This window comes from Zingiber officinale, chromosome 5B (assembly GCF_018446385.1).
Source record: "Zingiber officinale cultivar Zhangliang chromosome 5B, Zo_v1.1, whole genome shotgun sequence".
Classification (NCBI taxonomy): domain Eukaryota; kingdom Viridiplantae; phylum Streptophyta; class Magnoliopsida; order Zingiberales; family Zingiberaceae; genus Zingiber; species Zingiber officinale.
The window spans coordinates 138,463,139-138,604,110 of record NC_055995.1 but is presented as its reverse complement, the minus strand read 5'-3'; the positions used below and the strand labels follow the sequence as shown (position 1 = coordinate 138,604,110).

Genomic DNA, 140,972 nt, shown 5'->3' with positions numbered 1-140,972 from the left:
AAGTAAATTTAATATTTAGTTTGATAAAAACTTATTTAATTACAATCGTTCAATGCACACAAGATCAACAAGATCAATTAAATAAGTAAACTTAAACAACTCCTTAAAATAAATAAAGTTTGTGATTGTGAATTATGTTAATCAATAAATCATTATTCAATAACCAATCAAATAAGATTAAAAATGTGAATATTTCAAACAATTAAATAATCTTGAATTGAGAACTCGATAATATCTAAACAAATAAACTTCAAGCCAAGTTAAAAAAACTTAATTCATAAAAAAACAAGTCAAACGTAAACAACCATTTTAATAATTTGATCCATTTTAAGCTCGGTTTAGTTTGACTTAATTATCTTATTAAACAAACTTAAACACTACAAAATTTGATTCAGTTGGACCCATTTACAATCCTATTTATCGAATAAACTGATTGATTGAACACGAGCAGCCTAGTCTTGCATCTCTTTCTCTATACATATGGCTCTTGCGGTACCACAACATTCAACTTTCAACTTTTGTGGTATAGTAAGAATATGGCTCCTCATTTCTCTTCTTTTTCCTTACCATTATTGATATTCCTATTAGGTTTTATACTTTACAAAGTTGATGGAACAGATCAAATAGTAAGTGCTCATCTTCATGTTGATCTCAAAACTCTCCAGCCCAAAGATTCTTGTTCGTCATCACTCATCAGTCAAAGGTTTGTGAGCTCTACTTATATATTGTTATTATTATATGTTTATATAGTTGATAAAAATTAGCCATGTATATACTAATCTTTAGTTAAACCACTTTAAAATATCCCTAAATTATAAATTAGTTAAACTATATGCCAAAGCTTGTATAAGTATTAGAGATTTAAATTGAAAGGAAAATAATAATAATTTCATTTCCGTAGTTTTGTTGTCTTTTCTAAAATGACCATATGACCACCCTTAGTTTCGTCAATGTTTTTTATCCATTGTCAAACAGCATCATTGTGTGAACGTTAAGTGAAATTAACTTGAGCACGATTAATGTTTTGAAGTGGGGCATGTTAAATAATTATAACGTCATCTAAGGAAACCTTACTTTCTTCAGCGTTCTAGGAGAGGTAATCGTTGATCTGTCCATACGGATTGTCTCAAGCAAAGAAGAAGATTATTATAAAAATATTAGAATCTTTCCTCGTTAAAAAAATAAAATTAGGGATAATCTAAAAACAAGTAAAATAATTTTTTATAGATCATCTATTACCCCACTTAATATATGGAGCTTAACTTACATATAAGGAGTATAGTTCATGCAATGCGTGTATGCACAATCATTAGTATAAAATATTGATCTCGTCCTTAATAAATTTTACCTAAAAAATATAATAAATTCGTTTTGAGAATTTAACGGTACTTTGGATATTAAAAAAATATTTTTAAAAATAAAAAACTAAGAAGTGGCGGAAAACACGGGATTGGAATATTTTTAAAAATAAAAAACTAAGAAGTGTCGGAAAACACGGGATTGGCTGATCTAATTAATTAAGCGTGATATAATAATAATTAAATCAGCACATTGAGAAACCCTTGGTATATAAATCAACGTATCCACTTTCTTCCGCCATTCTCCGTCTCCACTCACTTTGCGCGCTTCCATCTTTCGGCGCCAGAAGAAGCAGAAAGGGGATATCTCGAAGATGGATTCCAGGGTTTTCGAGGCCGCCTATCGCTCCCCTTCTCCACCTATTCCTGTTCATCCGCCGCTGCCCGTTTCAACGCCGCCTCCACCTTTGTCGTCGTTGCATGTCTCTGTTGTGGATGATCATTCGCCGTATTCCTCCTCCTACGAATCTGTGTCGTCCAAAGCCTGCGCCGCTTGTAGATTCCGTCGCCAGAAGTGCAACGGCGACTGCCTTCTCGCCCCGTTTTTCCCTGCGGCAGACGAAAGTAGGTTCCAAAAGGCTCACCGTTTGTTCGGCGTCAGCAAGATGAAGAAGATCCTGGAGCCCCTCCTCCCCCGTCAACGCGCCGTCGCCATGGCGACCATGATTTATGAGTCAGAGGTCCACGCCGCCAGTCCGGGCACAGGATGTCTCGACATCATCCTCTATTTGCACAGTCAGATCGAGCGGAGAGCCGCTCATCTCGACCACCTCCGACGGCGGCATCTTTCGCTCCTGCCTTCTCCTACGCCCGCATTGGGCACTGTCATCGCCGGAAACGGTGAAATAATCATTCCACCTACTACCACCGGCAATCTCAAGCGCCGTTGCCAGGATGTTCCAGAGAATGATCAGAAGAAGCAGAGGATTGGCTGATTTTACCATTTGATTATTATTTTGTTCGTTATGTACACTGTGACTGTGACTGTGACTGTTGTCTACATTCGTTTAGATTAATTGATTGATTGATTTATTTATTTATTCCTGTTATTTGTGATTGTTTATGGAGATTGATTCCTTCTTTATTCACTAATAGCATGCAGTTTGAGAAAAGCCAATTAGCAATTAGTCTTCTATTGCCTGTGTTAATTAAAATCTGAATTTAAGTGTAGGAAATGCTTTGGTTTCGTTCTACACTCAGTTCGGTTTTATAGAAGATGTGGCTGATGTCTTGGAGAGAATGCCTACAAAAGATGTGTATCTTGGACTGGGATGCTTAATGCGTTTGTGGAATTTGGTTTAGTTGAATCTGCTGTTCAGGTTTTTGATCAAATGCCCGAGAGGAATTGTGTGACTTATAATGCTCTTTTAGCTGGGTTTTGTCATAATAGAGAAGGTTCTCGAGGTCTAGAAATTTTTCAGTGGATGTTGCTAAATGGCTTGGAGATTTCAGATTTTACGCTGACTAGTGCTATGAACGCTTGTGCCTTGGTCACTGATATGAAGAAGAGTGAGCAGATTCATGCTTTCTTGATTAAATCTGGCTGTAAATTGAGTGCTTGGATTGAAGCTGCTTTACTCGATATGTGTTCTAAATGTGGTAGCATTCATGATGCTCGGGAGATGTTTACGAGTTTGGTCCATGAAGAGACTTTCAGCTGGCTTGAACTTCTCTTATGTGTGCCTATTCTAGAAACGGGCAGCATAATGAAGCTTTGTCTCTTTTCCAACTAGGGATAGTGAGAAATGACCTAATGATTATGGATGAATTCTCGTACTCAGCAGTCCTTGCATTATGTGGTACCTTAGGTTTTGCAGAAATGGGGCAGCAAATTCACTGTGTCATTGTTAAGTCTGGTGTATTATCTGATCTAGAAGTTGGGAATGCTCTGTTCAGTATGTTTGCCAAGTGTGGGAACTTGGAAGATTCCATTACTCTCTTTAGCCAAATGCCTCAGCATGACATTGTGTCAAGTGGAATCATAGTAATGTTTGTGTGTATAGAACTCAGAATTGGCCATGCCTTTTAACACCATTGTAGGTGTCAAGTGGCAGCAACATGAACCAACGAATAAGTAACATTACATCCAAAAGGCCACCAACTTCTTGAACCATAGCTGTACTTTTATTCATTTATCATAAAATAAGCTCTAGTGCATAGTTAGCTCAAGTATGTTTCTTCACAACAGCCAGAAGTTACAAAGAACAGTATTACAGTAACTTCCGAACCTTATTCCTTTTGTTAATCTCATTTACCCATTAGGAAAAGTTACCCATTGAACAACCACAGGAATACTCTTGCAACATCTTTCAAAAGTTACAACAAAACACCAATCAAAATGGTCAAACCTCTATCTCGAAGTACTTATCTGCCTATATGCAATAGAGAGCTGTACAACTTCTGTAGGCTCCATTCCTGTAAAAGTCGGAGAATTAGTGATACATGAGACAAATATGGGGGAGAAATTAGTTACTAGTAAAAGAGTAACTAGCAGAAACTAGTAAAGACATGTTTCTACTTTGACGCATTGTTGGATCTTGTTGAATTCTATATGTTCTCAATGTATCTATCGCACAGCAGCAAAAAAATATAAACTGGTGCAACACACTCAAGTTTGTTCATGTCTTTTCAGAACCCAAAACACAATTTTGGATTGCTTCATCTGATATATAAGACCAGGAAAAAAAAACTCTGGTTCTTACTAGAAAAAGAGAATATGCTCAAATCTTAGATGTGAAAAAGAAATGAATTTGGGATTGATAAAGTTTGGCATCAAAGTGATGGAACTAACTTGGCACTTTGTCCTCTTCAGGAACCAAATGCAGGAGAGCATGCATGGCTTTTAGTGGCTCTTCTACATCACCACTAAAAGATATATATCCTAATTTTGGACAATTTTGGGATGGTTTGTGACTTGTATATCTTGTACATTTCAAACCTTTTTTTTAATCTCTTAGCATGCAGCTTCTCAAATGCTAGGTTATATATCCACATTTCTCTTTGATGTTGTCTTGTATATTATAGTCACAATCTGACACATGTAGTTCATCTGCAGGCATTGCCTGAGCCAAGGCAAGCACTAATGGTGTCACATTGGCCTGGGACTTCACTTCCAAGAGATGTCATGTCTGTAAAAAGATTTGAGAACTTACAATCATTGGTTAGTCGTGGAACTTTTGAATATTCTGTTCTACTTCTTTAGGTGTGTTCTTTTTGTTCTTATGTTTTGTTTTGTTTCTGATTCTAAAAAGATTTGAATACTTACAATCATTGTATGCATTATTTGGCTCAGGTATAATGCACGGTTTCAAGATTATTGGATTGACCACATCTGTTAAAATCTCTGATTCCCCTACTGGCCAAGATTATCTGTTTTTCTTCATTGCATGGAAGAAGAGTTCTCTATTGATCATCAACGTATTAGTATGGTCATATAATTTCAAAATAATATGCATTTGCTATTGCTTGTGTAACCATTTAATCTTCTACAGTCTATTGTGAACAATATCAAACTGTTGGAGTGGAATTGGCTTATACATTTCTTTGATTGATTCATGTGTTTTTATTTTTATTTTTTTATAATCGTATCCAATTTTTTGAATCGATTAATTTTGGAGATAATTGGACTGGTTATATAGAAGTTTTTTATAAGTCATCAAGTAAATTTGAAAACATAAATGGCTTGTTGCTTTGCCGTCAGTGTTTTAAGATTGTCTTCCCATTGAAGGATAGATTTATGCGTAATTTTTCATCGACCATCATGATAAATTTGGAAGCACAAACGTCTTATCACTTAGTAGTCAATGTTCTTGTCATTATTGCCATTACACCGTAACTTAGAGGTGATTCATAGGTGTAGTTAAAGCCCATGTATTAAGGTATTTCTATCATTCATTTACCTAAGGTGGCCGGTCCAATTTCACGGAAGTTTTCCATTGGTTATTGGATAAATTTAGGAAGCGCAGATGGGTCACATGGATGACCCCAACACCATGAGTGTTTCGGGCGTCACACATTTATATATTCTATATGTGAATCAAACCCTCGTTGCTTGGGAACACATCCATCTGCTTATCACCGCATCACGTCATCTGGAAATTGAACTCCTATTTTTTAAGTTAGTACTAGGTACTCAACTCACGCTGATTAACCCTGTTAATTCTGAACTTGGATTGTAATTGATTCATAGAGGCAAAAAGTGATTCACTCCCCCAGTGCCTCCGCTAGCGTATCTCTAAACTAACATGGAAGAGGTAAAACACAAGAGACTACTAGCCTTGGGTAGTTGAATATCATATAAGGAAAGATAGACACCCGACTATTACCGAAGATTTAATTTTCACACCTCATGACGATAATACTATCCTCTGCGAGTTAACTATCTATTCCAAGAGGACTGGGTGTAATTGATTCATGCACGTAGATATGTTATTTCAAAGTATGTTGAAACTTAAATTCAAAGATTACATATAAGACCTTCAGAAATAATGTTTTACTTTCCATCATCAATTTTGAGTTGAAATGGTCGATGAATATATTTTTGTCAAATCTAAATTCTAAGGTTTAGCTGAGCCTATAACTATGGCAATGTGGCCAATTTAATTTGTAAGCATAAATTATAAGACTTGAAATGAACCCTTGAATACTTTCAATTGTTAGTTGAGTAAAAATGATTTATCAAATATTTTAAATAAAATCATTTAGAGCGCTAATTTAAACTTTAAAAAAATAAACTCAAAAATATATGAACCATATCTCATTAAAATAATAAAATTTCACCTCCAATTATTTTTTTAAAAAAGAAAGACTAAAAATTAATTTAATTAAATAACATTGCAATAGTTATATAATGGTCTAAAATATAGTAGGGATCCTCTTGTCAGTAAATTACGGATCAAGGGATGATCCTCTTAAATAATAGGGATCTTCTTGTCCGCAAATTATTGATCAGGAAATGATCCTCCTAAAAATAGCGTAGTTTTTAAAAAATTAAGCATTTTCATTCGTGTAAATTTAATTACACTTTTATCTATCTAAAGTACTAAAGTTTAATGTTTATTTTTAAAAAGTTATTTTTTAAAAAAAATTATATGGTCCTCGCTTTTATAAAATATATATCTCGTTCTTATTCATATAATATACTAAAATTTTACAAAAAAACTTATAATAAATTTGTTTTATATATATAGTGAAACGGTATTTTTGAAAATAAAATCTTAAGAATATATTTCTGCGGCGGTAATTAAGGATAATCGCATAGAAGAAGCGGGAAATATGATGATTAACTATAATTAATAATATAATTAATCATGTAAACACCTAAGCTATAAGTTCCTTTCTGCACCGTCTGTCTCAACTTTCTCCCATTCCATCTTTCGGCGGCAAAAGATGGATTCAAGGGTTTCTGCCGTCAATCGCTCCTCTTATCCACCTCCGCTGCTGCCGCCACCGACAACGCCGCCTCCTTCCTTCCCAACGACTACTGAAGTTCTGGCTTCTGTGCCGCCGCCATATTCCTCCTCCGACGCCGACTACGAGACTACCGAAGTCCTGGTTTCTGTGCTGTCGCCATATTCCCCTCCTACGCACGAATCCGCGTCCAAAGCCTGTGCAGCTTGCAGATTTCGCCGCCAGAAGTGCAAAGGCGACTACCTTCTCGCCCCGTTTTTCCCTGCGGCAGACGAAAGTAGATTCCAAAAGGCTCACCGTCTGCTCGGCGTCAGCAAGATGAAGAAGATCTTGGAGTCCCTCCTCCCCCATCAACGTGCCGTCGCCATGGCAACCATGATTTACGAGTCAGAGGTCCACGCCGCCAGTCCGGACACAGGATGTCTCGACATCATCCTCCAATTGCACAGTCAGATCGAGTGAAGAGCCTCTCATCTCGACCACCTTCGACGACATCTTCCGCTCGTCCCTTCTCCTACGCCCGCTTTGGGCACTGTCATCACCGGAGACGGTGAAATAATCACTCCTACTACTGGCAATCTCAAGCGTCGTTGTCAGGATCTTCCGGAGAATGATCAGAAGAAGCAGAGTAGACGATGAGGCAATTAATTACCACGTCGGAGAAGAACATCCTAGCTAGTGACATGACTGACAGAGCGTAGATTGATTGATTGATTGATTTGTTCTTGTGATTTGTGATTGATGTAGACATTCATTCGATGTTTATGGAGATTGACTCGTTCTTTGTTCAATAACATTAGCATGCAGTTTGAGAAAAGCCAATTAGCAATTAGTCTTCTGTTCTGTTTATAGATTGTATAATTTTTAAGGATTTACTATTTGCAATGGTTTGTAAAAATTTATTGCTAATTGTGTTTGTTAAAATCTGAATTGTAGATTTGGAATTAAAATCTAAGTATTGTAATGGGGTTTAAAATATTGAAAATATTACGATAGATTTAGATTTTCTATAAAAAGAAAAAAAACTAATGGATGTATTAATTGATATTACGATAAAGGGGAGCTCACCTGTCACGGGTCAATTAACACGATATTTGTCAAAGTTAAGACGATCAACACCGGGCTTACGGAAAGAGCCTCGGCCAAATGTGACAGTCTGATTGTCCCGGTCGACAAAGGAGTTGCCGATTGAATCATCCGGTCGACAAAGGAGTTGCATAGTAAGTTAGATTTGACGGGCTTTTCGCCAAAGGCCATGGATTTGGATTCATGTAAAGACACTAATAGAAAAAGTTTAACCTCCTTGCTCCCGCTCCCTAATCAAGGAGTTTGAATTCATTTCTTGATGAAGACTAATAGAATTTATATAATTTTATCCATTATGCTCTTATAAATTAGGACTATAATCTAAAAGTCTTAATGACACTCTTTTTCATTTTTTCTTTTTACTTTTAAAAAATCAGATCATCAACAGTGATAATGTGCAAGAAGCAGCGAGGGAGACTGAAGGATACTTCATCAAAAGCGGCATAGTGACTGTGATAAAAAATGCATTAGTCCCCAGTGGAACTGTCATATAGATCTCACCTCATCTATTAATTCTATTAATCTTAAGCAACTTAGTATTCTTGTTTACTTCTGTGGCGTATTTTTCAACTCCTGTCCAACACCTGTCCCCATTGTTCAACTGCTTAATGTCTACCGTTAGTCCAAGAGGAATGAGAATTGGGTCACACAAAAATAGGCTCTGTTCGAGACACCCACTTAAATTAAATAAAAATATTTAACTAAATTACTTTAAGATCTACAATATTAGCCCTTACTTTCTCCATACGAATAATAGTAGCACTTAAATACGAATAATTTGACTTGTTAATTTCCTCATCATGCCATTGATAGAGATCTCTGCTTACTCGCCAGATAGAATTCCCAACGAATAATATTAGCACTTACTTTCTTCATACGAATAATATTAGCCATTGATCGAGATCTTTGACTACTCGGTCAAAGAATTCCCAACAAATAATACCGGCACTTACTTTCTCCATATGAAGAATTTCTTTGTTCAACGCAAGATGAAACATGAATTGATGGTTCAACTCATTTTTTTTGGGCCTATTTATAGATAGTGTTATAAATGAATCAAAGGTTTACAAGTAAATTTAATATTTAGTTCGATAAAAACTTATTTAATTATAATTGTTCAATGCACACAAGATCAATTAAATAAGTAAACTTAAATAACTCGTTAAAATAAATAAAATTTGTGATTGTGAATTATGTTAATCAATAAACCATTATTCAATAACCAATCAAATAAGATTAAAAATATGAATATTTCAAACAATTAAATAATCTTGAATTGAGAACTCGATAATATCTAAACAAATAAACTTCAAGCCAAGTTAAAAAAACTTAATTCATAAAAAAACAAGTCAAACGTAAACAACCATTTTAATAATTTGGTTCATTTTAAGCTCGGTTTAATTTGACTTAATTATCTTACTAAACAAACTTAAACACTACAAAATTTGATTCAGCTGGACCTACAATCCTATTTATCGAATAAACTGATTGGTTGAACACGAGCAGCCTAGTCTTGCATCTCTTTCCCTATACATATGGCTCTTGCAGTACCACAACATTCAACTTTTGTGGTATAGTAAGAATATGGCTCCTCATTTCTCTTCTTTTTCGTTACCATTATTGATATTCCTATTAGGTTTTATACTTTACAAAGTTGAGGGAAGAGATCAAATAGTAAGTGCTCATCTTCATGTTGATCTCAAAACTCTCCAGCCCAAAGATTCTTGTTCGTCATCACTCATCAGTCAAAGGTTTGTGAGCTCTACTTATATATTGTTATTATTATATGTTTATATAGTTGATAAAAATTAGCCATGTATATACTAATCTTTACTTAAACCACTTTAAAATATCCCTAAATCATAAATTAGTTAAACTACATGCCAAAGCTTGTATAATTATTAGAGATTTAAATTGAAAGGAAAATAATAATAATTTCATTTCCATAGTTTTGTTGTCTTTTCTAAAATTGCCATATGACCATCATTAGTACCGTCAATGTTTTTTATCCATTGTCAAATAGCATCACTGTGTGAGCGTTAAGTGAAATTGACTTGAGCACGCTTGACGTTTTGAAGTGGGGCATGTTAAATAATTATAACGTCATCTAAGGAAATCTTACTTTCTTCAGCGTTCTAGGAGAGGTAATCGTTGATCTGTCTATACGGATTGTCTCAAGCAAAGAAGAAGATTATTATAAAAATATTAGAATCTTTCCTCGTTAAAAAAAAATAATTAGGGATAATCTAAAAAAAAGTAAAATAATTTTTTATAGATCATCTATTACCCCACTTAATATATGGAGCTTAACTTACGTATAAGGAGCATAGTTCACGCAATGCGTGTATGTACAATCATTAGTATAAAATATTGATCTCGTCCTTAATAAATTTTACCTAAAAAATATAATAAATTCGTTTTGAGAATTTAACGGTACTTTGGATATTAAAAAAATATTTTTAAAAATAAAAAACTAAGAAGTGGCGGAAAACACGGGATTGGAATATTTTTAAAAATAAAAAACTAAGAAGTGTCGGAAAACACGGGATTGGCTGATCTAATTAATTAAGCGTGATATAATAATAATTAAATCAGCACATTGAGAAACCCTTGGTATATAAATCAACGCATACACTTTCTTCCGCCATTCTCCGTCTCCACTCACTTTGCGCGCTTCCATCTTTCGGCGCCAGAAGAAGCAGAAAGGGGATATCTCGAAGATGGATTCCAGGGTTTTCGAGGCCGCCTATCGCTCCCCTTCTCCACCTATTCCTGTTCATCCGCCGCTGCCCGTTTCAACGCCGCCTCCACCTTTGTCGTCGTTGCATGTCTCTGTTGTGGATGATCATTCGCCGTATTCCTCCTCCTACGAATCTGTGTCGTCCAAAGCCTGCGCCGCTTGTAGATTCCGTCGCCAGAAGTGCAACGGCGACTGCCTTCTCGCCCCGTTTTTCCCTGCGGCAGACGAAAGTAGGTTCCAAAAGGCTCACCGTCTGTTCGGCGTCAGCAAGATGAAGAAGATCCTGGAGCCCCTCCTCCCCCGTCAACGCGCCGTCGCCATGGCGACCATGATTTATGAGTCAGAGGTCCACGCCGCCAGTCCGGACACAGGATGTCTCGACATCATCCTCTATTTGCACAGTCAGATCGAGCGAAGAGCCGCTCATCTTGACCTCCTCCGACGGCGGCATCTTTCGCTCCTCCCTTCTCCTACGCCCGCTTTGGGCACTGTCATCGCCGGAAAAGGTGAAATAATCATTCCACCTACTACTACCGGCAATCTCAAGCGCCGTTGCCAGGATCTTCCGGAGAATGATCAGAAGAAGCAGAGGATTGGCTGAGTTTACCATTTGATTATTATTTTGTTCGTTATGTACTCTGTGACTGTTGTATACATTCGTTTGATCTTTACAGTGATTAATTGATTGATTGATTTATTCTTGTTATTTGTGATTGTTTATGGAGATTGATTCCTTCTTTATTCACTAATAGCATGCAGTTTGAGAAAAGCCAATTAGCAATTAGTCTTCTATTGCCTGTGTTAGTTAAAATCTGAATTTAAGTGTAGGAAATGCTTTGGTTTCGTTCTACACTCAGTTGGGTTCTGTAGAAGATGTGGCTGATGTCTTGGAGAGAATGCCTACAAAAGATGATGTATCTTGGACTGGGATGCTTAATGCGTTTGTGGAATTTGGTTTAGTTGAATCTGCTGTTCAGGTTTTTGATCAAATGCCCGAGAGGAATTGTGTGACTTATAATGCTCTTTTAGCTGGGTTTGTCATAATAGAGAAGGTTCTCGAGGTCTAGAAATTTTTCAGTTGATGTTGCTAAATAGCATGGAGATTTCAGATTTTACGCTAGTGCTATGAACGCTTGTGCCTTGGTCACTGATATGAAGAAGAGTGAGCAGATTCATGCTTTCTTGATTAAATCTGGCTGCAAATTGAGTGCTTGGATTGAAGCTGCTTTACTTGATATGTGTTCTAAATGTGGTAGGATTCATGATGCTCGAGGGATGTTTACGAGTTTGGTCCATGAAGAGAACTTTCAGCTGGCTTGGACTTCTCTTATGTGTGCCTATTCTAGAAACGGGCAGCATAATGAAGCTTTGTCTCTTTTCCAACTAGGGATAGTGAGAAATGACCTAATGATTATGTTTTAAAAAAATAATTTTTATATAAAAATTTATTCTCTACCTTTGAACTTCACAAATCTTGAATTGCAGAACCTAAACAAATAGAGAAGTCAAATCTCAATGTTGTCCTACAAACCGAGATGGACGATCCCGACTCCGAAGCGTCAATCAATGAATCTGAGCAACGCTATTGGTAAGAAAGTTAAATAAGTTTATTAAGACTAATAAATTTAGATCGCAGTCGAGAAAACATCAAAGAAATAGAAGGACGGTCCAATGCTACAACTGCAACGAGTAAGGGCATATCAAGGATGACTGCCCAAAATTGAAGAAAAGGGACAAGGAGAAGTCCCAAAAATCGACGTCCTCTAAATGCAAGAGTCTGAAGGCTACATGGGATGAATCATCATCCTCCGAATATGAAGTCGAAGCCTTCTCGGGATTAACATTGATGGCCAACCATCAAGTTGAAGAAGATGAGACTAGCTCAGAAATGAGCATAGATGAAGGGGGAGGATCATCAGAAGAAGAAAGCTGCGATGAAGGGGGAGCATCAGAAGTTGAGGTAAGTAAGGTACGTGCTCTAACTCCCAAGCAGTCCTTTCAGTTCATTAAAGTGCTTACTAAAAATTTAGTAAAATCAGAAAAAGAAATTGCTGATTTAAAATTACTGGTAGATAATTTAAAATAAGAAAATGATAACTTGAAAATGAAAATTAAAAATCTGAAAACTGATGCATGCTTTCATCCAAACAAATTTCAAAAATCAAAACTTAGAATTTATGGAAAGTTAAATTGGTACATTAGAAAACATCAAGGACAACTTAGAAATTTTTTTAAAAATTATGTACCCCCTAAGTTTTTGATTAATCTAGTAGGAAGGAACTTATACTGGTTCCAAAATCTTTTCTAGATTAAATTTTTGTGAGTTAGCGCTTTTATCAAGAAAAATTAAACAGTTAATTTCTTTATTAGGCTTTGTCTAAGAAAGTGGTTGTTACTCCAATAACCAAGAAGGCCTAGTGCCTCGGCACTGCCTGAAAGCCAAAATATTGAAATAAAATGTTTAATTAACTTATTGATAAAGCATAAAAATAGAAATTAGATAATGCTTTAGCAAGTTTTTTTAAACATTTTTGAAAATCTCTCAAAAATATTTTGTTTAAATTGCCTAAAGGTTAGACTTCTTTGTTAACTTAGAATTTATTTTGTAAAATTTCTACCCTATTTTTACTGTGATCAAAGGGGGAGAGATAGGAACAAGTTTAGGGGGAGTTAATATTTTTTGAACTTTGAAAAAATTTTTTGTGTTGCAAATTCTATTATTGCAATCTTTATGCTTAAAATGTTAGTTTAGTAATTTCTTTAAATTACTACTTGTCTGTTTTTACCTTAACTTGAACTTGGGTTGATGCACATCAAAAATGGAGAGATTGTTGGTCCTCGTGGTTGTTTTGATGTGATCAACGAAGTTAGGTTAGGTCATGTTTGGTTTTGATCCATGTGTCTAAGTGTGCAGGAGCTTAGGAGCGCAGGAAGTTGAGCGGAAGACGCAACTTGCGAGAAGGACGACACGGGAAGGGAGCCGACGGGCTTGGTGTGTCCGAAGGACGAAAGAGCTGCGGAAGAATGCACCGGCGGACGAGAATAACATGCACGACGTTCGAGGGACAAGAAGCCGGGGCGAAAGCCTGCTCGGGTGAGTCCTATTTCTGTTGGCCGTAATCACCCAAGCGATCGGAGCTTAGGAAGAAGAAAAGGAGTTAAAAGGAGCTGGAAAAGCAAGCGAAGGCGCCCTCAACGAAGTGTTGGAGGTGCCTCCGCTGCCTACAAGCTTGAGGGCACCCTCATTGCCTTGAGGGCGGCCTCAAGGCCATTAAGGGCGCCCTCGACCCGGTCTACTTAACCATTTCGCATTCGGATAAAGTTTTATCTACATGCTACGTTGGAGGCGCCCTCAATCTCTTTGGATGCACCTTCAAGACTCGAGATAGGATTTCTATGAGCTATATAAAAGCCCATGGAGCTAGGAATTAAGCATTCAACTCTGTATTCAATTTCCAGCAACATCTGAGCTTTCTTAATGTGTAAAAAGACTTCTCCGCCTATAATGAAGGAGACATTTCTAGTGGAGCTGTTCAACCGTCTTGGATTAACAACCACCTAGGTTATAACCAAGTCAAATCCCTGAGTCTTCTTTCTTTTCGATCTGTTTATTTTATTTTATTTGTTATTTTCAATGGCGTAAAAGGATTCATACAGCCGACCCCACCTAGTGGGAAAAGGCTAGGTTGTTGTTGTTTGTTGTATTTTATTGTTGCTATTTTAGAGTGAAATAACGAGGAGAGTATTTTCTGATTGCAGGCAATTCACCCCTCCTCTCTTGCCGGCCTCGCTGCACCAACACGGGGCTCTCCTTTGGATGAGGCGCACGTGCAGGAAGCACGAAAGAGAAAAGCGCTAAGGGACTAGTTTAACCATATCAACTGAGCAATCCTCTATTTCTATTGATGTTGGACTTTCGCAAACAACACCTAACGCTACAACCACATTAGTTGTTCCTTCATCAATAGGCCATCCAGATTCGCCAACTATGACTCCAACATTTTCACGGCAAGGTATATGTTCACAGTTGAATTAAATTCTATTAATTATTTAATATTTGTATATTATTTGAACTGGTTCAAGAATTGATACTTTTTTATTTTTCTTATAGGTTGTCACGAACGTTCATCATCCCAGTCATTTAAGGGGCTTTCACATGCGTATCATATAGCAAACGAGACAAGAGGAGGAAAGAAAATTATTGTGACATTAAAATCAATTTATGGTAGGCCAACGGGCCCTATAGCTAGTATATTTACAGTTTGAGGCATTGGTGCGCAATTTCTTACCATTGACACACAGAAGTTTTAAGGAAGTACCAGAGTCAAACAAAATTTAACTAATCCAGCGCATTCAAGTAATATTTTTTAAGATAAGTTATTTGCAATAATTTCCTTTTTAATAAATTATTGAACTAATTATTATTGTTTATCAGTCTGTGTTTGGGTTTCAAGGTTGTGATGATGTAGAGGTTTATCTTTTGAAGTTGATGAGGAAATCATATTCTACTCAAGTAAGTGAATGGCACCAAAAGTATAACAAATTTCCAACTAGTTGGACTTTAGACCGGAAAAAAAAAAAAGAAAAGAAGCCGAATAATTTACCATCACAGGAAACATGAACATTTTTATGTAATTATTGGGAGTCCGAAGAGTTTAAGGTGATTTATTTTATTTTATTACAATATTTTCAATTTACAATATTAATTTTATCATATGATAGTTACTAATTATTGGTTGTAGTTTTTTATAGAAAATTTCTACAAAAATAGAAGAAATCGTGCAAAGCTTTTGTTTAATCATTAATTATATGTTTGATTCTATATAAATATTTTTTATTGTTTTTTTACTATTGACATGATGTTTATTTTTTTAATAAAATTGCAATGGGCATGATGCAATTGAGGATTGGTGTCGATATTATTGCACAAAGGAGGTTTGCTTGCACGAGAGCAATATGTAAGTTATAATTTATAATTATTTTTTTCATATTTGTATTTTATTTTTGGTATGATAAGTTTTTTATATTCATATATATTTGTTTAATAGGAAATGATGATCACCCTCTACAATGACAAGAAAACCTCACTTTTGGCAACAATAACAAAAGATTATACTTCTCCATCCATCCTCGATGATTTTAAGAATTTATCATTTGAATGCACCAGGAAGTACTTGGTCGCAAATCTAGTTATATTCGTGGATTAGGATTGGGACCCAAATCGCCACCAAAGATATACAAGACTTCGACATATGCTACTGCTACATCATCTAGTACACAAGTAGAGATGGATGTTATACGAGAGACAATTGTTGCACAAGATGCGCAGATATCTAAACTGAAGGCCCAATAAGTCAAGACATAAAAAATATTATAACAGCTCCTCATGCAACAACAAGATAGTGGATTACTCGAGCAGTCTAAGTCGACTCCTACCCACGAAGGAAAAGATTATCTAAATATTTGATGCTTTAGTTAGATATTTTATTATAGCATACTTTTATCAGTTACTTTGTCATTTACTTTCTTCTTCATTTTTAGATAATTTACTAGTATGGTAAAATTTATCTTTTTATCAGTTATTTAATTACTGTTTTAAAATTTATCAATTATTATTTTATGGAAACACTTCATAAATTGATAAAAATAATTTTTTAAAATTTAGCAACTAAATGTATTTTGGCTGGTAATGAATTGAAAATACGAACCAAATATAGATGGGTTAAAATTTAGCAACTAAATTTATATTTGGCTGATATTATTAAAAAATTTACCGACCATTTATTTGGCAAAAAATTCTGGCCAAATGTATATTTGACTGGTGTTTAGACAAAAATGCCAGTCAAATATACATTTGGCCGTTATTTTTGAAACTGTTTATCGGCCATTTGTTTGGCCGGTAATTGTTAACAACCATGGATTATCGGCCGCGAAACATATTTGGCTGGTAATCCATATTACCGACCAAAATACTATGATTATCGGCCATTTTATTTCGCCAGTAAACCCAACTTTTTCCGTAGTGGAAGATATTATGATGAGGTTGTCCAAATTGGCTGAGTGCTCCTTTCTTTGCTGAACCACTATGGTCGTCTATAATGGAAAGAACAAGAGTAGTATGAATGGTGGTTCTATGATCCAAGTGTTTAATCCCTTTCACAGACAACCATGGGACATTTATAGGGTTTGAAGCAATATACAACAGTTATCTATGGCGATATAGCGGTATCAGTCCATGGTGCACCTTCTATCCTCATATTGAGCATTGATTTACATACTAAACGTCTATGCATTTGATTATGCTGCCTCTTGTAAATGTGTCGTTCTCTCTAATGGTACATCGAGGTATTTTATGTCCACTCAGTTATTATATATCTATTTTGGCAATTTTCTGTGGTCAACTGGATGTGCCTTGTTTTGGTTGTTTGCATGCTTAAGGCAGTAGGTATGGTATTTTTATCTACCAACATATATGTACGTACATTATCAGCTTATATCTTTTGCAGAAGTGTATGTATATATGTACATGCATTATGATTATTTGGTTGAGGTTAAATTAAGGTTTGAAAATATTAATTCATTGTAGCTTTTCAAACGCAGAGATCGAGAGAGCGAGAAGAGAAGGGCTCCAATTGCTGTGGGAGATGTGCTTCTGGACGGCACGTTGGCGTGGTTCGATGAGAACGACCAACTATGTTACAATGAAATAGAAGTATTTGATTAATTTGGTTAATTTGATATTAATTTTGTATAATTTTTTTATTATTATTTTAAATAAATTTAATTAATTCGGTGTTAACTGAAATAATTAATTCGATTAATTCAGTTTTAATAAAATTTTGATTTGATTCGGTTAGCCAATATTAAATTGATTTTTGATTAATTCGATTAATTTATGGATCAAAGTAACCAAATGTTCATCCCTAAATGGAAGGTCTTCAATCCCTAAGAATTAAGGAGCCTCTGACAAAAAGCAATTTTATTGATCAAACAACTTGCACATTCTGTCTTAGTTAACTAGTTGGTTCCTGTTTTCTTAATTTCATGTTTCGTTAACTTTGTCATAGTTCTTGCATCTCATGATCAAATAGTTAGGCACTCATTAAACTGGATGTTCTTTTTTATAATAAAGACAAATGTAGATATATAAAACGTGAAAGAATATAAGTTTTACAATTGTTACACTATGAGTGAGCCCCTAAGCATTTGTATGAAAAATATAAACAATTGTATGACTTAGGTTTGCTTAGCAAATTCACAAGCATCAAGACCAATACCTTTTTGTTACGAGCTTTATGAGGTGAAAGAAATCGCTTAGCAAGAACTAAGAAAGCCAAGTGACAGCCAATGATACAGTAGTTATAAATCTTATAGAACAACTCTTATAGAACACCTTCATCAGATGAAGTATCTATTCACACATTTAATTTATTGGTGGAAAAGTCAAGTTACTTGGCAAAGTAAGAAAAACAAAATATCATCACTAGATTAAGTGCAAAATCAAAATATACAACTGTAACTCAAGGTGTGTTTGAGTTATTATGATGGAATTATTTTCTGCTAGAATTACATATTTATCCACAAAAACTACTTGTTCTCTTTCAAACATCAAAGCTTCTCTTGAGCAATCTAGTCCAATATTATGGTAAAAAGACGAATATATTCATCCCCAACGTCCCGTCCCAAGGCCAAAAATTGTATGGGTAAATTTTTTATAGTAACCGACACCACTACCGAAACGACCCCTTATCAGAAACCCCCGAAGAAATTTTTGGGTGAACGGTACCACTTAATTGATAAGAGCCTGTACAGGGGGATACTCGAACCTGTCACCTCAGTCAAAGAGTACAACGTCATAACCAGAGCACCCCTGATTCAATTGTGCAATCTAGTTCAACATCAAGGATATGGAGCTTGATTACATGAAAAATCCTCTTTGGCACTGCCCGCATCATAAACATTTAACACAATATGATCTCCATGTCACTTAAATCAAGCATGTAAATCCTTCCTGTTTGAAGGCATTGAATTTGATTACGATTTCAGACTGACATTCTGCTATCGAAAACCGATTGGAGCTCTTTCTTATTTGTGTAAATCTCTTGCAGTAAATGACCCCTTTGTTATGAAGGCGTGGGCAATTACATATCCCGAAAATAATCATGTGAAATTCCTAGCTGATGGCACTGCAATCTACACTCATGCTCTTGGCTTGGAATTGGATATCGCAGATAAAGGGTTGGGGATTCAGTCGAGAAGATTTGCTCTCCTTGTCGATAACCTCGTGGTGAAGATTGCAAACATTGAAGGAGGAGCATTCACCATTTCCGGTGCAGAAGAGATCCTCAAGGCCCTCTAAGATCATTAAGGTCACTTCATTTGTGTGTTTGTACGTCAAGTCTACTAGTTGTGTCACCTTGGCAATGTTTTGTGGTGGTATTCTTCATATGAATCATGACGTTTGACTGATGCAGCTATCGCTTAAATAAAGCTCTGTTTTTGAGCAACTGAACTTAAAACACAAGCAAAATTGCTTTTTGCTAGTCATTCTATTACTCAGGAGCCATCAGTTTTGCTGACGGTTCAAAAGACACTAGCTCTTTGGGCAACTTTTTTTAGGATTGTTTAACTTATTCCGTGGGTTTGAACTGCTTTTGATTTCATCTATGAACTGATCGATGGCTCGTATCTTCTGAGTGGATTGATGGAGCCGGATCAAAGTCGGACCAAGCAAGGATGGCCGACCGGGCCTACAAAGCCGGTTGGATGTGAAAGGCCGATCATACCCTCCGAACGGTTATCTCCTATAACTTGCAACTGAGATTAAGAGTCAAATACTAAGTTACCTGGTTCATTGCTCTTGCCGATCGCCCGTTATGTCCCATCAGACACAATGCGTCTCCCCGATAATAATAAAGCCGAGTGAAGGATAGGTTAGTAACGCCATTCTGTATGATCGAGCTGGTGATATCCGGCCGAGTGGCACCCTGTCAGGCTACAACGGGATCCACATGTATGTCTTATCGTACTCTTTTAGAAGTTTGTGCTGCCGACAACAAAAAAATATCCAACAAACAAATCATACTTTAAAAGCTTCTAGCCGGTCACATCATAGAGGTTTCAATGTTCGCTTAAGGAAAGGTGTCAAAGATATTTTACGACTTATCTTTTCTTAGGAAACTTTGAAAAACATACATACGCTTTGGGATATGTGCACAGACGCTACAGCGACGCTATAAAAGAGGGTCCTCATCTATAGGATAAGGTATGCGATGTTTCACTATTCTACAGTCTCTCTGCTACTGTTCAATGCTATTATTTCCCCCACCTGAACTGAATAATGACTTGAGGGTCGGATGACCAACGCCGGAGACTAATTCCCTAGCCCGACATTAATACTCCCTTTGTTGCAAGACAGCACGGAGTCTTTATCCAAACAACCATAGAGTCACGTTCACAATCAATGATTTTCTTAACTTTCGGACAGGATAAATCTAAAAATCCATAATTATCTTGAATTTTCGCTCTTCTTCAATAAATCATCAAAAAAAATTATTTTATAAAGAATCGATTATTATCTTGATTTTGTATTTTAAAAAATAGGACCAAATCCATTTTTGACATGCATGTCCATATATACTATAATGGATGTGGAAGAGAAGATCGTGTATACTTCATAAACATGGTGTTCCTCTTCTTCCTCTGCCTTCTTCCTCTTCTCTCCTCCGCCCAACGCTATATCCTTCGTCGAATCCCTGCTGGAGAAGGCCTACATGGCACTCCAGGCCTAGAAGCACGCCATCACCACCGACCCAAAGAATATCACCGGCGACTGGTCCGACCCCCTCGTCTGCAACTACACCGGCGTTTACTGCACGACGACGCTTGCCAACCCAAGCCAGATCACTGTCACCGGCATCGACCTCAACCACGGCGTCCTCCAAGGCTCCCTCCCCGTAGAGCTCAGCCTCCTCTCTGACCTCACCCTCCTCCACCTTAACTCCAACGCCTTCCGTGGCACTCTCCCGGGGTCGCTTAAGAATCTGAGGCTCTTGTATGAGCTTGATGTCAGCAACAACCAGCTCGGTGGCGGCTTCCCCTCCGTCATCCTCGAGCTACCCTCGCTTAGGTTCCTCGATATCCGCTTCAATCGCTTATGCGGCGACGTGCCTTCTTGCCTCTTCGATCTCCCCCTCGATGCTCTGTTCCTCAACGACAACCATTTCACCTTCTCCATCTAGGAGAATATCGGGAACTCGTCGGTGTCGGTGCTGGTCTTCGCCCGCAACCAGATCACAAGGACGTACTTGCCCAAGACGATTGGGAACATGCGCAACACTCTACACGAGCTCATCATCATGAGCACCGTGTAGAAATCAATAAATAGAGGAAAGAAATAATATAATGATTTTTGATAATCTTATTACTAAAGTCAATAGACTTATTTATACAAATTATCCAAAACAATAATGGAAAGATTAAATAAGGCATACAATCATCATAATTATAAAGCATAATAATATAATAGACTTGCAAATATTTTTTTTACTATTTGATTCATGTCGATCTTTACTGTGTGTCAAATATAATAAATCTCAATTGATTGAAATCAATTAGAGATTATTTCCATTATTGTCATTCCCCCCCCCCCCCCCCCCCCCAACGGGAGTGCTTTAACGTTGAGTTTGAGTGCTAACTTGGTGAAACGTTGTCTAGATAATGACTTGATAAATTTATCAGCAATTTCATCTTCCGTAGAGATATAAGAAACTGAAAGTTGTCGAGTCGCCACATGCTCGCGAACAAAATGAAAATCAATCTCTACATGCTTGGTACGAGCATGAAAAACAGAATTTGCTACAAGATAAGTTACTCCAATATTATCACACCATATTTTAGGCGTAGCAGTTGGGAAAAAAATGTAATTTTGAAACAAGAGATTGTAGCCAAATAATTTTTGATGTTGTGTTAGTGATAACTTTATATTCAGCTTCAGTACTCGAGTGAGAGACTGTAGGTTGCTTCTTTGAAAGCCAGGAAATAAGATTTTGTCCAAGAAATATAGCATATCCATTAGTAGAACGTCTATCTTCGGGAGATCCAGCCCAATCTACATCACTGTAGACAATCAACTCTTGTGAAGACTGACATTATAAAAGAAGACCATGTAGAATAGTGACTTTGAGATATCGAAGAATTCTCTTAACACCTTTCCAATGATGTTCAGTAGGAGCATGCATAAATTGACAGGCATGATTCACAGCGAAAGCAATATCGGGACGTGTAATTGTGGCATATTGTAGGGCACCAACAATACTATGATAGATCTGGGGGTCAGATATCGAAAAGGAGGATGAGGTGCAGTGAAACCACACTCAATGATTGGTGTCGAGTTAGGACATGCACCATCCATTTTAACTCGTTGTAGGAGCCCAGTAATGTATTTGCTCTTAGAGAGAAGACAACCTTCAGAATGTGAGAGAACTCTATGCCAAGGAAAAAACGAGCATTGCCAAGATCCCGAATAGGAAACTCTTGACGGAGAAGATGTAGTAAAGTAGTAATGTCATTTTGATCACTACCAGTTATTAATATATCATCCACATAAATCTAAACAAATATTGAAAATTCCTCATTACATTTGTAGAATAGGGAAGAGTATGTTTTTGAGCCAGAAAATCCCTGAGTATAAAGCTAGGTAGATAAACGATGAAACCATGCACGAGGTGCTTGTCGAAGATCATATATAAACTTCTGAAGTTGACACACATGTGTTGAAAGTTGCGGGTGGATGAATCCAGGAGGTTGCTCCATATAAACAGTTTCTTCAAGGTATCCATGAAGGAAAGCATTGGAAACATCTAATTGGCGTATTGACCAATTAGAGCTTACAACTATAGATAGTAGCAATCGGATAGTTATAATTTTGACGACTGGACTAAAAGTATCATTAAAGTCAATACCCGACTGTTGATTAAAGCCTTTAGCAACAAGACGAGTTTAGTAACGTTCAATAGAACCATCTGCACGATACTTAATTCGGTAAACCCATTTAGAGCCCACAATATTCATGGATGCGGTACGAGGGACAAAGCTCTAGGTTGCATTACGAATCGGAGCATCAAATTCTGTAGCCATCGCAGCACGCTAATTTGAATCTTTGACTACCTGTGTAAAAGTAGAAGGTTCGACAAAATTTGAAGAAGCAAGAAGAGCATGTGGAAGAGGATAACGAGTGGAAACTGATTGACATTGTGCATAAATATCGCTTAGAGGAAGCATCCGTTGAGGAATATCATCATCGGAGCTACTCGGAGATGAGTGGTCAGACGGACGAAAATCAGAACTAGTGTAGATCTCCACTAGTCACTGAGTCCACAGGAATTTGTGGAGATGGAGCATGAGAATCAGAACTAGAGAGTGGATCTCCACTAGCCATTGAGTCTTCAAGAATTTGTGGAGATGGAGCAGGACCCAAGATACCATCCCCCCTTGTTCTTTCAATATGTCTAAATGGAGTAATCTGTGGGGATTCTAGTATATTACTTGGTGATATTAAAAATGTACCTCGATTATCTAAAGGAGGATCCGAGGTAGCAACTGCAAATGGAAAAAGAGATTCATCAAAAGTAACAAATCGAGAAATATATATCTGTCCTGTCGAAACATGGAGGCAACAATACCCATGATGCAAATTACTATAACCAAGGAAAACACATTGTTGAGAGCGAGGGTTTAACTTGTGTTTAGAGTAAGGTCGTAGCCAAGGATAACATGCGCAACCAAAGATACGAAGGAAGAAGTTATCTGAAGAATAATTATAAAGTATTTCCAAGGGACACTTGTTTTGAAGTAGTATAGTGGGTAAACGATTGATAAGGTAGACCACAGTTTGGACGACATCATCCCAAAATTTAAGTGGAACTGAGGCATAATAAAGAAGAGCTAAGGCAGTTTCAACCACATGACGATGTTTTCTTTCAGCGGATACATTTTGTTCAGGAGTATGGAAGCAAGAGACTCGGTGGAGGATGCCAGAAGAAGTAAGATGATGATGAAGTGCTTGATACTCTCCTCCCTAATCAGAATGAAGGGAGAGTATTTTACGATCAAAATAGCTCTCAACATGTTTTGAAAATGACAAAAAATATCAAAGAGATTAGATTTTCTTTTCATAGGAAAAATCCAAGTGAACTTGCTAAAGTTATCAATAAAAATAACATAATAAAGAAAACCCTAATTAGAAAGAATAGGAGTAGGACCCCATACATCAAAGTGAATAATTTCTAAAGGAAAACTACAGTTGCGAGTAGAGGAAACAAAAGGTAGTTTATGAGATTTCGCTTTCATACAAGCTTCACATAAATGAGATGATGATGCTAAAGAAGTTGATAAACCAAAACGATTAATAATATTTTGAACAAGACGTAGAGACGGATGACCAAGACGTGCATGTCACGAGAATTTATCCGTGTGTTCTCCAACAAAGGCTTTGAGAGAGGTGGGTTGAAGATGATAAAGACCGTTTTTAGTGTTCCTTTTGGAGTAGAATAGTTCCTATTACAGGGTCCTTCACAAGACAATGATTAGGGTGAAATTCAAAAAATACATTATTATCAAGAGCAAACTGATGGACAGAAAGCAAATTTTTAGTAACAGAAGGAACATGAAGAGTGTTGCGCATGCGAAAAGTACGACCATATGAGTGAAAGGATGCGTTTCCAATGTGAGCAATTTACAAACCTGAGCCATTGCCTATTTGTAGCATGTCGGGTCCATGATAAGCTGAAGCTTCTATAAGAATATTATACTCCAGTGTAACATGATGAGTTGCTCCAGAATTCGGATGCCATCCTGGGGTTTCAGGAATTGATGTTGTTGCATTAAGAGGGATGGAGAGTGAAAAAGCTCCAGAATTAGATGATTGTACAAGATTGCCAAGATGAGGGAGAGGGTCGACTTGATGATACAGGTCATTCTCAAAAATTTGAATCATATCTTTTATAACAATTTTGAGCATAATGACCATAATTAAAGCAAATTTGACAGCGTCCTTGACCTCGACCTCTACCTCGACCTCGACCCCGGCCTCGGAAACCTCCAAACTGATTTTTTTGACCATATTGGGGAGGAGGCTGATTATGTTGATCAGGTTGTGGAGCCTTGCTAAGCATGTGTGCAGATAAAGATAGAAAATATGACATCCTTTAAGATTGTATTTATAGGAGCCTTTCATGAGAGGATAGCATATACCATCAATCATTTCAAGTGACACTTGATCCATACGAGTTGTCATGCTAGGAACAAAGTTATCATATAGAGGACCTAATCCTACAAGAACATGCATTAATAGTTCTGGATCAAAGACTGAATGCCCAATTACAGCTAGGTTGTTGGCAATGATCTTGACTGATTGCATATGGTTATTGATGGAGGCATCTTCTCGTTGTACATACTGTAATTATAGACGAAGTTGGAGAACTCGTGCTTGAGAGTGAGACGCAAAAGAATGATCAAGAGCTTCCCAAACCTGACGCGAAGCGTTGAGCCCAACGAGCATAGTAAGTATAGACTCAGTAATTGATGAATTAACCAAGTCAAGACAAGTTGATCCTTCTTAAACCAAATAGTATAGGATGAATCATCTTTTTGAGGTGGGGATAAACTACCATCAACATGACCAAGTAAATCATTAACACAAAGTAATGGAAGAAATTATAATTTTCATAGTAAATAATTATCATGGTCAAGTTTAACGGAGAAAGAAGGAATTACAGAAATTGAAAAAGAGGTATTTTGTGATGATGGAGAAATTTTAGTAGACTCGAAAGAAGACATTTTTTTCTCTCTTTTATTTTTCTTTCATGTTTTTTTTTTTTGCTTTTTTCTCTCTGGTTTTTTTTTCACATTTTTTCTGCTTTTTTTTATACAGAAAAGACCAAACGAAGAAGGGAAAAAAATATAGTAGAAAATCGAACTAGTAGAGGGAAAAAAAATTGCTATTGTAGTTATCGAAGTTCCCGAGGTTGCCGCATAATACTGATAAGAAAGGACATTGGCGATGAGACTACAAGATGTTGATGGAGCACATTGATCTTTGGGTTGTTCCAAGTTGCTGTTGTGCTCCAAGATGTTCACGTTGTTGCTGACTAATGCTGTAGAAATCTGGTGCTGGAATTGAGGTGTTGGAAGAGGAATTAAAGAAGGAAGAAGCTAAATTTTGAGGGAAGATAAAGAAAAAGAAGGGATCATGACTCTGATACCATGTAGAAATAAATAAATAGAGGAAAGAAATAATATAAAACTTTTTAATAATCTTATTACTAAAGTCAATAGACTTATTTATACAAATTATCCAAAATAATAATGGAAAGATTAAATAAAACATATAATTATAATAATTATAAACATAATAATATAATAGACTTAGAAATATTATTTTTACTATTTGATTCATGTCGATCTAATTGATTGTGTGTCAAATATAATAAATTCAAATTGATTGAAATCAATTAGAGATTATTTCCATTACTATCATCAATTAGAGATTATTTCCATTATTGTCACTACACCAGCCTCCGAGCTTGCATCCTGCCGGAGATCGGGTAGCTCACCAAGCTCCGCGTTCTCGACCTTAATCACAACAGTCTTGTCGGAACCTATTGGAGACCATCGGCGGCATGATGAGTCTGCAGCAGCTGGACATGGCCCACAACAAGGTCTCCGACGAGATTCCCGACAGGATATGCGACCTGTCGCACCTCAAGAACTTCACCTACTCATACAACTACTTCTTCAAGGAACCGGCCCGGTGCCTCAGTATCCGCAGCCACGACGACCGCCAAAACTGCTTCCCACTCCGGCCGTTGCAGTGTCCACCCGTGCAGTGCACCACCTTCCTCTCCAAGCCTAACTCCTGCGACTCCAACGACTGCATTGCCCGCCCACCGCCGTGGTCCCCGCCGGCTTCTGTTCATCCTTAATAAGAATAAGGAGATAGATCCATCGACGACCAATCGTAATATCGTATTCGTGCGTGATGGTTGCTCTGTGTATTTGTGCTTGCAATTTCCGCTTAATTTTCTTCCTAAAATTGGAGTTTAAAAGTCAACCTAATGATGATTTGTGCACATCAAATGGATTGTTGGATTTGTGTGAGCTTATTCAAACATCTTTATTTTTCCACTTTGGATAAGATTCTACAGTTAATCATTAGTCTTTGTCGCCTAATTTAAACAAAACAGGAATTGATGACGTGGTGTTCTTCTTGCATGGCCCTACAGCATCAACAGATTATTGAAATGGTCAATCTAATTTTTACTAGACTATTGTTAAGAAATTGAAAATTACTTCGTCAAAATAAAATATAAAATATTATGATGATGGGAAGGGTCCATCCTGTTGTCACAGTGGATGTCAAAGAAGATCAAAATCAGGACGGTCAACGCATATAAGGTACTAACCGGTCGGGTGAAGTATTCTCCGACCGGGAGAAAGGACTGTTCCATCGTCGCCCTCGATACGGGGAGCATTCAAACACCTGACGCTCAAGGGAGAACGATGTGCATAAGCCGAGCCGAGAAACTACCTCGCTTGGCCGAGCAACAGGCTCAACATCAGTTGAGCACGCGGACAGTGAGCTTCCGACCAAGCTGCCAGCCCGCTCAACCCAGCGACAGATCACGAGGACAATGGATTTTCGGCCGAACGGGCCGACAGTATACAGTACGCGGGCAGTGGACTTTCAGCCGAGCGACTATCCCGCTCGGTCCGACAATAGACAGCACGTGGACAGTAGAATTTTGGTCGAACGACTATTCCGATCGACCAAGCGACAGACGCAGTAGGATATCTTTCGACACCCTTTTGGGAGCTAGTGTTGCTGACAGGCGACATGATTAGACAGAGGATCGTACGACGGAAGCTTCCACTGTCACTTCAGAGATATGCTCTGCCCATTAATGTACTGTGTCAGGGACAAGACACATGCCCGCCTTGGAAAGTGTGCACGCCTGCTACAGGAGCTCTATATAAAGGGGGTCCAAGCATCGGCAGGGGTATATGTTGTATGCGATTTCTACTATTGCACTATAGTTATCTCTTGCTCCGCTACTTGCTTCTTCTTCTTTACCGAAGTCTGACTTGAGCGTCGGAGAGTCATTGTCGGAGACCCCTTTGCTGGCTCAGCACTGACGCTGCTTGTGTTGTAGGACCGGAGCGAAGTCCACAGGAGGTTAGCGAGAGCACTACATCTTCAACATCCATCTCATCAACTTTCGGACAAGATCAATAACTATAAGAATAAATAAAAATAAATAAATATAAAGTAAAAGTAAAGAAGGATACGTTTGGATCTACCTTTAATTTGCTGTTGATAAACAATTTAAAATTCTATAGTGTTCAACTCAATATCTCTTCCCTTTCTCTTTCAAAAACAATCAAAATTGTGATATGTAAGAAAACGTGGTAGTCCTCAAGATAGAATTGAGTTAGTTAGTACTAGATAAAGTTGTAATAATAGGATAAAAGTTTAAATTTTGATAAAATTAAAGAAAAAAGTTTCTCTCCTTAATTACAATTTTTCGATTTATCTTTTCATATATAATTGTGGGGCTGATTGTATAGGATGTCGGATGATAGATACTATCTTTTGTTATCATAACAAAACACGATATCTTTATGGTTGATCGATATATGAAAAAAATAATAGATTCAACCTTGTTCAATATATATTTTGTTTGTATTGACTTCATCTAATTTAAATGTACTCTTGTATTAGTACGGAATAACACTAATCTTTTTATGTATTAAATTAAATAGAATATTCAACTTTAATAAATTTGACAAGTCTATCCTAGTAATCAAGTTTAGTACTGATGTTGCCAGATCTTTATTGAGATAGCGCTATGTATTTGTACCCTGAAACTATTATTAATTTGAGTCATTGTCTTGTATAAGAAAATTATATAAATATGTATGCTATGTGTTTGGAAATTTCCATATCCTTTCCTTAGCTTGAATAGTGATTTTAATATGTTTGATGAAATCTAAAATTGCCATATTGAAGTTTGGGTAGAAGTATATAATGCACATCTTGCTATTCATGTCGCTCAATAAGTCCTATAATTGCCTATTTATTGTCTGAGAATCGAGAATCATAGAGAACTAAAAATACTTTAGCTCCTATACTTTTTCTTGTTAATCCTCTAAGGCATAACACAATTAGTCCTAAGTGGATATAATTGTGTCTTCACTATAAGAGTGTTCTTGCAGACTTTTCACTCATAAGGTTTAATCTTACTTCTCTTCCATTTGGAAGATGAAGAGGTTGTGTCCTATGATGTCTGTAAAATGATGTAGAAAAGGATAAGTATCCTTGGTTGTATAGTCTTCTATAATTAAGTGAATTTAATTGTTTACTGGAAAAAGTTACTAAGTTTCTTTCTATATTTATCAGTTCTTCCAATTGATACATGGATGTACTGTTACGTCTAGTTATAATATTTATCCATGAGTTTGTATTGGTTTTTGTTTGTTATCTCACTGTTCGTGAGCGGCTTGCAAATGATTCAATTTGAGTTCTTGTCAAACTCATTTTGATGAATAAGTTTTAGGTTATCGTCTGGGGATTATGTTTCAAGTGGATAACTTACTTAGGTCTTTTGTTAAGTTATCTATGCTTTCTCTCCACTCTGTGGCTTTGATTGTCTTTTGTATTTGTGTTTCTACTTGGAGTAGTTTGTTTTCTAGTAGTGTAAGTCTATAGTGTAATGATAATAATAATGCTAGTATGATATTATTTTGTTGAATTAGAACTTGATCTCCTTGTTTAGTAACTTTTAGTTTACTACACCCGTTATCTTGACTTTGGGAATATTATTTAGAAAATTCGAATGCTTCTTATAGTATGAATTTTTAAAGTTCATTTTGTTCATTTATATTTTATGTCTTCAAAGGTTGTATGTATACCTTTTAGTTCTTCTTCAAGTTCGAGGAGCTTTATGTGATGTAATTAATTTTTTAATTTGAAGTAAAATAGTTCGGACTGTAATTCAAATTGTTTTAACTGAAGTTCCCAATTCTTATATTTATGTTCTTCAATAAATTTTGAAAGGCTTAGTAGTAGAAATACTTAGTAAATTGACTTCTTTTGTCTTACGTGTCTTACGTGTCTTTTAAGAAGTCTATATTTCTCAGATTTTTTATTATCTGAGTTTATTGAATCAAAGTACTATGTGGTTGTTCTAATAATCCTTTGTAGTTGTTATATATATATATGGCATAACATCCTATGTAATTTTTTTACTTTATAATTTTTAGACCTTCGGAATATATATAATTAACATCATTTAAAGATGAATAATATATTCCATAAGAATTTAAATATTTTTATTTTGAATATTATAACTCAAGAGGAAAATCTGAACCTAAAGGAAAAATCTCAATAGTTTAAATTTATTATAACCCAACTCCTAAATCTAAAATCTTAAATTCTAAATACATATAATATATTTCGTGAGTATCTAAAATTTTTAATTTTAAACATTATAATTCAAGAAGAAAACCTAAATCCTAGAGAAAAAATCTTATTAATTCAAACTTTTTATAATCAATTTCTAAATTCTAAAATCTTAAACCTAGTACATATAATATACTCAAAAATAAAATTAAAAAAAAATTACTTTCTGGATTCATTTATATATTTCTTCTGCTGAATGCCTGCCACTGTTAGTCTACGAGGAAAGAGACACTTAAATTAAATAAAATTATTTAACTAAATTGCTTTAAAATTTACAAATATGTATATATAAAACTTCGACTCGGCCATGTATGTAAGATTCCTCGTCTAATTAGTCCTGTACCCTGTTGTGGTGTGGACTTGACTTGTTCATTTTCTTCTGTTTTCTACTGTTGGTTCAACAGGAAAGAGAATTGCGTGGCGTAGAAGTTGGTCGAGTCCTCCCTTATCATGCCATCGATTGAGATCTCCAACTACTAGCCCGATACAAAGCCCAACTAATAGTATTATATACCACTTACTTTCTCCATAGGAAGTAAGAATTTCTTTGTTAGCTGAAACATGGTTCTAACTTATTTTTTGGGGCTGATTTAGCATATTTATTGAATAAATTGATTGAGCCGAGCATCTTAGCTTAATCTCGCGTTTCTTTCTCTATAAATATGGTTCGTGCAGCACCACAACACTCAACTTTGTGGTGTAGTAAGAATATGGCTCCTCATTTCTCTTCCTTTTCTTCATCATTATTGATATTGCTCTTGGGTTTTATAGTTTACAAAGCTGATGCAACAGTACTCAGTGCTCAGCTTCACGTTGATCTCAAAACTCTCCAGCCCAGAGATTCTTGTTCGCCTTCAGTCAAAGGTTTGTGAGCTCTACTTATACATTGTTACACTTTAAATTATCCCGAAATTATAAATTAGTTAAACTATATGCCAAATGACCCTTAGAATAAGAAAAAAATTATATTGCAAACTATGGAGGGGCGAAGTGAAATATAAGTAAAGTTTGAAGGATTTAAAGTGAAATTTGCTGCAGGAGCAGGAGTCAGCTCCGGGAGCAACGGGACAAGCCTTCGCGTGGTTCACCGGCACGGCCCGTGCTCGCCGTTCGCCGGCCAACAGAAGCCGCTCTCCCATGCTAAAATCCTCGACCTGGACCAAGCCCGCGTTGACGACATCCACCGCCGCGTCTCTCAGCACTCCAAGCCGCTAGCCGACTCCGCCGTTAAACTACCTGCCTCCAGCGGCGAATACCTCGGCATCGGCAACTATGTCGTCACAGTCGGATTCGGCACCCCAAAGAAGGACCAGATCGTGATCTTCGACACCGGAAGCAGCGTCTCTTGGATCCAGTGCGAGCCCTGCGTCGTGTACTGCTACGAACAAGAAGCTCCCCTGTTCGACCCCTCCCTCTCTTCCACCTACGCCAACATCTCCTGCGACTCCTCGTTCTGCGACGAGCTCGGCCAGTCCGGATGCTCCGACTCCAACTGCGTCTACTACGTCCAATACGGCGACAACTCGTCCACCCTCGGCTTCTACGCGCAGGACACGCTCACTCTCTCCTCCGTTGACAGCATCCCCGGATTCCGCTTCGGATGCGGCCAGAGAAACACGGGCCTTTTTCACGGAAATGACGGGCTCCTCGGCCTAGGCCGCGACAAGCCGTCCATCGTATCACAGACGTACACCCAGTACGGCGGCGTCTTCTCGTACTGCTTGCCACTCACCTCCAGCTCCGTCGGCTACCTGACCTTCGGTAGCTACCCCGCCGGCAATCTCATGCTCACGCCGATGCTCTCCAATCCAAGTTACCCTACGTTCTACTACCTTGAATTGACAGGCATCAGCGTGGGCGGACAACTGCTCTCGGTGCCTCCCTCTATTTTCGACAACAGCGGAACTTTCATCGACTCCGGCACGGTGATCACACGGCTTCCGGACACGGCATACTCTGCACTCAGGTCAGCCTTCCGGCAGGGAATGACAGCATACAAGTCCGTACCAGGGCCTGGACTACTAGACACGTGCTACGACTTCAGTGGCTCCGGCGGCCAAGCGAACATCCCGACGGTGGCGCTACACCTGGGCGGTGGGGCTACCATCAACCTGGAGGCGGCCGGAATTCTCTACACGTTGAGCTCATCGCAAGTGTGCCTCGCTTTCGCTGGCAATGGAGACGACACCCGCATGGGTATCCTGGGGAATACTCAACAGAAAGGCTTCAATGTGCTCTACGATATCAACAAACGAGTTCTTGGGTTCGGCCCTGGAGGTTGCAGTTAGATTATATTGTATCAAATCCATGTCCTGGCAACGTAATGTCCTACTATGTCTAAATCTAATGGGTATTTAAGGAATAATGACTGGATGATCCAGTGTTTTCTAGCAATATTATAAAACTAGCATTCAAGAATGACTCATGAAGTGTCTTCTCGAGTAGATAAAAATAAACTAGCTATTTAATGAGCTTACATATTATTTTACAATATACAAATTTATGTCATTAAAGACAAATGGCATGGACTTAAATATTATTTTATAATACACAAATTTATGTACAAATTCATTTTGAATTTATATTATTGAATATGGATTTAGAATAAAAACAAACTCAAATTTATGTACAAACTCATTATGTGATTTGATCCTCTCTGAAAATTATAGAGATGATGTATTGAATATGGTGGACTGACTATTGATTGATAGAAGACTTTTCACTCCATAGACTTCCTTTTAATCCTGTACATACAGAGATAAGCCAACAAAACGTCAACGTCTAAAAATCAAGAGGAGATGTTAGCGAAGGTCGTTCGACGTTCAAGTCAATATAGATCCAAACGGATGGATGCAGAACAGCAAAAAACGTGTGCACGAGAATAAGTTTCAGATGTCCAGAGAACGTAATCTCTTGTAACGTACCTTCCCAACGGAGGAGACTCCCCTTGATATACCACCTCTCATAATCTCTGTGATCATGAGGTGGTAAAGAATGTCAGAGGTTGTTGGGTAATGGAAAGTGAATAACTTGTGTAATGTTGTCCGAGGAATCTTCCGTTACCCACATGTATACTTCCTTTGTCGTTTATAATGGATGCTTTGTCGTTTATAGCTTATGCCATTAATAAAACAGTTAGAGGAATATGCTGTCATAAGTGGTCGGCTGATGAGAGACATAACAATCCTTGAAGAAGGTTTAAGAAGAATATCTTTGACACGTGGTTATTTTTCTGACAAGCTGTTAGGATGTTGTTTACTAAATATATCTCAGCCGGCTTATAAGGCCGGCCGTCTTAATGTTGTTCCTCGTATAAAGTTGCTTTGTTATGTATATCCCGACTCACCTATAAGGTCGATCGTTTTTATATCTGTTCTCTCATTAAGCTACTCAGTTATGTATTGCATTGTGTTAGCGATCTGCTCGGAAAATAATATGATACCTTGAGTATGGTGGAGGTCTGTTTGAGAAGCAATATGATGCACTGGTCGTGCTGGAAATCCGTTCAAGAAGTCATATGATAACTGTGCATTTTGCAAATTCGTTTAGGAGCCGCCATGAATCTAAGTGTCTTAGGCCTGACCGACCTTTTATTTGGCCGGGCATGCATAGAGAGATTTATGAGGATATGTACCTTGAGCCCAATCGACCTTTCATCTAGTCGGGCATGCATATAGAGAGATTTATGAGGCTAAGTGCCTTGAGCTCGGCCAGCCTTTCATCTAGCTGGGCATGCATAGAGAGATTTATAAGGCTAGTGACAGGTGGGGAATGCTCTCTTCCCTTGCCTTTGACCGCCATATCATTTTGACTTTGATCGCCACATCGTCCTGGCCTTGACTGCAACGTCATCTTCTGGGTCCGCTCGTTACAACCTGTATCACTCCAAGAAGTTTTTGTGGAAAAAGAATATGAGTTGATATATGCATAATTTATTTTGAAAAAACTTGTTTAACTTTTAAGAGTGTTGGACTTATATAACTTCTTGGAGTGTTGGACTTGTATAACTTCTGTCTTGTAGAAGAAAGTTTTTGTATAATTTTTAGAAAACTTTGGGTTTTGTATAACTTTTTGAGAACTTTGGATTTGTATTATTGTAGAATTGATTTCAAATATTAATAGATATGTATATATGTTAAATATGATATGATAATATTAATTAGGATGTGTTGAATATTTACGATGTGTTATTTAGTTTCGTTGTATACAGGTTTATATATGTATTTGTTGTACACAGCTTTATATATATTGGATTGGATTAAATTACATAAACAAATTGGTTCTGGCTAATTTTTTGAGATTTAGGGATAAATTTTGCGACGAAAATAATTTATCGCCAAATCATCATAAATTAATGTGTATCGATAATTTTGTGACAAATTATTTTTAATCCTACAATTTATCCCAGTTCTGGGATGAATCCACACGACGAATTTGACAACAAAAACATTATTTATCCTCAATTTTGTCCCTAAATTCGTCGTCAAGTTGGCAATAAAAATTTGGGGACGAAATTTTTTTCGTCGCAGAATTCGCCTAAAAAAGTTTTAGAATTTTTTTTTTTATAATCCGTTCCAAAATTCATCCTTAAACACTGTATTTTTTTTTGTATTGCATGCATGCTTGCCCAAACATCCATCCATTTGACTACTAATTGGAAAAGCTAGAAACAAGCGAGAAGGATCGAACACCATGTATAGTACACTAGGCGATCTTAAGACTTACCCGCATTAGTTGAGAGGGATCGAGAGGCTACTTAGATAACGTAGGTAAAAGTAACTAGTCATACCGACTTACACTGCCTTTTCGAGGTCAGGGTTGACGGCCTTCCTCTTCAACTTGTTTTGTGCTGCTGATTTTGTTACTTTGATATCTGTATCCTGCATGTGTAAAACTTGCTCTCCCTGTTTTAGTGTGCTGTAGCCTTCACCTTGTTTGGTTGTTTTGGCCGGATTCATCGCCTAGATGAGCTCGCAAACCCAAACTCAAGTCCAGACCATGAGCTGTATTTCCTAACTCTGACGATGTTTGATCTTTGCTTGAGGACTGGAGTGGAATACTTATAGTACTGCTCATGAGAACTTAAAACTCTTCCATCGAGAAGCCAAAATTCATCAGCACGAGAGCTACATCAAAAGGAAGATCATAGAGATAATCTAAACTATATATGCTTTGAACAAATTATTGATAAACAATTGGTAGGAACCAGTTTGGATAATGATTGCATGAAGTTATCCTTCTTACTTGTTTCAATTCTAGACATTATCTCTAGTCACATTTTTTTGCTTTTTCTTTTAATGCTTAGTTGTCAATCCCAAATTTGCAGATGAGCGCAGGAAACTGTTTGCTAGCTCCATAGTATTTCATTGACCCCTTTGATCGAATACAATGAGGGCCGGCTGTCACGGCGGTTAGCATGCAGCTAAGTTAGGTTGACTGAATTTCAGTACAAATACAACATAGTATAATGGTTGGATGAAGCAAATATCTTAAAACAAACACTGGATATGAAAGTAAGCACATTTCACAGACAAAAAATACACAGAAAAAAAGAAAGAAATATACATTAAAATACTTGTACACAATACTTGTATTGTAAATGAACCATGAAAACAATACTTGTATTGCAAAAGAACCATTAAAATACTTGTGCACAATACTTGCCTATGTTATTACTTTAAATTATATATATATATATATATATATAGGGGAGAGACTTTCTCTCATACATGGATATATAAGGGGTGCAAATTTAGACCTCAAATTGCACTGAGCCAAATTGACTCGTATATGAGCATGATCTACATGCGTTGAATGCCAAACCAATCGAGGTAAAATTTACCTAAGTGAATGAACTAATATTTTACCACGTGAATAATCTTTTGCTCAAATGTATAACGAATGAATTAATTGGATTTAATTCAGATCTGTATTTGGCAACTGTAATTGCCGATGAGTAAATGGCTAGTGAATAAAGACATTAAATGGCTTTTATTCCGCCATTTACTACAATTGAGGGTGAGCACTCCTGTATAAGGAGGCTATGACCCTAGCAGGCAATGTGTATGAAAAGCAATAGCAAAAGAATTCTTCCACATTCTTCCCAAATTCTCTCACTCAACCATGAATCTACTCAGTTGAACTACTTATGATAGCACTCAGGTACATTCTTCGTTCATAGTGATTCACTAGTACTTGGTGGCAATCACAGTCTACCATTGTATTTTGGGAAACAGACGACCTGAGAAAACCTCGAAGCACATCCAAAGGTGAGGTAAATCTGTTTCAAGAAAACTGCGTTAAACGCATGTCTCAACATCTCAATTTTCAAGCAATCAGGAATCTTTCATGACTTGGCGATTCGGGCTACTCATCCCAACTCAGCTTCCTCTCGAGAACCACCCGACATTCGATCGACAACTTCTTCTCGACTCTGTGAATATGATTCCTGACTCGGCGATTGACTCCCAACTCGGCTGCTCACCGCATCGATTCGCATCCTGATTCGGCACTCGGGAGCACTTTGCTTCAGCTCGGAATCCACTCGGGAGAACACATCTCGACTTGGCAACACTTGGCAGTCGGGTGACATTCCGACTCCGTGACTCAAACCACCGGAAGTTTGGCAGAATCAACCCCGCTAGCAGCTTGAGATTATCTGCTCAGGCATCTCAACAGATAAGACTGATTTAATCCTGTAATTTCAAATTCAGTTATTTTTCCCAGAAATCTCTAGCAACAAGATTGTTCAACAATCTTGAACCAGACTCGTTTCTATTGAGATAGTCATAGAAAGTATTGAGGTGCAATAGGCTCATCACATGAAGGCCCTCTCTGCCCCTATTGGAAACATTCCAATCAATTATGGGGAAAGGCTAGAGAAGTTTACTGGGTTGAACTTCAAGAGGTGGTGGCAAAAGATACTCTTCTACTTAATCACACTCACTCTGACTCGGTACTTGACTGAGGATCCTCTCAAGCATGCTGAAGATACTGATGTCCAGACCATCAATACAGTGAAGGCATGAACTCATTTTGATTTTCTATACTGAAACTAAATCTTCAACTGCCTTGCCGACTCGTTGTATGTTGTGAACAACACAAAAAGAATGGCCAAGGAGTTGTGGGAGTTGTTGGATAAGAAGTACAAAATAGAGGATGTGGGAGCCAAGAAATTCATTGTGGGTCGATTCCTGGACTACAAGATGGTTGACTCCAAAATGGTGATAAGCTAAGTCCACAAGCTTCAAGTGATCCTGCATGAGATTCACTCGAAAGGTATAGTTCTGAGTGAAACCTTCGAAATGACATATTTTGGTTAGAAGGTTGATTTTACTTAATTTAGCTTGGAAGGTTTAATTTTTTAGATTAAGGTTGATTTAATTTGTTTTAGATAGTGTATTTTATTTTTAGGTATGTAGTATTGATTGATTCTTACTTGCGTGGTTAAGCATGCTTTTGGAACCCAGATTTTGATTTATTTTTTATGTTGATTGACTAAAGATATAAAGGTTTTGTTAATTGAGCTGAACTTGCATCTAAGTCCGAACTTATTGTACACAACTTTTTGTGATACAAGTATCATATCAAGATACTTAGATCTAGTTATGAATTTTTCTTGTAGTTGTTTTAGTTCAAGTATTTTTCCTTTCAATCTGGAGTTGTCCTCCTCAAGTTTTGTGATATGAGTTGGGATTTCAGCTTGAATCGGCTCAATTGTTGAATTCGATTTTAGTTGTTCATTAAGTGTTTTATTTTATTTGCTTAGTTAGTTTATTTGATCTTCAGATATAGTTAATTTCTAATGTAAACATGCAATTATTTTAAAAAACTTTTTACTTAAAGTAGATTGTAGCTCATTGGAACCTTTAGATACGAGTGTGGACCCGTCTTCCGATTCACTTTTTGATTCTGGTCTGTATGCCATCAGCGCAAGATAGTTGGTGTGTTTTGGTTCGTCGTCATCCGATTCCTCTTCTGACGATTCATCCCAAGTTACCTTGAGGGCTTTCTTCTTCTTGAGATTTGGGCAGTCATTCTTGTAGTGCCCCTTCTTGTTGCATTCAAAGCACGTGACATTTGTCTTGTTGGAATTGGAAGTGGAGTTGATCTTCTGCAGATCCTTTTTAGTGAAGTTCTTCTTTCTCCTGGTTAACATCTTTCTTACTAGGTTCACGAGGTATTCTTCGTCGTCTGAGTCTGGGTCAGACTCATCTTCAAGTTTTGGTTTAGATATGAATTTTTCTTTTGGCATTCCTGCAATAAGAGCAATACCTTTCTCGGGTTTGGCGTTGTCTGTTCGTGCAGTTCTAATTTACAAATGAGTACATCTAATTTTAATTTGGATAGATTCCTTGAGATTTTGTAGGCATCCACAATGGATGCCCACAATACATTTCGAGGGAATGCGTTTAGAGCATACCTTATTAGATGTCGGTTCTCCAACTGATGGTAGATCGTGTGAAGCCTCTTGAGAATGTCTTTTATACTTACATGCAACTGATTAACGGATTCTCCTTCCTGCATTTTGATGTTAAATAATTTATTTAAGAATAAATCCCTTTTTGTTACTTTTGTGTCATTGATTCCCTCGCGTAGTTCTATGAGCTTATCTCATAGTTCTTTTGCGTTTTCGTGTGGGCCGACACAGTTTAATACCTCCTTTGTTAGTCCGTACTATATTGTGTTGAGGGCCTTAAAGTTGATCTAGGTCTTTTTCTTCATCACCGGATTCCAATTTTCCATGTTTATCGGAATTCTGGTGTTGTGGTCTACTGGCGCCTTGTATCCTTTGGTGACGTTGAACGACTGGTCGAAGTCAGTTTTCAAGTATTCTTTCATCCACTTCTTCCAATATGGGAAATCGATCAGTTGAATAGTGGAGGACGAACAATGTTGTATCCTTCATTTTGGACCATTTATCACTGAAATAGAGAACTAGAGAGGGCACCAAGACTTGGTCTTGGATTAGCAGAGTTTAAGTAAAATAAAAAAGATATCGAGGAACTTGAGTGGTGTTGCACCAACTTCGAGTAAAAAATCGAATGAGAAAGAATTATTATTTGAAGAGGTAAACTTTTACTAATTCAAATATAATACAAAAAACTGAAATCCAAAGAATAAAACAACTCCCCTGGCTTGATTGGTGGTTGCACAAATTTAGAGTAGAAACTACTCTAATACCACTTGTTGGATCATGGGAGGGGGCGGGTGAATCACGTTCATCGAAAACATTAGTTAAACGGAGTTACACTGCGGAAAATATTAAAGAAAAATAATACACAAGGAAAACTCAGTTGGTTTTACTTGGTTCAAAACCTTCGTCGACTCCTACTCCAAGACCCAGGTCTCAGGGACCTATCGATGGGTAATCCACTAAAATGCCTCTTCCGAAACCGCTGAAAGAGGGGATCGAGTACAAAGATAGTCGGAATAAGTGCAACACACTACACTTGTCCTTTTGCAATAATTAAGTATAAAGATTAATGTTACCAAACACTTTTTCGGAGACGGTCGGCTCGAGCTCGGTGTTTAGGCGGCTTCTTAGCGGTAGACGGGCGTAGCAACATCGTGGCAGAGTTGCAGCAAGAAGCTGGAGTAGTTGGAATCTCAATTGGACGCGTAGAAGCTTGTATATGAGTTGTATATAGAAGCTTGGTCGAGATGCCCGTATAAAGGGTGTAGAAGGCGCCTTCCATAGGCTTGAAGGCGTCTTCAACCTGAGAATCTGATCTCGAGTTTGTTACTTCTTATCATCGACGAGTTCTAAACTTTATCCCGTGGACCGAAGGCGCCTTCCATAAACAGTATCAAGGCGCCATCAAATGCTTAAAGGCGCATCAGGTACTGTTCACTCGAGACTTTTAGTGCTCTTCTTGCCCTGCAAAAACGTGTTAGTCCAATAAACAAAATAATAACCTGCAAGACAAGTGTTAGCACAATCATCATGAGTAATAATAATTAGCTCATGTCCTTCATAGACCAGGAACTAGTTAAGGTCTCAGTTTAGGGATCCAAAATGGACCGACACCTACTGTCCCTTAACCAGGACACGTCCTCACCGAGTCACTCTTCTCCAGTGACTTACCTTTACTTATCAACTTCCAGTCGGTTAACTAGTCTCTTGACCCAACAGGTCTTCATGTCAGTTGTCAGGTCCATAGACCCAACTGGACTTCTACCGTTTGTCAGGTCCCGGGATCCAACCGGACTTTCTGCCAGATATCACGTTGGCTCTTTGACGTGTCTGGGTTTCACACCAACTATCTGGTCCCGTGGACCTATCTGGATTTCAGCCTGATGTCAGGTCCTCTAAATCCATCAACTCCTATACACTTAATTAAATAATTAGATCACAATAATACTTAACTTAACCCACTAATTATTTAATTTAAATAGTTAGTTGGAACTACAAGAACATCTCACCTCAACTTATTAGTTCTATAATCTTAAGATGTTTAGCTTTCTCGTTTACCTATGTGGCGTATTTTCGAAAGAAACATGATGAGTTGGTGCATGGCGGATTGGGTACTGGATAAGGGGAGGGAGACTTGTATAAATCATACTACTAGTATTTCTGTCTTATTAACAATTAGATAGGCTGTTTCAATCAAACATATAAATTGAATTTACCAACTCCCTATTTTTTGTTTCTTTTTTCCTTTCTTCAACTTCTTCCTCATCCCCACGTTGTTCAATGTATTTGCCGCTGTAAAATTCCATATACAGTGTAAGGAGGGAAAGCCCTATACAACCACACCCAAGGAATTGAAATGGTCTAAGGCCATTTAAGCAGGCTTTCTCTAAGACAAACACAAATGGGGCCCCTTCCCTAAAGGGGCTCCCTTCATCATAAAAGACCTAGGTGATCATTATGGGTATTTAGTATTTGTGTTTGCCTTAGGGAAAGCCTCTGGCTACCCTTAGGTGGTTGTATAGTTGCTTTCCTTGGGGTTGCATATGGTTGTATAGTTGCTTTTACTTGGGGTTGTATATGGTTGTATAGTTGTTTTCCATAGGGCTGTATTGGGGTTGTATATGGCTGTATAGTTGTTTTCCTTGGGGTTGTATATGGTTGTATAGTTGTTTTTCCTTGGGGTTGTATATATAGGTGCTTTCCATGGGGTATACCCAAGGACCATTTAAGCATGCGGCATTTTTTGGGTGGTTGTATAGTTGCTATCCTTGGGGTTGTATAGTGCGTTCCCTTTGTCGTATTTGGAATTTTTTTAATTACTCGTCCGATAAAATTCCCAAAGAATAATATTAGCACTTACATTCTCCATAAGAAGAATTTCTTTGTTCCACTGAAACACGAATTGATGATTCCGACTCTTTTTTTTTGTTGGCCGAATTTTGGCCGAATTCAGCATATTTATTAATAGAGTTATTAGTTCAAGATAAATGAATAAATTTAAATAATTCATTAAATTAAATAATCAATATTGAATAACTTATTAAATTAAATAAATAAATTTGCACATATATTTGTTCAATTCGTTAATTTTCATGAACAAATATTATGAATTATTCATAAATAATATTCATTGACAATCTTCACAATAGTCCCCCCTTCTCCCCAGCACAAGTAGTGGTAACGTGTTTTAGAAGAAAAATATGGGAGTACGGGTTGATTCCTTCCCAGCTGTAGATGATTTCCTAGTGCGACTCAATGTTGAGAATGTTGACTGTTAGGTATCGAACTACTTGTACTTCTAGATTTAACCACCTCTAAGACTAGGTGCAAGTCTAGATATTTGGATTACTAAAAAAAAAAATAATGTTCATGATTAAAATTTGTGAATTATATTTATCAATAAACTCTTATCACTTTATCAGTAAATAAATAATAAAAATTTAAAATGAATAAACAAGCTTGTGATTCAATAACCAAACAAATAAGATTAAAAATGTACCAATTTCAAACAATCAAATAAATTAAATTAAGAATTTAATAATATTTAAACAACTCAAGCTCAAATCAAACTTAAACAAAATTCAAACTTGAACAATCATTTTAATAGTTTAATTTATTTTAAGTTCGACTTGATTTGATTTAATTATCTTATTAAATAAATTTAAACATCATAAAAATGAGTTCGTCTTACCTCTGACTTATTTACAATCCTATTTATTAAATAAATCAATTGAGCCGAGCAGCTTAGTCTTGCATCTCTTTCTCTATAAATATGGTCCCATCGGGGCGGTGCGATGGTTATGATATGGGGTGTTGACACATGAGGTCTTGGGGTCGAAACTCGGCGTGACCGAGCATAACCTCCCCCATGTCTTGGCCATTTGCACTAATGGCTAGTAGTCACCCGTGATTTACCTCCTCTGTGTTGATCTAGGGACGGGTTGACGGGGGCACTGGGAACGAACGAATCACCTTTTTTTGCCACATCTTTCTCTATAAATACGGCTTGGCTCGTGCAGCACCCACAACATTCAACTTAGTGGTATAGTAAGAATATGGCTCCTCATTTCTCTTCCTTTTCTTCTTCATTATTGATATTGCTATTAGGTTTTATATTTCACATAGTTGATGGAACAGATCAAATACTAAGTGCTCGTCTTCATGTTGATCTGAAAGCTCTCCAGCCCAAAGATTCTTGTTCGCCTTCGGTCAAAGGTTCGTGAGCTCTACTTATATATTGTTATTATTATATGTTTATATAGTTGATAAAAATTAGCCATATGTATATACTAATCTTTACTCGAACCAGTACTTTAAAATATCCCTAAATTATAAATTAGGTAAACTATATGGCAAAAATGATACAATTATCAGATATTTAAATTGAAAGGGGAAAATTATAAATTCACTATAACCCTTAGTCTAAACATTGATATGTCTACCGGAATTGCCTCGAGCAAGGAAGAAGACCGAACAATAGATGCGAATTGCGAATGACAAACCAAAACTTGAACTCATGGACAAGTAAACCATGTTGAGACGAAACAAGAACAAAGGGAAAATATGGAGGGGCGAAGTTAAATTTTAGTAAAGTTTGAAGGATTTACCGTAAACTTTGCTGCAGGAGCAGGAGTGAGCTCCGGTACAAACTGGACAAGCCTTCGCGTGGTTCACCGGCACGGCCCGTGCTCGCCGTTCGCCGGCCAACAGAAGCAGCTATCCCATGCTAAAATACTCGACCTCGACCAAGCCCGCGTTGATGACATCCACCGCCGCGTCTCGCACTCCAAGCCGCTCGCCGCCTCCGACTCCGCCGCCTCATTACCGGCCCGCAGCGGCGCATACATCGGCAGCGGCAACTATGTCGTCACCGTCGGTTTTGGCACTCCGAAGAACGACCAGACCGTCATCTTCGACACCGGAAGCAGCATCTCTTGGATCCAGTGCCAGCCCTGCGTGTCCTGCTACGAACAAGAAGCTCCCCTGTTCGACCCCTCCCGCTCTTCCACCTACGCCAACATCTCCTGCGGCTCCTCGTTCTGCGATGAGCTCGGCAATGCCACATGCTCTGGCTCCAACTGCATGTACGGCGTCAAGTACCTCGACAACTCGTCCACCTTCGGCTTCTACGCGCAGGACACGCTCACTCTCTCCCCCGTTGACAGCATCCCCGGATTCCGCTTCGGATGTGGCGAGAGAAACATGGGCCTTTTCCACGGAAATGACGGGCTCCTCGGCCTAGGCCCTCTGAAGCTGTCTCTCGTATCACAGACGTACACCCAGTACGGCGGCGTCTTCTCATACTGCTTGCCACTCACCTCCAGCTCCGTCGGCTACCTGGCCTTCGGTAGCTACCCCGCCGGCAATCTCATGCTCACGCCGATGCTCTCCAATGCAAGTCAACCTGCGTTTTACTACCTTGAATTGACAGGCATCAGCGTGGATGGACAACTGCTCTCGGTGCCTCCCTCTATTTTCGCCAACACCGGAACCTTCATCGACTCCGGCACGGTGATCACACGGCTTCCGGCGACGGCATACTCCGCACTCAGGTCAGCCTTCCGGCAGAGAATGACAGCATACAAGTCTGCACCAGGGGCTGAACTGCTAGACACGTGCTACGACTTCAGTGGCTCCGGCGGCCAAGTGAGCATCCCGACAGTGGCGCTACACCTGGGCGGTGACGTTACCATTAACCTGATGATGGCCGGAATTCTCTTCACAGTGAACTCATCCCAAACGTGCCTCGCGTTTTCTAGCAATGGAGACGACACCCGCATGGGTATCCTGGGGAATACTCAACAGCGAGGCTTCAATGTTGTCTACGATATCGACAACAAAGTCATTGGGTTTGGCCCTGAAGGTTGCAGTTAGATTGTATCAAATCCATACTAGCAACGTCATGTCCGATACTACTATATCTAACGGGTATCTTCATCTATAACCATTAATTCCTTCATATGCAACAAGAAGAGATAGAAGATTTCAGATGAAGGTTCAATATAAAAGGGAATGGTGTGCACGCCCAAACTAACATCCACTTGACTACCTGGGAAAGTTAGAAACAAGAGAGAAGGATCAAACACCATATATAGTGCAGCGCACCACTATGGTCTCCCTGTTTTAGTGTAGGCCTTCACCTTGTTTGGTTGTTTTGGATTCATCGCCTAGATGACCTCGCAAACCCAAACTCAAGTCCAGATCATAAGCTGTATTTCCTAACTCTGACAATGTTTGATCTTTGCTTGAGGCCCGGAGTGGAATAGCTATAGTACTGCTCATGAGAACTTAAAAACTCTTCCATCGAGAAGCCAAAATTCATCAGCATGCACGAGAGCTATATCAAAAGGCAGATCATAGAGATAATCTAAACTATGCTTTGAACAAATTATTGATAAACAATTGGTAGGATAACCAGTTTGGATAATGATTGCATGAACTTATCCTTCTTACTTGTCTCTAGACATTATCTCTAGTCACATTTTTTTTTTCTTTTTTCTTTTAATGCTTAGTTGTCAATCCCAAATTTGCAGATGAGCGCAGGCAACTGTTTGCTAGTTCCATAGTATTTCATTGACCCCTTTGATCGAGTACAATGAGGGCCGGCTGTCACGGCGGTTAGCATGCAGCTAAGTTAGGTTGACTGAATTTCAGTACAAATACAACATAGTATAATGGTTGGATGAAGCAAATATCTTAATTAAAACGAACACTGGATGAAAATAAGCACATTTCACAGACAAAAATACACAGAAAAAAAAAGAGATATACATTAAAAAACTTGTGCTCAATACTTGTATTGTAAAGGAACCATGAAAACAACAAAGGCTTTACATGGAACAATCACTACTTGAGTTGTTGAGTATCTAGCAAGAAGCTAACCTTTGAAGTTGAACGACTAATTTCAAGAATTTATGGACATCCATTTTTTTTCCCATTCATTCATTGTGTTTAAATTCCCACCATAAAGAGCAAGTTAACTCACCATCTTCCTGCCTCCTCCAACGAAATATATATGCAAGAGACAAATCTTAACTGGAAGAGGAAATGGTTCATAAATTTACATAATTTTATCCATTATGCTACTGTAAATTAGGATTATTATCTAAAAGTCACAATGTCACTCTTTTTTTGTTCTTTTACTTATAAAAAATCAGATCATCAATTCCGTAATAATGTGCAAGAAGCAGCTAGGGAGACTATAGGATACTTCATCAAGCTTAGAGTGGCATAGTGACTGTGATAAGTGGTTGTTTCAATCAAGCATAAACCAGTTAGTTTCTAGCTCTAGCTTGAACTACCAACGGGTGAACTGATTTAGACAAGTTAAAATATTGATAAATTAAAATTTCTAATTTAATTCGATTCATTGTGATTTGGATGTGCTGCATCTTAGTTTGGGCAAGCAAAGCCCTATTTTTTTTTCATATTCCTTTCTTCAACCTCTTCCTCCACACGTTGTCCAATGTGTATTTGTATAAAATTTCATATACAGTATAAGAAGGGAAGCACTATACAACTCAAAGGAAAGCAACTATACAAAAACCCAAAGAAAGTCCTCTTTGATCAGAGATGTCCTAATTATAGGGCCACTTCCCCATAAAGGACTTAGGTGATCATTAAGGGCCTTAGGGAAAGCCTGCCTACTTAAATGGGTAGTTTATAGTTGCTTTCCTTGGGGTTGTATAGCGCTTTCCCTCCTTTAAATTGCATATACAGTTTAAAGAGGGAAAGCACTATACAACTGCTTGGGGTTGTAAAGTGCTGTCCTTATTACTTTGTTTATGAACGAAGTTTTGTGAATCATAATTATATATAAACTCTTATCAATCCGGTAAATAAATAAAAAAATAAAATGAATAAATAAATTTATATTATCAAACTCAAGAATAAATTAAATAAAATTAAAAATATAAATAATTAAATAAGTTTAAATTAAGAACTTGACAATATCAAAATCAACTAAGCTAAGGCAAATTTGAACAAAGCTCAGGCTCATAAGAAAGAAATCAAGTCAAGTTTGAATAATAATTACAACAACTTAATTTATTTTAGATTTGGCTTAACTTGATTACTTTATCAAATAAATTTGAATACCAACAAATTTGATTTTGCTCCACTCATTTACAATACTATTTATTGAATAAACCAATTGAACCGATCAGCCTAGCTAGTCTCGTATCTCTTTCTCTATAAATATGGCTTGTGCAGTACCACAACATTCAACTTTGTGGTGTCGTAAGAAAATGGCTCCTCGTTTCTCTTCCTTTTCTTCACTATTATTGATATTGCTATTAGGTTTTATACTTTACAAAGTTGATGGAAGAGATCAAATAGTAAGTGCTCATCTTCATGTTGATCTGAAAACTCTCCAGCCCAGAGATTCTTGTTCGCCATCAGTCAAAGGTTTGTGAGCTCTACTTATATATTGTTATTATTATATAAAGTTAGTTAATAAAAATTAGCCATGTATATACTAATCGTTACTTGAACCACTTTAAATTATCCCTAAATTATATATTAGTTAAACTATATGCCAAAAAATTGTATAATTATTAGAGATTTAAATTGAAAGGAAAAATAATAATCTCACTGACCCTTAGTTCCGTCGGTGTTGTTTTCCATTGTCAAACGAGATGACCATGTGAATGTTAAGTGAAATTGACTGGAGCACGTTGGATGCTATGAATCGGCCATGTTAAATATCTATATTAGCTAGATAACTTTAAGATGTACTCAATTGCATCCACCTTCAATTTTGATTGACTACTATTGAAGTAAAGTAAACATTGATCTCTCTATAGGAATTGCCTCGAGCAAGGAGGCAGACCAAGTAGAGACTTTCTTTAATTTGATGGTTGGAGGAGAGCGATAGATGAGAAAGACGAGCCAAAACTTGAACTTATGAACAACTAAACCATGTTGAGACGAAACAAGAACAAAGGGAAAAATTATTATATTTCAAAAAATATATATATTATATTTCAAACTATGGAGCCGCGAAGTGAAATATAAGTAAAGTTTGAAGGATTTACAGTGAAATTTGCTGCAAGAGCAGGAGTGAGCTCCGGGAGCAACTGGACAAGCCTTCGCGTGGTTCACCGGCACGGCCCGTGCTCGCCGTTCGCCGGCCAACAGAAGCAGCTCTCCCATGCTAAAATCCTCGACCTGGACCAAGCCCGCGTTGACGACATCCACCGCCGCTAGCCGCCTCCGCCGTTAAAATACCTGCCTCCAGCGGCGAATACCTCGGCACCGGCAACTATGTCGTCACAGTCGGATTCGGCACTCCGAAGAAGGACCAGACAGTCATCTTCGACACCGGAAGCAGCGTCTCTTGGATCCAGTGCTAGCCCTGCATGTCCTGCTACGAACAAGAAGCTCCCCTGTTCGACCCCTCCCTCTCTTCCACCTACGCCAACATCTCCTGCGCCTCCTCGTTCTGCGATGAGCTCGGCAATGCCACATGCTCCGCCTCCAACTGTGTCTACAGCGTCGAGTACGGCGACGGATCAGTCACGACCGGTATCTACGCACAGGACACACTCACGCTCTCCACCGACAGTATCTCCGGATTCCACTTCGGGTGCGGCGAGAGAAACATGGGCCTTTTCGGCCGCACAGACGGGCTCCTCGGCCTAGGCCGTCAGAAGCCGTCTCTCGTATCACAGACGTACACCCAGTACGGCGGCGTCTTCTCATACTGCTTGCCACTCACCTCCAGCTCCGTCGGCTACCTGGCCTTCGGTAGCTACCCCGCCGGCAATCTCATGCTCACGCCGATGCTCTCCAAACCAAGTGACCCTAGGTTCTACTACCTTGCATTGACAGGCATCAGCGTGGATGGACAACTGCTCTCGGTGCCTCCCTCTATTTTCGCCAACAGCGGAACCATCATCGACTCCGGCACGGTGATCACACGGCTTCCGGACACGGCATACTCCGCACTCAGGTCAGCCTTCCGGCAGGGAATGACAGCATACAAGGCTGTACAAGGGACTAAACTACTAGACACGTGCTACGACTTCAGTGGCTCTGGTGACCAAGCGAACATCCCGACGGTGGGGCTTCACCTGGGAGGTGGGGTTACCATCAACCTGGGGAAGGCCAGAATTCTCTACACGTTGAGCTCATCCCAAACGTGCCTCGCGTTTGCTAGCAATGGAGACGACAGCAGCGTAGGTATCCTGGGGAATACTCAACAGAAAGGCTTCAATGTGCTCTACGATATCGACAACCGAGTCATTGGGTTCGGCCCTGAAGGTTGCAGTTAGATTGTATCAAATCCACACTAGCAACGTCATGTCCTACTATATCTAATGGGTATCTTCAAAAGGAATAATGACTGGATGATCCAGTGTTGACTAGCATTATAATGGGTATCTTCAAGACGTACTGACTACTCATGAATTGTGTTCTCACGGCCATAAAAATTCTATAGAGCTCTTCATCTATAACCATTAATTCGGCCTTCATATGCAACAAGAAGAGATAGAAGATTTCAGATGAAGGTTTAATATAAAAGGGAATGGTGTGCACGCCCAAACTAACATCCACTTGACTACTTGGGAAAGCTAGAAACAAGCGAGAAGGATCAAACACCATGGCGCAGCACACTACCACAATGCATTAGTTGAGAGGGATAGAGAGGCTACTTAATTACACGAGCAAGATAATGTAGGTAAAAATATGAGCTACACTGCCATTTCGAGGGAGGTTTGATGGCCTTTCTCTTCAACTTGTTTTGCGCTGCTGATTTTGTTATCTTCATTTCTGTATCTTGTGTAGAACTTGCTCTTCCGGTTTTAGTGTAGCCTTCACTTGTTTGGTTGTTTTGGATTCATGTTTGATCTTTGCTTGATCCCTGGAGTGGAATAGTGCTCATAAGAACTTGAAATTCTTCTATCGAGAAGCCAAAAACCATCAGCACGTACAAGAACTATAAGAAAAGGCAGATAGAGATAATCTAAACTATGCCATGATCAAATTATCGATAGACATTAGATGAAGCAAATATTAGAATTTTAGAATATTTGAATCAATCCAATTGGATAAAACAAATATCTTAAAACAAACACGGGATGGAATTGAAATAGGCACATTTCACAGGCAAAAATTGTTGTTTCTTTCGTAGCAGGATACAAAAACGAAATCAAACTATAATCACTCACAGTGAACTCCTGAAGAAATCGTAAAAGAAGACGTTGGCCGATAAAGATATTATCGCTATCGGAAGCACGATCACGAGTAATCGGAAAGAGATATTAAATAAAATAATAATAAATAAAAATATATGATTTATTAAAAGTTATATGAAGAATTTTTTTAATTGGGGGGAGAATAGTAGGTTTTATACCGGGACGTTCCACGTCGCACTGATGGAAAAAACTCGAGAGCCCTTAAACCCTTGCAGTTCGCACGGGGAGCCCTGCCGACTCTGTCGCGTCCCCATTTTCTCGAAAGCCTCCGATTTCGCCGGACCTCATCTCCTCCGGTGATCGGCGCCCTCACCACTATCGTCTCCCCTTGAACTCGCTTGACACCTTACTCTCTCCGGACTCCCAGCAATTCGACCATGCCGCGTTAATCTCTCTCTACTCCCAGCGACCTAAGACTTGGGACGTCGCCTCCCCTCCTCCTTCCGATTCCTATCGACTTCGACTTTGAACATCCAACTTCAACGCCGGCTATCAGGTGACTGGGATTGATTCGCTGAGAGCCGGTTGACGATTGAGCCGCGGAAAGAATTAGTCCGATCATTCAGCAGGAACCGTTACTTCTGGCGCTACACGAAGCCGCCTCGAAGGAAAGAACCTAAACCATTTTAAAGCAAGGGCTTTTTTATTCCCACGTCTGTGTCTGCGCTGATAATCTATTAATCCTGAGAAATTGCTCCGGCCTTCTTAACTCTGCGATGGCGCGGAGGGAGGAGAAGCTACGGTGCACAAAAGAACTATACAATGAGGACATGGGGCCTCGGCGGATGTATGCTTTTAGGGCATAGTTTCGGAAAAGTTTGTTTTTTGCTCCGAATTGGGTTGTCTTAACTGTTTATTTTGATTTGCGCAGAAAGAGTATTAGGTTTAGTGCGTTATCTGGCGAGGAAATAAAGAATTCAGCAGAAGTCCAGGTTTGGAATAATAGAATCTATGGTGCCGATTTGAGGCCTGTTCAGAATGGACTACTTGATCCTCGCATGGTATCCTTTTTCTCCTGGAAAGCATTTTGTTTGGTATTTTTAGTTCTACAGTGTGCTTTATGTGGAGTGCACTGCAATGTACATTGTTAAGCATGTTGAATTGCTAAATCATTCTGATTTTGAGTATTACTTACTAAATGTAAAATGTAGGGTGCAGCAAACAAGGCTGGAGTTTGTACTACATGCCATGGCAATTTCTCTGAGTGTCCTGGACATTTTGGATATCTAAAGTTGACGCTTCTTGTTTTTAATGTTGGCTTTTTCAATTCTATACTGAATATTTTAGAGTGCATATGCAAGGTACTCCTTTTTATTTTTTTTTAAAAAATCAAGAACATAAGTATTTACAACTAACAAGAATATAGTTTTCATAATTGTTTTTTCATCCTCAATCGCATAAGCATATACATGTTTGTAATGTTTAGCTTGAATCTCGTGTCTGCATAATTAGGTCCTCAATTCTATCAATTTAAAGTTAATCGTGTCTTAAATTCTATCAATTTAAAGTCAATCATGGTATTTTCGATTGAGGATCATGTATTTGATATACTCTGCTCATAGGATTCTAAAGAATATATTGATAATAATATGGCTTGAATAAATTTAGTGCTCTTCTTAGTGGTTGATCTAGGCCATATTATTAGCAAAAAGAATGTTTAATTGTAAACATTTTTTTATTAGTTGTTAAAAATGATTGTTTACTACTCACCGTTAGTGATCAAATCCAAATGCATTTTATACGTATTGAGCTGCTTAATTTTCATCCGAAGGATGCATTTGGTAGGTTGTTTAAACAAGCAAACAAATGATTTGGAGCCCTCATTCTAAATTTCATGGTGCTAGAATTATGACTTCAACACCATGTGAGAATCCTGTCTCAGCTCTTAGGATTCTGTACTTATCTTGCTACTTTAATCATGTTATCAGGCCTTAGTCGAATTCTTCTTGTGGAGGATGATCGTAAGACCTATTTGAAAAAGATGAGGAATCCTAAAGCTGATGTAGCTATGAAAAATGCCCTTATGACGAAAATCAGAGACAGGTGCAAACTTTCTATTTGTCCATGGTGTGGAAGTAAAAATGGTTAGTAAACCTGTGCTGTTATTATTGTTTGTCTCATCTATTCCCTTTTAAAATGAGCATCATTTTCAACTTTCATTTTTGGTAAAGTTTTATTATCCTAGTTTTCATACATTTTTATATTTGTTATTTTAGTATCTTCAAACAGAAATACGGTGAATTTGGTTCCATGTTCTTTTGTCGCAGAACCATATTATTTCCCCATCCCCTCCTTAGGTGCTAGTACATATTGCAAGTTTATCTCACTCTGATTAGAATGTTGCCCCTTCTTACAAACATTTTACCTACCCACGTTTACACATCATCTCAAGTTTATCTTCAATTGTTCTTAGCTTTTATCCTCTAACTTCAAATTGAAAAAACCAATTTCTAATCTTACATTTAAAAAAAATAAAAAATTAAATTTTGATTTCAATACTAATTTTGATCTCTAGTAGGAACAGAAGGGTATCAGTACTGACCAGTTTCTTGCACAAATATATCAATTTCATAGTCAAGGTATAATATTACTCAATATAATACATATGCAGTTACATATATTGTAAAATCATAATTTATTTACATAATTATTGTTACACCTAGGGGATTGTTTACTAGGACGAATGACTGAATAGAAAGATCCACTCACTCATCCTTCCATTCACCTATTTGCTTTGGAGGATGAATGAAAGGATGAATAACTCGAATAGAACAAAAAGACAACAATATCCGTTTTTAATCTTTATAACTCTCCTCTTCTACCTTCTCTCTTAAGGCCACTCTGTATTAAAATCATGGTTTAAAGCGTTGTGTCGAGACGATCGAAATGGGCGAAACATCTCGTTCCGCTCGGCGATCGACACTGGCACGACTCCGACACCAGACCCGCAACGACTGCGACATGTTGAGCGACCCCATGACCGTAACGGAGGGGTCGCTCGACCATGTAACAGCAACGGAGGAGTCGCATAACCCTTCCGTTGTCGCCGCAGAGGCGCCACACGACTTGCGGCCACTGCAAAGGGGTTGCACGACCATCGCGGTCGCGCCAGAGGAGTCACGCGATCCTCGTGGACATGGCTAAGGGGTCGCGCAACCCCGCGGCAGTGCTAAAGTCGCGCGAGCTCGCGAGTGGTGTCAGATTTTGGATTTTTTTTAATTAAACTTAGGTTAATTCTTTTAATCAACTCCTAGCTATGATGGAGATAATCTAAAGATGCTTTATTAAACCCTAATAAAATTATCTAATTAATTTTATATATCATTTATTTTAATTTAAAAATTATAATAAAATTTGTATTTATTTATTTATCAATTTTCATGTCTTTTCCTTTTTTTAAAGATTATTTTTATATTGTTTATTTTTTAAATATTTATGTTAAATATTTTATTTTTTAATTAATATATTTTATATTTAAAAAATACTAAAAGTATATCGGCAGAACACGACTCGGTACCGAAATTGTATCGTTCCGGTCCAGGACCAAAACCTCTGCATAGGTCAAAATTTTAAACCTTGATTAAAACCTTTCCAATCCTCCTCCAATGTTGTGGCAACACAAAGGTGGAAGATCACCTAAAATAGAGGATCCAATCTCCTTAGAATGGAAGGATTACTGAAGAGAAGACGGATGGGGTACAATGGTGATGATGCAGTAATTGATAGACACATTATGCTTGATAACATTTGAAATTTATACATCAATCTTGATATTTATGTTTGGAGTTGATACATGCATCATCCTTGATACACAAGTTTGAAATTAACACATACAGTGTGTTATCTTCGTGCTATTCTGAGATGCTTGTTTATTTATTTCTTATAATGTAGGTGTTGTTAAAAAAACAAAATCTTCATTAGCCATTGCTCATGATTTTTCAAGAACTATTGATGGAAGCAAAGATGAAGTTATTGCTGCAATGTCTCACATCAGTAGCAAATCTTTGCACATTGCACACCTTCTAAGTCCTATTATTGTACTCTCTCTTTTCAAAAAAATGCTTGATGAGGTAGATGCTTATTTTCAAAATGAAAAATTATGCTTTTTGCTGAAAATTGGTTGTCTAAATTTTCACCCTGTGCTGCAGGATTGTGAATTGCTTAATATGTCTGATAGACCTGAGAAATTTATTGTGACAAATATTGCTATACCGACTGTGAGCATCCGTCCTTCTGCTTTTGTGGATGCTGGTGCTTCAAGGTCTGCATATGACCTGTTTTCCTTTTTTATGTTGGATGCATTTTTACTGCAACTCTCTTACTTCTTTGTCATGCTGTTCGCCTTGTTATGATCATAACTGGAACTTTTTATGTCATTTCAGCAACGAGGACAGTATTACTATCATTCTGAAAGGTATTATTAGCACCAATTCTGTTCTTCGAGAGGATCTTGAAGGTGTTGTGCCTCCATTCAAATGTTTGGTGAGTGTTTGTCCACATTTTACTCTATTTTTATTTAATTCTTTGGTAGTTTAGTAGTTTGAGATCATGCAGAGTCAGTTGTCTCAGTTCAATTTTCTTTCTTTTATGTATGTATGAGATTTAGCCTAGTTCATGAGGCTTAGGTAAGTTGAATGAAGACCAAGAGCATGTTCCAATTTCATTGGAAGTTTTCTCACCAACCTTATTTTGTCCTCCAAAGTTATTGCTTCTCTTTGTATTAAATATATTTTATTATGGAAGGTGAGAATCTAGATTGATAACAACTTAATTCTTATCAATTTATATTCAAGATTTTTTTTTATTTTTCTTTTTGACCAATATAGATGAGCCCAAGATTACTATTTTAAGAGTGATGAAATATACAGGTTTTACTTAAAAATAAATGAAAAGAGTTGTGAGAAATCAGACAATTTGCTAATGAAACTTTAGGCACTTTAAAAGGACCAAATTAGTTTGGTAAAGAAAATTCAATAGAATTGAAATCAAAATCACTTCTCTCATCCTGAGTAATGCAAGAGCTCACAACAATTTAGTGTGCTGGAGGCAGAGAATAGACAGACCAACTCCAAGGATCAATGCCCTACATGCTTTAATATTCATTTATGCGTATGAAAACAGGTTGTTCCTATTTCTTTGTGAAGTTCACACAAAAGGAAAATGTTTAGGCTGTACATTATGCATATCCAAATTTGCTCAAGTTAAGTCAATAACAGGGAGGAGCCAATATAAGATAGGTTCCTCATTGTAGAGTTTGTATTTCGACTCAAAATTGCAACTTCAACAATGAACTGAAGTTGCATTTGTTAGGTACAATGAGGTTAATGACATTGTCTTAGCGTAATTGTATTCTTCTATTTATCGGTTATTTTAGTATTGGAATGACCATTCCACATGAATAATTGATTTTATTCCATAATATTAGAGCAATGAGCATTCCACCTGTAACAGTATGTGTTTTGTGACTATGTGACTCCGTTGGCCTAGCTGCTAGGTGGGTCTAATGAGCTGATCCAGTCATTTGAGCTGCTTGGGTTTGGCAACTTGTGCGAACTGATTGGCAGTCAATCTCACATTGTCAATTGCTCCCACTTGTGATTGATTAGGCTGGGCAATTTGGGCCAAGTTGAGTGTACCTTACTATGTGAGCGGATCATTCAGCCTAGACTAGGTTGGCCAAGGCAAGATGTGTTAGACATGCTAATTGGTCAAGTTAACATAGTTAGTAGGTCTGACCATGTTTATTGACTTATCTCACAAGGTCATTTGCAGTTCAACTTGCTTTCTTAGCCTAGTTCATAGTTATTTAAGGCGTGAGATGTCTAAAAGAGCATAAGTGTCATGGGGCCTGAGGCGCAATACACAAGGTGGGGCGCATGCCTTACCAAAGTAAGGCGCTTTGGATATATATATATATATATATATATATATAGGGAATTTCTATTAAAATATTTCACTAACAAAACTATAGTGGATAAAATATTGAACAATAATGTAAATATAAAATTCACTAGTAAATAAATATGTTATACACATAATTAAAAAAGTGCAGCCCGGTGCACGAAGCTCCCTCCCTCTTTAATTCTGGCCAGGACTTCGGCTTCTACTCATTTGGAAAAGTAGTCCACCGCCTCAAGCAGAAATCACTTCTGACCGAGTGCCATAAGGAATGGTCCCACAATATCCATACCCCACTGATCAAAGGGATAAGAAACTATGGACGTCTGTAGCATTGAGGTGGGCATATGTGTCAGATTCTGATGTTTCTGGCAAGATAAGCAAGTGCTCACCAACTGCTGAGCATCCTTCTGTAAGGTAGGCCAGAAATAGCCGGCCAACAGCACCCTGCGAGCTAATGTTCTGCCTCCAGCGTGACTGTCGCAACACCCTCGATGTATTTCTTGTAAGGCATGCTCCGCCTCTTCCATATTTAAACACTTGAGTAAAGGCCTGGAAAATACCTGCTTATATAACTGATCTCCTATCATGGTGTAAGCGTGAGCCTTTTTCCTGACCAGCATGCTTCCTCAATGTTAGGTGGCAAGATGCCCCGCTGAAGGTAACTGATCATCGGTGCTCTCCAATCAATAGGCTCATCCATGTTATTCTGAAGATCTATTTGAGCTATGAGGAAGGTCTGCGCTATTGACTTGTCCAAGATCCATGTGGTCATAGAACTAGCCATTTTGGCTAACTCGTCAGCTCGACCATTCTCTGTTCTGCGAATCTTGCTCACCGTGACCTCCTTAAACTCTTCTTTCATTTTCTCATAAGCCTCTCGATATACTTGCAGCTTATAACTATTGATCCCAAAGTTGCTTGCTACCTGCTGGGTTGCTAATTGAGAATCCGAGTAGATGATTACTCGGGCAGCTCTCACATGCCGGGCTGCATGCAGCCCTGCCAATAAAGCCTCATACTCTGCCTCATTATTAGTGGCTTTGAAGTTCAACCGTACGGCTAGCTGCAAGATGTATTCTTGAGGGATATCAGAAGAACTCTGACGTCGCTTCCCTGCTGTGTAGCCGATCCATCCACATATACCTTCTAAGTTTCTTCGTAATCATTTTGATGAATCTCGGTCAAGAAATCAGTTAAGGCCTGCGCTTTAATAGTCGTGCAAGGTTGATAAACTATATTATACTCTCTCAATTCTGTCGCTCACTTGATAAGCCGACCCGCGACCTCTACATTAGTGAGGGCTTTACCCATGGTGATATTGGTCAGGATCGTGATGGGATGCGCCAGAAAATAAGGCCTTAGACGTCAGGCCATGAGCACCAGTCCGTAAACTAAATTTTCCAGAGCTGTGTTTCTAGACTCAGTTCCCTTTAGTAAATGACTGAAAAAGTACACTGGCCACTGTACATTGTCTTGCTCTTTTACCAGCACTGCCCCCACGGCCTCATGGGTGGCTGACAGGTAGACCCAGAGCGGCTCTCCCGTAATAGGCTTGAACAAAGAAGGCAAGGTCTCCAGATACTTTTTTAGCTCTTCAAAAGCCCGCGTGCATTCTCATCCCACTGGAATTTGAAGGCTTTCCTGAGCTCTTTAAAGAAGGGTGTCGCTTTGTCTGCTGATCGGGAGATAAATTTGGACAGGGTTGTTATCCTGCTCACCAACTTTTGAGCCTCCTTCAGGTTTTGGGGAATCTTCATATCCCGGAGTGCTTGGACCTTCTCATGATTGGCTTCGATTCCTCGCTCGGTCACCAAGTATCCCAAGAACTTCCCCCCTTTGGCTCCAAATAAACATTTCAGGGGATTTAATTTTAACCCGTATTGTCGGAGGGTGCCACAGGTCTCCTACACATCAGCTATCAGATTTGCGGCTGAGGGGGATTTGATAAGTATATCGTCTACCTAGACTTCCACGTTACGCCCAGCCTATTCCCGGAAGATTTTATCCATTATCCTTTGGTATATGGCTCCAGCATTCCTGAGTCCGAAAGACATGACCGTATAGCAGAAAGTACCATCAGCCGTAATGAAACTGATCTTCTCCTGGTCCTCCAGGGCTAGGGGAATCTGATGGTACCCCTGATAAGCATCCAGCTGTTGATTGCTACTCGGAATATCATACTGATTCCCCTGTACAAAAATTTTGTACAAGTCCTGAACCTTTCCTAACAACCTATTGTATTCTTTACAAATTAAATTTGGAATCGCAAACAAAACTTAACATTATTGATTCCAAATTCAACTTATCTATTCTTAGAGGTTTAGACTTGGATCGCAAACGATGCTTAACATTATTAATCCAAATCCACCCATGTTACAAATTCGATTAAATATTAATTTCAGATATCAGCTTTCAGGTTAAACATGGCGAGACACTAGGCCTTCTTGGGTATGTGAGTATCCACCACGTCCTAGACAAAGCCTTTCAACGAAATTCAATATTTAATCTCCTTATAGTTACCCTAAGTTTAACCATTAAGAACAATCGAATCACAAGATCGAAAAACAAAAGAAACACAAAATCGAAACATAAATTCGATAGTCTAGAATCACTAGCCTCTTGTATTTGGTATTTCAAGATCTAAATAAAAGAATGAACTAATTATGATGCGGAAACTAAAAACTAGTTATACCTTTTGTAACTTATAGACCTCACGATCTTCTGTCGTATTCCTCTTTTTATCTCGGACGTCGTGTGGACGACGATCTACCGAGACGAGAATCCACCCAAGCCTCTTTCTTCTCCTTGCAAGTTTCGGCCACCAACTCTTCTTGAAGGGGAGCTTTCTTTCTTTTCTTTTTCTCCACAAGCAACCGGCCACCAAGATGAGATAAAGCCTCCAAGTGTCGCCAGCCTCACCAAAAGGAGAAGAGAAAGAAGAGAGGAGAGGATCGGCCACCACCAAGGAAAGGAGAGGAGAGAAATAATAGATGTTATGTTGTAAGGTAAGACACCTCTACCCTCTCTTTTATATTCTTTGGTCTTGACAATTAAGGAAAGTTTTAAACATAATTAAAACTTCCTTATTTTCGCTTGCCAATGAACAAAAGGAAAATTTAATTAAAAATTTCCTTTTATTCTTTTAATGGCCGGCCCCTACAAGTTCTCCAAATTAGGAAAGTTTTAAATACAAAATTAAAACTTCCTAATTTGTTTCCGGAAATTTTTAAAATAAAATTTTCTCTTTTAAAAATTTCTTTCATGGTTGATTATAAAAGGAAATTTTTATAAATTAAAATCTCTCTATTAAAACATGTGGATGATTTCAAAAGGGAAAGTTTTCTCCAAAATTAAAATATTTCTTTTAACTACAAATAAGGAAAGATATCAAATCTTTCTCTTAATCTTTTATAGAAATTATAAAAGGAAAGATTTAATTTTAAAACTCTCTTTTAAATCATGACTTCCACATAAGGAAAGATTTTAAAATTAAAATTCCTTTTAATTTTATTGTGGTCGGCCACCTACTTGGGCTCCAAGCTAGGGCCGGCCACCACTTGATCCATCCAAGGCTTATCTTGGCCGACCCTTGCTTGGGCTCCAAGCTTGGCTTGGTCGGCCACCTATGGATGGGTAAGAAGGTGGGTTTAGGTAGGTATAAGACTTTATAAATAAGAGGCTACAACAGTGACCGCGAGGAGGAATTGGTTTTGGTCTCCCGATGAACTTGAGCTTCCCGTGTTCGCCCCGAACACCCAACTCGAGTTCATAAATAATATCTCATTCCACTAAAGAGTTATTATTGCACTACCGCACCAATTCCATATTACTATATGGGCTCCTTATCATGAGTGTGTTAGTCTCCCTGTGTGTAAGATATTGAATGCCCACTAATTAAATGAGTTACTGACAACTCACTTTAATTAATATCTAGCTCCAATAATAGTACCACTCAACTTTATCGTCATGTCGGACTAAGTCCACCTGCAGGGTTTACATGACAATCCTTATGAGCTCCTCAAGGGGACATCATCAACCCAGATTACTAGAACACAGTTTTATTTTATAATCAACAACACACTATATAAATAATATTATTTCTCAACTTATCGGGCTTATTAATTTAACGAGCTAAATCGCACCCTTTGATAAATTAAAGAAATAAATATTAAGTATATGTGCTTGTTATTATATCATGATTAAGAGTACACACTTCCATAATAACAGTGGTATTGTTCTTTTATTCAGTCAGTATAAAAAAAACTATCAGTAAAGCCATATAAAGAAGTACCCACCAGCTGGAGCTCGCTGGCGTCGATTTGCATTTCTTCAAAAGCAGTCCTAAATAATACGTTGACAAAGCTCCCGGTGTCAATGAAGACCCTGATCATGCGGCTATTGGCTATGATGGCTTTGATGATGAGGGCGTCATCATGAGGCAGCTCCAGTCCTTCAAAGTCCTGTGGCCCAAAGCTGATGACAGGGCCAACAGCCTGTTCCTAACTGTATCCAACAGCATGCGAGTCCTTCCTGAATCTCTATCAGTAGGTCCTCCGAAGATCATGCCTATGTCCCGGATGACCGCATTGTCTCGATTCTCAGCTTCGCGAGCTTCTCCTTGGCCCCCCCCTATCTACCCTGGGCCTTGCCTGCCCTGCTGCATCGCGTTGCTCCTCCATCATTCTTTGGATCTGAGGAGCCAGCTCAAGGGGTGGCAGGCCTAGCTCAGCAGCGCGACGAGAATCCCGGGCGAATTGAAAATAATCGTTGGTGGCATGCGTGTGTGACCGATGATAAGTGCAATAACACGGCCTCCAAGGCTCAGGTCGGGGGGCGTGAACTGTAGCTACGCGCGGAATCGGCCGAACATCCTGACCGAGGTGGAAGGTAGGTCAGGCGTCCCGAGCGCGCAGAAGAGGTTGAGCAGGTGGTTGGGGTACTCTTCTTTCTGGCTTATTGGCAGAAGGGGGTGGTTTGTCTGCTTTCTTTCGAGCTGCCTGCGCTTTTTCCACATTGATGTAGCTGGCAGCTTTCTCCAGCATCTCATCAAAATTCCGTACGGGATTCCTGATGAGGTCCCTAAAGAATTCTCCTTCTGTCAGACCATGAGAGAATGCGCTCATGAGTATTTCCGATGTGGTTGCAGGGACGTCCTGAGGCACTTGGTTGAAGCGTTTGTATAGCTTCTTAACGGCTCAGAAGGCCCTTGCTTGAGAGCGAACAGACAATGGTCAATTTTTTGTTATTTCCTGCTGCTGGCAAAGTGGCGCAAGAATGCAGTCTTGAAGTCCAAGAAACAGGTGATGAACCCGTGCGGTAGTCCATCGAACCACTTCTGGACAGAGCCCGAGAGAGTATTCAAGAATACTCGCCACTTAACGGCATCACTATATTGGTGTAGCAGAGCCGCGTTTCTAAACTTGCGGAGGTGATCTTCAGGGTCTTTGCTGTCATCGTATTCCTCAATAGCTAGGGGTCTGTATCCTTTTGGCAGCTTTTCCTCCAATATCTTAGAGGAGAAGGGCACTTTTTCTTCTAGCTCCCCTCGACGTTCTTCGCAGAGAACGATAGTCTTTCCCTTTTTCGAATCCTTAGGCAGAGAGCTTTCTGCCATAGAAGCTTGTGGTTGCTCCTTGTGGCTATAACATCTCAGTTCTGGCTGATAGTAACCTTGGTCGGGCTCCCTGTAGAAGGCCGGGGGAAATTCTATGGGTTGTTTCCTCTTAGAAAACCCCGATCTGAAGCATGGGCCGGCTCTTTGGAAGCTTCCGGCAATTTTCGCGATCGGGAGGCAGTAGTTTGTTGCTTTTCAGAGGTCGTCCGCCTTTTGGCTTCTTTGAATAGTTCGTATTCTCCAGCCGTCATAGTTACGTTGATTCTACCAAAGTCCTCCATCTTTACGTACCGGAACAGATAGGGAAGATTCCTACAGACGGCGCCAAATTTGATCCCGTCCGGAAGCTGAGTCGGACAGAGGCTGGCCGCGCTGTCGCTAGTGCTGATGGAAAGTTGCGGAGACGCTTGGGTGACCTGGTATCTCCTGGAAAGGTTCCCATGAGTGGATGACGGAGGGTGATGACGGGGACGACGACGCGAGGGTTCTGCACACACTCAGACAAATCGCCTTCACGTTAGAGACCAAGAACCAGGGAAAAAGTCCCAGGGTCAGATCCTCCGACGCTTAAGTCAGGTACTTTTTTCCTCAGAAGTACAGTGAAAGGACGAAAAGTAAAAGACAAGTGTGAAAAGATGAGTGAGCGTACCTGCATAGAGACAAAGCCTCCCTTTTTATATGGCAGCGGGTACTTCTGGAGTCTGACGAGTGTTAGGAAATGTCAGGTGTCAGAATTTGTCTAGCAGTGAATGACACATGGCATATTCCTATAGGTTTAAGGAGGAATCGGTGGGCAATGAGCCCTAGACCATTAGCATATTCCTTGACATGCAGTGATTATTCTCTGACAGGTTGTTACGATTCCCTGGCTTGATTGTCGTATAGTGTATGCTTGCCCCAGTCTGTTAACCTTAGACTGGGTCTTCGTACCTGCAAATCTTGACCTGTAGGCATAGACCCGCATTTCCGGGCGCATTCCCTAGCTTGTGTGTCGTCCCGTAAATCCAGCTTTGTACGTCTCGCCCTTCATTTGCTATCCGGTCTATCCCGGTAGATCCAGACCTGCGCCTACCGCCCTGTCAATCTAGGTCTTCGCTTGTCGTTCCTTAAGTTTCGTCCCGTATGCATAGCCCTGCTCCGTATTTTATCCTGTACGCCCAGAATCGTATGTCTTGACCCTCATTTCCTGTTCTGCCTGTCTCGTCCTGTAAACCTGACCTGTAGGCCTTAGTCCACATATCTCGACCTGGTTTGTGTATCCTGTTCCGCAAGTCTATAAATCTTGTCCTGTAACCCTTGATTTGCATATCCCGACCCGTACGTCTCGGTTCGTGTATCCTGTTCCGTCAATCTATAAGTCCTGACCTGTAATCCTTGATTTGCCTATCCTGACCTGTACCGTGTATCCTGTTCCACAAGTTTATAAGTCCTGATCTGTAATCCTTGATTTGTCTATCCCGATCTATACGCCCTGGTCCGTGTGTCCTGTTCCACAAGTCTATAAGTCTTGACCTGTAATCCTTGGTTTGCCTACCCGACCTGTACGTTCTGGTCCGTGTATCCTGTTCCGCAAGTCTATAAGTCTTGACCTGTAATCCTTAGTTTACCTATCCCGATCTGTACGCCCTGGTCCTTGTATCCCGACCTGTTTGTCCTACCTTCCGAGTTCCTACTCAACATGTAGGCCTAACTCCGGAATGTCACTTATGCCCGACCAAGACCATCCTGTAACCTGGACCTTTGATCCTTACGTAGGCCGGACTTTTGACCTCCACGTAGGCTGGACTTTTGACCACCACGTAGGCTTGACTGCTGACCGTCACGTGAGCTTGACTTTCGACTGTCTCGTGGGCTTAACTTCTTAACACTCCGTGGGCTTGATTTCTGACCACGTCAATTATCCGACCCTACTATCATACACCGTATCATATATTTATACCTGTTCTTCTCCTTTCAGCAACATGGCTGGCCTTGTCTCCTGTTCGTCCCATGTGTTCCACTCTACCGACCCATAATCTGTTAGGTTGGAAGAGAATCTACCTACCAATAAACTGTTAGGTTGGAAGGGAAGATGAAGTGAAGTGGCGAAGTATATGTATACCTGTTCTTCTTCTCTCAGCAACATGGCGGGTTCTTCTTGGGTTTATCTTGGCCTTCTGGTCTCACTCACTGCATTAGCATCTACTGATAATGCCTTTGGAACAGCAGTTTCAGTCCAGCATGTGGTTGGCAATGACCAAGGGTTGGATCTCTCTTCCAATCTGGCTGCTTGGTCCATTAATAGGATCCTCCAAGTTGGAGATGAGATCTGTAGGACTTTTTTTCTTCTTCTTCTTCTTTGTTGTTATTGTTGTTGTTCCTCGGAATTCTGTTTTTGATCAAACGATGCATACTATTTGAGTTTGACAGGGTTTGCATACTCGGCAACAACTGAGGACAGCATAATGGAGCTTCAGAGCAAGCAGGAGTTTGAGTCATGCAACTTGAGCAACCCGATCAAGTTGTACTCGAAAGGCTTCGACAAGGTGAGGCTCCATGGTGAAGGAGCGCGATACTTCAGCAGTGGTAAGCTGGAAGAGTGCGAGAAGGGGCTGAAGCTGCATGTGGAGGTGATGCCCAAGGTTAAACCTGGTGGTTCAATTTCACTGAAGAAAGTGACCGATATCGATGGAGAAACAGCGGCATTGGCACCTGGAACTTCTGGCTCAAGCCATGCCAAAGCATCTTTGTTTGTGTTGTTCGTTCTTGCAATTATTTTTTGGTGTTGATGTCGGTTCTTGTGCTTGAGCTTTGAATGCTGTTAACGCCTGAGTTGACTTCTAAGGTCGACTATGGGCATTTTCATTCCATTTAAAATTTGAATCCCAGTTATTGTATTACTTCCGGATTGCTTTGATTGAATGTTATTATTGATAATATATTTAATTTTATTTGGTTATGTGATTCTCGGATATAATTCGAAATGTCATTATTTTGAAAATGTGAGATTTTATATGGGGGGGATTTTATATATATATAGAGTCGGGGAGATTATATATATATATATATAATTCAAATATCTAAATTACGTCCAATTAATATAAAAGCACGGTGGCTCCTGACACGATAACCCGGCTGTCCCAATAATTCGAGCATTACGGACATATTATGCCTTCCATGGAAATCGAACTTGCATCCAGCTAGTCCTGGATATGAGCTCCTGACACAACAGCCTAATTGTCCAAGTAATTTGAGAAATGCTCTGCACGGGAATCGAACCGAATTATCTGCAGTTCGTCTTACCGCAGCGCCAAGGTGATGGGGTATTGTGAAATTATATTAAACCAACCACGAGTGAGAAAAGCCATTTGCTGAAACCACAACTTTAGATAATTAAATAAGAAAACGTTGTCATCCGTCTCGTACAACATGATCCGATCGGATCCAAGCAATGCACAACGGAGGAGGAATGTTTATTTCTCAAGATACATATCAATGAAGCAATGAGCTAAGTCGCTAATCTAAAAATGAAGACGGGGCTATGAAGGTCAACGTAGTTGAACAAACCTTCGAGTGAGCTTAAATAAATGTCTTCGCGTGGCTCCTCGATGACTCCAGTTTGTGTCGCGTATTCCAGGGCCATCTCGTAATCCACCTGAATGATGTTAAGGCAACGAGTAAACGAGGGTCGTGGTGACAGATGCCAAAGACTTCTCAACATACCAGTAAATCATTTCAAAATGGCAGCTGAAGAGAATATAAGACTACCTGTTCAACATATTGCGAGAGGTTTTCTCGAAAAGTAGCTTCGGTTATCTGGTGGGATGCAACTTTACTCACAAGTTCATCATCTTCCTTGTCATAACGGTGCCTCTTTGGGTCGTAATCCTGGGCCATTTCGTCGAGAACCTCCATTATGGCTCTTGAAGCATCAGGAATGTACCTGCAAAAACAAAAACATCAGAAAGGGAACTGAACATATGGCAGTGAGCAGAACCATTTGCATTACTAGATATCCAAAAGGAATTGAGAAGCTCATCACAGAAGCCACATTTAAACTTTTGTAAACCTGCTTTTTTTGAAGACCACAACTTTGCAATTTTATGGATTCCCTCAAAAAAAGAAAAAGAAAAACATTTTACTTTCAGTAGCGAAGTCATACAAAACAAAGCAGGTATCTGGAGCAACCAGGATGGAATAATATTCAACACTATCATACAAGAAACAGATGGACCTCGTGATATATACAAAGAAGAAAAGGTTCGGAAACAAATTGGTTATGCTGATTCTATAATAATAAGTAATCAACAATCGTGTGAGGCAAGAATCCTGTGCAATATTTATATTACCTGGTTAGGTTGCGCTTCCTCTCCTGTCGTTCCCGGGCTTGAAGTTTCTTCACTATTTTAGATCTCAGTTGAAGGCAACATTGTTTTATAGCAGACTGCATGTATTGCATGTGCAGATGAATAGATATCAGTTTATTTCCTCTTATGATATATGAACTAAAATTTTAGTACCTGGACAGCTGAAGAGATTTCAGTAATATCATCTCCAATATATTCCTTTCCGGTTCCTTTGAATGGTATTTTTGTGCTGACAATGCTTACAAAGACACCGATTTTATCTTGCATCTGGTTAATTTTGTAAGTACTCCAACTAAAAGGAACATGAAAATAGGCAATCATGAGAAGAAAAAGATGGAAATATGCACATTCAATCTTGTGGTCAGGAATCTGACTTGATCTTTTTCATTGCAGTTCTCGTGACAACATCTGCTCCTTGCTCAAAAAGAAGTGGGATACGATTTGCAAACCGGAATATATTGAGACCCTATTTTGTAAAAAAGAGTGAATTCCTTTTCATTGCAACTGTATAAAACAACACCAATTCATATTTTCAAAGAAATTATAGGGCAATATACCACACATTAGTAATTGAAAATATCCTTGTCAGAGTGTAATTTAAATTATCAATATTTAGCTTACAGGGAGCACCCAGATCAGTGGTTTTGGCACCTGCAGCCTCACCATTATGATGCCAACAAGGCATTAAGTTAAACTCAGTAAGCACATATAATGTTTATTTTTTGGAAATCTACACAAGTATTCTCAGAGAAACATCATCGGTCAAGCATTGTGAAAAACCTCACAATTGCATTGTGTCTCTCACTGTGTATATTTTGTAATCAATTCACATAGTTCTTGGTTGCAAATAACAAATAAATTACAGCTTTTGACACTCTTGTGACGAGAAGATATAGATTGCATCCCTTTGCAGTAAAATGAAAAACATCACAGTAATCACATAAGATGCACGAGTGATGATTAACTACTTACTTGTTTAACGTCTTTTCCACCAAGGCTAATTCCAGCTTCAACAATGAATGGATGTCCTTCAAAAACTTGGGGACTGGATTCACAAAATAATTACAGAAAATCAACAATATTGTACAGAGCAAAGATTAAACCTAAAAAGAATCATAACTTTTAAACACTAGGCTGTTTACTCAATGGCCAATCACAATGATGCTCCAAATTGACTCATAGATATTAAAACTTATATCATAATGGGAACTAGAAGATCATCCATAGTACAAAAGATCAAACTAAATCCAAAAAGATAAAAAAAAAATTGAAATGTTAAATTGTATATAACCAATGATTAGTTAGTCACCATGATGCTCCAAGTTGACTCGGGAATTATAAGCATTATAGCATAAGAAATGTATCGAAATTTGCATATCAAAGGAAGATATAGACCTGCTTGAATATGTGGCAACCATGTCTGGCTGCAGCTCCTTGATGATTCCAAGACGAAGATTGTATTCACCTGCTGGACTAAGACACTGTTGATACAGGAGAGCAGAGACATTTCAAAAAAAATTTAACACCACAAGAGCATGAGGAATATATCAAGATCAAATTATGATGTCTAAAAAGAAGTCAAGTATTACTCACATCTCCACTTGGATCATCAAATTTGGCCTGTCGAAATAATTGATGTATCCGAACAATCTGTTGGGATGTCAGACTTTTCGCAGTCATCTTTGGACTAAAATCAGGGCCCATTTCCCCTGGAAAAAAGAAACAAAATGCTACTTTTAATCATGCCATATAATGGAGCATTACTTAGTGTGGAATATAAGTTAATATATCCATATATGCCCACTATAAAATCTAGTGTAACCGTAAATGAGCAGGCTAGCATCAAAGGTGAGATAAGAAGCATAGCAGGACGGTCTGGCAATAGGATTGGAAGGTTTGACTCGGCCATTTAGATCATACATCATCTTGGTCGGTGTCTTTTAGGAATTAGGATTAGGAGACTTTCTTTTTCCTGAAACTCATCTATAATGCAGATTATCCATGAAATAAACCTCAACGGCCTTTTGTGAATAAATGTCAAAATGATAGAATTAATATCAATGAGACCTCCAAAATGGTACAAAGTACCTTATTGCACAGAAAAAACGGAGCAATCAGGTTTTGTAAGTATAAACTGACAAAGGGATAAAAAAAACACCTTCCAGTAGCGATTTTATCGAATTCATGTTTCATCCATAGAGGTAAATAGACAACAAACTCGAATTTATACCAATTAAACGTTCAGCGTATGACTTGGATATATTGATGAATTCATGTTGAAGAAATTGCTGAAGAGTTTTCTTTGAGGTTTCTGCAATAAGGCGTTTGATGAGTAGTATATCAACAGCAGAGGGATGGTGCTTTGTCTCAATAGGAGCTGGAGGCATTACATCTGTTCTTCGTGCAAATCTTATTGTCACATTTTTACTGTAACCAAACAAAGAAGTGTTGTCCATCATAATATTGAGAATAAACAGAATCAACTGTTATGGAAATGGAACCTACTCAGACAAGTCCGTGATAAATTTAAAAAGAAACTGAGCATAAGGTGTGATCACTGCCATTTGTCGCATGTAGTGAATTATTTTTGACTGTATACAGCAAACACGTTTTTCAAATATTAACAAATAAATCATTTCAAATTCATTGTTTATGAAAGATATAATCTTCCAAATACTAAAATAGATATACAAGCAGCATACACGATAAGTAGTCCAGTTTCCCTCGATGATAATTTGAATTTCAGCGCCATGCCACTTATCTTTATTTTCCCTTTTTTCATGTAAATGGACATGAGGAATGTTTCTGAGAAGCAAACACACCAAATATTGGCCTGTGTCAGCAGGTGATGTACAAACAGAAACTCCAAACTCCAAAGGGAAAGAATATAAATATCTTTAACCAGTAATCATTCTAGGTCAATGTATTACCGATGAATATCAATGTCTAGTCGACAAAAGGATGCATAATTTTGTTCTCTTGCAGCTGAGACAATCTCAATAGGAAGTCCTGTGCTCATCTTGGACCAAATCAGAGCCTGTTATCCTCCATTCATACAAAACTCAAGTTAGAAGAAGGCACAAAGAATGTTAGGGTTCCAAAACTCAGAATAAAGAAACACATAGAATTGTATTAGAGTTAACAGAAATAATATAACAAGAACACTCGAATCTGAGAGAAACTCTCTCCACCAGCCAAAGACCATACTCTCTTTTGATAATAATTCTTATTGGTCGGGGTCAATCGATTGGAGAGGATTAAGTTGCCTGAAACACTTAAACCAATACCTTCTCGAATTTTTCAACTCAAGTTAACAGCAATAGCAAATAACATAAAATAAAAAAAAATTAAAGGAAGAGGCACCAGAATTTATTTGGTTACAACCTAAGTAGTTGTTAATCCAAGCCAAATAAAAGCTCTTAAAAAGTCTCCTTCACTGAAGGCGGAGAAGCCTCTTATACTCGTTAATAGCTCAAATTATTGCTAGGAAATCAAATACAAAAGTTATCTTTTTCCTAAATCCAGGAGTCTTTTTATAGCCCCTGGAAAACCTTATCTGCAGGCTAAAGGCGCCTTCCATAGGGCTGGAAGCCTGGAAGGCGCCTCCAGCAAGACAAAGGATAAAATTTTATCCTTTCCGCCAACGGCCAGATTGAATAGTCGAAGGCGCTTTCTATGGCCGAAGGCGCCTTCAGCCATTGAAGGTGCCTCTAGCAACTCCATAGCTCCACTCTAGCTCTTCCACTGCTCTGATCGCCTGGGTGATTTCGGTCATCCGGAATATGACTCACCCAAACCCAATTTCTGGTCTTCTACTCGAGCAGTTTTCCTCCTCGGCTTCTCGTCTCTCAAACATCGTGTACGTTCTTCTCGTCCATCGGTGTACTCTTCCGCGGCACCTCGTCCCTCGGACGCACCGACCCCGTCGGCTCTCTCCCATGTCGTCCTCGCTAGCTGCGTCTTCCGCTTGACTTCCTGTGCTCCTAAGCTCCTGCACACTTAAACACAGGGATCAGAAAATAACGTGACCTAACCTAAAAGGGCAGCCCGGTGCACGAAGCTCCCGCCATGCGGAGTCCCGGGGAAGGATCCATTGTACACAGCCTTACCCTTCTTTTTGCAAGAGGTTGTTTCCAGTAACATGACCTAACCTAACTTAATTAATCACACCAAAAACAATCTTGGGAATTCTAACAATCTCTCCCTTTTTTGATGTGAGCAACCCAAGTTAAGTTAGGATAAACAAATATAAAGTTAAAGCAATAAAAAATACAAGTATGCAATAAAGTACAAAAAAAAATTCAAATTAAATTTAAAATTTAAAATTTTAACTACTATCTCCTCTTAGACTTAATTTTTCTTTTTCTCCCCTTTTGATCACATAAAAATTGGGGTAATAAAAAACTAAGGGTAACTTTCCAAGAACAAAAAGTAAGTATTTTTGAAAAAAAAAAAATTTGAAAAATCATTTTGATATCACTTTAGAAAAATTGCAATAATATTTGAAACACTAAGTTTTAAAAGAAATTTTCTAAGTTATGAAATTGACAAAAATTGAAAGTATTATTTTAACTAACTATTTCATGCTTATCAGTTTATCAATTAAACATTTTATTTCGTTAATCGACTTTTAGGTTGTGGCGAGGCACTAAGCCTTCTTGGTTATTGGATCATCAACCACTTATAGATAAAGTCTTATAATGAAATCAAATATTTAATATACTATCTGAAAACTCTAAGTCTAATTAAGCTTTTAATTAAGATAAGTTTTTGGAACCCCATATAGGTTCCAGCCTACTAGATTAATTAAAAATCTTTTGAGTATATATATATTTCTTTGAAATTTTCTTAACTTGTCCTTTGTGATATTTAAAATTCAATTCAAATTATATCTTTTATTGTTTTGATTAAACGAGCATGCACGATTGTTCAAGTATGCTATTTCTTTTGGTAATTATTATTCTTTAATTTTAATTTATCAAATTCTTCTAATGGATAAGATTTTGCTAAAATTAATTTTAATTTTTTAATTTCTTTTTTTAATTTGCAACAATCTTTAAATAATAATTTAACGAATTTAAACATTTTATCAAGAGGAAGAGATCGTATCTGACTTACCTTGTCGATTTCGTTGTCCGTGGCTCCCCCTGAACTGCTGCATTTTTCCAATGTTGCTCGCCCTTCATCGATGCTCTCAATACTCATCTAGGACGAGCTTGCTTCGTGTTCATCCTCTTGATGACTTGCCATCAACGCAAGCCCGGAAAAGGCTTCGACTTCTGATTCGGACGACGTTTCGTCCCACGTCACCTTCAGGGTCTTGTATTTGTTCTTTTGGACGGACTTCTTGTTCTTGCCTTTGTCCTTCTCGTTGATCTTTAACTTAGGCAGTTGTCTTTAACGTGTCCTTCTTCATTGCTGTGATAGCATCTGATTGTCCTTCTCTTTCTACCCTGCAGATGGTTAGATTTTCTAGAGTTAACTTTTTAAAATGTCTTACCATCATTACCGTTTCATTGTCGTCGAGAGAGGACTCTGAATCTTGTTCATCCATCTTTGCCTTAAGGGCAATGTCGTGCTTCGGCTCCTTCGGATCTGCATATCTTATTTTATGGACTTCAAAAATAGAAAATAATTGTTCTAACGTAGTTGAATCTAAATCCTTAAATATGTAATAGGCATCTACTAATGATGCTCATTCAGTACTTCTAGGGAATGCGTTAAGCGCGTACCTTAGCGAATCTCGGTTAATTACCTTTTTTTCGAGATTTGTGAGTCCAGTAATAAACTCCTTGATCCTTGAATGAAGATGTGCAACTGTTTCGCCTTGTTCCAGTTTGATGTTGCTGATCTAGTTTCTAAGCAAATCCCGTCTTGTAAGTTTCGCCTCCAAGGTTCCTTCGTGTAGTTCCAGGAACTTCTCCCAGAGCTCTTTCGCAGACTCGTAGACTCAGATTCGATTGACTTCTTGTGGCGGTAGAACGCTTAACAGATGGAACTCTGCTTCCCGTTTGCCACGAAATCAGCTTGCACCTTTTTGGTCTAGTGGTATTTATCTTTACCTTCAGGTGCTAGAAAACCAAACTCCATTATTAGAAATAAATCGAAATTAGTCTTGAAAAATACCTCCATCTTCTTTTTCCAGTTGGCAAAGTCCCCCTCGAAGCTTGAACCGGACATCTCGTGTGCTTCGTTCGGCGATTAGTCCTCCTGAAGTTGTTAGGCTCTAATACCACTTGTTGATCCAGGTCGGCCGGCTTGATAGGGTTGAGTTGCCTAAAACACTTAAACTAATACCTTCTCGAACTTTTCAACTCAGGTTAGCCGCAATAGTAAATAAAATAAAACAATGAAAAACTAAAGAAAGAGACATCAGAATTTACTTGGTTATAACCTACATGGTTGTTAATCCAAACCAAATGAAAGCTCTTAAAAAATCTTCTTCACAAAAGGCGGAGAATCCTCTTACACTCATTAATAGCTCAGACTATTGCTAGGAAATCAAATACAGAAGTTGTTATCTTTTTCCTAGGTCCAGGAGTCCTTTTATAGTCCTGGAAAACCTTATCCGCAAGCTGAAGGCGCCTTCCATAGGGTTGAAAGGCGCCTCCAGCAAGGCAAAGGATAAAACTTTATCCTTTCCGCCAACGGCCAAATTGCCTGGTCGAAGGCGTCTTCCATGGCTGGTTGAAGGCGCCTTCAGCCTGAAGGTCGCGGAGGCGCCTTCAACTCCTGTTGAAGACGCCTCTAGCAACTCCATAGCTCCACTCTAGCTCTTCCGCTACTCTGATCGTCTGGGTGATTTCGGCCAACCGAAATAAGGTTCACCCGAACCCAATTTCGACCTTCTCCCGAGCAAGCTTCCGCTCCGACTTCTCGTCCCTCGAACGTCCCGCACATCGTTCTAGTCCACCGGCGTACTCTTCCGCAGCATCTTGTCCCTCGGACGCACCGACCCCATCGACTCTCTCTCGTGCAGTCTTTCTCGCTAGCTGCATCTTCCGCGCGACTTCCTGTGCTCCTAAGCTCCTGCACACTTAGACGGGATCAGAAAATAACAAGATCTAACCTAACTTGGTTGATCACACCAAAAACAACTTTGGGATTCCAACAATTCTTAGATCCCTTCCTCGCTAATCTCCCATCAACTTATAACCACACACATACTTTAGAACATTAAAACATAACTGCCACAGAGATATAACTAATTCTACAATATAAACAGCCTACTTCCCCTTTTGTATTTTAGCCCTCCTGGAATATACAATCTATATTTTAGGCTTCTTTCTCCTATGATCCAGATAATCTAGCATGTTTCCTCCGTAACCCAGGTTCACATCTGGAACTGGGTTTCTATCATTACCACCTACTACAGTTATAGCCTTGTCCTCAAGGCTAAAATGAGGAAATTGAGTTCTAAGAGTGAAATCATCGTCCCACATTGTGTCAATCATGTCCTTGCTCTTCCATTTGACTAGCCATTGATGAATCACTTCACCATTATAAACAATGTCTCTACTAGCAATCACATATTCGTGATCCACATCATCTTCGAGTGTTACCTCCAATCCACTAGATAGATCTGCTTGTATATTATACTCTCCAATAGCTTTCTTAATAATGATACATGAAAGTGGGGATGGACTCGAGAAGGGCAAGATCTGCTTGTACATTATACTCTCCAATAGCTTTCTTAAGTAATGATACATGAAAGACAGGATGAACTCGAGAATAAGAGGGAAGTTTGAGCTTATATGCAATCTTTCCATATTTTACAATAATTTGGAAAGATCCATAATATCCAGTGTTTTAAATCGTGTAACGTTGGTTCATAGCGTTTTTGTCTTGTCATCGCGTAGCGTAAATAGCGAAGCGTATAGCGCAAGCTTTTCGTGCACGTCAATGTTTAAATTTTAAAAAAATAAAATATACTTATATGAGTAAAATAAAAATAACATAACCTAAAATTAATCATAATAATTCATTACATGTCAAAATATCCCATAACACCAATTTAAAAAGTCTTATAATTAAAACAGCATAACCTAAAAATAATCAGTATCATCCAATTCTATATCACTATCATCATATTGATATCTATAGTTGGAAAATTTCCACTATCAAAAGTTGTTGGAATTACTCCTCCATAATTTTCAGCATCAAGATGATTATCTTCCACATCAACAAGACTCAACATTGCTTGTTTGTCTTTGCTTCCACCTATTATATAAGAGATACGACATTTAAGAATCAATTATAAGTGAAATAGATATAAATAAATAATTTGCACTTGAATTTTTAACAACTCTTTTTTTTGAATTCGTAGGAGGAACTTCAACTATATCCTCGACATCTTCGATTCGCTTATCTGAGTCGAAAAGACTTTCAAAGGTAACCGACGGCACACTCACAATAGGATCACTTTCAAATAATTCATCATCTTCAAGTCATTTAGTAGTTACGGGGAGAACTGGACCTTCTTTCTCAGTTATCCATTTATCATCCGAATTAATTTCATCAACTACAATGGGATCAAACTTGTCTCTCCTCCTAATGCTTCTCTCCCTAAGCTTAAAGTTATATTTCACAAACACCAACGCATTCAACTTTGCATGTTCAAGTTTATTTCTCTTTTTTGTATGAATCTAATATTACAAAGAAGAAAACATATATATATAAATTAAAAATAAACAATGATATGAAAATTATAAAATAATTAAAACTCAAATTGAGTTAGAAACTTAGAATACTCACCGATTCAAAAGTGCTCCAATTTCTTTCACATCCCGAAGCACTACTAGTAATACCAAGCACTCGAATTACAAATGTAGTAAGCTCGGGTGTCTTACTTCCAAAACGTTCCCATCATGGGACTAATAAGTAATAACATTAAAAAAAAATTACAAGAATGCATATAATTTTAAAATATGAATGCTAGTATAATTTTACAAGAACGTTTACAAGAAGAAAATTTTACCCGGAGTTCGCAACATTCTTGTTCGTTTTGCTATTAGAGTTCCAAATTCTCCTTCAGCTTTATTATACAAGTCCAATTGGATGTCTGCTTTAAGACGATCATCAGAAGACAACATCCTATCCATGCAAGTATACAATCCATCTCTAACTTCATCACAATCAGAAAATCTTTCTTCATAACGCAATTGCGGATTCAAATAATACCCGGCCGCGTGTAGAGGATGATGAAGTTGTGGAGTCCATCGTAAATCAATTTTTTTCTAAATGGGCTTGTATTTTCTGTCAACTACCCCACAATTAAATTTTATTGTCTCTTTTGCCTTATCCATAAGTTCATAAATATATCTCATGGTCGATCTCTCCTCCGAATCAACTTTCCTTAACACACTTACAAAAGGAACAACACTCTTAACACAAAATGTGATCAAAAGTTGGGATCATTAATAACAATTCTCTTCACAACCTTCCCCTGAGTTGTTTGAGATAGTGGTGAACTAACCCAATCTTCGGAAGCAAACATTTGTTCAAGTGGCCTTTTAACCTTATATATACTCTGAAGAGTGAGAAATGAAGTAGCAAAGCGAGTAACAGCAGGACGGAGAGTTTCTTTACCGTTTGTATACTTTCTCATCAAAGAAAGTATAGTCCCATGACCATAAAGGAACTTCACAACCATCTTAGCTTGCTCAATTGTGTCAGAAAAAATCTTCAACTTTGCAATATCCTCCAACATTAGATCAATGCAATGCACCGCACAAGGTGTCCACCAAATTCTATGTCTAGTCTCCATAATTGTTTTCCCCGTCTTAATGCAATTCGAAGCATTATCCGTGACAATTTGAATTACATTTTCCTCTCCCACCTCATCAACAACATCATCAAGATATTTAAAGATCAATTCCTCATTTTTAATAGAAGCTGATGCATCAATAGATTTCAAAAAGAAAGTACCGGTGGGACTATCTACCAAAAAATTAATCAAACTTCTATTCTTTCCATCCGTCCAACCATCGGACATAATAGTGCATCCATATTTTTTCCATGCTTTTTTATGCTCCTCATATATTAGGTTGATGCCATCAACCTCAGCTTTAAGTATCCAAGTTCTTAACTCATGCATTGAAGGAGGCTTAAACCCTCTTCCATATTCCGCAATGCCCTCAACCATAGGCAACTAATAAAGATTATTCACAACATTAAACGGAAGTGCGGCAGAGTATATAAAACGACCAACTCTACGCTTCACATCAACCAGTAAATCTTTTTTGTATGTCGAATTTAGAGTTGTTTGTCGAGGTTCAGAACTAACAAATCCATGAAGGGTACCTTTACCTTTTGATTCACCACTACCAAAACATCCAATTGAATTCCCCCCTACACTTCCAACTTTTGATGATTGCGTACTTATACTCTGGGGACCTTCACCAATCTCTCGTAACAATTCGGTTTGTTTGCTTTTAGATGCTCTAATTTTGTCAAGTGATTCTCTAATTTCTTTCTTAATATCATCCGGAACACTAACACAAGGTGCAACCTCTATGAGTTTAAGCTAAATGTTCTTTCAAACGAGTAATCCCTCCATTCGATATATGATGACAAAATTTGCACCGAACAGATTTTTCCCCTTAATTTTGATAACAATATTTCCAACCAATATCTTTTTTTATCTTTTTTTGACAAATTTGTAGACATTGCAAATTCTAACCAGACAATCAAAATCCTAGAAAAATAAAAGAAAAAATCAGAACAAATAATTAATTAGAAAAAAATGGAAATCAATCAAGGCATTTAGAAGATTGATCATTGGATCGATCCAAGGAATTGGATCGATCCAGGGAACTGGATCGATCCAGGGCGTCTGGATCGATCACTGGATCGATCCAGACCATGGATCGATCACTGGATCGATCCAGACCATGGATTGATCACTCGATCGATCCAGGGGATCGATCCAGTGATCCAGATGCCCTGGATCGATCGAGTGATCGATCCAGATCCTTTCTGTTCGAACAGAAAGGATCGGGATCGATCACTCGATCGATCTAGATACCCGACTCGCAAAATTTCTCGAGCAAACAATTCAGCTACTGTCTTAGTTGTATAAGGATGTTTCAACAAAATAAAATATGCATATTTAGATAATCGATCCACCACAAAAAAACAACTTCATGTCCTCTTGATTGAGGAAGCCCGGTGATAAAATTCATAGAGATGTCATCCCATATTAGGTCCGAAATCGGCAAAGGTTAGAGCAATCCTCCATAAACGGTTGCAACATATTTGTGTCTTTGACACACATCACAAGACTGCACAAACTCTTGTACACAACACCTCATACCTATCTAATAAAGATTACCTGTCAACCTACTGTAAGTTTTCAAGAAACCGGAATGTCCTCCAAAGCGGGAAGAATGAAATTCCTTTAGGAGTAATTGTATCGAAGGAGATGAAGCAGATATAACGAGTCTATTGTTATAGTATAAAACTCCTTATTGCATCTTAAAACCTAGATGAGAATTTGGATTATTGGTTAAATCAGTCGTAATTTTCTGAAATGGATGGTCTTGTTTAGCTTCTTCAATAAAATTTTCACCTTCCTCCCATGTAGGTAAGACACTAAAGTGTGTGATATTCACCTTCTCCATATATTCTAGATAATCTCAGCCGCTTTATTTTCCGGACCTGATTTGTAAATAACTTCAAATTGGTAACCCAATAACTTGGCCATCCAACATTGTTGATCCATGGTTGTGATCCGCTGCTATAGTACATGTTTAAGGCTCTTCTGATGAGTATATACTAAAAGGTCTCCCAAAAAGATAGAGACGCCAATGTTGCACAGACAAAACCAAAGCCATCAATTCTTTTTCATATGCAAATTTTGACAAATTCCCTTCTGATAAAGCTTTACTAAAATAAGCTATCGGTCTTCTATTATGCATTAATATAGCACCAATTCCTCTTCCAAAAGCATCACATTCAACTCAAAAGGCTTGAAAAAATTTGAAAGTGCAAGAACTGGGGGACTAGTCAAGAGTCTTTTGAGTTCCATGAAAAACTAAAGAAGTTGATCCCCAGTGAAAATTATCCTTCTTAGTCAATTTTGTCAAAGGCTTAGCTACTTTACCATAATTTTCTACAAATTTCCAGTTGTAAACTGTCAAACCCAAAAAACCTCTTACTCCTTTGACATTCTTTGGAATCGGCCAATCTAAAACACATTGAATTTTAGAAGGATCAACTGAAACACCTTGTCCAGAAATGATATGACCCAGTTTCCTTCTTTGAAAACTGCAGTTTCATGATAATTTCAGTTGTTGTGATGCATTCAATTCTGATTCTGGTGGTAATGTTGTTCGAGAAGGAACTCCCTCTGCTGCCCATAAAAGCCCATCAATAATAAGAGAATGCCCTTGCAAAAGGCAATATAGGGAGCAGGATTCTGCCCTCCTTTTTTTTTTCTGTTTGTTTACTCTTCTTCACTACCTCCAACTTACCTTGTAGAATGACTAAAAGATCTTCATGATGGAACTGCATGGTCATTTCCTTCCAATCCATTACAACTTTCCCCAATGTTTTCAGCCAAGAAACTCCTAAGACTCATACATATGCTTCTGTTTTCAACTCAAAAGTTCCCAAGCGAATGTATAACTCGGAACACTTCCCTTTAGTAAACACTTTATGCCCATCACCAAGTTTAATTCCCAATTTCCATGTTTCTTACACCTTCAATCCGAGAGCTACAATTAATTGAGGAGAAATAAAATTATGGCGGGCTCCACTATCTATAAGCACCGTGATATCAATCCCCATTAATTTACCTTTTAACTTCATGGTTTTATTGTCATTTGTACTCTCTGAATTCATATCCAATAATCCCATAAATTTACACTCCAACTCCTCATCTTCTGAAATCTCTGCTTCAAGACCCACTATCTCTCCATCTAAATTTAATTTTTCATTTTCTTTTAACACTAATAACTTCAATTGTTTCTTTGCACATTGGTGAAGAAGGGGGAATTTTTCACCACATTTGAAGCATAATAATCCCTTGGTCCTTCGTTCCAATAATTTTGGATAAGAAATGGAATGAATTCCTCTAAATTTTTCCATGAACCCTCGCTTATCTCCTTCTCCTTTTCGTGCTATAGAGACTTGGGAGAAAGAAGGATTTCTATTTGATGCAGTACCTACATTATTAGCTTCATTAGAGTCATGAATCTTGTTGGAACCTCATCCTGATATTGTTCTAGTTCTGCCCATTTGAAAAGACTGACCCAATTTTTTTTGAATTAAATTATTCCCAACATAGGGTCAAAAACTGCCCAGACCAGCTACTTTACCATAATTTTGTATTGATCCCCAGTGAAAATTATCCTTCTTAGTCAATTTTGTCAAAGGCTTAGCTACTTTACCATAATTTTCTACAAATTTCCAGTTGTAACCTGTCAAACCCAAAACACCTCTTACTCCTTTGACATTCTTTGGAATCGGCCAATCTAAAACACATTGAATTTTAGAAGGATCAACTGAAACACCTTGTCCAGAAATGATATGACCCAGTTTCCTTCTTTGAAAACTGCAGTTTCGTGATAATTTCAGTTGTTGTGATGCATTCAATTCTGATTCTAGTGGTAATGTTGTTCGAGAAGGAACTCCCTCTGCTGCCCATAAAAGCCCATCAATAATAAGAGAGTGCCATTGCAAAAGGCAATATAGGGAGCAGGATTCTGCCCTCCTTTTTTTTGTTTGTTTACTCTTCTTCACTACCTCAGAATCCCTCCTTTTTTCTGTTTGTTTACTCTTCTTCACTACCTCCAACTTACCTTGTAGAATGACTAAAAGATCTTCATGATGGAACTGCATGGTCATTTCCTTCCAATCCATTACAACTTTCCCCAATGTTTTCAGCCAAGAAACTCCCAAGACTAATACATATGCTTCTGTTTTCAACTCAAAAGTTCCCAAGCGAATGTATAACTCGGGACACTTCCCTTTAGTAAACACTTTATGCCCATCACCAAGTTTAATTCCCAATTTCCTTGTTTCTTACACCTTCAATCCGAGAGCTACAATTAATTGAGGAGAAATAAAATTATGGCGGGCTCCACTATCTATAAGCACCGCGATATCAATCCCCATTAATTTGCCTTTTAACTTCATGGTTTTATTGTCATTTGTACTCTCTGAATTCATATCCAATAATCCCATAAATTTACACTCCAACTCCTCATCTTCTGAAATCTCTGCTTCAAGACCCACTATCTCTCCATCTAAATTTAATTTTTCATTTTCTTTTAACACTAATAACTTCAATTGTTTCTTTGCACATTGGTGAAGTGGGGGGGGGGGGGGGGGGGGGTTTTTCACCACTTTTGAAGCATAATAATCCCTTGGTCCTTCGTTCCAATAATTTTGGATAAGAAATGGAATGAATTCCTCTAAATTTTTCCATGAACCCTCGCTTATCTCCTTCTCCTTTTCGTGCTATAGAGACTTGGGAGAAAGAAGGATTTCTATTTGATGCAGTACCTACATTATTAGCTTCCTTAGAATCATGAATCTTGTTGGAACCTCATCCTAATATTGTTCTAGTTCTGCCATTTGAAAAGACTGACCCAATTTTTTTTGAATTAAATTATTCCCAACATAGGGTCAAAAACTGCCCAGACCAGCACTGCCATGGACAAAATTGCTCCATAACTTCTTCCCAATTGGCTTTTGTGAAATCCCCACTTCCTCTAACAATTCCTCTTCAACATCCTTTGTTATGCGCATTAATTGCCCTCTAGACAATGGACTGAGTGTTCGAACTCTTCTTCGGATATGAGGTTGTAATCCACTCATGAAATAGTCAATATACTGCTCTTCTGGTAGACGTGGAACTTGTGAAGAAATCAACTCAAAGGCTTCAATAAATTCTTCCACATTTCCAATTTGTTTTAATGTTGCCAACTCTTCAAAAGGATTTTCATGTCTACGCCTTCCATAACGAGCAATGAGAGCAGGCTTAAGTTTTTCCCAAGTTAGATTAACTTCGGTCTCATTAAGAAGATTAAACCAATGAAAGGTAGAGCCTTCCATACTTACATATGCCAACTTGACCTTAACTTCATTAGAAGTATTATGGACTTCGAAATAAATTTCAGCCCTAGTAATCCATGCCATTGGATCCCAACCATCAAACATTGGTAATTCTACTTTCTTAATAGACATCCTGTACTCCTCCAATTGATCACTTCGATGTTCTTAAGGCTCAGATTGAGATGACTGATCAGCAGAAATGGATGCCCCCTTCAATGGTGTTGCTTCAACCCTTGTTCCTAATTGCTTGTTGATCTCTTGTAAAAGAGAACCATGTTGTTGTACTTCAGATGTCAATCATTGCATAATACCTCTAATTTCCTGCATACTTCTTGCATTGTCACCCTCTCTTCCAAAACATTAACCCTATCTGACATCTTTGGCATTCCTTCTAAGCATACACCCCCTCTTATCAGACCAATGTTAGGGTTCCAAAACTCAGAATAAAGAAACACAGAATTTTATTAGAGTTAACAGAAACGAACAACAAGAACACTCGAATCTGATAGAGAAATTCTCTCCACTGGCCAAAGACCATACTCTCTTTTGATAATAATTCTTAGATCTCTTCCCCACTAACTTCCCACCAACTTATAACCACACGCATACTCTAAAACATAAAAACATTAACTGTCACAGAGATATAACTAACTCTACAATATAAACTGCCTACTTCCCCTTTTTGTGTTTTAGCCCTCCAGGAATATACAATCAATGTTTTAGACTTGTTTCCCCCATGATCCAGATAATCCAGCATTTTCCTCCATAACCCAGGTTCAATTCACATCTGGAACTGGGTTTCTATCAGAGAACAGCAAGTGCAAAATTATACAACTACTTTGTAACACGATTGAAGTCATAACCAATGTTGTCGGGATCAACATAATAGATATAACCCAGAAATAAACAATGATTTAAAAAGTGAATGTTAGTGGTATACATAAGATCATCACATAGTAAATAGGCATTATGTGCGAGCATATTTTGATGCACCTGCAGTCATTATTAACAAACATTGAAATATTAATGATATCATGAAGTTAAAAGTTGTTCCGTGATTACTTAATATAAAAAGTCCATAAAACATGGTTCTAGTTATAACATGAACATCATCAAATCACAAACAGTATCAAAGTTTTTATCATTTAACTATACACAAAAATATAATGTCTGTGTAGACTGTAGGAACATTTACCTAAATTAACAAATAATTGTTCCTTAACAAATATTACAATTCTAGTAAAACAAATCGCTTTCTACCATTTCGTTGATTTTCTGTTTAGATTAAATTAATTATATTATTCATAACCGAAGAATGTAACATTACAATTAGGAATGTAACATAAATCATGCTCAGGAAGAAAGGGATTTCATTACTGTCGACATCATATTTCTAGTTCAAACTCCATATGGCTACTAGCAGCCTGTAGATTGAACTCACGTAAAGGAATATTACTGAATTAAAAGAACCTTCATGGTTATTTCAAAAAGGACTATCATTACAGGAAACAAGCATCTATGAGTATGACTAAAACTCATTTACATGCTCTACAATGTGAAAGAGTGATGCAAAAGAAGCAAAGCGTACCATTTTTGCACCAAGTCCAAATTTCCCACGAGTTTGTTTCAAACCATACTTTGTACCAGAAAGAACTGTAATAAACCAAATGAAGTCAGCATGGTTCACATTCATTCAAATCTAAGTATGCAATCTTATAAATATGTGAAAACAGTAAGTCTGGCATGAAGTTCTGGACATATTATTAGAATCACACCTCTTCCAAACATGTTTGGTATCTCATCATGTGGCATTCCTCTCCCATTATCCTATAAAAAAAAACTCACAACAACCATAAACATGTGAACTCTTTGATAACATATACCAGGAGTGGAGAATCCCATTTGATGCACAAATTTTAAACTACTCAAAACTCTTTTTTTTCCATTCATGTCCTGAGTTGTGAACTGCAAATGCCACCTTACAGGTTACTTTGAAGAATGATGATTCTCCTCGACCCTTTCCACTCTTGGTAACTGGAAGTTCTTTCAGCTTCTTCTTAATGGTAAGGTTCTTAGCTTGAACTTCTTGCATACGGGCTTCTTTAGCAAGACGTTTCTACAAAGGATGTGAAAGGAAAATGTGCTTAAACAAGATCTGGAAGGTAGAATAGCACTTTTGGTACTTCATATTGCTGGATGAAAGTCTATTTTGAAGCTAAGTAGCTGTCCTGAATGGTATTAGAACATCAGAAAAGATACCTCACGAGCTTTAGCAGACTCAAAATCATCATAAAGCTCTTCATCCACACGCTCCCGATTAACAAGACCAATCATTGTATTGAATTTGCTCTTAGTGATCTCTTCTCTATAGCATCAGATAAATAACCATTTTAGTCTAATTGTCTGACCACTGAACCAAACTATTCTAAGGAATTTTACTCTTTTAAAAAAATGCTTACATTACTAACTCGATATCTGGAAGCTGAGAAATTGACTCAGCAGAGTCAAGAGCATTTTCCACAAGTTCTCGGACAGTAGTGTATAATGATTTCCCAGGCTGGTGGGGGGAAAAGACGTTCACTTGATAAGAAACTTGTAAGTTGACCAAAAATCAACTGCCCATGAGAAATAAAAGGCCCAAATAATACGTCAAAGGAAACGGAATGGATGCAGCTGCTGTTACAGCTTACATTGTCAAATCCAGCTATGTTCTTGTTCTCAGCGAAAAACTCAGCGGGCGATTCTGCAAAGAAACACGCAAAAAAAGGTCTCAATCAAAAGCCACAAAGCCGAAAAACTATCACAAGGGAGACACTTTTCAGATGAATATTACTCTGCTTCAATAGGCTTTCGGTTTCCTTCTTAGTCTTCTTCGATCTACCCCTGTTGGGAGTCTTTGGCTCGTCCGGGCTCCCGTCAACGCTGTCGCTGGAATCCATCGACCCAGAGCGCGCCCGCTACGTGAAGAATTGCCTACGAAAGTCCAGGCGCAAGATCGACCTCTGGAGCACGGCAAGTGACCATCCCAAGCGGCGGAGATCAGATCGCCGAGAGATGAGGCGAGGAAGAAAAGAGATGCGCTAGGGTTTAGCGGTTTGGTTCGGCCATTGGTTGACCCGTTGACCGCAAATGTCCCCAAAGAGCCGGAGCATCAAATTTGAAAGGGAAAATAAAATGATTAAGGGCAGCTGCCCAATATTATTTAGTTGTGTCTCATTTTAAAAAAAAAATAATATATATATATATATATATAAATTTATTATAGTTGAGGTTTGAATTACGAATGTCTATAACCCAAGGGTGAAAATATATTTTATATATATATATTCTATTTGTACATTATAAAAAGTGGATTTTATTTTTAGTATTATCATATTAAAAAAAGAGCTTGGATACACCCAAGAAAAAATCTTAAGAAAAATTTATTAAGGATGACACATAAATGATGGGATTCACCATTTCACTTTTTATGGGTCCCATTTATGTGTCTATCCTTAAAAGTTTTCTTTAAGATTTTTCCTTAAAAATATTATTTTTCTTTGAAAAAAAATTAAAATAATACTTCACCTTAATTTTTTTATCAAAAAATTATACTTAACTAACTTTATTTTAAATTATCTTCTCCTCCCCTTTTCTAAAAATAAAAAGATAGTAAATTTAATAGTAATGTAGCTAAATTTAAATTTTATATATTTTTATATAAAAAATAGTTTATTTGCTCAAGTCAAACTCAAGTTATCTTACATCAACATCCTCCATCATATCAAATTTTTGAACCTTCTCCATCACCTTTTTTCTTAAATTTAATTCATATGTCTTAGATTTTATGCAAGTAGGAGTGTGAGTTTGACATTTCTCTCTCAAACAAATAGAATAACTTAATTATAGTTGGTCCTTTATGCTCAATTATTGAAGAGTTTTGCTTTGCCCATTTCGATCCAATCTCTTATTGCAACGTCTCCACTTTGTTTGAGTGTTCTTCTTCCACTATATCCTGTCCTTGTCCTCTTCTCCTTGTTCATTGTAGATGGCCATGAATGATTTATGTTGTTCTACAAAGTTTAGCATTTTTCGCGAGTCCATATCCAATCCAATCTTATTTGTTAAGTAATGTGTTTTTTCTTAGGTTAAAGTAAGGCGAATGTTTGGTATTTGTTGAAACGTCCTACGATTTCCTATGTATTTAATTGAGAAGACTTACACCTCAATGAAGCTAAAGGAAGTAGATGCATCCATCAATTGAGAGATAGGCATAACATCATATTTCTTATATCACAAAAATGTCTCCCTTTTTTTACATTGAATTCATTCCATCAAACAATGCATTTACTATGTAAGACTGTCAATTCGAATAGATCGGGTCGGGTTGAGTTTTTTTTTTTTACACCCAATCCGAACCCGAGTTTAACCCAAAACATCTAAACCCGAATCCGAACCCGAACCCGATCAACCCGAATCCAACCTAGATAATCCGAAAATCCGATTCAAAATGACTTTTTTAGACTATTTTTTCTATAATTCTTCACTTTTATCTCAATATTCTATCATTATCATACAATCATGATATTAATATATATAAAAATATCTTAATTTTCAAAATAAAATTCGATCTAACCCCAAAAAACCCACTAAACTCTATATTAAGTCAACCTGGGTCAACCCGACCCGACCCAACCCAAAAATTTTTAACTCTCTAACCCGAAGCCGATCCGAATCCGAAAATGTCCAATTCGAATCTGATTTTTTTTCGGATCGACTCGGGTTGGATCGTCGGGTCAAGTTCATTTTTAGCACCCCTAACTATGATGCAAGTTCAAGATCACAAGCTTAGGCAAGTGATGACAGATTTGTTCAACGAAGGAAATGTTAAATTTTAGAGTTGCTATACTATAAATTCCTATACCTCGGAATAACTCATCCTTTTATTTATCTCCTCTTTTAATCATGATTTACTTCCCTCATAATAATCTTGGGATGAATTGACGGAAGTATTGTGTTAGGCTGCAATGGTTACAACAAAGTTTCATATTGAAAATATATAAAAAGGATCATAAATTTATAAAAGAAAGATACATTTATTGGTACGAGATATTTTAAATATAGTAAAATAATAATAATAATAATAATAATCATAAAAGTTTAATTTAACAATGGACAATATCATGTTGTTTTTTGCTCAACTAGGATTACGATGCAAGGTCATGTTCTCAAACGTGCAACCTTTACCAAATTTTTGGAACATTGAAACTGTAAATGACCTAAATAATCATGCAACTTCATTTTTCACCGGGTTAATTCAACTAACAAAAACATTTTTCAATCCCTCATTTACCTATAAGTCTGAGCTATTTTAATGGCTACATCATCTCTATTCTATGCAAAAATGCAAAACTAAACAAAAGGAGGAGCATCCATTTCTTTACTTCACCACTGTAAAGGGCAAGTTCTTTCTTTGATGACATGCGAAGACACTACGCTCAAACCAGTAGTCTCGTTACTCTTCAGGCTTATTCTTCCTTTTTGTTTTATTTTCCTTTTTGTTCAGCGTCCTCGTGAGCATGCTGAGTATTAAAGCCATTAACAAGCCTTCCTTTTTGTGCAGAGTGGTCCTTCCTGCTTCTGCTTCTGCTTCGTCTTCAACTCATTTCCAGCTTTTTTGACTTCATTGGCTTTAAGAAGCACATTGAAGTTTAGAGTTGGTTTAGAATCTTGTAGTTCATGAACAAGTGTAATGATAATCTCAATTAGTTAATTATTCTTGGGGTAGCACATAAGGTACTATCAGTATAAGGTCTGAGATTTAAATATCTTTTCTTATGCACTATAGTCACTTGAGAAATTATGTTGAGCAATATACTTCATGAAATGGTGGTGTCCTCTGCTACCCTTCTGTTTTCAATACTGCTTTATTGGGCTGCCTTCGTAGTCGGCGTCATTGAATTCCAACTGGTTTATCTCCGAGAGCTCACCACCACCGCCATCTTCCTAAACTTGTCCACAACAGCAATTTTTCACTAGATTTGCTCCACCGCGACGCGATCTCAGTCCGCAACTTCTCCGGTCGTAGCCACTGCCTTAAACACCTTATACAGAGTGATTCCCGGCGCACCGCCTTCCTCAATCAATGTCTCTCCCGAGTTGGAAGCTAATGTGTTCAGGATTTCGGGTCGGAGATGGTCTCCAGCCTCGAGGAGGGCAGTGGCGAGTACTTCGTCGGCATACTGTCGCAAGACCAGTACATGGACGATGACTGCCGCTATGAAGTGTCCTACAACGATGGGTCCTACACGATGGGCACCCTCCAATTGGAGACTCACATTTGGCACCACCTGTTGAATATAAGTGAATGGAGAAGAGGTGAAAGAGGATAAAATTTCATTGTGAATGATACTTTAGTCCAACATTGGGAGTTTCAAGGCATATTGGTTAGTTTATATTGATTCACATACATTAAAGATATGAACAAATGCATGGGAAGAGGTTCTCTCTCACGAATGAGTGCGCAGGGGTTGCAAATCCAGAACCTGGATTGCATTGAACCATGTTAACTCGTGCGCGGGCACAACTTGCGCGCGTTGAATGCTGAACCGGTCGAGGCAAAATTTGTCCAAATGGAACAATCAATATTTTGCCACGTAAACCTTTTTGTTGCTTGTGTAACGGATGTATTAAAGAAAGATTAATGCAGCCGAGTAAAACGGATGCATTAAAAAAGATGAATACAACCGAGCAAAATATTGGCGTTACACAGCTAGCAAATTAGCAAATAACGATCATTAACGTTGTCATTGGTCTGAGCTCCTATATAAGGAGGTTGCGACCACAGACAAAAGGTTACGCACATAGAAAAAACAGCAAAAGCTCTCCACCTACGTTTCCTCCTCCTCTATCGTGCAACTTTTGCTCGGCGGAGTCCCCGTGATAGTTTGGGTACCACTCAGTTCGCCATGATCACCAATGCTTGGTGGAAATTACAGTTAGTCGTTGTATCCTAGGAAACAGACGACCTAAGAAAGCCTCGAAGCATAGCCGGAGGTGGTGTAGAACTTGATAAGTTTTTTTTTGAATTTTTTGGAAAATCTATTTTTTCCTGAAAAAGTTATCCTAAGATTTTTTTTTGTGTCCCAATTTTTTTTTATGTGATCAAAGGGGAAAATGGAAGATTAAGTGTAGGGGGAGGTAGTAGTTAAATTTTAAATTAAATTAAATTTGAAAATCTTTTTTCACTTAATTTCATAATTGTAATTTTATTATCTTTACTTGTATTACAATTTTATTTTACTTTATGGTTAGTTTACCTTAACTTAACTTGGGTTGCTCACATCAAAACTGTGGGAGAGTGTTAGAACCCGAAGGTTATTTTTTGTGTGATCAACCAAGTTAGGTTAGGTTTTGTTATGTTTTGATCCCTGTGTCTAAGTGTGCATGAGTTTAGGAGCACAGGAAGTCGAACGGAAGACGCAGCTAGTGAGAAGAACGACACGGGAGAGAGCAGACGGGCTCGGTGTGTCTGAGAGACAAGGTGCTGCGGAAAAGTACACCAATGGACGAGAAGAACACCCGCGGCGGTCCGAGGGACGAAAAACCGAGGAGGAAGGCTACTCGAGGAGAATGTCGAAATTGGGTTCGGGTGAGCCTTATTTCGATTGGCCGAAATCACCCAAGCGAAAGAGCGAGAGAAAGAGAAAAGAAGCTGAAGCCTTCTGTTGGAAGGTGCCTTCATTGTGCATGGAAGGCGCCTTCCTTACGCATGGAAGACGTCTTCAACTCATCATGGAAGGTGTCTTCCATGGCTATGGAAGACACTTTCGACTAGGCTGGCTCGAGCCGTTGTAGTGGATAAAACTTTATCCACCGGTGCCTCGCTGGAGGCGCCTTCCAGCCCTATGGAAGGCACCTTCGGCCTGCGGATAAGTTTTTCCAGGAGCTATAAAAAGACCCCTGAACCTAGGAAAGATGTAACAACTTGAGATTCATTTCTTAGCAATAGTCTGAGCTGTTAAGTGTGTAAAAGGCTTCTCCACCTTCACCGAAGGAGATTCTTAGTGAGCTTTCATTTGCCTTGGATTAACAACTACCCTGGTTGTAACTAAGTAAATTCCGAGTCTCTTCTTTTAGTTTCGTATTGTTTACTTTTATGCTATTACTGCTAACCTAAGTTGAAAGTTGAGAAATGTGTTTTTGTTTTAGTGTTTCAAGCAACTCAACCCTCTCCAGCCGGCCTACCCGGACCAACAGTTTGCAGGCTTCGCAAAGCTCTCTATGGACTCAAACAAGCACCAAGTGGTTGGTTTGCGAAGTTCTCCACGGTGATTACCTCACTTGGCTTTCGTCCCAGTAAAGATGAACATCAACTTTATTTGTCAAGTATACGCGTGCAGGTCCTATACTTTTATATTTATATGTGGATGATATGATAATTACTGGTGCTGATTTTGATGAAATTGAGTCTTTGAAATTTGAATTAGCTCGTTGTTTCGCTATGAAAGACTTCGGTTTACTATACTATTTTCTAGGGATCGATCGTCTTTTCAGCTAAAGGTTATCTCTTGTCTCAGTCAAAGTACATAGCTGATCTATTTGAGCGTACACGTCTCACTGACAATAGGGTAGTTGATACTCCCCTTGAGACTAATGTTTGGTATTCTCCATCAGATGGTTCTCCTTTGCCAGATCCTAACCTCTACCGTATAGTTGTGGGAAGCTTGATATTTCACTGTGACTTGTCATGATATTGTGTATGTTGTATATATGGTTAGTCAGTTTATCATTGCATCGACGATAGTTTATCGGGCTGCTGTTCTATGCATATTTCGGTATCTTCGGGGAACTCAGTTTCAGAGTCTCTTATTCCATTTTACTTCTTCGTTAGAGCTTTGTGCATACTCTAATGTTAATTAGGCGGGTGATCTTATGGATCATAAGTCGACCACCGACTTATGTATTTTTCTTAGAGATTCTCTTATCTCTTGGAAGAGTAAGAAGTAAGATGTTATTTCTAGATCCTCACTACAAGAAAACTGATATTTAGCGACGAAATATTTCGTCGCTAATCATTATTTGCGACGATATAATTTCGTCGCCAGAATCGTCGTTATAAGCTTGTCGTAAACAATTATTAGCGACGATTTTATACAGTTTCGTCGCCAACATATTAACGACATAATTAACTTGTCGCTAAGTCATTTAAATCGACGCTAAACCTTTAGCGACGAATTAAATTTATTCGCCGCTAAGAAATTTGTTTGCAACGAATCCAACTTTTGTCGTTGCAAACACGTTAGCGACGATCTCCCGAACGTCGTCGCTAAGGCCAACATATATCGTCGCTAACGTGTTTTATTTGGCCGCAAACGGGCACGAACAGTATCGATGATGTTAGCGACGAATTAGATTAATTTCGCAGCTAACATTTTAGCGACGATTTAAATCGTCGCTAACCGTTTCCTTTCGCCGCTAATCCCATTAAAATTCGCCGCAAACAATAGTTGTTAGCGACGATATTGCTGTTTTTTGCCGCTAAAATGTTAGCGGCGAAATATGTCGTCGCTAACCCCATTCAAATTCGCTGCAAACAGTTACAAAAGCAAGTTCGAGTTGTTAGCGACGATATTGACCTAATTCGTCGCTAACATTAATCTTAGCGACGAATCCTTCAAAATCGTCGCTAACCTTCATTTTTTAAAAAAAAAATATTTGCTGCATTATGTGAATACACATCTACAAACTCATACAATAATCATAACTCTAACAACAATATTCACAAACTTATACAAATACTAACTCAAATAATAAACTCACAAACAACTCATACTTCATCAAAGTATAAATTCACAAATCTAGCAACATTTACAAAAAAGAGATGCAAGTACTCAACATCAATGTCTAACATCAAGTAACATAACAAATAAAGTACACAAGTAACAATCCGAATAAAGTACAAACAAGTAACAAGTTCAAAACATCAAGTTCACATCCAGAAATCCACAACATCATAGTGGACCTAACTTGCTAATTGAACTTTGGTGTTTGCTAATTATTCTTGAGTGGATTCAAGTTTTTCATGTAATACGGTGTTAGTTGATCTGCTTGAGGAGGTGGCATCTGAAGAAGTGGACTTAACTGGCTTTGGCCCACTTCCAAGTCCTCTAATGTATCCCGAACGAGTACTGAGGACCTAATACAAGTTTCAACATATTTAAAAATAGCACATGATTGTTTAATAATTAGTAATTATGAAAATCCTAGAAAAGAGTAACAGCATGTCATGTCTGATGTTTCCTCATAATCTTAACAGTAAAGCAAATCAATATTGAGTGATAATCTAAAAGCCTCAGATATAAGACAAGAGATACTTCTATGGATGACATTGACAAGTATGATAAAGTTGAGCTTTCTGTGTTGCTTTGTGATGATAATTTTATCCGAAAGATAAATAAAGAATGGCGGGATGTGGATCAGGCTACTGATGTTCTGTCTATGTCCCAACATATTCCTGAGCTAGACCTTTCAATTGTAAGATGTTGTTGACCTCTTTCTTGTTGGCTATGTTATCTTCTTGTTTGTTTAATTAGATTTCTCTCTTTTTGTAGCTTTCATTGGGTGATGTAGTTATGTCTCTGGAAATAGCTACCAAGCAAGCAAAGGAAAGAAGTAATACACTTATCGATGAAATCCGAGTTCTCATGGTTAAATAGATAATTACTTCCCTTCACTCATGGGTTCATTTTCTGTTCATAGCATATATGTTGTATTCTAAGCACATGAAGTTTTGTTAGACATTTATTGGCTTGTTTTGCTATTCACTATCATTTTAATTCCCTAGACATGTTGAAATTGTTGACACGTTGAAACTGTTGGACATGATTACTTGTTGAAACATGATTTTAATTCCCTAGACATGTTGAAATTGTCGGACATGATTTTAATTCCCTGGACATGTTGAAACTGTTGGACATGATTTTAATTCCCTTTACCTCTTCAATGCATAACAACATTCTAAATTAACCCACTCAAATATTGAGTCCTTAACCTCTAAAGATATGACTAAAAAGAAAGATCATATAATATATTTTGGATGTAAGGAAAAGATAACAATCTGTATGGCAGGAAGATAATATAAATAAAATTTATGTGAATAAAAATTTTAGTATGGCAGGAAAGTATAAGAACGAGTATCGCGGACCTGATCATAAACTGTATACGCAATTTTTACTACATTGATGATCTCTTCTGGATTTTGTGTTTGAATATATTCATCACGTAGTCTCACCATATCATCCTAGAAAAAATAACATGTTAAAAATATCATAAAAAATAATTATACACAGTTAAGAACAAATTCACTAACAAACAATATATGAAAACTATAAAAGTAGCACTTACACCATCGTAACTATATTGAATGAATGATTTAGAACCTCCACGATGGTTATATGGAAGTTTCCCTCGATTTTCAGCATTTATGGTAGATCGTTTCTACAACACAAAATTTCATATAAATAAAATAATAGTTATAGAATAAATAATTAAATTTTTATATAAAAAGACATTTATTATAGAATGAGTTACCTGAAATGCCTCATATTCAAACAAAACACACATATAGTCCCAAACAAAGCACTTACACCATCGCAACTCTTATAAATAAGTTTGATGATAAGTTTCAATGAAATTAATAAGCAACTTACATTAAATAACTTAAATAAGTCAGGATTCTCTTGATTCTTTTGACTGTTCATGTAAAGAAAGACATGTCCTTTGGACTATTGTCTCAACTTCAAAATATTCATCTCTGATGTGAATAAAATCCTATATGGTCTATAGTTCAAATAGGAGTAAGCAGAAATATTTGATAATCCTCAGGCAAACTAGAAAAATAGATTTGAGTCAACCTAGAATTTTAACTATTTCAAGTTTCAGCTCAAGATTGAAATATTTAAAGTGGTATTTGGATTTTGGTTTTAATTAAACTTTCAAGATTCTGAAACAAAAAAAAAATAATTGGAAACTCAAAAACTAAATGGAATAATTTTTTTATTCATATCTAATCTGACTATTGTTGAAATTTCTTGATAATTAAAATTAATTGGGTTGGATCAAATTTTCCAAAAATCTGACTTGACCTATTAGGATTCCCACTTCTAATATGGATCCTATCCAGTAAACATGCCATCATAACAAGTATTTATTTTCTGTTTTCTTGCCTGATTTTATAAGGCTTTACACGTCAAGAATCATCATTCCCCATATTGGTATATAGATCAATGTTCCAAACTCTTTGCAATGAAGATAAGATGACCATAATATTTGAGCAAAGTAATGAATGAAAAACAACATTTATACTTCATTTTAATGGTTTTGAAATATTGCAAAAAAACAGTATAAATCCAGTCATTTTCAGTAGATGAGAGGTGCAAAATATTTATATGGATAGTTGTTGAAGTATGCAAGACAGTAGTAACCATATGTTCCCTTATCAACTGTTGGTTCACTAGATACTTGAAGTACATGTGTAACTGAGACAACCAGTAGAAAAAGTTATTAGAACTCTTGCTCAGCCATATTAAGATCAAGTTTTTCACTTCATGCCTTGCTAAATTAATGTTGTAGCACAAACATTATTCAAATGGAGAGAAAAAACTGATATATTGAAAGTACCTTTTCTCAGAGCGGGAAAGAAGCAGAGGAGGAAAACCTGAGCTGGGTAAGAGCAGAAGTCACCGGAGCCGGAGCAGGATTCGTCAAACAAAGAAGATTCACGGCGGCGTCGGAGGAGAAGAGATGGCACATCCAAACCCTAAAATTGAGGCAGCGGCGGAGGAGAAGAAGAGATGGCGCACCTAAAACCTAAAATCGCAGCAGCGGCGGAGGAGAAGAAGAGAGCGCACGCGGAGACAGCGAGCGGACGGAGAAGAAGAGAGCGCGGAGAGAAGAGAGCACGCGGAGGAGAAGAAGAGGATCGCGACGCGGAGGAGAAGAAAAATCGCGGCGGATTTGGGAAAGATCGCGTTGGGGAGAAATACGAGGATTAGCGGCGAATTCTATAGAATTCGCCGCTAATTCTTATTATTAGCGGCGAAAATATCAAATTCGCCGCTAATGGTATATTGGCGGCGAATTTGCAATTTTCGCCGCTAACATATTAGCTGCGAATTTTTAATTCGTTATTTCGCCGCTAATAATACAAACTAGCGGCGAAATTATATAAATTCGCCGCTAATAATAAGCTTTTGTGGCGAAATATCGGATTCGTCGCTAATTCGTATTTATTCACACCGCTAATATTAAAATTTTAGCGGCGAGTTTGATAATTTCGTCGCAAATATAATGACCTTGGGAAAAAAATATTTTTTAATATTATTTTTTGCGACGAAATTGATTTCCGTCGCTAATAGTCTATTTTTGCTATAAATAATTATTTCGTCGCTAATATTTCGTCGCTATTTTACTGTTTTCTTGTAGTGCCTCCACAGAAGTTGAGTGTCGTGCCATGGCTACCACCACTTGTAAGATTGTTTGGCTACATTGGTTGCTTGCATATATATGAATTTTTCTTCAAAAACCTATTGCTCTTCATTATGATAATCAGAGTGACATTCACATTGCGCGCAATACCGTTTTTCATGAGAGAATGAAGCATATTGAGATAGATTGTCATTTCACTCGTCATCATCTACAACTTGATACTATCACACTACCTTTTGTTCCTTTCTCATTGCAGATAGCTGATATATTTACCAAGGCTCATTCCGCTTCGCGTTTCCAGTTTTTGTCTGATAAATTCTCAATGCTTCTGACTGTAGCATAGATTGAAGGAGGATGTTAGATTATATAAATTTATTAGAATTATTTATTTATGTTTTTAGGGGAACTTTATCTTTTACCTTTTTAATTTAGGATTTAGATTTTTCATATAAAAACATTGTACTCTTTATTTTTAAATTATTTTTTTGATTCATCAAATCAAGACGACTATTTTTTCCTTCTTTCGTCGCCTATTTCAAGGAGGACCTTCTCACAGCGATCCCTTTGACACAAGATGATGTGATGATGGATGCCGAGGTCCAAGAATTCGCTAATGATCTCGAGGAGGACCTCTTCAGCAACTAGCTAGATTTCTCATGTTGAAGCCAGTCTCGCCGACAATGCCACAAGAATTAATTAATAGATGAAGACATGAACATTTATCAATTAATCAAAATACTTAATTACAATTCTTTATTTTTTATCCATGTAGTTAATTTGGAAGTATCTATTGTAAATAAAAATACTAAATAACTGCAGTATGTGTATATAGTTTATTATTAGTAGACCTAACTGCATTGATGAACTAAGTATGGTGGTGTAATGTTCTTCCTCTCGTATTGGACAATTGCAATATGAAATATGGTCTGACTTTTTCTCCAACATCCTATATTTGTGGGAGCTTTGGATTACTCTTTTGATAACAATTCTTTTTTCTCTTTTATGTTCTGAACTCAAATTCACCTTTAAATAACTCTAATTGTTTATTTGCTAGTTGCTACTCACCACTTGTATTTTCTCTTCTCAAATATTACTTTTTTTCTATAATCTATCATAGGATCTTGATGGAGGGTTAAACCACATTAATAGCCATAACGGCCCACGTGATTTAGTCATTTTAATTATCCTTTAGATGCTGATTCTTTTTTCCCTTCGTATAGTAAACTCAGATGACATAGGGGGACGGGGGCCGACGGTGGACTAAGGGTATATTCGGTATTTAAATTTTGATGGGATGGTGACCTCGTAATGTAATCGGATTACATAGCATTTGCTTTGTAATCCAGATTACAAAACTTCACTACATTTTGTAATCCAGATTACATTACATTACAAGTTTAAAAGTGAAACAAACAAAATAATCTACCTTGTAATGTAATCAGGATTACATTACAAGGCAGATTACGTCCTACCAAACGCAGCCTTTAAGTAATCCTAACCACGTAATATTTATTAATAGAATCTTATATTAAAACTAAAAATGAGTTGATTAAGCCGAGTAAGGTGTTCGAATTGTTAGAGCCTTGGATTAAATCAATTAGAATGAACCCATTGAACCTAACAACTCAATTGAGGTATGTTTTTTATTCTCTTACATTTAGAGGGTGTTTGATTCTTTTCTAATAATAGGAATCGGAATAGGAATCATTGTATTGTGAAATGGGAATGAGTATGAGCATGGATATTACTCTTAAAAACAATGTTTGGTTAGTTGCATATTTTCTATCGGAATAAATCGAAATTTTCTTTTTTACCCTTAAAGGAAAATAAGAGAACAAATTAGATGTGAGAGAAAAATGAATGTGAGAGAAAAATATGATAAAGAAAATGATGAGAGAGAAAGTATGATAAGAGAGAATGAAGAGAGAGAAAGTGTGATGAGAGAAAATGAGAAAAGAGAGTGTGATAGGAGAGATCATGATGAGAGAAGATGAGGGAGAAAATATGATGGGAGAGGATGAAGAGGGAGAAAATATAATGAGAAAAAATGAGGAAAGAGAGTGTGATGAGAGAGAAAGTATGATGAGATAAAAGGTATGGTGAGAGAGAAAGTATGATGAGATAGAAAGTGTGATGAGAAAAAAAGAGAACAGTGAGTGTGATGGGAGAGATTGAGGAGAGAGAAAGTATGATGAGGAAGAAAGTATGATGAGAGAGAAAGTATGATGAGGAAAAAAAAAAGGAAGTGTGACAAGAGAGATTGAGGAGAGAGAAAGTGTGATAAGAGTAAAAGTGTAATGAGAAAAAAAGAGAAAAGAGAGTGTAATGGGAGAGATTGAGGAGAGAGGAAGTATGATGAGAGAGAAAGTGTGATGAGGAAAAAAGAGAAAAGAGAGTGCGATGGGAGACATTGAGGAGAGAGAAAGTGTAATGAGAAAAAAAAGAAAGAGAGTGTGATAGGAGAGATTAAGGAGAGAGAAATTGTGTGATAAAATGATGAAAGAGAAAATATGATGAGAGAGAAGTGATATGAAAGAAAAAATAAATAAATATATTTTGATATTTGATATTAAGGGAGAAAATTTTAGTTTTAGGTTAAGAGTATTTTTTGAATAAGGAAATATTTTGATTGATGAAAATAGAGTAATGACTCATTGAAGGGGAGGTATATGAGAATGAGTTATTATCCAATTTCAAGGATTCATTCCCTTATTTGTATTCCTATTCCTATAATCCAAACATTAATAATGACAATCAATGATTCTTATTCTCATTCCTCACTCCTATTTCCCTAAACCAAATGCCCCCTTAGTTCTTAAATCTAATTTTACACCCCTCCATTGTAAATATCAAATTATGATAAAAAATTTCAAGAATCATAATAAATTTTAATTGATAATTTTAGAGGTGAACAAATTTAGATAAGTTAGACAATACAAACATTTATTATTTAAAATATATATATAATTTACTTAAAATTTTAGTTATTTTATATTATTTTGTATATTTTTATATTTATTAAATCAAATGATAAACATGATAAGGATTCAACACAATTACAACTATCAGACAAGGCAAGCCTATTTTACGATTAATCCCAAATGTGTCCATTAATTAATTACTTTGGTCGCGATTGCAAAATCCCTCTTCAATGGCTATTTGCTTCTCTCCCTCTTCTTCCTCCTCCTCTCTCTCGACGGCGATCCGATCCGCTGTCACAACTCTCGGCTTCTTCATGGATGCCATCCGCCGCCGTTCGACGCGCCGGCCTTCTTTCCGCGGCCACAGCACGATCTCTGATCCAGTCAGCGCCGTCCCCGTCGCCGTCGGCGGCAAAGAGACCGATCACTCCTCGGATATCATCTCCAGGTTATCCCAGATCTTGAAGTTTTCTCCCGCCCAGAGTCGCTCCTCTTTCCCAGAACCCGGCGCCCGGCCTCTCGAACCCGATCCCTTCCACTACAACCTCCTCATGAAAGCCTTCAGCTGCGCTGGCAACCTGCACGAGGTCCTCAGGCTTTTCCGGGACATGAAGGAAGCCAAATGTGATCCTGACATATTCTGCTACACCACCGTATTGGACGCGCTCCTAGCCGCGAGCCGATCGGAGGATGCCGAGAAGGTGTTCGATGAAATGATCAAGTCAGGTGTCAAGCTGGATGCTGGACCTCTAACAGTTCTGGTGAAGTACTATTCTTTTTACCTCAAAAGGTTTGATTCGGCACGCCAGATCATTGAATGGATGGTGCAGAGCGGCTGCGATCCTGATGTGGTCACCTACTCGACGCTGATCGCGGGGTTGTGCAGGGCTGGGATGGTCGAGGAGGCATGGAATGTAATGGATCAAATGCTCCTAGGGCACTGTGCGCCAAATGCACATTCCTACACTCCTTTCCTTCAGGCATACTGCTCACAGGGGAAGGTCGAGGCAGCAATGAGGTTGATGGAAGCAATGAGGAGTCTCGGTTGCCCGCCAGATGCTGTGGCTTACAATATATTGATTAATGGGCTGTGCAAGCATGGCTACTTCGACCAGGTTGCACATATCTTAGAGAGCGATGTATCGTATGGTTGGGAACCAGATGCAGTCACATACAACACATACATCAGTGGGCTTTGTAAAGCGGGCATGGCGGATGCTGCTTTTAAACAATTGGAGATTATGCTTGAGAAGAAGTTATGTCCTACTGTAGTGACACTGAACATTGTGCTTGATAACATTTGTCGCCAGTCTTCAGTTTGGGAAGGTAACCACCTCTTGGAGAGGAGCTTGGAGTTGGGAATAGATATTGATGTAGTCAGCTACAATACGATAATGAGCAGGCTTTGTGAGATTGGAAAATTCTCTTGGGTCTTGAAGCTCTTCACTGATATGTTGAAGAAGGGTATACGCCCAGACACAGAAACTTTCAATATTGTTATACATTGCCTCTGTAAAGCAGGAAAATACATGACCGCAAAATATATCTTTGTGAGCAATGGGTTTGTCGCTGATATTGTTACATGTAATATTCTGATTCATGAGTTCTATAGAGCAGGAAAAATTGATGAACTTCAGAATCTTTTCGCTGTGATGAATATGGTAAACATTAAGCCAGACAAAATTACCAATAGTACCATTGTTGATGGCCTTTGTAGGAATCGGAAATTTGTGGAGGCCATTAATTTTGTGAGATCTGTTGAAGGTGTGTACCCATCAGAGGCAATTGCACATTTGTCCTATTGGCTGGTCAGGAGTAGAAAGATTGGTCAACTGCTAGGTCTATATGAAGAAATGTTAGCCCACAATTTGGATTTTGATGCCCAAATTTTCAATCATTTGATCAAGGCATTTTGCATGATTGGTTCTTGTCAAAGTGGAGAAATACACAAAGTATGTATTGTTCTAGACAAAATGCTTCGAATAGAAAAACATATACAAAAACGTGGCAGGTACTTTTTCTTATTTTGAATCTCTTCTTGTGAATGCTTGTTTCTTTCTGTACAAATCGATGGATGACCAAAGTATTTAGGAAGCACATTTTTTGTTAATAGGCATAACGTTTTACTTATAATATATTGAACTATTTATTTAAGGCGCCATGACTGCAATGTTTAAAGCAAATACATATTCTTCTCCCCATCTCTTGACTGTTCTTAATCTAGATGAACACCCACTATTTTTTTTTTCTCTCCAAAGCCAAGCACTTTGTGGGTCAAAAATTTCTTTTGATAAAATACCTATTGAGAACAATGGTTGTGCTTGTCCAAACAATGATTGTAATGTCTCTGTAATGACATGTAAATAACTGAAAGCAAGGAGCATTTGCTTGGTTTGTTTTCCTGACATGCACCTAACTCATTTTTTTTGCCTCCAAATCAATCAGGTTTTAGATATTTTATGCATTATTAATTGTTACAATTTGCATATCTACTTCTCACTGTGTAGAAAGTTAAATTATTCATGCAACAGTTCATTTAATTGAGGGGTACAAGTACCCTTGTATCCTATTTCTTTTTGGCAGCTAGATATCTTTGTCTTTAGCTAATTTTTTTGATCAAATAATATATATCTGAAGTTTAGCTTATTTTCTTCAGCCAGCCATTTTGTTTGTTCTGAACTATTCATATTGGGAAATAATTTATAAGAGAGTTTGTGTTATTAGGATATATCATATGTGCTTGCATTTAAATATCTTACAATCATTTGGATTCTCCAAATTTCTTGGTTATCTCTGCTGAATATTTTTATGCTCGAGTTATTTCCTATACCAAAAATTGTCATCTTCTAAATCCTTCTTTATTTACAATAGAATCAAACCGTTAGCCTGAATTCCCATTCCAATGACGAACAAAGTTACTCCAGCCAACAGAATCTGCAACTCGGAGCTATTGAAGACTTCCAAGGCTATACTACCAGCTTTGTGTTGTTGAAATCCACTGCCCTGTGCTTCAACCACCTCTCTTCTCCTGAATCCTACAGATGCTGCCGAGATCACTGCCATCACCATTAGTGTTGTCAGATCGATTGTGCTACTGTCTCTCTTCTTGCTCGTGGAGTCGTGGTACCATCAGCAGTTTTCTCCTCCTCTGTCTTCTTGAAGAGGATGGTGGCTTTGAGGTTGAGGTTGGCGTTTCAGGAACATTTGCTGGTGGGAGAAAGGGTATGGGGTTCCAGTAGTCATCATTGTGTTTTGAAGTAGCCTTTCTTTTGAGTCCTCCAATTGCCTCTCTTGTGTCTGGCAGCAGCTTTTTGAAGTCTTTCTACGTTGGGCATTGTGGAGTTTGTAGAGATGAGGACTATGGAGGACTTCTCAAATGTTGCTGCACCAGGTCGCCGGTACCACCAGTTTGATATTGTCTGATCCCTCAAATGACAAATACTTGGATGTTCTTTGTAAATCTAATCCTAAATTGCAAACAGAAAAGATCCATTCGTTCAATCTTTAGAGATTCGACGGAATGGTTAATAGCAATTGATGGTTGGCTATGGTTTTTAAAATTATGAAAGATACCTTGGAATCTTTTGTGGATGGCCTTTCTGGATCTCTTGGTATCTGCACTGGAATTTGGTCACCTGAGCAAATATATTGGATATTCTTGTGTGAGCGTAGCTAGATAGAACTTTGGGGGTGCGACCGCACCTCCTGAAATTTGAGAAAAAAAATTGTACATTGGGATAAAAATAAAAAGATTTAATTATAAATTTTAAAATTCTATGAAATTTTACATAAAAAACCCAATGAATTTTATTTTTTTTCTCTCCCTTAATTTCTTTTTCCCCTCTCTCCTATTTTTTTATTTGTCTTCATTATTTTATTTTATTTTTTCCTTGTGTTTTCCTCTCTGCCACTATGACCCCTATTTTTATCACTACACGATATTATTGCCGGCGCTGCTGTTGTTTGCTACGAGTATCGTCATTGTCATTACATCAAGTCTCCATAGCAAACACCTTTTAATTATGGTGAAATTTTATTGTTTAATCTTTTTTGTTACATATTTATGTGCTAAAAAAATATAGTGTCAATTTTTTAAATTTATGTTTTTATTTGTTAGTCAAGTATGTTATTTGTTTATTATCAATTTATTATTATTTTTGAATGGTTGGGAAAAAATCTAGTCATTAAATTAAGTAATTATATGTCTAAAATATTATGCTAATAATAAATTAGGTGAAATATAAATATTGAGTATTTTAAGAAAATATGAGATATACCTACTTTAAATAGGGCATCTCCCCCTCCACTACATCTTTCTTCTCTGCCTTTTTCACCTAAATGATTCTTTGACTTTGAGTCATAGATAAGGTATGAGGATCAACAGATCGTTATTTCAACTAAAATCAAGGGTTAAACTAAAAACAAAATTAAATTTAAGTTCATTTTTAACTCATTGAATTCGAAATTTATACTTTTAGGGAGTGAAAATTGATCTGTACTAATATTTAGAATTTTAAAAATTATCCCTCCTGAACTAAAATTCTAGCTACGCCACTATAATGTGTCAACGTTATTCTTCTTGTATCCTCACATTTCCCCTAGGCTGCTTCGACATCAGGAATTCCAAAGCTGCAAGGTTTGATCTCTCAACAATCCTGTGCACAACAGTCAAACATATCTTTACAATGTAGCATTTCATTCTCTTACTCTGACTTTACCTTATCAGTAAATTCAAGTCCCTTTTCCCTCAAAAATATTGAGTTTTAGATCCTTTCAGAATTTATGTGATATCAAACTGTTATGATATGAAATTGACAGGGCGGATTTGGATGTATCTAGGATCATCTTCAGGATCTGCCTACTTTGCCACCGCTTAGGTTTGGTCATATATGGACTCATTTTAAGCACCTAACACGCTCGATTTCATCTACGAAGAAGACGGTGTACTCGTGGTTCTCAGACACAAAGCAACTCTAGTAGAATGCCTTCTCAATATAGCCTTGGAACTCTGAGATCATCAGGTAATGCTCCAAAACCTCATATAATTAGAGTTTTTGATATGCATGATAGGTATTTTTCTTTAATCGTATAGCAAATGAAGGCTGCAAAATAAAGATTTACCGTTCATTGTTATAACTAATCAACTCTATTTATTTATTTATCCTAAATAACTTTTTCCTTTGCTTTGAAAGAAATGGCTAAGAAAAACTAGAATTGACACCTTCTCATTGGTGTATCGAGCAACAGGGTCATACAGGATCGAGTAGACATTGTTGAGGAGGAGGATCGTTTCATGTCCTGCCGTGCCGGTGATGTCCAGGTGACACTGCTTCTCAACCGACAAGCATTCCACCCCGAGAAACCCATAGAGGGCCAACTTGCTAGCCCAATAAACTGATAGATGACCATTCAATGCCTTCTTAATCTCAGTCATTCAAAGAAATTGTTTCAATGAATATGTTCATTTGCTAATAAATCAAAATGAAAGATATTTTATGGCAATTGGAATTGATGGGAATTAAATTATGATGCAAATTGCAGCGTTAATTATGAACTTTGGTAACTAAATGATCCCTTGTAGATCTCTTCACTCATTGATTGCCCTAAACCCTATCTCGACATCACTAACTTGAAAAATGTCATTATAATCTAAATTGCTGAAGGATCATTACTGAACGATCTAAGTTGCTTATCGATCCCCCTTATCGCCGAAATAATTTCCTTGATCTGCTTGTGGGATCGATCTCCAGCAACAAATTCATATGCAACACCATCAACTTCAACCATGCTGCAACCAGGCACCTTCATTGCCTGTCTCACCTCCATTGCCCTCCTCGCCTTTGCTACATTCTCCCACTGATCGGCCGACGCATACATGTTCGACATCAACACATGAATGCCACCATGATCAAGGCGCAATTTCTTTAGATCCTCGATCGTTTCCCTCCCCAGTTCTGTCACACCATGCATTCCACAGGCATTTAGCAATGCACCCAAAACATACGAGTCAGGCTCCATGGGCATCTCGCTCACCACCTTCTTTGCTTCTTCGACAAGCCCTGCTCGACCCAAAAGATCTACTAAACAGCCGTAATGCTCGACTCCGGGCTTGATATAGTAGACTCCATCCATGCTCTCAAATATCATCCTCCCTTGATCGACAAAGCCTATTCGTGCACAAGCACTAAGGGCGCAGATGAAAGTGACTTCATTTGGCCTCACTCTTTCCTCTTCCATTCTACTAAACAATCCCAATGCCTCTTTGATGCATCCATTGTTCGATAAGCCAGAGATCATCGCTGTGTATGCAAACACATCCCTCTCGAGCATTAACTCGAACACTTCCACAGCACTCTCGATGCACCCACATTTAGCATACATATCAATCAGCGCGGTTCCTAGTATTCGATTCAACTCCATTGCGTTCCTCCTCGCAAAGGCATGAATCCACATCCCCTGGTCCAGTGCCCCGAGAGAGCCACACGCCGACAGAGCTCCGACAATGGCTGCTTGATTTGGCTGAATTCCACAAACTTGCATCTCATTGAAGACATCCAAGGCTTCCTTGAATCTCCCAAATTGAGCATACATGCCGATCAAAGTACTCCAAGACACCACATTTCTCTCAGGCATTCGATTGAACAGCTCGCGGGCATTCGCCATCTGCCCCTGTTTCGCATAGCCAGTGAGCATGGCAGTCCAGGAGACTACATCTCTGTCGGGACTTCCGTCGAACAATTTGCGAGCGGAGCGGAGGCACCCACAAGAAGAGTACATGTGGAGCAGCCCATTCTGGACGAAGTCATACGCCTCCCAACCGAGCTCGACGATCAGGGCGTGGAATTTCTGCCCGTCAGATAAGGAGTCTCGATCGACGCAGGCACGGAGGAGAAAGGAGAAGGTGTAGTTGTTGGGCAGGAAGCCGGCGGCGAGCATGTCGCGGTAGAGCGACAGGGCGTCGCCGGCCTGGCCCCGCTCGACGTGGGCGCGGATCATGGTGTTCCACAGGAAAGCGGACCGGCAGGGGAGGCGGCGAAACAGCAGGGTAGCGTGGCGCAGGTCCCCGCGGGGGGAGACGGCGCAGAAGGCGGCGAGTTTGCCGGCGGCGTAGGGGTCGGAAATGAAGCCGGACACGAGGAGGTGGGCGTGGATTTGGTGGGCCCCGCGTAGGGAGAGATGGGGATGGCGGAGAAGGCAGAGGGTTCGCCGGTCGGACTTGAGGTATTTGGTAAACGACGGCGGCATTTCTCGGCAGCCGTCGGACTGTCAATGCCACGATCGTTGACAAGACAAAATATCATGAAAAATAATGAAAATTAACTTCTTTTTTTTTTACTCTTCCAAATACATTCACATCAACCTTTTCATCTTAAATCCTTGCGCTGAAGAACAGGACTAAACTACATTTTAAATTTAAGAAAACATTCTAAAAAACCTCCTTCATTTTCTTCTATCAAAAATCCACATCAGATACAATTTTTTTTTTACTTTTTTTTTTTTTTTCCAATTTCTCATTGGTAATCACCGCGCAACTTTCCACGGTAAACCACATTTCATGACGCGAGACCCGCAAATATCTATCCAAAGTGCTTCAAAAGTCAACCAGAATCCACAGAGATTTGCTGATTGACCCGCTACGTTAGATTCGCCAAAAATCCAACAATCGATAAGACTGCCAAATGACCTTCCGCCTCATCCAACAGAGAATTCCTCAGAAACAACAAAAGTGAGAAATTTCTGAACAATTTAACTCGAATAACAACTGCACAAGTTCACAGAAGAGACATAGAGGCTTCAAGGAACACAAAGCTTTCTTTTCCTCTTTATCCTCCACTCTGTTCTCCCCACACTCCAAAATGAACACCAAAACAAACAAATAATCACACAAAAAAGTCAGAAAATTAAGATCTCTCCTTCCTCAGGAACTCGATTCCTATCTCATTCTACTGCACAACCGAGACACGTCTGAAGGCCTCACAGGCTTCAGCAGGAAATCCTCTGCTCCTTCCTCCAAACACCTGCAACAAATAAAAATCAAATCCAAGTCGAGATTCAATTGAATGAACAACTTTATTTCCCAATTTACCTGTTGATTCTGCTAGGAACGTTCTCAGATGACATTATGACCACAGGGATTTGCCTTAGCTCAGAGGACTCCTGACCCAAAATTGATATTAGTATTCTTTCTTGGTGGATGAAGATGAAGATTGTGTTTCTCACCTTGACAATCTTGAGAAGCTCAAATCCAGTCATCTCCGGCATCCAGTAATCTGTGATGATCATGTTGACATTCGGCTCCTGCCATCACGAACAGAATCCTCAATTAAGATCACAGAAACAGCTTAAAATAGCAAGATTTACAAGTGAACGGGCGGGACTCACCAGCCCCAACAGCTCCAGCGCCTTCTTCCCGCTGTCTACAGCCGTCACTGCAGCAAAACAACAAACACATGAAGAACAAGACCTCTCATTTCATCAAACACACAAGAACAACAAGACTTCCTCCGGTACCCTTGTACTTGGAGCTGCGGAGGAGCTTGGCGATCATGGCGCGGTCGACGGAGCTGTCGTCGACGGCCAGCACATGGATTTGGCGCTCCCCGTCTCCTCCCCTCGACGACGCCATTGTCGCTGTCGTAGAAGAGCACACCGCGACGCCTCTTTATATACAGAGAGAAACAAAAGTGGCAGAAGACGTGCCAAAGCCGAAGGGGAAGCAGAGCGCAGAGAATCCCAAGGCGAACTCAATGCGATACGATCTCGGCAGGATCCTGTCTGTCTTACTTATAGGATCGGACTGGGGTAGAAAGTCCACGCCTTTGACTGGTTGATCTCATCAGCCAGCGGCAACGAGGCGAATCAGATCACGGCGGTGGCGTCATGGCCGAATCTATTGGGATATCGTACGCATGATGTTGCGGCAGAGGGAGGAGGGAGGGGATTGGCGCAGTGGAACCGAGGGAGATGGGAGAGAGATACGGGGACGTGCATGGAGATTTCACAGTTTAATCATTGGCTTTCGCGCCTGCTTATGCTTCTTCTGCTGCCGTAGATTTTATGGAGGTGATGGTGGTGACGGTGTGGCGGGGGGAATGGATAGAATATTGAGGAAGAAGAGAGGTAGCGTATCGATGGAGATCTTTTGCCGGAAGGGGAGGAGAGGGAGAGAGGAAAGATTCGGGGAGGAAAAAAGTAGATCCGGCCGCATTTACGGCGGCGGCAGAGATCTTTGGGGGAGGAACAGCATCCACCTTCCTCTTTTAGAACTGTATTTTTATTTTAAAGTAAAAAATTTTTATTTTTTAAAATAACAATAAAATTTTAAATTTTAAAAATGAGATATTTTTAAAATTGTTTTTAATATACATAAAAAAAAATTTATATTTAAAATATCTCTTTATTTTCAGTCGGTCTAACTATAAGAATTAGAACCGATAATTGGATAACTAAGAATCAAATTTTGAATTTCGCTTTTGAGTATGCACTCCAATAGATAAATTAAAAGGAAAAATCATCTATGATTATTTTTAAATGATAGATAGTGTTTTAGTGTATGAATAAAAGAGCCCTTTCGTGTATTTAAAATGCTTAAATTTCTTTTTCAAGAACAGCATGATAAAACATTCTCTTTGATTTCATTCATGTTTGTTTTTTATTAAAAAAAAAAAAGAAAGAAAAGTCCACTGAATGTGTTCTTCAAAATCGTGCTTGCGTGCTAATCTAATAGTTAAACTAAAAGATTACCAAAAAATAATATCAACTAAGATCTTCACTGCACCTGGCCACTCTGACTTTTAGGTCAACCATTGTTTATATGGGAATCTTAGACAGCTTGTAATTGAATGGAATGTCAACTAAATTGCAACGTGATAATTCATATATACCAAGAAGAAGATTAGATTCCAGTTGAATATCATTTTTACTTATTTATTCTGAATTTTAAAAAAGGAGGGACATTTAAACTGACCAGGTTCCTGAAGTCAACGTTGATAAAAAAATAAGTAATTTATTTATTCAAATCATCATCATCTGCATAATATTGACTTAGGCCTCGTCGGCGCCGCCGTGGCAGGGGGATAATTTCTACAACGCCGCCGCCGCCGCCACGCCATGTATGTTCGCCGGCGAGCTCATTGGCCACCAGCGGCCGTCGGCGCGAGCATGTCGATGACATCATCGCTCTACGTCACCCGAGCCACATCTTTAGGTACCCATACCTATACCCGGTTATTGGATCTAGTTGGCAGGGACCACTGCTGACCTGTACAGGTAGATCGACGCGTAAATGAAGAGCGTGTCGGAAGAATTTGACTCCACTGTGACGAGTGAGAATAGACGTCAACTACCGCTGCCCGAATGGCACATGTGCGTAAGTTTCTGACACGTCAGCCACTGGAGCCGATGGATCTCAGTAACGACGCGAGACACGGGCGCCGAAGAGATCATAAAATGGCGCGTCTAGTCTAAAGTGGCGACTTAAGTCGTTCAACTAGAGGACCACGTCTGTCGGCACGCCGCCCAACCACCGACGCCGTCCACGTGGCGCTGCCGGCTTTGTGCCCCCTTCGTCTTGCTCTACGTGTCCCTCTCCACCCCGCGCCCACTGGTGCGGCGGCGGTGGAGGAGGAAGACACGAAAGCAGTCTAGTGAAGCTCGCTCGATCTGTTGTTGAGCTTTGATGGCGGCCGAATAAATTTGACGGAAAGGGCTCCTCTTCGCTAGGAAGTAATTAAGCGGTGAGTCAGTGGCGGTCTAAAGCTGAGTCGTGTTCTATTGATGATGAAGCAGCGTAACCGCCTTTGTTTGCCTTTTCGGACAGGAGCTTCAGGGCAAATTAAAGAGGGCAAGAAAACTGTTCTTCCATTTGTAGGATTACGTTTACGTAAAAGCGAGATAAATCGTAGGCCAGTTTATAGTCGCCAAGAGTATAAAAAAAAATTGTATATATGACCGTCGGAAGTTGATCTTACGGGCATCCCGTGGAAACTATGAGGGCGTGTTTGGTTCGGGGTTATCGTGGATAACCTTGGTTATCTGTCTATGGTTATTTACGATAACCATATTTGGTTCGAGGTTTTTTTGGATTCCTAAGTTTTCCTCGATTCCGAAACGTCAGCACACGTCATCAATTGGGGCATCCAACCCGGAATAGAAATACCTTTGGCTGCCTTGGTTTTTCTTGATTCCTGAGGTTATGAAATTTTTTGTCCGAAATTATCCTTCGATACGACCAGAGCACGAAGGTGGCGGTAGTAGGCTGCAGTAAAAGGCGTCGGGCGGCGTGGGCAGCGGTCGGCTTTGTCGGAGGTGGCAGCAGATTGCAGATCGGCAGGAGGTCAGCGGTGGGCGGCAGGCAACGAGAGACGGGCAGGCGGTGGGCAGCGTAGGCGGTCGGCTGCAGCAATAGGCGTCGGGGTGCGATCGGTGGGCAGCGGTCGGCGTCGTCGGACGTGGCAACAGATCGTTGGATGGCGGCGCGACGGGCAGAGGGAGACGGCGAGCGGTGGCCGGTGAAGGTGGCTTGTGGGCAGCGGCGGCTTGTGGCGGTGGGAAAAGGTCGGCGGGAGGCAAGCAGTGGGCGGTAGGCAAGGGGAGATGGGCGGGCGGTGGGCAGCGAAGGCGGCTTGCGGCGGTGGGCAACGCGAGGCGAAGGCGGCTTGCGGCGGTGGGCAACGCGAGGCGAGGAAGAAGAACAACTTTACTTTTATCTACAACCTTTTTTTTACTTTGCTATTTTAAGTTAAATGTTACTATTTTAATTAAAACTTTATTAAATGAAAACAAATTGTAAGTAAAACTTCATTATTAACTTTAATAAATTATTTAAATAGATTATAAAATAAAAAATAAAATATTATCTAATTTTTTTTATTTAAATTATTGAATATTAGTATTATTAATTTAATTTATTTTAAAAAATAATCAAATATTAAATTGATTTAGTTATAAAATATCTTTGATGGAACAAAGGATAATACCGTAAATATAAAATTAGGTTATGCATTAGAACCTCCAAACAAACAAGTTTGTGTTACATTACTTGGAATTAAACCAAACGACATTAGGTTATGTTATATTCCCTATAACCTTGGTTATATGATTATCTGGTAATCTTATAACCAAGGTTATAGATGATGACTTGAACCAAACGCGCCCTGATTGTACTTTCAAGAAACTGAGTTAAAGTGTGGTTGAACTTATCAAGCAAGCCGGTGGGCAGTAAGATCACATAATTAATTGCTCATCGTCCTTATGAAATCTGGATGGAGATAAATATCTCTTTTATGTGTTAATTATTATTTCAAAAGTTAGTAGTTATTCATGATTTATCTTCTTCTTGTTGGTCCTAAAATGAATTGGTGGGAGCACTGAGAGCGAGCGTATTTACCTTTTGCCAACTGAATGGAGACGAGACTGTCCGCGGGGTTATGGTACAATGATAATGTTGTTCAGTTGTCTCCTAGATATTTACAGTTTAATTCTCAGATATGACGTATTTACTGAGATTTTTTCTAAAACTTACAACTAAAGTATATTGGGCTTTTGGGTGGCCGCCGTAAGTGCTTTCTTATTTACACTAGTGGCCAATAGAAAATTTCTTTGAGACTAAATAGGTCACATAAATTCGACGTTATTAAATCTGATTATTTTTTTTTTTGGATGGAGGGGAGATCCCTTTAGTTCCCATGGATTGTTATGTCGTTGCAGGTCTTAAAGCGTCAAGATGTGTCTATATTAAGGGATATACTTCCCATGATTTCAGAAATTCTTTATAATTATCTTTAAATCCTTAGTGATCCTATCTAATCCTGCAAATTAAATATCTAAATTTATTTGTATTTATCATGATTCCACAAATTAAGGACCTTTAATTATTATTATTTCTGTTTAAATAGTATCAACAATATTGGTTATACTATAAAAATTAATACAATATATCTTTCTATCCGTTTGTTCTTCTTTTTCTTGGTATAAGAATCATAAGTAAAATTCCAACAATCCTATTACTGGAAATCTACTATTAATAACGTCGTTTACTATCCAAATATCAATAAAACTAAACCAGAGGAACTACAACCTTTGGAAATCCCAAGTACTACTTGTGCTAAAAGGTCATTGCTTATTTCAATTTGTTTCTGGAGAGTCTGTAACCCCAACCGCGACGATAGTAACTCGAAATAAAGTCAGTGTATAGGAGATCAAAGCCAATTCCGAATATGTAATCTAGGAGCAGCAAGACCAACATCTTCTCGATTGGTTTCTGTCAACACTGTTAAAGGAAGTCTTTAGTCAAGTTATTGGCCCCCCTTGCACCACCTCAAGGCCCTTATGGACATCATTGCAGAAAATGGTAGTCTCACAATCTGGTGCATGCCACATGCAACTTCGGCTTGAACTACATACAGTGAAGAAGGGCGGGCTATCCATGACCAAATATTTACAAAAGGTAAAATCCATCTCGGACGATCTTATTGCCACTAGACATCGACTTCCAAAGGTCGATTTGGTGCTTTACATCCTTGGCGAACTTGGATCTAAGTATGAATCTATGGCGATTACTATAACAACCAAAAGTGAAGGAGTAAGCATAGATGAGTTAACCGACATGCTATTTACTCATGCGCAACGTCTGAAGCGTCTATATGTCATCAAGCCATCTCCCATGACATATTTTGTTGAGGGTTGTAAGGTTGTAAATATAGTTCCATATTGAAAACACATGAGAAAAATCATGGGTTTATACGAAAAATATATCTCCATTGGCATGAGACCTTTTGGGTAGAGCCCAAGAGCAAAACCATGAGGATTTAGATCTAAAGTGGACAATATCATAGTATTATGGAGATATCTAAATTTTTTTCGATCCTTCAATTGTTATCATAGCGAGGTCGCTATTCACAGGACTAACTGTTGGAAGAAGCATGAGCTAGATGTTGGTGCAACATCCCTCAGGTCAAGGTTGACCTGGTTAACAAAGCTGAGTCTTGGTTTGGGTTTAGATGTTTGACAATAAGATATTGATCGAAGAAGAGTCAAGTAGGTTAAGGTTGACCGGATACTTGACTGGGAAGTCCTAACTGGCATGTTAGGCAGATGGAAAATCCTGGTGAGTGAAGCCAGGTGAAAGTCCTAGTGAGTGAAGCTAGGCAGATGGAAAACCCTAGTGAGTGAAGCTAGGTGAAAGTCCTGGTGAGTGAAGCCAGGTGAAAGTCCTAGTGAGTGAAGCTAGGCAGGTGAAAGTCCTAGTGAGTGAAGCTAGGCAGATGGAAAACCCTAGTGAGTGAAGCTAGGTGAAAGTCCTGGTGAGTGAAGCCAGGTGAAAGTCCTAGTGAGTGAAGCTAGGCAGATGGAAAACCCTAGTGAGTGAAGCTAGGCAAGGAAGGAAATCCAGATGGATCAAGAATGATCGGACATCTGGTGTTGGGAAGTCCAAGTAGGTCAAAGGATTAACTGGATACTTGGCAAGGAAGGAAGTCCAGATGGGTCAAGGTTGACCAGACATCTGGTGGAAGTCCAAGTAGGTCAAAGGATTGACTGGATACTTGGCAAGGAAGGAAGTCCAGATGGGTCAAGGTTGACCAGACATCTGGTGGAAGTCCAAGTAGGTCAATGGAGTGACCGGATACTTGGCACGACGAGTAAAAGTCCAAGTGGGTCAAAGGGAGTGACCGGACACTTGGTGGGGAGTCCTGCGGTCAAGGGTGACCGGATGCGAGGCATGATGTACCAACAGTCAAGGTTGACCGGATGTTGGTTAGGAGGTTTGGGACTTGGTTTTGGGCAAAACCAAGTCGGATCGATCCGTGGATCGATCCGTGGATCGATCGGATCGATCCAGTTCTGGCCAAAGCACGGATCGATCCGTGGATCGATTCAGGTGGCGACTGGATCGGAGCCGGATGGATCGATCCAGCGATGGCCGGATCGATCCGTGGATCGATCCAGCGCTTATCTCAGAAGCTCGGATCGATCCGTGGATCGATCAGCTCTCGATCGATTCGGAACATTCGAATCGATCGGGATCCGACCGCTGGCGTCGTTAAAGCCGCAGCGAGCGTGGTCTTCGGCATATCTTCACGAGCTCTTCTCGATTCATTCCAGCTCCTCCACAGCTCTCTACAAGCACGTGATCGCCAGTTCTTGAAGGTTCTTGGAGGCTTTCCAAGTCAAGAGGCGGATCTATTGCAAGAGGAAGAAGTTAGGGTTAGGGTTTTTACTGCACATCTTGTAAGCTTTTGCTTAACTTGTATTTCCCTTTCTTCTTCTTGTATTGAGAGTGTTGTAGGGCTTCTCCGCCTTTGGTAGTTACCATAAAGGAGTGTTATTCATAGTGGAGGGTGTGTGCGTTGGTGTGGATCCTTGGATTAGTCACCTCTTGTGAGGTGGATACCAAGTAAAATCCTAGTGTTAGCGTGCTTGTGTTTGTTTCTGTATTTTCCGCTGCACATCCAAGAAGAAACAAGCAACGCCCAGCAACGAAGCGCACCGAGCGAACGCGACGAGCTATTCACCCCCCCCCCCCTCTAGCTACTTTTGGTCCTAACAAGTGGTATCAGAGCGAGGCCGCTCTTCACCGGAATCATCGCCGGAAGGGTCAAGCATAACAAGAAAAGCTAGAGGGTGAAGAAGTTGGAGCAAATTCTTCGAGTTCAAGACTTTATCAAGCTCAACTTCAAGATGCAATTCCAAGATGGACTTGGATTTGACACAAGGGTGGCTCCACCATACACTTCTACGAGTTTCGATTCTTGGAAATCAAGAATCGAAAATTTTCTTATGATGGAGATAGAGCAATGGTTTGCTCTCATGGAAGGCTTCAAGGCTCCAAGAAATTCAAAGGGTAAAGTTCTCAAGAGGAGCAAGTGGAGCCAAGAGCAAGTCCAAAGGTGCGAGGCTAATGACAAAGTGACCAAGCTTTTGGTCAATTTATTGCCAAGCACCATCCTTTGCAAAATTGGAGAATTTGAAGATGCAAAGGAATTATGGAGCAAATTGGACAAGCTTCATAAAGAGATCCCCTCCACTGTACAAGATCATGAAGAATCCAGAGAGGGTGACTCTTTGGAGCAAGATCAAGAGGAGGACTCCGAGGTTGAGAGATGCTCAACCTCCGAAGAAGAGGAAATCCAAGAAGCTTCATCCTCAAGGGAATGCAACGAAGGGAACAAGGAGGGAGCATACTCCTTGTTTCATGTTCAAGATGATGAAGCCTCCACCTCTAGGATTGAGGGGGAGCAATCCTTGGTGACGCCGGATCAAGAAGAAGGAGAAGCTTCTATATCCGGGTCAAGTGAAGAAGAAGAAGATGGTGCCACCTCCGAAATTCAAGAAATATCAAATGGAGGAGCAAGTGCCATCCCTACACAAGAAGGTATAAACATTTCAATTAATAATAAAAATCATATCATATGTTTTGAGTGTAGGGAAAGTGGGCACTACAAGAGCAAGTGTCCCAACTTGGCCAAGAAGAAGGGTCAAGTGACGAAAAGGGCAAGGAGAAGCCCGAGGAGACCATTCCCGGAACAAAGAAGAGCAAGGAGCATATCATATGCTTCTCTTGCAATCAAAAGGGGCATTATCGGAGTCAATGCCCTAAGGGGAAGAAGATGGTCAAGGCTCAAGGAGGAAGCTCAAGTCAAGGGGGAGCCTCTAAGGTAAAAAGGAAGGTAACATTTATTGAGCCTACCCCTTTACATTATGGTAAAAAGCATGATAGTTCTAACTTTTATCATTTTAATGCAATTTACCATAAGAGTAGGAAGCATGAGGGCTTTAAAGAAAAGCATGTGGCCCTACATGCCAAAACTACTACATCTAAGGCTAGGAATGTAGGTAAAAGTCTAGGCAAGAACTCTAAGGATTGTAGCTACAAGCCTAGAAACAAAAATGCTCATGAACTTAATGGAAAAACAAAAACTAAGGACTTAATGATAGAAAATCAAGTCTTGAGATCAAGACTTGATAAAATTGAAAAGACCCTAAAAAGGATGGAAAATATCCTAAAAGGGCAAAATGAGCAAAACCTAGGGCTAGGAAAGTCAAAGCCATCAAATAGCCATAGAGGTTTGGGATACAAACCAAAGGCTAAGAAGGATGTGCCTAGTTATCATAGGGTTCCATATAGTTATGGAACAAACCCTAGGTTTAGTGGTCAAGTCAAGAATACTAGGGAAGTCATCCCTAAGAGTATTTTTGCAACCAAAGTGACTAAGACTTCTAAGAAGTCTAAGAAAGTCACTAACAAGGTCACAAGGGAGGCTATCCCTAGGGTTGACCTAGAAAATGTGACCAAGGCTTCTAAGAAGCCCAACAAGGTCACTAGGAAGGTATCTAGGAAGTTATCCCTAGTGAGTACCTAGAGCATCCAAGGAGCACCAATAGGTGTTGGGTTCCTAGGAGCATCTTCTCTACCCCATAGATGGGTTAGAGAGTGTCAACTCCAATTAGAAGGGTAGTTAACCCAACTTTGAGGAAATTGACACTCAAGGAGCATTTTCAAGGTTTGGTTAACCTTTGAAAATGAAATGGAACTATTATTTACTCCTTGAAAGAGTAAAATGTGCCTAGTGGTGAAAATTTGATTTTAATCTTAAAAGGCACATATTGGGAAATTCATAAGAGCTACCAAGTTGGGATTTTGGTATGTTCTTAGGAAATTTAAGGCAATCCGGGCCTTAACTTTGAAGTGCTACTCTTGTGGAAAAATGAAATATGCCAACATTTGAGGATATGCTTAATTTCGACTGGCATAAATTAATCAAGGGAATTAGAAATGCCAATTTAGGCTTTGACATTTTCTTGAAGCACTTTAGGGCAATCTAGGTTTAAGTTGTAAGTTTAGCTAAGGTTTTAAGGATACTTAGATAGTTAATCTAGGTATATTTTATTTATGCTAAATCTTGCCATGATTGTTTGCCCATCATATGTCATGACATCATGTCTATTTTTGCGTTCATGTTTTATGTGAAAATCCAAAATACCATGTCATGACATTCATACATCATGTAGTTATAGGATATTTTCTTTTGAAAATTATTTCTTTTTGATGAATGTCATAACATTATCATGCATAAAGTTTAATTCCTTGTAATTAAGGACAAAAGGCATTTAACAACACTTATTAACAAGTGACATCCTAGGTGGGTGCCTAATATCTCCAAAATGCCTAGATAGATATGCATGATCCCTAGATTAGGGCAAAACCAAAATCTACATCTCACAAAGACCTATAAGATGACTTGTATGTGTTTTAGTGCACATTAGATACAAGTGAGATGTTAGGATGATGAACAAAACTCAAGATGCTGATTTAGTGCATTCTTTTGAGTTTTAGTTTCATCAAAACACATAGATATGTGTTTTCCCATCATTGGGAAAGCTAATGTACAAGTCATGTGCATTAAGCCCAAGGAATATGGTGGGATATTGGTTTGAAAAAGTTTTCAAAATGATTTTGGAAAACCTTGGTGAAGGCTATCTTTTGATAGTAATCACCATTGAATAGTTAGACACAAACTTGAAGAAAACACTAAAGTTTTTGTAAGTTTTCAAGTTTGTGTCAATCTTTGAAAATATGATGTATTTTCATAGAAAACTATTTTTCCTTGATAATATATGCCCTAAACAATGTCTACACGAAATTTCATAATTTTTGGAATTTTTGTAGAATTTTCTAGGGGTTTCTGAAATTGACTGAAATTGAATTTCAGCAATTTCAGGCCTCCAATCGATCAATGGATCGATTGGAGTGCCTCAATCGATCAGTCGATCGATTGATAAGGCATTTATCGCGAGCAGAAGCTCGCTGGATCGATCAGTCGATCGATCCATGAAGTCTGAATCGATCAGTGGATCGATTTAGTAGAGTTCAATGGATTGAAACCCAACTCCAATCGATTGGGAATGCTGATTTTGGCTGGGATAGCTTGATTTCAGCATTTTGAACCATCTTTAGTCTAGGTAACCATTCCTAACCCCTCAAAATACATTTGTATACATAAAAAGGGTATTTTCGTGTTGAAAACAAGGATGGAATGGTAAAGGAAGGCTAAGTTGAAGTTTAGGTTGAGGTTTGTTTCAAATTTTGAACATTTGAACCTCAAAACTTCTAAATCTGGGTTTCCTAAAGGTTTAGGGATTCCAAGTCATTGTTGGTGCAATGACAGAAGTTTCCACCATGTCTTTAGGGGGAGGGACTCTTTAAAGACATGAAAATTATTTTTCATGAACCTTGGAAGGTGGTTAACCTTCTGTTGTGAACTTGCTCAAGGTTGAGCATTTAAACTTGAAATGGGGATAAATGGGGAGTGAATATCCTCATCATTTCAAGTGGCAACTCAAGTGGTTGAAAATGCTCAAGGTTGGGTATTTGTCAACATTGAGGGAGAAGTTAAAGATAATGAAGGGTATGGGACCTTCGATATTAAGTTGATCACAATGAGTGAAATTGTGATCACGATGAGCAACTCTTCAGGAGGAGAGTCTTCAACAAATGGAGTTGTTGAAGTGTGCCCAAAATTGGAGCATAGGTTGATGTGTGTCCAAAGACGGGTTGATGTGTTTTATTAGTAAGAGGTTGATGTGTGCCAATAGGGGGAGAATGAAAGGAAGTAAGTTAGGTTTTCATTACCTAGAGGGAGTTTGCCCTCTTAGGGGGAGAATGAAAAGCTTAATTTATGGGTTCATTACCTAGTGGCATGAAGAAGGAGGCTATAGGATTAGCATAACTTACATGTGGGATTGTAAGTGTTATTGTGGTATTGTCAAACATCAAAAAGGGGGAGATTGTTGGTGCAACATCCCTCAGGTCAAGGTTGACCTGGTTAACAAAGCTGAGTCTTGGTTTGGGTTTAGATGTTTGACAATAAGATATTGATCGAAGAAGAGTCAAGTAGGTCAAGGTTGACCGGATACTTGACTGGGAAGTCCTAACTGGCATGTTAGGCAGATGGAAAATCCTGGTGAGTGAAGCCAGGTGAAAGTCCTAGTGAGTGAAGCTAGGCAGATGGAAAGTGAGTGAAGCTAGGTGAAAGTCCTGGTGAGTGAAGCCAGGTGAAAGTCCTAGTGAGTGAAGCTAGGCAGGTGAAAGTCCTAGTGAGTGAAGCTAGGCAGATGGAAAACTCTAGTGAGTGAAGCTAGGTGAAAGTCCTGGTGAGTGAAGCCAGGTGAAAGTCCTAGTGAGTGAAGCTAGGCAGATGGAAAACCCTAGTGAGTGAAGCTAGGCAAGGAAGGAAATCCAGATGGATCAAGAATGATCGGACATCTGGTGTTGGGAAGTCCAAGTAGGTCAAAGGATTAACTGGATACTTGGCAAGGAAGGAAGTCCAGATGGGTCAAGGTTGACCAGACATCTGGTGGAAGTCCAAGTAGGTCAAAGGATTGACTGGATACTTGGCAAGGAAGGAAGTCCAGATGGGTCAAGGTTGACCAGACATCTGGTGGAAGTCCAAGTAGGTCAATGGAGTGACCGGATACTTGGCACGACGAGTAAAAGTCCAAGTGGGTCAAAGGGAGTGACCGGACACTTGGTGGGGAGTCCTAGCAGGTCAAGGGAGTGACCAGATGCGAGGCATGATGTACCAACAGGTCAAGGTTGACCGGATGTTGGTTAGGGAGGTTTGGGACTTGGTTTTGGGCAAAAACCAAGTTCTGGATCGATCCGTGGATCGATCCAGGCTGTGGATCGATCAGTGGATCGATCCATTCTTCCCATGGATCCGGTCGGATCGATCCGTGGATCGATCAGGTCCTGGAATCGATCGACGGATCGATTGGAATAGCCGGATCGATCCGTGGATCGATCCAGCGCTTCTCGAGCCAGGCGCTCGGATCGATCCGTGGATCGATCCAGCCTCCCGATCGATTCGAACATTCGAATCGATCGGGATCCGACCGCTGGCGTCGTTAAAGCCGCAGGCGAGCGTGGTCTTCGGCATATCTTCACGAGCTCTTCTCAGATTCATTCCAGCTCCTCCACAGCTCTCTACAAGCACGTGATCGCCAGTTCTTGAAGGTTCTTGGAGGCTTTCCAAGTCAAGAGGCGGATCTATTGCAAGAGGAAGAAGTTAGGGTTAGGGTTTTTACTGCACATCTTGTAAGCTTTTGCTTAACTTGTATTTCCCTTTCTTCTTCTTGTATTGAGAGTGTTGTAGGGCTTCTCCGCCTTTGGTAGTTACCATAAAGGAGTGTTATTCATAGTGGAGGGTGTGTGCGTTGGTGTGGATCCTTGGATTAGTCACCTCTTGTGAGGTGGATACCAAGTAAAATCCTAGTGTTAGCGTGCTTGTGTTTGTTTCTGTATTTTCCGCTGCACATCCAAGAAGAAACAAGCAACGCCCAGCAACGAAGCGCACCGAGCGAACGCGACGAGCTATTCCCCCCCCCCCCCCCCCTCTAGCTACTTTTGGTCCTAACACTAGAGTCATGATTCAAGATCGAATCATGTGGGTGAAACCTTGAACGAAGTAGGAGAGACATTGAGCAGGTCAAGAGTGACCCGATACTTGAGGGAGATCCTTGGTGCTACTACAAGGGTCCCTCTGTTGGATGCCCCCCTTCTTCAAACCCTTCAAGGGCTCCCAACTCTTACGAGTCACCCGACTAGTAACAAACCCAATATTCAAAGAGCCTGAGCCTAGCTCCTTTTATATCTGTACATGGATTCTCGAACCATAATTAGTAATGCGGGGATGCTCATACCGTGGAGGTCGGCATAATGGAAATAGGTGATGCAAGTGTCAACTGTGTGACAAGTTTGGTGCTAACTGTCGTACATCATACCAATGCCAAATTTGTGATGGGAAGGGCCATTCTGTAGCATCATGTCGATGCCGCTTTGACTAAGATTTTAAGATTCTGCCACTATCATCAGCTATGATAGTCGAACCTGACTGTCTCTAATCCAGCTTGGTACACTAATTCAAATGACATTGACCATCTTACAGCTTATTTAGATTACAGGTTCACTCTCCTTATCAAGGTACGGAACAAATTATGGTTGGTAATGGTATGACTCTTTCCATATCAAATATTGGTGACTTATCTATTTTTAGCCCTACCAGATTATTGCAACTTCAAAATATATTATATGCGCCTGTTATCACTAAGAATTTACTCAATGTTGCTCATTTTACGGCTGACAATAGTATATTTTTTTAGTTTCATCTGACCTTTTGTGTTATTAAGAATCAGGCTACGAAAGTAGAACTATTTCGAGGTACCCTTAAAGATGATTTCTATCATCTAGGCCATACTGGTGAGCCCGCTACTAGGTGATCTGCTTATCTTGGAGAGTGCACTTCTGTCAGCACATGGCATCATCGTTTTGGACATCCAACGTCTGCTAAATTTGATTAAGTGGTGAGTTGCCCCGGGTAAAAGGGAAGGACGTTTAGTTGTCATCTAAATTTGATTTCTAGCTACGGGGTATTTATAGATTTTTTTTAAGTGAGACTCGTAATTAAGTAATGTTGAATTTCTGGATCATCCATCATAAGTGTTTCCTAATTTTTTTTGGATGTTACAATATGATTAATCATAATTAAGCAGTGAGTCAATAGGTGTCTGAAGTTGAGTTGTGTTGTATTATTGTTGCATCAGCGTAACCGGCTAACCGCCTTTATTCTCCTTAAAGAGGGCAAGAGTACAACGATTGCTCTTTCAATTGTAGGATTACATCCATCATTTTGAAATTGTTTTTGTACAGCATACGGTGATAAATGTGGATACTGAAAAGTAAATCAAAGTATGGAGGACCAATTTATAGAATGGTTAAAGTCAATAAGAGATCGAAGGTACCGGTAACATTAGGAGTTACCTGAACGAATTATACGGCTGGTCGAACATGAATATCCGAGCATCTGGTTCGGTCGAATTTAGTATCTCACTTGGGTCCAACAGGTCATCCTCATCATTAAATAGTAAAAACTTCGATCCATGGCCCGCGCCGATCGAGCTTTAGTTTCGATCGCCCGATCGAGTTCAGCGTTCCCTCACCCACGTAAGGGAAGGCCAAGTGAGCGTCGAGTCGAATGCAACACTTTATAATGCTAAACTGGCGTTCTCCTTACTAGCCCGATTGGCTTACAGAAAAATCCGTACACATGTTATGTTGTACTTTTATGGATGTTTGTGCTAGGAAGAACAGAAAACATCCCTCAAGTAAATCATATTTTAAAAGTTTCTAACCTGTCAGATCAAAGGACTTATGTGCTTGTTTAAGGAAAGGTGTCAGAGACCCTTTATAACTTGTTTTTTCCAAATAATATTTTGGGATAACGTGTCAATACTTTGAGAGATGTGTAAAAAGCAACAATGACACTATAAAGGAGGTCTTCATCTACAGGCAAATATATATAATACTTCATTTTTTAACACGCTATTGTTACCGTCTTTATTGTTATTCTTCTTCTCATACACGGATCACTAACTTGAGAGACAGAGGACTAACATCGGGGACCCCTACTCTAACTCGACATTAACATTCTTGGTTTTATAGGATAACATAAATCTTTTTCTAATCATCCGTAAAATTACATTTTTAATTAATCATCTTCTCAGCTTTTAAACGCATCAGTATACAATAATTTTAAGGTGATATTATTTTATATATAAAATAATTCTTAAGAATTTTGAGAATGTTATGCTTCTATTAAAAGAGATAGTGCCAAAAATTAAATTTTAAGATAAATCAACAAATTAATATAACATAACCATACTCCTAATTACACTGCAAATTAAAACAAGAACCTCTTTACACTACCAATTTAAATAAAGCACTCTACGTGAACAGTTGTATAAACAAAGTAAACCTTCAATATTTCTCGGTTTTAATCACATAAAAAGTGCTATTAATATTACAGGTAATCATTTTGCCCTAAAACGTATTTAATCATATGAAGAGTCCTTTTAGTATTAGGAGCAATAATTTTATCCAATATGTCTCTCAGTTCTTGGAATCAAGGAACGAATTTGATGTTGCATACGAAATTTTATTTTATCATATAATCAAAGAATATTCAGGATGTATATTTGATAATCTTCGAACACGGACCTCTCGATCCACTATAGCATTGTCAATGAAAATTTGAAGAGGTTAATAATTATTTTTAGAGCGTAATGTAGATGGTGGACGTATAATATCTCTTATATAATGGTTAGAGATTAATTTTTAGGAATTGACGATTTAAGATTTACCTTATCATATGTTTAACGCCCATATATTTATATTTATATCTCTCTGTATTTATAAAATCAGTACTAGAGGGATCGTTAAAATAGAAATTTATTATTATTATTATTATTATTATTATTATTATTATTATTATTATTATTGATGAAGAGGTTAACAACCACCATATCTACACCGAAATATGTTGTCAGTGAAGAGATAAAAAAAAGTCAGATAGAGGTTTTATAATCATAAATGTTAATCGAAATCTAGTAAATCATATGAATTCAAAACGATTCACGTATGTCAGATTTATTTAACATCAAATTTATAGAAAAATTAAATAATAAAAGATGGTAAATTTAGATGTAACCGATTTATCAGTAAACGTTGTCCACTAAATTCGGTGATCATATGAAGAAAAATAGTGAGTGGGAATAATTTTATAAATATATTATCTTCGATTACAAGAGTAGAACAGATCTTTTGGTAAAAAAAAAAAAAAAAATCATGAGATAAACTATTTATAATTGTGATCGAATCGTGATCGTGATCCCATCACAATTAGTTACGATTCTCTCTTTGAATTCAGTCCCCTTCAAGGTAGATCCGTTACCTTAGCGACCCCCCTAGTACCGGCCCCACGGATATGGAGGGAGGTTCATGCAGGTACACAGGCCATAGGCGCATGGCGGGATAAATCCCAGGTCGTCAGTTCCTGAGAATCGACCCCTGACCATTACGCCAGAGAATTCAGTCCCCTTCAAATTATAGTTTGAGTCGGAACGGATGGTCGAAGGCCGTCTGGAGGCCACTGGCGATAGGTAAGTGGCCAGGCTATCGGGCCTCGAGCGGGGGTAAGCCTTCTACTATCCATTCCGACTCAAACTATAATTTGAGAGGATGGTTAAACTTAAAGAGAGATCATAACTAATTACAATAAGATCATGATCATGATTAAATCATAATTACAAATAATTCATCTCCTAATATATTTTTTTTATTTCTAAATCAGAGGATCTAGCCTTCTAACAGAGGGAGGGCTGAAAATAAAAATTTAAGATATGTCAAAAAGCGGATATAGCATAAGGATACCTTTACATAGGCGGTTAAACTACAAACTCAAATAAAACATCCATACACCAGAAAATTCCAATACAAGCTAAAATAAAACACCCCTATTACCAATTAAAACAAAAATTGAAACTAAAACATTTAACATTTTTCACATTTAATCATATGAAACATTCTATTATGGGTAATTATTTTACCTTCAAATATGTTTAATTATAAAATAAAAATCTTATTAATATTATGGACAATCATTTCACTATAAAATCCGTCCCTCAATTATTCAAAGAAAGGGATAAAGTTGATGTTGCATTATTGCATACTAGATAAATATTTTATCATGCTTGAGAACAATGGTGATGTACTTTTGATAATCTTCAAAAGTGGACCTTTTGACCTACTACAATCTTGTCAATGCATGTTGGCTTGAAGAGGTTAACTACCTCTATTCTTGCACCGAAATAGAGCTGAATGTTGTTGGTGAACAGAAGAATCTGATAGAGACTTTTTAATCATGAATCCTAAATTAAAATTTAGCAAACCATGTAAATTCAAAAAGATTCATGTACACAAGATCCGGTTAGCATCAAATTTACAACCGAACAAAATTAAACAATAAAAGATGATAATCTTGAATGTAGCAGATTTGACATTGTTTTAGATTCCTCCATGAAGTCCAATGATCTTGTGAAGAAGAAGAATAACAAGCTGAAATAATTTTGGAGATCTATTATGCTTGACTAAAAGAGGTAATGCCAAAAATAAAATTTTAAGTAATTAAGTCAACAAATTGATATAACACATAGATACTTCTACATGGACCAAAATAAAATAAAGACAATTACAATACAAAACAACCTTAAATGGACTGTTTTGTTACCATCTAAAACAAAAATTAAAATTAAAACATTCAACATTTCACATATTTAATCCTAATCACACGAAGAGTCCTATTAATATTATGGGCATAAATTTGAATCTCAATTTTTAGAGGTGAGAAATGGAGTTGATGTGCTAAAATATTTTATCATTCCAAGAATAGTCTTGATGTATATATGATAATTTTCAAAAGTGGGCCTCTAGATCCATTGCAGCATTGTTAATGGGGGCTTGAAGAGATTAACTACGTACCCTTCATCGGAATAGAGAAGGCTTGTTGGTGAAGGATAGAGTTTTTCTAATCATGATTAATCCTCTATCGAAATCTAACAAACCATATGAATATAAAAAGATTCATGCATACATGATCTAATTAACATCGAATTAACAATAGAACAAAATTAAATTATGAAAGACGATGAACCCAAATGCAACGAAATCCGATGATCTTATGAAAATGAATAGCGAGCAGAAATAATTTTGAGAATCTATTATGTTCAAATTAAAAGAGGTAGTGACAAAAATAAAATATTAAAGTTATTGGTGCAATATCTCTTAGGTCAGGTTGACTAAGCTTAGGTTGACTCAAACTTAAGTCTTGATATTTGTGTTGGATATAATTATCCCTATCAGGTGGGCTTATTTGTAAGTTGCATATGTGAATACAATCTGAACCCATTAAAGTGATCTAACTTATGCTTATTGGGTTCGGTTATTGGATGTAGACCATGTATGTGTAGAACCTTTAGTCCCGCATCTATTATCATTTATATGCTGATAATAGATGTTCAGTATATATATGGACTTATAATCTCATATCTATGATTATCTATAGGCTGATAATAAATGTGCACTATATAATGGGTTGGTCCTAGAGGATTAGTGCATATTCGAGTTGTCTCTTCATTTCCCATTGACGAAGAGGATTCGGCGCCGTCAACCCTAACTCCTTCAGAAGGCCAGCCTTCTTCTCCTTCCGCAGGATTGTTAGATCGACGATCTTTATACCAAGAACAATGACAATTTCGCTACATTCATATTTACTTTCTTATATCATGTTCTCGATGAAACGAAAATCTATGTTTATATGTTCTTATTTTCCCTGTTCGAATTTTTATTTTAATTGTTTAGAATTCATGCGACTTAGATTTTTACAAGAACCATCAATTGGTATCAGAGTCACGACTCTGTTTCATCATTTTTATGGTATTAAATGTTGAACTTTACATCGATCTTTAATTTTATATACTAGATCAAGGTTTCCTAGTATAACATAATTTTTGATCGTCAAAAATCATATAAGAGAAAACTAGGATAGACTTGTTTTTTGAGTTTTTCGTATTTCTACGAAGAATACGAAGAACAACGAAAATTGTCACTGTTTAATCTAATTTTAGGTAAAATTGTGATGGTTCAATTGATTGCTTTGGTCGAGCAATCGATTGTCGAGTCTAAAATTTTGAACATAAACAATTGAAATTCGATCAATTAACAACCTTAAACTCGCGACTAAGTAAAATATCAATCGATTCAAATTATTTTTATTCGATTGAGATTGTTTTTGTTTCGATTAATTTTTTCACTGGATACTTGACTGGAAAAGTCTTAACTGGAGATTAGGCAGGTGAAAGACCTAGTGAGTGAAGTTAGGTAGTTGAAAAATCTTGATGAGTGAAGCCAGGTGAAAGACCTAGCGAGTGAAGCTAGACAGGTGAAAGTCCTGGTGAGTAAAGCGGGGAAGTGTGCAAAGTCCTGGTGAGTGAAGCCAGGCAGATGCAAAGACCTGGTGAGTAAAGCCAGACACGTGGAAATCCAGGTGGGTCATGTTTGACCGGACACCTGGTGTTGGGAAGTCCAAGTAGGTCAAAGGAGTGACCAGATACTTGGCACAAGGAAATCTATATGGGTCAAGGGTGATCGGACATCTGATAAAAGGAAGTCCAAGTGGGTCATGGAGGACCAGACACTTGGCACGAGACGGTAAGTCCAAGTGGGTCAAGGTTAATCGGACACTTGGCATGAGGAGAAAAGTCCCAGCAGGTCAAGGTTGACTAGATGCTAGGCACGAGGAGTCCCAATATAGGTCATGGTTGACCAGATGTTGGGTTTGGGAGCCTTAGACTTGACTCGGGCAAGATAGGGTTGGTCAATTTGATCAAGTGATCAAATTGGATCAAACTCAATCGATCAACTGATTGATTGGGCACAATGCTGCGATAAACAACAGCCCGATCGATCAACCGATCGATTGGGAGCTTAAATCGTAAGCACATAATGCAGCCCAATCGATCGGTCGATCGATTGGGGGCTGGTTTTCTCGCACTGCGAGAAAGCCTGAATTTATCGATCAATCGATTCAAGCAGTTTCCAACGAGCACAGAGGCACTCTGAATCGATCAGCCGATCAATTCAAGCCTCCCTAATCAATTGGTCAATCGATTAGGGTATGACCGTTGCGAAGGAAAGCACACAAAAGCCTTCTTTCTCGTAGCGATTCAATAGGACTTCACTCTCCACTCCTTACGATCGTTTCTCACATATTTACGCCAGTTCTTGAAGCTTCTTGGAGCAACGTGTCTCTGCACTTCCAAAGTCAAGAGACGTTTCACACAAGAAGAAGTTAGCTAGGGTTTCATTTGTGTAAAATTTTGTAAGATTTTCTTTTTATTTGCTTTTTCTTTTCTTCTTATTGTATTGAGAGATTGTACAAGGCTTCTCCGCCTTCGGTAATGACCGAGAATGAGTGTTTTTCATAGTGAAGAGTGCGTTGTGTGTAGATCCTTGGATTAGTAACCTCTTCTTGAGGTGGATACTAAGTAAATTTACGTGTTAGCGTTGTGAGTCGTGTTTCGAGTTATTTCCACTGCACATCAACAACACTGAAACAAGTAAACGAAGCACGATGAGCTATTCACCCCCCTCTAGCTACAAATCAACCCTAACAAAAGCAAGCAACAAACTGGTATAAAATAAGTGTAGCACTACATGGACAACCCACTACAAACTAAAACTAAACACCTCTACAGATAGTTAATCTACTAGAAACTAAAATAAAACACTCTACAAGGACAATTCTATTACCAACTGAAATAAAATTTGAAACTAAAACATTTAACATTTCGCACATTTAATCACATGAAGAATCCTATTAATATTAGGGGCAAGTATTCTACCCTAAAATGTATTTAATCATATGAAGAGTCTTATTAATATTAAGGACCATCATTTCACCCTCAAATCTATCATTTAATTCACATTTGTGATGTATGTTTGATAATATTCAAAAGTGAATCAGAATCCACGGTAGCATATTCAATGCAAGCTTAAAGAGGTTAACTATCTCCATGCCAATCAAAATAAGATGGATGTTGTGAAGAGAATAATCTGATAGAGATTTTCTAATCATAAATCCTAACCAAAATCTAGCAAACCATATGAATTTGAAAAGATTCATGTACATATGATCTGGTTAACATCGAATTTACAATAGAACAAAATTAAACAATAAAAGATAATGAACTTAAATGCAGCATATTTACACTCGTTTCAACGTGAAGAAGAATAACAAGCGAACATAACTTCGAAGATTTGTTATGCTTCGACTAAAAGAGGTAATGCCCAAAATAAAATTTTAAGGTAAGTCAACAAACTGATATAACATAGGGATACCGCTATATGTATAGTTCCACTACAAACTAAAATAAAACACCATTACATGTACAGATCTATTACTAACTAAAACAAAAATGGAAACTAAAACATTTAACACTACTTAATCATATGAAAATAACTATATATTAAAATTATGGGCAATCATTTCACCCTTAAATGTGTTATTAATATTATGACCAATTATTTCACCCTTAAATTTGTCCCTCAATTATTCAAGATGAGGAATGGAGTTTATGATGCATAGTGACTGAAATATTTTATCATACCCAATATCCATGAACAATTTCTATGGATATTGATAATCTCCTAATCCACTATAACATTATCAATGTGAGTTCGAAGAAATTAACTATCTCCATACCTATATCGAAATAGAGATGGATGTTATCGTTAAAGAGAATAATATTATAAATATTTTCTAATCATGAATCCTCTACCAAATCTAACAAACCATATGAATTAGAAAAGATTCATGTACATAGGATTTAGTTAACATCAAATTTATAATAAAATAAAATTACATAATAAAAGACAATGAACTTGAATGTAAATGTTGTAGATTTGTCATTGTCTTAGCGTCATCTACTAAATTCAATGATCTTATGAAAAAGAATATAGCGAGTGGAAATAATTATGCTTCGATTGAAAAAATTAGTGCCAAAAATAAAAATAACATGAGGATATTTGTACATGGATAGTTTAATTGCAAACTAAAATAAAATACTCACACAAATACAGCTCACTACAAGCTAAATAAAACACCCCTACATGGACAATTCTATAACAACTAAAATAAAGAAACTAAAACATTCAACATTTCTCACATTTAATCATACAAAGAGTCCTACCAGCAATTATTTCGCCCTCAAATGTGTTTAATCACACAAAGAGTCCTATTAATATTATTGGCAATCGTTTCACTCTTAAATTTGTCTCTCAAATTTTAAAGGTGAGGAACATAGTTGATGTTGAATATTAGCTGAATTATTTTCATACCCAAGAACAATCAAGATCTATGTTAGATGTTAACTACTTCAATGCTTGCACTGAAATAGAGATGGATATTGTCGGTGAAGAAAATAATATAATAGATGTTTTTTTACCCATGAATTAATCTATATCTGAATCTAGCAAATCATATGAATAATCCGAAATAAGTTGTGGACCTATAAATAATCCATCTCCTCCTCTCAAAGCCTACAACCTAAAAAAAGGCCCTACACCGCCATTGCACTAACGATGAACACTCAAGTAGATTCGATCCAAGAACTGACTTCGATCCAAGAGTTGAAGGTCATGATACCGTACTAAAATACTTGATATATAAAAAATTATATCAATACTATACCAAAATTTCAATATATTAAAAATTCAGTATATCAAAAATTTAATATACCGAATTTTTAGTATATCGAAAATTTCAATATTTTTTCTCAACCCTTGTCTTTCATGCCCTTCCCGTTGTCTATCCAAGAGTTGAAGGTCATGATATCTCATTTCTTTACTTTTTTTGTATCAATATTCAATGCAACAAAAGGAAATAAGTGATAATCTCAGAAAGATTATTAAATGGGAAGAGGAAAATAAACCGATATTTCAACATTGTACGAAGAAATGATCCAAATCAACGTCTGAAATCTTGGTACTCGAATAGAAGGTATACATTAATTTAAAGGAAGAAAAGCTTCAATTGGAATGAGAGCTTAAAGAATGCGCCAAGAAATCGGAAGAAGCTAAAGCCAAGATTTACGCCAAGAAATTGGGCCAAGATTTACGCCAAGAAATCGAAAGAAGCTAAAGCCAAGATTTAAGTGGGAGGCAATCAGACAGTTCAAAGCTGGGTCCTAGTTTTGAATGATGTCCGCTCTTTATCAATGGTCAGTTTTGTTTAGTGTTTTGCAAAAAAATTTCCTATTAATTTCCGAATATTGTTTTGTGCTTTGTTTTGTGTTTTTTGCAAATAAATTTCCTGATCCATGAGTTGAAAGAGCAACTTTATTTCCCAATTTACCATTCTGCTAGGAACGTTTCCATCTAGAGTAAAAATTTGGTATGATTCAATTCTAAATTTTAGGTATGGTTAAATTTCACATATTTAGAGTAAAATTTTGGTATCAGTATGTATACCGAACATGTCTAGATAATACTAAAATTTTTTAATATAGCTTAAAGAATACGCCAATAAATGGAAAGAAGCTGAAGCCAAGATTAAAGCTTGAAGCTGAGCAGGAGACACTCAAAGCTAGGCCCAAGGGTTTGAATGATGTCTCTCTGGTTAATGGTCGGGTTTGTTTAGTGTTATGCAAATAATTTTTCCATTAACTTTAGAATTTTATTTCATATTTTGTTTTGTGTTTTTTAAATAAATTTATGTCCATTAGTTGAATGAATTACAACTTTATTTCCAAATTTATCCGTTGATTGTGCTAGGAAAGTTAGAACTTCTAATCCATGATTGAAATTTCAGATATTAGGTTCTTTAATGCTTGGTTGAGCTAGAAAGCAGCCTTGGCAAAGCGTGACCACTGTACCCTTTCCTATGGCTCTTCTAGCCATTTCTTCTCTTTAATCATCGCCATTTTCATGGGGCCCGTGTTGAGTTCTCTTTGGACTACATGATCATCAATGGTGTTCGGGTCATGTGGCTCGTGAGCATCCAAGGGCATGCAGGAACAAGGGCTCACCTTAATAATATATAGATATTGTGGCAAGTAGTTGCGGATCAATCGAACTAGTTGTGCGTTAATATGGAAAAAGCAATAATTGGGAGCTTAATTAGAACCATTGAAACATTGGAGTTTTAAGTTCATATAGAAGATTTAGGGGCAACACAAGGAAGTAGTTGCTAATAATGATGAGGTTTAAGTTCACTTAGAAGATTTGGAGTTGCCATTGTTGTTGTTAACAACGTTGTTTGGTTGCACCTCTCCTCCTTCAGCTTCAGCTTGAACGCGGCTCACGTGTCCCCACGGGCGGGATCAACTGGTTATGACATGGATTCTTGCAGCATGAGTCGAGAGGTCGAGGGTCTGCGGCAGCAAATGCGATAACATCAATATCTGTCCGTGCTAAACACCTGAGACCACCATGTCATAGTTGGGCCCGTATTCACCGTGATTTACTCCCTCTCATACTTGTGGGGCCGGGTTGAGGGAGCCGTTGGATTGACGGTTCCAACCTTTTGCAGCTTGAACGCGGCTCACGTAATTGGATGCCAAAGTAGGGCTGAAGATCACACCCATTCCCTCTCCGACTGGGACACCACCGACGCCACTGCATGCAGCTAGACAAGCGTCACCTGCTCTGGTGACACCGTCACCACTGTCGACCTCACCAACCTCGGCCTCAATTGACCATTTATTGTCGCACTCTGCTGCCTCCCCAATCGATGCAAAAAAAAACAATAATGAGTCAGGTGGATCGAGTGAGTCACTTATTCTTAATTGATCAATCTGAGTCAATTCAAACCCAATCCCCAAAAATTAATTTCGGATCAGATTTTGGATCTAAACCAATTGATCCAACTTTAAATGTTTGTTTGGCACCCTCCTACTGTTAGGATGTGTGGGGCCGCTTCAATATTTTACAAAGTAAAAAAACCTAAATAAAATAAGTTTTTGTTTTAAACTTAATTCAAATTTAATTTGAGTTTGGTTTATTAGGTGTTATACTGTTGATTGCTTAAATTTTTTATTATTTTTAATTTATTTGATTGATTATTGAATGAAGATAATATAAATTCATTTATTTATTTATCACATTAATAAAAAATTTATTAATAAATATATTTCATCAACCTTGTAAATATTATTCACAAATAATTTATTATTCCTATTCATTTTTTTTTAATTTACATTCGGTATATAGCTTGTACCTACTAATCTTGGGATGACTAATTTAGTACTACAAAAGTAAATCGGAAAATATTCATAGCGAGCGACCCATCAGTCCAATATTATTAAATCAACTACCGATTAAAGTACTCGCAGCGGGTGACGACCCATCAGCCCAATATTATTAAATCAACGACAGATTAAAGGAAATTCATCCGTTAATTCATCGAGACTAGGAGACTTGGAATCGATTCTTAGATGCCTAGGAAACTGAGAAACACCCTACCGCTATACCATTGTCCCGAGAGCCACGATCCTCTATTCATGTGGCAAAAGATAATTTGCTCATTCCAGTGCCACCACCAACTCATCCCTAGGCCAACATAGAGGAGATAAATCACAGGTGGTTACTAGAGTTAGTGCAAGTGGTAAGACATAGAGGAAGGTATGCTCGAATTTGCCGAGTTTCAACCTAAGACCTCATATGATAATATCCCATACCTTAACTATCATACCGCCCGAGGAGACACCACAATCCCTATTCATGGTGGCAAAAGACGAATACGCTCGCCCTGAATGCCCCTGCCAACTAATCCCAAGATCAATACGGAAAGAGATAAATCATGTCATAATCCCTATTCATGGTGGCATAAGGCGAATACGCTCGCCCCTAGCGCCCCCGCCAACCCGTCCCAGGGCCAACACAGAAAAGATAAATCATGAACGACTACTAACCTTTGGAATAATGACTAATACATAAGTACAATCTCTAATCATCGTGGGTAAACACATATATTCAAGTTTATTTATTTATTTAATAAATTATCTAATTTAATTCATTTATTTGACTTTGTATTCAACATACATAAATAAATTATTCTAAGAGCATTGGATGGATAAGTCCACTGTAAGTATTTTTAAATTTATTGGTCGAAAATTTTAATAAATTAGATCGATCATTTCTTGAATTAATCCATGTAACTAGGAAACCACCGTCAACTAAATAGTTTAAAACAAAAAATCTTATCAAATCAAATTTACGAATATTTTATTAACCGCTTTTAAAATAATAAATAGGATGCTTGATCTATTATTTTATTTAATTACCTTATAATAAATTTAAAAAAAATATGGTCCCACCTCCTAAAATGAGCTAACCCACTGTCACATCCGATGGCATATTGGCAACACCTCCAATGTGTTAATTTACACATAAACCTACCCACTTATTAATTAACCACCCTCTCTTACTAATCATCTAACTAACCAGAGAGCAAGAAAGATATATGCCTCTTCTTGTCGGATGATGATTTGTAGTGAATTTCGTTTAGAGGATATGAGGAGGAAGAGCGAATGAAGGAGTGATGTCTTGGCCGAGTGAAAACGGAATAAGATGATGCCATTTCAGCTGCGTGCTCACTGCTCTTCTTGTCACTTCTCTATTATCATCTTTTTCTTCGTCTTCATCATTATTATTAGTAAGTAGAATAACCATCGTTAAATGAAGATGTTCTATCAGCGAAGAGTTCAGGATCTTTTAGAGCAGGAGAAACCCTGCAAACTCATTAGTAGGATGAGTTGAACCCCACCTATTTAACAGGTAGGATACAGTCCACCTCACCAATGAATGGACGGAGTCCAGAATTGATTGAGGGATCCTGGATCAAAGGATCCCTGCCCTTGTGAAGGTATAATCCTTAGTTGAATATTTATCGGCCTCTTATTTTAAATTTATTTCTGAGACTATTATTTGTTCCCTTAACATATTTCTCAATTACCAATTAAAATCTAATATCAACTATTATGAAGGTAAGCTAGCTTTGATGCGACAATAAAATTACTGCTACGTGTCACTGGTTCGAATCGCAAAAACAACCTCTTGTCTCCTAATATTAACGGTGTAGATTTGAAATGCATGATATATACAATATAAAACCTGTAAAAACTCATAGTGATCTCCTGTATATTTCTTGCTTGTTGTTGGAAGAGCGACTATGAATGAAAAGTCATCCAAATTTCACAAACCAAATCCCTTTGTATTTGGATGTTCCTCTTTTGAAGAGAATTTGATAAGACACGCAACCTTCCTCTCTTGCACTTGGATGAACCAACCCCTGTACATTTCTCTTCAGATTGTTTATAAAGAAGAGGATAGGGGAAGAGTGGGCAATGTGTGTAACAACTACACACGCCCACTCCCATGACAACGTGTACAACCATTGCACATGTTGGCCACTTTTTATATCTCCCACTCGTACAAGTCAAGCCACAAAGACCAAATAAGAATTAAATCACCAAAACTAAATAAAAATCAGGTCACAAAGGTCATATTAAAGTATCGAATCCATACTTAAGAAAAAATAGTTAGTGTGACAGCAAGCATACTGAGCGATCGATGCTAAAAAAGTTGTTATACTTTACTTATCCGCTCTCCTAGTGGCACACAACTGCTCTCCAAAAGACATCAATGCCATGTTATTTACTTATATTAAATTATTATTATTAATATGAACCTTTCTAATCCCTTGTAATGATAATTATGTCGAGGATATGTTTAGTATCTTCAATTAATATAATTATTTATAATTACATTTTAAGTACTCAACAAAAAATGTAACTGATAGACCCGTGAATAAATGTCAAAGATGTAAATCAATATTAATATTCAGTTTTAGCTAAAATCTATTCATTCTAATCAGCTACTTTCGAAGTTATGCTTCATAAACTGAATCATCTATAGTCATAGGATACATGTTAAAGTAGCAATCACTAATTAGAACTTCAAGTAAATAGCTAAATAGTTACTTAGGAAAAATATTGAGATTAACTTATAATTTCAAGGTCTCATATAGTAAAGAAGCAAGAATTCATTCTTCTATTACCCTTATTGTCACTATAGCACATGTAGTATGAATTACATGCGATGATGTTTTTCTTTTTACCCAAAAAAGTATATGTTTTTCTTAAAAATTAATATTATATAAATTTTGATCTAGACATACATAATGTTTAATCCTGAATTCAACATATGAATTTAAATCTGGTCACCAACAGATTCAATAAATGGTGAGTTCATTTACTTTTATTATTATTAACACATAAATGATCTCATCTTGACACAATTATTAAGATGACCTTAACTTATGTGTATGTCTCTATTCATAGCTATATAAGTTGCCTCATAAATAACAATCTTACCTCTATTCATACTTAACAAACAGAAATGGTTATTCATATGAGTAGACTAATCTCAACCTATCACATGCTCACTGAAACTTTTATCTAAATGTAACAAAGATAATTACATTAAATAGATCATGACATTTCATATATTCAATTGTCTTTACAAAGTGTTATATTTTACGAAGTCCCAAAAACTTCACATAGCCTTGAAATAACTTTTTAGTCAATGACTTAGTAAAAGGATCCGTAAGTATAACATGTGTAGGAACATACTTAAGAATTATCTTTTTCTTGTCAACAATATTTCTTACAAAATTATACTTAATTTCTATATATATGTTTGCTTTTGCTGTAATATTTGAGATCCTTGAAAAAAGTTATTGCAACTTGATTGTCACTGTACACTTTAACAGAACTTCTACTGTCATCAACAATCTTCAGATACTTCAAGAACCTTCTTAAATGTTTATACAAAAGCTAGACTTTTAGTATACATTCCAACAATCTTCCACTTATACTAAAAGACTATGCTGCCATATATCTTGTCATACATCTGATTCCCAGCCCCTCAACATGCCCATCAAAAGCTCTTGCCTTAAGGGCCTTAGTGAAAGGATCTTCCAGGTTATCATCTGATGCAATCTAGGCGACAACAACTTCTCCTCGTTTATACGATGTCTCGTAATAGGTGGTACTTGCGCTCAATATATATGTTTACTTGTCTTATAGACTCATGGTTTCTTCGAGTTTGCTACTGCACCATTATTATCACAATAAATTGTAATAAATTTTGGACAAACCAGGAATCATATCTAAGTCCATCATGAAGTTTCTGAGCCATATAGCTTCTATGGCTGCCTTAGAAGTTGTCATATACTCAGCTTCCATAGTGAAGTCCGAAAAAGCACCTATGCTTAACACTCCTCCATAGTTATGACTTCACATTCTAAAGTAAACACAAAACCCCTAGGTTTACTTACTATCGTCCCTATCAGATTGGAAGTCTGAATCCGTGTAACCCACAGGGAGCAAATCATCTGCCTTGTAAGCTAGCATATAATCTCTAGTCTCTCTCAGGTACTTTAATATATGCTTTACGGCAGTCCAGTATCCCGGTCCTGGATTACTTTGATATCTGCTAACTATGCCCACGACAAAATAGATATCCGGTCTTGTGCATAGCACACATTAGGCTTCCTACAGCTGAAGCATAAGGAACTGCCTTCATTTCTTCTATCTCTTTTGATGTCTTCGGAGACATCTCTTTAGATAAAGATACTGCATGCCGAAAAGGTAGAAAACCTTTCTTAGAGTCTTGCATACTAAAACGAGCTAGGATTGTATCGATATATGAAACTTGGGATAAACACAACATTTTTTTCTTGTGATCCCTTATTACTTTGATCCCGAGAATATATGCACATTCTCCCAAGTCCTTCATATCGAATTGCTTAGACAACCATACCCTTACTTCCGATAACACTTTGATATTGTTTCCAACTAACAAAATGTCATCTACGTATAGTACAAGAAATACCACCACGTTTCCATTACACTTCTTGTATACATAAGACTCATATGGACACTGAATAAATCTATACGACTGGATTACTTCATTAAATCAGATGTTCCAAGACCTTGATGCTTGTTTCAGTCCATAAATAGACCAATTGAGCTTACATACTAGATGCTCTTTACCCTTTGCAATAAACCCCTCTGGTTGCTTCATATGGATGTTTTCTTCAAGACTTCCGTTAAGAAAAGTTGTCTTGACATCCATTTGCCAAATCTCATAATCCATATGAGCAGCAATAAATAAGAGTATCCAGATAGACTTAAGCATAGCTACTGGCGAAAAAGTTTCCTCATAATCGATTACCTCTTTCTGAGTATACCCCTTCGCAACAAGCCTTGCTTTGAAGGTTTCCACCTTCCCGTCTATCCCTCTTTTCCTTTTGTAGATCCATTTACATCTAATAGCTTTTACACTATTTGATGGTTCTACTAGCTCCTAGACTTTGTTAGAATACTTAAATTCTATTTATGAATTCATTGCTTTTTGCCAAGATGCTGCATCTTTATCTTGAAGTGTTTCGTCATATGTTCGGGGATCAGGTTCATGTTTACCTGGGATCAAGTCAGAAGACTCTCCCAAAAACATGAATTTTTCAGGTTGCCTTACAACCCTCCCACTACGACGAGGCACTGTATGTAGTTGTGTATCATTTGTGACATGTGTTGCAGTTTCTTGTGGTATATCATCTTGTACTGTTGGTACTAGATTAGACGTGCCCTTTATTATTTCCTTAAGAATAATTTTACTCATGGGCTTGTGGTTCATCAAGTAAGTGTGATCCCCCCTAAACAATAAAATATGTTGACATGAGGAGGAACATATTTACTAGTTATATCATCTGCAATCGCCTGAATCTCGAGACGTTCCTCAAACCAATCATATACTTTATTGAGATAGGTAACCCAAAACCAGGAAACTCCCCTCGGAGAACCATATATGAGAATTTCATCTCGTACGGCTCAAGCAGAAACATACAGATGTTGATTTCAACAGATATGTAATAGAAAGTTAAAAACTTCTTAGCTTAGCCGCTTGATTTACTCCGACCCAAAGATACGAAGTAAAAAAAATTGGAAATCTATTCTTTGTATTTTTTGTATGATAAGGCCTAAAAATATCAAGTTGGCTCATCCGTCTTTTTTGATGTTGATTATTACAGGCCTCTTGAATCTTCTCTTTCCTATTTATTTTTAATTTGATTTCTTATTTTTTTCCTCTTCTAAAAATCGGGCATTGGTGCTAACAATGACCTTCTGATCTTTAGGACTATAAAATAAACCACCTTTCGTTGCTTTAGGATTACCCACAAACAAGCGAACTTCTGTACGTGATTCCAACTTATCAGTGTCTCCCTTTAGCACATGTGCTGGACTACCCCAAATCTGAATATGCTTCAGACTAGGCTTACGCTCATTCCACAATTCTATGGGAGTAGAGGGTACTGACTTAGAAGGTACCATGTACACTGTTGTTTCCAGAGCATATCTCCAAAATGAATTTGGTAATTCTGAATAACTCATCATTGATCTAACCATTACTATTCTATTGGGGTATACCTGGTGCAGACAGTTGGGATTGAATCCCGACCTCTGATAAGTAACTCCTAAACTCTCCTAAGAGGTACTCGCCACCACGATCAGACCATAGTGTCTTGGTACTTTTACCATGACGTTTTTCCACATCAGCCTTGTACTCTTTGAACTTATCAAAGCACTCAGACTTGCAGTGCATCAAGTAAATGTACCCGTATCTCGAATAGTCATCTATAAAAGAGATGAAATATTCGAAACCACCTTTTGCCTGGATAGTCATAGGTCCACACAAATCAGAATAATTCCAACACATCTTTGGCTCTATACCCCTTAATCTTAAAAGGCTTCTTGGCCATTTTTCCTTCCAAGTAAGACTTGCAGGTTGGAAAGTTTTCCACACCAATGAACCTAAAAGTCCATCGGCTATTAACCTTTGAATCCTACTCAAGTTAATACGTCATAGCCTTAGATGCCAAAGATATGATTGGTTTATTTCCGAAGGTTGCTTTTCCTTATTAGAATTAAAAGATGTGTTATTAATTTTCATTTGTTGCATCGTGGGAGTATTGTCATCCAACGTACCAGAATAGATAACTTCCCTATTTTTCTTGATAACAACTTTGTCCTCAAAAGAGACAGAATATCCATCCTAAAACAATTTTAGAAACTGAAATCAAGTTCTTTCTAAAACTTGGTACGTAAAGACAATCAATGTTTTATTCCTATCAAAGGATAAACATTTCCCACTGCAACAGCTGCTACTTTTGCAGCAGTGCCCATATAGTTATCGGGTTTCCTGGAACCCCTGCAATGAATTGCAGACATGATCAGTAGTTCCCGTATCTATACACCAGGTACCGGTAGATAACACCACTAAACATATTTCAACAACTAATGAATAAAATACACCTTTATTGTTCTCATTTCTGAGAGGACAGTCCACCTTAGTGTCTAAGTTTTGTTTCCAATCATTATAATTGGGACTAGTAAGTGCATTCTCTAACATCTAGGGGATTGAAAAATATTTGAAAATCTAAGAATATCAAAAATATTTGGTCAAGATCAACACCTCAAAATCCCCGTGAATTTTGTATGCCACGTTAGTATATACAAATTCAAACATTTGTAAGAGAAGATTGTAAGAGGATATATATGTCCTCGTAACTGAAGAAACTTCTAAAAAATATTTCCTGCCAAATTTATCAAGCTGTCATAAAGTAATTCACTACTTGTATGCCATCTTCTATTAAATGTGTTTTAGTCGGTCATTCATTTATTGAGAATACCTTCTGTTAAGCATATTTCAGCCGGTCATTTAAGCCGGTCGTGTATATATTGAGAATATCTTCTGTTAAGCATATTTCGGGCAGCCACTCAAGTCGGTCGTGTATATATTGAAAATACTTTATGTTAAACATGTTTCGGTCGATAATGTACTATAAGTTTTATAAGGCTAAGTGCCTTTAAGCTCGGTCGGGCTTTGTCTGGCTAAGCGTATATATGCACACTGGTACTCACTTGGCATTCGCTCAGCCGGTAATATACTAAAAGCTAGATAAGGCTAAGTACCTTTAAGCTTAGTCGGGTTTTCCCGACCGAACACATATAAGCACACTGGTGCTCGCTCGGCTTTCGCTCGGCTGGTAATATACTAAAAACTATATAAGGCTAAGTGTCTTTAAGCTCGGTCGAGTTCTATCTTGTCGAATGTATATAAGCACACTGGTGCTCACTCGGCCTTCGCTTGGCCGGTAATACACTGAAAACTATGTAAGGTTAAGTGCCTTTAAGGTTGGTCGGGCTTTATTTGGCCGAACGCATATAAGTACACTGGTGCTCGCTCGGCCGGTAATACACTAACAACTATATAAGGCTAAGTGTTTTTAAGTTCAGTTAGGCTTTGTCCGGCTGAGCGCATATAAGTACATTGATGCTCGTTCGGCCTTCACTTGGCTGGTAACATATTAAAAGTTATATAATGCTAAGTGCCTTTACGCTCGGTTGAGCTTTGCCTGCCCGAGCGCATGTAGGCACACTTATGCTCATCAAGCCCTCACTCGACTGATCATATCCTAGGAGCTTTCATAAGTCTGAATGCTTCTAATCTTGGTTAGTCATTGCCCGGTCGCCTAACCCAGCGCCTACAGAAAACCTTTCATTTGGTTGGCCATTACATTACTAATTATGCATTCACCCAGCTATGGGCCTCTCCTTTCTCTCTAAACTGTGGCCTCTACGTCATCCGAGAGGCTAGCTTATCATAACCCATATCAGTGGACTATAAAGTCGATCACTGGGTATGCAATAATTTATACGGAGGGATGTGAGTGATGTAAATGAGATCTATCTCTTCCATATGATGGAAGTGTTATCTGTGGGTCCCTTCATTAAATAGGACATAAGAATGCATGGTCATACTCTTATTAGTCAATATGAGATATTGAGCTTATTTGATCAAGTGTGTCTACTTAGGGATCAAGAAATACAAAGATTGATAAGAGGATGACATGATTTATGTTTCATTGATCAATCTAAATATCAAGGATAAAAGGACCAAATCATACAAGATAATAAACATAGAAAGGTTAAGTCAGATCTCGACATTCTCTTCACTTGGGTAGCAATAATGCACTGTTAGATGTCGCTCATTGCTTATGTATCTAAAATAATTTTGGATACATTGTCAATGTTATAAGAGGCTATTGGGTCACACGCAAAGAACATGTTGATTTGGAGATGAGTCAATTTTAATTTGACTAAAATATGATGGATCCTAAGGCTATAGGATTAAGTTTAATCCGAATTAGACTCATGGAATTAGACTGAAATGAATCCAATCATTGGATTATTGGATTGAATCTAATCTGAATTAGATTCATTGGATTAGACACAACCACTTAATAGGGTTAATGTCCATTAATAGATATTAATGAATCATTAATAAAAAAAGACCAAAAGTCAAAAAGACCTTTGGTATTTGTTAGATGAGTACCAAAGGTTTTGAATTCATTTTCGTGATTAAGAGTCTTCTAGTTTTCTTTCTCCTCTTCCCTGGGCCGAACCACTTGAGATGTGTTGCTAGCACAACATAGGTGGTCTTCTCCGAATATTGAGTTCGTACAATGAACGAAGGGCTTGTTCGTGTGGATACCGTAGAGGCATGAATACTTGATTGTGTTGAAATCTGCATCCAAAGGTAAGTATACGGTATTCATAAGAATATTTGGGCATTCACCAAAGGTAATCACTCTATCTGATAGAATAAAAAAAACCTAGTATACGATATTCATAAGAATATTTGGAAGGATCTCTTTTCTCCTACGCATGTCATTGCTTTTCTTATAAAGTCCCTACATAATACTCTACTACTTATAGACTCGTCAACCTAAGAACTATGAAATAGTTACATTCTTCTGGGGCTTTGGCCGTTATACATGTAGTTGTCATGCTTTGGTTAAATGTTGTTCAAAGAGAAGGTGTTTTTGAGTAAGAAAAAAAAGGTTCAGCATTCCATTGCATACAATTTCTTTATTTGGGCAACGTGAACTTATAACAAGCATGAAATCATATTTATCTAGTGTCAACAATACTACGAACACCAATAAATGTGTTTTTTTTTTCATTTTGTAACAGAAATGTGCTAACAATCTACTTGATACAGGGCGACAATCCCATTAAACATTATTCAATAACACATTGGAGCACATGTAGCTGGAATTTGGAAATGCAAACTATAGTTAATGTTATGTTTTGGTGACTGATATTTAAATGTACCTGCACCTGAGTTTTTCATGAATGAAACGTGACCAGCAAGTCTAGTACAAGCTGTCGAATCGAGAGGAGAAGGAGTCCACAAATTTTCAGAGCATGTCTCAATCCATTTGACTATGCTAAAACAGTCAACGATATAGATCCCAACCTCCTTCACCTATAGAAGAGTTTTAAAAGTCCGAAGTTATCCAAGCATCTGTTTAAATTTTCAAAGTCTGTTCTGTGAACTAACCAGGTTGATCAAATATTAC

At 38.1% G+C, this 140,972-nt stretch overlaps 12 protein-coding genes and 2 pseudogenes across 16 annotated transcripts; 11 read left to right on the top strand and 3 right to left on the bottom strand.

Moving 5' to 3' along the window:
- Positions 1 to 1,672: 1,672 nt before the first annotated feature.
- On the top strand, positions 1,673 to 2,293 carry LOC121987135 (protein LATERAL ORGAN BOUNDARIES-like). The gene has a single exon (XM_042541029.1). It carries the CDS (start codon positions 1,673 to 1,675, stop codon positions 2,291 to 2,293), a length of 621 nt encoding a protein of 206 aa, XP_042396963.1.
- A 336-nt stretch (positions 2,294 to 2,629) lies between these two features.
- LOC121987134 (pentatricopeptide repeat-containing protein At5g03800-like) lies at positions 2,630 to 4,909 on the top strand. The gene is made up of 4 exons (XM_042541028.1): positions 2,630 to 2,943; positions 3,051 to 3,342; positions 4,414 to 4,518; positions 4,850 to 4,909. The coding sequence occupies exons 1-4, from the start codon at positions 2,630 to 2,632 to the stop codon at positions 4,907 to 4,909; spliced, it is 771 nt and encodes a 256-aa protein (XP_042396962.1).
- Positions 4,910 to 6,746: 1,837 nt separating this feature from the next.
- Positions 6,747 to 7,229, top strand: LOC121987133 (LOB domain-containing protein 22-like). The gene has a single exon (XM_042541027.1). The coding sequence runs from the start codon at positions 6,747 to 6,749 to the stop codon at positions 7,227 to 7,229; it is 483 nt and encodes a 160-aa protein (XP_042396961.1).
- A 3,344-nt stretch (positions 7,230 to 10,573) lies between these two features.
- On the top strand, positions 10,574 to 11,194 carry LOC121987132 (LOB domain-containing protein 25-like). Its single transcript, XM_042541026.1, has one exon. It carries the CDS (start codon positions 10,574 to 10,576, stop codon positions 11,192 to 11,194), a length of 621 nt encoding a protein of 206 aa, XP_042396960.1.
- Positions 11,195 to 11,489: 295 nt separating this feature from the next.
- LOC121987131 (peroxiredoxin-2-like) lies at positions 11,490 to 18,952 on the top strand. Its single transcript, XM_042541024.1, has 3 exons — positions 11,490 to 11,626; positions 11,703 to 11,845; positions 18,702 to 18,952. Exons 1-3 carry the CDS (start codon positions 11,490 to 11,492, stop codon positions 18,950 to 18,952), a joined length of 531 nt encoding a protein of 176 aa, XP_042396958.1.
- Positions 18,953 to 20,237: 1,285 nt separating this feature from the next.
- Positions 20,238 to 20,834, top strand: LOC121987130 (annotated as a pseudogene).
- Positions 20,835 to 30,771: 9,937 nt separating this feature from the next.
- LOC121986334 (aspartyl protease family protein At5g10770-like) lies at positions 30,772 to 32,506 on the top strand. The gene is made up of 2 exons (XM_042540218.1): positions 30,772 to 30,976; positions 31,151 to 32,506. Exons 1-2 carry the CDS (start codon positions 30,775 to 30,777, stop codon positions 32,398 to 32,400), a joined length of 1,452 nt encoding a protein of 483 aa, XP_042396152.1. The 5' UTR covers positions 30,772 to 30,774; the 3' UTR covers positions 32,401 to 32,506.
- Positions 32,507 to 42,569: 10,063 nt separating this feature from the next.
- LOC121986336 (aspartyl protease family protein At5g10770-like) lies at positions 42,570 to 44,975 on the top strand. Its single transcript, XM_042540219.1, has 2 exons — positions 42,570 to 42,743; positions 43,153 to 44,975. Exons 1-2 carry the CDS (start codon positions 42,584 to 42,586, stop codon positions 44,400 to 44,402), a joined length of 1,410 nt encoding a protein of 469 aa, XP_042396153.1. The 5' UTR covers positions 42,570 to 42,583; the 3' UTR covers positions 44,403 to 44,975.
- A 1,799-nt stretch (positions 44,976 to 46,774) lies between these two features.
- LOC121987129 lies at positions 46,775 to 48,833 on the top strand (annotated as a pseudogene).
- A 1,769-nt stretch (positions 48,834 to 50,602) lies between these two features.
- Positions 50,603 to 64,161, top strand: LOC121986333 (DNA-directed RNA polymerase III subunit 1-like). Of its 2 annotated transcripts, XM_042540216.1 has the most exons (7): positions 50,603 to 50,727; positions 50,885 to 51,027; positions 51,655 to 51,810; positions 53,618 to 53,796; positions 53,875 to 53,987; positions 54,109 to 54,208; positions 63,651 to 63,827. In XM_042540216.1, exons 2-7 carry the CDS (start codon positions 51,021 to 51,023, stop codon positions 63,684 to 63,686), a joined length of 591 nt encoding a protein of 196 aa, XP_042396150.1. In that variant the 5' UTR covers positions 50,603 to 50,727; positions 50,885 to 51,020; the 3' UTR covers positions 63,687 to 63,827. The 2 variants fall into 2 exon arrangements, with proteins under 2 accessions (XP_042396150.1, XP_042396151.1); XM_042540217.1 differs by lacking the exons at positions 50,603 to 50,727; positions 50,885 to 51,027; positions 51,655 to 51,810; ... (1 more) ...; positions 53,875 to 53,987; positions 54,109 to 54,208 and adding an exon at positions 61,908 to 63,551 and having other exon boundaries at positions 63,651 to 64,161.
- A 426-nt stretch (positions 64,162 to 64,587) lies between these two features.
- Positions 64,588 to 83,804, bottom strand: LOC121986332 (DNA topoisomerase 6 subunit B-like). Of its 2 annotated transcripts, none has more exons than XM_042540214.1 (19): positions 83,481 to 83,804; positions 83,338 to 83,390; positions 83,107 to 83,204; positions 82,907 to 83,012; positions 82,626 to 82,763; positions 82,423 to 82,474; positions 82,236 to 82,300; positions 68,518 to 68,624; positions 68,290 to 68,392; positions 68,093 to 68,178; positions 67,818 to 68,014; positions 67,181 to 67,296; positions 66,983 to 67,068; positions 66,560 to 66,632; positions 65,962 to 66,053; positions 65,741 to 65,879; positions 65,570 to 65,664; positions 64,989 to 65,163; positions 64,588 to 64,875 (listed from the first exon to the last, which is right to left on the bottom strand). In XM_042540214.1, the coding sequence occupies exons 1-19, from the start codon at positions 83,584 to 83,586 to the stop codon at positions 64,729 to 64,731; spliced, it is 2,034 nt and encodes a 677-aa protein (XP_042396148.1). In that variant the 5' UTR covers positions 83,587 to 83,804; the 3' UTR covers positions 64,588 to 64,728. The 2 variants fall into 2 exon arrangements, with proteins under 2 accessions (XP_042396148.1, XP_042396149.1); XM_042540215.1 differs by having other exon boundaries at positions 83,107 to 83,262; positions 83,481 to 83,566.
- A 13,402-nt stretch (positions 83,805 to 97,206) lies between these two features.
- LOC121986331 (pentatricopeptide repeat-containing protein At3g53700, chloroplastic-like) lies at positions 97,207 to 100,626 on the top strand. 3 transcript variants are annotated; one of them, XM_042540213.1, is made up of 3 exons: positions 97,207 to 97,796; positions 97,866 to 99,046; positions 99,907 to 100,626. In XM_042540213.1, the coding sequence occupies exons 1-3, from the start codon at positions 97,266 to 97,268 to the stop codon at positions 99,923 to 99,925; spliced, it is 1,731 nt and encodes a 576-aa protein (XP_042396147.1). In that variant the 5' UTR covers positions 97,207 to 97,265; the 3' UTR covers positions 99,926 to 100,626. The 3 variants fall into 3 exon arrangements, 1 of the variants encoding a protein (XP_042396147.1); XR_006113377.1 differs by having other exon boundaries at positions 97,209 to 99,046; positions 99,907 to 100,257; positions 100,343 to 100,626; XR_006113378.1 differs by having other exon boundaries at positions 97,209 to 99,046; positions 99,907 to 100,257; positions 100,340 to 100,626.
- Positions 100,627 to 102,543: 1,917 nt separating this feature from the next.
- On the bottom strand, positions 102,544 to 104,396 carry LOC121986330 (pentatricopeptide repeat-containing protein At5g66520-like). The gene has a single exon (XM_042540212.1). The coding sequence runs from the start codon at positions 104,278 to 104,280 to the stop codon at positions 102,685 to 102,687; it is 1,596 nt and encodes a 531-aa protein (XP_042396146.1). The 5' UTR covers positions 104,281 to 104,396; the 3' UTR covers positions 102,544 to 102,684.
- Positions 104,397 to 104,764: 368 nt separating this feature from the next.
- Positions 104,765 to 106,269, bottom strand: LOC121987930 (two-component response regulator ORR6-like). The gene is made up of 5 exons (XM_042541632.1): positions 105,547 to 106,269; positions 105,418 to 105,464; positions 105,256 to 105,333; positions 105,122 to 105,192; positions 104,765 to 105,053 (listed from the first exon to the last, which is right to left on the bottom strand). Exons 1-5 carry the CDS (start codon positions 105,659 to 105,661, stop codon positions 104,969 to 104,971), a joined length of 396 nt encoding a protein of 131 aa, XP_042397566.1. The 5' UTR covers positions 105,662 to 106,269; the 3' UTR covers positions 104,765 to 104,968.
- Positions 106,270 to 140,972: the final 34,703 nt, after the last annotated feature.

Bases quoted from the DNA above. Each gene is read 5' to 3' on its own strand.
- LOC121987131 (XM_042541024.1), top strand. From the start codon at position 11,490: ATGCCTACAAAAGATGATGTATCTTGGACTGGGATGCTTAATGCGTTT. The intron at 11,627-11,702 runs GTTTGTCATAAT...TGGAGATTTCAG, and splicing joins TATAATGCTCTTTTAGCTGG to ATTTTACGCTAGTGCTATGA. The intron at 11,846-18,701 runs GTAGGATTCATG...AATCTCTTGCAG, and splicing joins TGATATGTGTTCTAAATGTG to TAAATGACCCCTTTGTTATG.
- LOC121986336 (XM_042540219.1), top strand. From the start codon at position 42,584: ATGGCTCCTCATTTCTCTTCCTTTTCTTCTTCATTATTGATATTGCTA. The intron at 42,744-43,152 runs GTTCGTGAGCTC...ACTTTGCTGCAG, and splicing joins TTGTTCGCCTTCGGTCAAAG to GAGCAGGAGTGAGCTCCGGT.
- LOC121986331 (XM_042540213.1), top strand. From the start codon at position 97,266: ATGGCTATTTGCTTCTCTCCCTCTTCTTCCTCCTCCTCTCTCTCGACG. The intron at 97,797-97,865 runs GTGAAGTACTAT...TGGATGGTGCAG, and splicing joins CTGGACCTCTAACAGTTCTG to AGCGGCTGCGATCCTGATGT.
- LOC121986330 (XM_042540212.1), bottom strand. From the start codon at position 104,280: ATGCCGCCGTCGTTTACCAAATACCTCAAGTCCGACCGGCGAACCCTC.
- LOC121987135 (XM_042541029.1), top strand. From the start codon at position 1,673: ATGGATTCCAGGGTTTTCGAGGCCGCCTATCGCTCCCCTTCTCCACCT.
- LOC121987134 (XM_042541028.1), top strand. From the start codon at position 2,630: ATGCTTAATGCGTTTGTGGAATTTGGTTTAGTTGAATCTGCTGTTCAG. The intron at 2,944-3,050 runs GTGTTCTAAATG...TGCCTATTCTAG, and splicing joins GAAGCTGCTTTACTCGATAT to AAACGGGCAGCATAATGAAG. The intron at 3,343-4,413 runs GTAATGTTTGTG...GTTCATCTGCAG, and splicing joins TTGTGTCAAGTGGAATCATA to GCATTGCCTGAGCCAAGGCA.
- LOC121987132 (XM_042541026.1), top strand. From the start codon at position 10,574: ATGGATTCCAGGGTTTTCGAGGCCGCCTATCGCTCCCCTTCTCCACCT.
- LOC121987930 (XM_042541632.1), bottom strand. From the start codon at position 105,661: ATGGCGTCGTCGAGGGGAGGAGACGGGGAGCGCCAAATCCATGTGCTG. The intron at 105,465-105,546 runs GTACCGGAGGAA...GTTTTGCTGCAG, and splicing joins CCGCAGCTCCAAGTACAAGG to TGACGGCTGTAGACAGCGGG. The intron at 105,193-105,255 runs GTGAGAAACACA...ATTTTGGGTCAG, and splicing joins AGCTTCTCAAGATTGTCAAG to GAGTCCTCTGAGCTAAGGCA.
- LOC121986334 (XM_042540218.1), top strand. From the start codon at position 30,775: ATGGTTCGTGCAGCACCACAACACTCAACTTTGTGGTGTAGTAAGAAT. The intron at 30,977-31,150 runs GTTTGTGAGCTC...AATTTGCTGCAG, and splicing joins TTGTTCGCCTTCAGTCAAAG to GAGCAGGAGTCAGCTCCGGG.
- LOC121986333 (XM_042540216.1), top strand. The intron at 51,811-53,617 runs GTTAGTAAACCT...CTTATAATGTAG, and splicing joins ATGGTGTGGAAGTAAAAATG to GTGTTGTTAAAAAAACAAAA. The intron at 54,209-63,650 runs GTGAGTGTTTGT...TGAGTTTGACAG, and splicing joins TGCCTCCATTCAAATGTTTG to GGTTTGCATACTCGGCAACA.
- LOC121986332 (XM_042540214.1), bottom strand. From the start codon at position 83,586: ATGGATTCCAGCGACAGCGTTGACGGGAGCCCGGACGAGCCAAAGACT. The intron at 82,764-82,906 runs GTATCTTTTCTG...CATCCTTTGTAG, and splicing joins AGTCTGCTAAAGCTCGTGAG to AAACGTCTTGCTAAAGAAGC. The intron at 68,015-68,092 runs GTAGGTTCCATT...GTTTGGTTACAG, and splicing joins TTTATCACGGACTTGTCTGA to TAAAAATGTGACAATAAGAT.
- LOC121987133 (XM_042541027.1), top strand. From the start codon at position 6,747: ATGGATTCAAGGGTTTCTGCCGTCAATCGCTCCTCTTATCCACCTCCG.